This window comes from Gymnogyps californianus, chromosome Z, assembly GCF_018139145.2.
Source record: "Gymnogyps californianus isolate 813 chromosome Z, ASM1813914v2, whole genome shotgun sequence".
Classification (NCBI taxonomy): Eukaryota; Metazoa; Chordata; class Aves; order Accipitriformes; family Cathartidae; genus Gymnogyps; species Gymnogyps californianus.
In genome coordinates, this window is record NC_059500.1 from 18269173 (window position 1) to 18413351 (window position 144179).

General features: G+C 38.4%; 2 protein-coding genes across 2 annotated transcripts; both read left to right on the forward strand.

The window, feature by feature from the left end:
- Positions 1 to 5169: 5169 nt before the first annotated feature.
- On the forward strand, positions 5170 to 26136 carry TNFAIP8 (TNF alpha induced protein 8). Its single transcript, XM_050913125.1, has 2 exons — positions 5170 to 5219; positions 24264 to 26136. Exons 1-2 carry the CDS (start codon positions 5189 to 5191, stop codon positions 24827 to 24829), a joined length of 597 nt encoding a protein of 198 aa, XP_050769082.1. The 5' UTR covers positions 5170 to 5188; the 3' UTR covers positions 24830 to 26136.
- Positions 26137 to 38091: 11955 nt separating this feature from the next.
- On the forward strand, positions 38092 to 105082 carry HSD17B4 (hydroxysteroid 17-beta dehydrogenase 4). The gene is made up of 24 exons (XM_050913374.1): positions 38092 to 38149; positions 41773 to 41826; positions 45909 to 46016; positions 46547 to 46606; positions 47669 to 47690; positions 47806 to 47852; positions 48625 to 48709; positions 50430 to 50617; positions 53062 to 53153; positions 53774 to 53798; positions 55446 to 55574; positions 64292 to 64398; positions 65091 to 65324; positions 65767 to 65818; positions 67117 to 67188; positions 68680 to 68783; positions 72655 to 72720; positions 84913 to 84982; positions 88241 to 88347; positions 88661 to 88747; positions 91202 to 91303; positions 93252 to 93390; positions 102666 to 102793; positions 104650 to 105082. Exons 1-24 carry the CDS (start codon positions 38092 to 38094, stop codon positions 104737 to 104739), a joined length of 2226 nt encoding a protein of 741 aa, XP_050769331.1. The 3' UTR covers positions 104740 to 105082.
- Positions 105083 to 144179: the final 39097 nt, after the last annotated feature.

The following is a 144179-nucleotide window of genomic DNA, read 5'->3' on the forward strand; positions in this document are numbered from 1 at the left end:
AGTGCTGGAGGAGGCAGCAGCTCCTCACTTTGTGCTGCAAGTTCTCAGTGCTCTGTCGGGATGCCAAAGAGCTCATCCACCAGTCTAAACTAATAGGGAAGGGCTAGAAAACAGAAATGTTTCCTGTTTTATAAACCTGTGCATCTTGAAACTCAGTGCAGTTACGATCTGCCTGCCTGAAAAAAGGTTGTAGTGATACTGGAAGAGATGCAGAAAAGGACCAATGGAGCAAGTTGATAGCACACTTCTATGCTGTCTTCAAGTGCTTACTCAATCAATAACTTCTATAAAAAGATCTTTCTGGTAAAACCTGCAAGTTAATAAGGCACCACTTGCAGAAGAGGTAGCTACAGTTAATTTCCTAATGATATCTCAATGTGGCTTCCAGGCTTTTGAATTTAACAAATTGTCCTCTTTTTTCTATGAACTATTATCTTGTACCTTTTTTCTGAGATACGGTATAAACGTCTTGTTGCCCTTCTGATAGGGCAGCATGTTTGGAGATTCTATAAATGTGTGCAGACCAGACCTGCTGAACTTATTTCTGCTTGGGAGATCCTGGATTGAAATGTAACAATCTTACATCTTGTTCCTTTTCAGAACGTTAGTTTGAGAAAAACCTCAAATATTTGAGAATTGGTGAAATGCATTTACAGTGACGGGTGTATCACATAATTTCTGATTACATTTTGCAAATGATACATATGAAGAAATAATACATGTGAGTGCTTCAGGACCATATCCAATGTTCTCCTTGTACCATGTGAAAACTTGCCTTATGTGCCTGTAATCTACACCCATTGAAGAGTGTCAGAAGTTGAAAATTTGTCAGCCCAAACCCCTTGTATCAGAAATAGGTACAACTTGTTGGGGCTACAGAAGAGAGATGGCGTAAGCTTTCCTTACATTACTGCATGATTGCTAAATGGCAAAGTTTACGTAATCCCTAGGTTATACATTAAAGTATGGTATCTTTGAGTTTGCTCCATGAAAACAAGTGGTTGAAAAGCTTTGTTTGTAGTAATACTGTGAAAGCCAGTACTTTGTTTAACTATACAGTCTTACATGGGACAGTGTAGTGCAACACTTTCACTTTCTCATCATTGATCCACACAACATTCTCCATCCTTGCTAATTCATGGGAAGGAAAATCTCTACGGCATGGCTATTGGCATAGCATAGAGAAACGATACCTGCAATTATGTGTATTATGATCTTTCAGGGTACTTGTATACCTCTTTCTTTTGCCTCACAGTTGGGAGTAGGGTGGGAAACCCAGATTTCCTCCACCACCATCAGAGTTCTGTCATGTGGCTTCAAATAACTCAGTGCAGTTACAGCTGGCAAAAGGCATGCAGTTGGCTTAGAAAGAGGAAATGATTGGTGGCTATCGTCTGTAGCAAGGAGTTGAAGTTGGACATGGACCTTATTTTTATTGTTTAAAGGTTTGCAATCCATTGAACATGACATTCTGGAAGAACAGAAGTTATTACCAGACAACTTTAATTATGTTAACCAAACATGGGGAGTTTTTTTTAAAAAACTCCATGAATATGTAATGTCTGAATTCTTACATTACCACTTCCTTCTCTAGAACTGTTCTAGGGCTGTGCAGGTTTTTTTTGCAGTAGGAGATTTATTCTTGCCTCCCTGGCAGCTACCTCCTCTTGAAAGCTTCTCCCTGATACTTTTCATGTAGTAGTGCTGCTTCCTCTTTTTTGTGAACCAAAACATTACAGTCTGTTTTGACATTTCAGCTTGAGCTTCAGAATCTTCTTGGCAGTAATTTTAGCACCATTTTTGGGCTACTATGATTTTTATTATTTATTTTAAATATTTATAAAAGATGTAATAGGATTTGCCACCTGTGTATCTAATAAGAAAATGCTTCTGTCAACAGAGCTATCTCAGCGTGCATTGAGACACAAAACACAAGCAAGGTTTTGAGCTGGGCTGGGGATGTGCTGACACAGCTACCCATCCCTTCACAATGCCCTGCATATTGCTGTAGTAAGCCAAGGCCTGGCTACAGCCTGTTCTTTCTGTGGTAACCCTGCCTTAGTGTTAGCAGAAATGAGGACAATTTACAAATGATGAGCTAAAAACCAAAGCAAACCAAACCAAAACCAACTAAGTTTTTTGTAAAATAAAACCAGAAGTTTTTTGTTTCAGCAGAGAAGGGTGTAAAGGACCGTACTTCACTGCACCCGCTTGTCTTACCCAGCTTCGTGGCTTTGAGACTTTTAGCCACTGAAACTTAGTATATAAACCCATTTTTTTGTGTGCGTCACACAAAAGATTTAATTTTCCTCTAGGAATTCTGGCCTTCCCTCCAAGACAGCATCTGTCCAAATGTGTGGTGGGTTTTAAGCCCTTCATTTTAGGAAGTTACTTTTCTTTTCCTTAAGAGAATCCGCTCTGTGAAATTTAGCTGTATCTACTGATTCTATTTTTAGAGTTTTTGTCATTCTTTGTTTTATCCTTCCTACTCCATATCACATGCACAGTTTACGATTAAAGAGGGTTTTTTTAAGCTTCCAGGCTGTTTACTCATCATGGGATCCAAAAATCAGTCTGGATGCTTTGGTAACTGGCTCCTCCCTGCAGGTGAGGTAGCGTCATCCCTTACTGGGCTCCAGTGTTGTCCACGGACTCTGTTTAATTCTTACCTGCCCTATTCCAAAGTATTGCTTTTACTGGTCTTCTAAGTAAAATTATTGGAGTTCATTGGGTACAGACTCTGAAGAAGGTGATAATGTCCTCATGATCGAATGCCATTACAAGTTGCTGCTTAACCTAAGATCAGAAAATCACCTACCTAAACACTCTTTGGTCTGGTTGGGGTCTTTTCAGCCAATGCATGTGTTTTTAAGAAGCGTGATAACCAAAATGAAACATAAAAACCCATTTCTGGAGTCTGAATTAAGACCCTGTACGCAGGAGGAGCAGGGCTGAGTGAGGAGATGTGATCTTGACTCTGTAGGGAAGAAACAAACCAAAATCATCAGGGTTTTGTTATCTGTCCAGAGAGGTCTGAAGTTTCTGAAAGATTTGAGAAATCTTAACTTGCAGAACTTACTGACATTTAACCACAAGGCTCATGATCTCTCCGTGTCCGTCTGTCATCTAAAATAACAAAAGGCACCCATCTATTGTGTGAATCTGTTCATGCAGGGCTCTTGATACTGGCTTATATTCTGGCTATTTTATCTCTCTACCAACACTCCCTTCAATTAAAGGACCCCAAAGGCTATTGCAGTTCATCTTGACTAACACTATGTTTCTTCCTGTTCCTCCTCTATTCTGTGTGGTGTTTTTTGAGTGGTTTCAATCTACTAAACAGTAATTACCCCAAATCAATAATTTTTAATTTTTTTTTAATTTTTTTTTTTTTACCTTGAAAATGTGACTTCTTTAGCTAGTGCAGTGTTCTAATTACTTTTGCTTTTGTGATACTCCTTAGGGTAATATTTGCTTTCATTCTGTGTGCTTTGAAGGATGCAGCTGCTGTGCTTTGCTACACCACAGGAGACGATGAGGCCTATAGAAGACAGCTAGCTTTTCGAGGAATGTCCTTAAGGGACCCATGGAGTTGTGCATATTGCAAAGTAAAAAATTGCCAGTGTCACTAAGAGCCTTTAACTAAGACGAGATTTGTCTTTCTTAGGCATGGTAGAAGTACATGGCAAAGGACAGCCCTTATCATGAATAAAATCACTCAAAATAGGACAAAAGTTGCTCACATTCTGAAGTATTATTTACCCTGGTCCCCAAGCAACTTTGCCATGGCTGCAGAATTCATACCACCCTTCCTGACTCTGTACCTTTTACTTATGAGACCATCCTACCTACTTACAGTCTTCCCATAAGCTTTAATGGATACAGCTGAATGTTACAATCTGAAATGTTTAATTTTTTTTTTCCTGTGTGCCCCAATTTTGTGCATCTGACAGCTCTGGCTCTTTCTGACTTCATCTTGAAATACACTTATTTCTACTTGACTCCAGTAACAGGTTTGCTAACTGTTAATAGCTGTTAATAGTGTTACTTCCAGGAAGACCCTGACAACCCTTCAGGTGCACGCAGTTAACCCTGTGAGGGGGAGGTCGGTGGGAATTTGGTTGCATGTTGGAGCTGGCAGCGCCATCAGGACTTCTGAGAGATCACACCTCTCCTTGTGTCTGAGCGGTCATATTTCCACTGAGGTTTTGTCTTGTTTGCTGTCCTAAAAATATATTAAATTAATAAGTAGGAAAAGATAGTTCCTTCTGACAGTGATTTTACTGGAGGCTGTGCCAATCGGAAAATAGACTTCCAAGTAATTCCCCCTGATTTTGCTCCAAAGGTGTGTATGATGCATGGAGAGTTGGGGGGTGGCTGCAAAAGACCCCTGTTCTCTTGCTGTGCTGTAAAACAATGTCGTGTAATAGTTAAAAATAATGGTCTTTTCTACGATGCAGAGGGATCTGTAGCACAAAGAAGTCTGATAATTTTTCCAAGAAGGAAAGGTGAATTGCTCCTTTCAGGGTAGACAGCACCATACACTGATTGTGAGTGAAAGAAAAAATAATTATTTGACTTAAACTGCCTGAAAGAAAGCTGCTGCTTCTCATCCTTTAAGCATGTATTTAGTCATCCTGTATTAGTCAGTGTAATTACAGAGGCTACAGAACTAATTCCAGATAGTAAGTAGTGTTGAAATGTACAATTTAGGCTTAAAAAATAATTGATTTAAATTAGATTTTCGTGCAAGTTAAGAGAGCCCCAATCTGATTGTCAGTTACCGCAATCAGACACTGCTCCATGCTCAGGGCTTTTTTGGTCTCCCCTGCTTGCTTTCTCATAGCACGTTGGCAAGCTGCAACAAGTGAAACTCCACCCTTCCTACAGACTGGGGAGAATAAAATGCATAAACGGCGACTGCTGGCGAGTAAAATGAGGGTTTCTGTGAAGGTGCTGCTTTTCCAGGCAGTCGCTGGTGTGCAGCTGAGAAAGGGGCGGGATCCTTTTCAAGTAGCTTAGTTGTGATTTGCTGAATTCATAGAATTTTCCCCTTAAAATCCCAGCCCTCTTTGTTGTTTTTTTTTCCCCTCTTTTTTTTTTTTTTTTTTTGGAGAAGTTGACTTGCGGCCGCTTCTCAGTGCGCACGTCAGCTGTAATCTGGTCCCCAGTGCCTTGCGCTAACACCATGAGTTCGGAGGCTGATGAACCCAAGGAAGGTACAGTTTTAAACTATTTTCACAGGAGAGGAAATGTGCATGCTCGTGTCGCCAGCGCTGCTTTTGTGAGCGTGGAGGAGAGTTTCTGCTCGCTTTAGCTTTCGGGTATTCAAAGGGGAGGGGAAAATGCCTTGGCAAAATCATCTGAAGTCCTGCCGATTTCGCTGGATATGAAATGACCGAAGTGTTGGCACCCAGGGATATCTGTCTGTCTTGGCAATGGTAATTTACTCACACATGGAGTACTGATAAGTGGAAGAAACGGTGTTTCAAAACACTGGTAGTAGAATATTGAAAGAGGAAGATTTTTTGAATTTGGAAGCACTGTATTTTTCAGCAAAAGAGGAAGTTGCATGGGCAGAAGTGAAAGGTCATTATTTTGGGAATAAGCTTGATGCCACTTACTTCCCTGTCCGAATGAGTGTGCATGCATGCGTGTGCGTGCATGTGTGTGTGTCTGTTAAAGCTTAGAGAAGTCTGCCAAAGCTACAGGGTTTCATTTACTGCTTCTAGAGTGGAACGTGTGGAGGAGCTGGAAGTGCTCCAACAAAAATACAATTATTCCCTAGTGTTGATTGGGAGGGGGTGCAAGCCAGAGTAGGACAGTAGGGAGCAAGCGGGGGAGGAGGAGGGCAATTTCCTGAAAGTGCCTATATACAAAAGAGCATTTATACAGAAGAGGGAACAGGGCAGTGTTGGGATTATACACTGGATTTCTTAGAGCAGAATTGATGTTTCATGGTTACAAATAGTCCTTAGGGAGACTCAAACTTACAGAGATCCAGTATGGCTCAGAGAAATAATTAAAAAACCCCAACAGATAAGCAAGCAGTAAGGCAACCTAAGCATTTTGTGTTTGGTGAAAACAAGAAATTTTCTGAATATTTCAGATGGTTTTCCCCTCACACTCTGTACAACTTCCCCCACTTGAAGAATAACATTACCAAGGACCTCTATCTTCTTGCTTGCGTAAGACTATTTTGTTGATTTGCAGAAAAGTCAGCTTGGACTGAATCAAACTTAATGCTAATAATGCTGATAGAACCTGATTAGTAATGAAGCATGATAGCCTGTGTTTTGATAAGAATTACAACGATGCTCTGTTTTGTTTTTCTTTTTTCTTCTCGTCGAATGAACGGATGAACTAAAAGGCAGCTTTCTTTTTTTCCCAAGAAGATTCTGTAGGACAGATTTATTGAAAAGCAGAACTGAAAAAAAAAATTTCTCTATAGAAACTGTTTGAAAAAGAGAATATCTGACTAAGAATATGGCAATGTGAGCATTCTCCCTCAGTTTTGCAGCAGGAGAGATCAGCACGCATGCCATAGCATGAAAGATCCTCTGGTTTCATACAGGAAGCTCCAGACAATTTTACCAAGCTGGCTATATTTGAAATGTAAATTTTCCTGTTTAAAGAAACCTCTTACCTTCTTAGATTCTTCAAATCCTCTGAAAATATTTTTGCCTTTCTGTGCATTTCTTTTGAAACAATTTGAGATGCTGGGATCTTCATGCTGAAAAAAGCATTTGGAGCAGGTGGCTGAGACAGGAAAGAAAGGGTAGCTTTTTGTCTAGTTATTTTTAGCTGGAAAAATATTTGGGTTTTGCTGTCCTGTGGTTTTAATAGGTTAGAATGGAAAATAAAAACAGTAGCCATTGTGGGAAGATGAGGTACAGATGTCACTGAGAAGGTTTTTCAGTCGGCCTGTAAATGTATTCCTGGTAACGTACTCCCATCTGTAAAGGAATAATTTAGAAGATGCATGAGAAAAGAGGGGTTAGTGTGTATGTGAATCAAGACTGTGATTAACAGGTCAGTATGTAAAACTGCAGCTTTTACACTATTTTGCCTAGTCTGATTGAACATGGCATGAAAGATCACTGATCAAACTACTGAAAAATACAGTCAAATACCTGTGGATTTGTAGTCATCCAGTGTATGTGGCATAAAATAGGCATTCAGAGTCGTTCAACTAACTGGCTCTGTTTCATCAAGAAACTGCTTTTTGCATAAAGAAAATTGATGCCTCACAAATTCAAGCTGAATTTGGGGCTCAGGCTTTTGACACTGAGGATATATAATCTTTTAAGTGGTTTACCAAAGGGAGAGCGGTTGATTTTTCCTTTAGGTGCAAGACTGAACGTCACTCTAAAAGAGAAATTCTGATTTACCCACAAATTATGAGGTCCAGCCAGGGAATGAGTACATAAAGGTCTGTGACTGATTATGGAAGGGGTAGATGGTACACTTGGACAATTATAAAATAGTTATTTTACCAGATTCTGTACATTTCAAGGCCAAAGCTAGCGATGAAAGCATAGTGGTTAATCTGCTAAAAAGTGAAAGGAGGAGAAAGCTACAGGAAAAATGTTATTTTAATGTTGTTTGTAAGCAAAGGCAGAATTTTTCTATTTTCCTTAAAGCAGAGATGCTCAGGTGGCCAGGGAAGCATCACTGGCCAGGAACTAAGGAAGGGATACATAAGGAGCTCTGAAATTCAGTTGCAGCTTCCAGGCGTGACTCTCGGACCATGTGTTGGAAGATCAGCCTGAAGGAAAAGGAAGGTTGAGGGCACAGCAATAGCATCGAGTATCGTGTATGTTCTGACAACGATCTGATGCTGAAGTGAGTGATACTTCACTTCCAGCTACTTTACACAAGTGGATCACAGTATTTGGAGAACATTGGGATGTCTATAAAAGTAGATTTAATGGGTTAATATGGATTATTTTTTAAAATCTGTGTAACAAGATCAAAGACCATAGGTTTTACTACTGTAAAAATGAACTATACCCATTGTTACAGTGAAACCCAAAATCAAGGTCAATTTTGAATGGCGAACTCCTGAAGATTTTCTTTTTTATAATGAATCAAATAAAGATAGAGTCTTTGAGCTCAAGTCAGATCTTAATTTTTTTAGCAGGAACTGGGAGTAAAAAGACATTGCTAGAAGACAATAATTACTTCACTGTATTTTGTACTAATTGCTAGATATAAGGTCTGCAGCAGTGTATCTGGGCTTTTCAGCTTCTGCCTTTGAACTCTGCATGGTCTGTATTAGAATGGTAACATGAAACAGTTTTTTTTCTCCCGTCATGCTCTTTAGTAACATTAGAACAATCATTGTATTCATCAGTATGCCACAATGCTGTGGTAAATATGTGTGTGTGTGCACGTGTGAGTATGTTGGTGTGTGTATGGCATCAATTTGTATTGCATTTACAGATTCCAACAACTGTCATGATATAAATAACCCTGGCACATTTTCTTGTAGTTACTTTTGCCCTGGATGAAACAAAAAGCATGGTAAAGTCAAGAAGACTATAGTGTTTAACTGCATGGCATAATTTCAATCTGGTGTTGCATGGTGGCATGTCATGTACCAAGGAAGGTACGAAATGGTTTCAGGCTGTTATTTGACTTAATTCCTTTCTGAGATCTGAAGGAAATGTTCTTAATGCTGTCATATTAAAAATATGTATCATGAATATACCTTTTTAAGTACATGCCAATACTGGTTAAAATTATTGTGGTGTTAATGGATTCCTTATATAGTATTTTGTCAATAGAAGGAAACAGTAATTTATGTAAAGCTTGAGAAAACTTCAGCTTCATTCTACAGGTTTTATGTCATATATTTAGAAAACAACAGGAGATAAATCTAATGTCTCAAAGGAAAAGTAAAATAATAACAGATATCAGAGTGAATGTAATACATAGCTTATGAAACGATGAATATTGTATTACAAACACGGAAGCAGTGAGAGCCTGCACTGCACCTTTATCATACTTAGTTTTAAGTACCACATTTCATGGGAGAGAGAGATCTCTGCATTCTTACAAGTGCTCAGAGCTTTTTTAGACACAATTAGCATTTTTTAATCCAAATGAGATTACTGAGGAATGAGCTCACCTGTTTTGTTCCTTTTAGAGCTCAGAACAGAGACACAGGGGTTATAAAATTGCAGAGCACTCACTGTTTTGAGAAGTCAGTACTCCCTCCTGTAAGTAGTCATGGATTTGCTTTGACATTTTGCAGTCACCTCTCATTGTGTGAAAATTTTCCACGGTAGAATCGTGTTCATCTAGATAACAAATGGTCTGCTCTTGTGCTCCTACAGGCCACTTATTCCATCCAAAACATCGACGGGGGTCTGTAATGTATGATTCTCCATCCCACGATCTCTGAAACTAGCATTTGTTGGAACCTTTTATGCTTTTCTGACAGTGAATGGGGAGATCCAAACTGTGCAAGTAGAGCATTATCCATACAGACAATTAGGATTTACCCCCACATATTAGACCCACCTTCTGCTCTCACCCTGAAGACTACAACATGTGGGCTTCCTTTGTTTCACCTGCTCTTCTCCTACCCTCCCTTGTCAAAACAACAATCTCCATAAAACATTAAGGCCAGTGAAACAGGGGCCTTTTGTTGAGAGTAGCCTGAAAAGTTCAGTTCAGGAGCAGGAAGAATAATCTGGCCCCAATGAATGTGTCAGAGATCTAGATTAGTCAATTTGAGGATATTTTTATTCCACAGATAACTTGCATACTGCTGATGAAGAGAATTAAAAGATTACTGAGGTCATACATATCATGTATGCCACTCTATAAATCAGAGCAATGCTTAACAATTTGGCATTTTGTGTAATCCCTTCTATAGATTATTAGAATTCAAGATTAATAGGACAAGCTAAAGGCAAAGTGTATCACTTTAGTACAGGAAAGAAGGAAAAAAGGAAGTAAGCTTATGAGAAATTAGAAAGAATGAATTATTACTAACCGGACACTATAATACTCTATCACATATGCATGGGGAAAGCATTGCCAGAGGTGCAAATAATGGGGGTGGAAGGAAAAGCAAGAAGCTAACACCTTAAGGAAGAAGGAGCAATGGGAAATTTGGAGGAAACGAGAGCACGGTACACAGGCAAGTCAGAACTGCTAGATTTTTTTAATGTAGTTTAGAGGATTGTACATTTAATGAAGCAAGACACAGGAAACGGATAAAGTGCTTTCAGGACAGGAATACAGCTGCCGTGGTTTGTAGTACAGCTGCTACAGCTCCATCTAGATGTGGGCACTTGAATCTCTTGGTAAGAGCACTGACTTAAGGCTGTTAAACCGTAAGACTCTGGAAGCAGCTCTGCATCTCTCCCCTTAAAAATTGAAAAACGGTTGGTTTTATTTTCCTGGCCAAATCAGGGTAACCTTTAAGATAATCTGTGAATGGATTAGGTGGCCACTCTCATTGCTTCTTCTACAGGCTCAGAATTGAATGGATTGAACTGGTGTTTTTTGTTGTATACCATGTTTGGAAGTCCATATGGAGTAGTTGTCTTTTGCAGAACACTTCGTACCCCACATATTTAGCAATCTCTTCCTTGTGCAGTTGGAGCAGATGAGGAAGCTAGGTGGTAGTTTGAGCAGAGGCCACAGGATAGGCACTAGCTGTAGCTGGTAGGTTACTTCAGAGAATCACTGAAACCCTTAACAGGTTCATCATTTAGCTGCGATTGTTGGGTTGAATGCTAGATTGCTTTGAGAAAATTCCATTAATATAATTATACTTATGCAATCAAATCTTTTAATCCATAGCGAACTGCAAGACTCACGTGTTTAATTTCAAATAAGATACAGTCCCTTGAGCTATCTGGTCAATAGAGAGAATCATAGATTAACTGAGGCTGCAGGAAACTTCTGGAGGTCATCAGGCACAACCTTCCGCTCAAGGCAGAGCCAGCTTTGAAGTTGGATCCACATTCAAAGTTAGATGAGGTTGCTTAGGCTTTTTCCAGTCAAGTTGATAGTGTCTTCAAGAGTGGTAGTCCCACAACTTCTCTAGCAACATATTCCAATATTTGACCACCCTTGCTATGAAGGTGGTCATTCCTAATGAGAATTCTCCTTGCTGCTACTTGTGTCTGTTGCCCCTTGCTCTTTTGCTGTGTATCCTCAAAAAGAGCCTGGCCCTGTCTTCTCTGTAACTATTGTACCCCCATTTTTAAAAAGGGGAAAAAAGGAAGACCTGGGGAACTACAGGCCAGTCAGTCTCACTTCTGTGCCTGACAAGATCACGGAGCAGATCCTCCTGGAAACTATGCTAAGGCATACGGAGAATAAGGAGGTGATTGGTGACAGCCAACATGGCTTCACTAAGGGCAAGTCGTGCCTGACAAATTTGGTGGCCTTTTACAACAGGGTTACAGCGTTGATGGATAAGGGAAGAGCAACTGTTGCTTCAGTTTGTCAGCTGCTTTTTTGGAGAGAGATTGGGGAGCCCAAAACTGGACACAGTACTCCACATATGGGAAGATAGTACTTTGTTTTCAAATTCTACCCGTCTTTTCCATCTTACAGAATTGATTGTTGTACTGGAGACTTAGTTTCCCCGTCTTCCTTCCATTTATCTGTTGATGACAGCATTTGCTATATTACAGTACTTTGTAGACCCTCGGGTTATTTTCTGCGAGGAATTTGCAAACTATGCACTGTCATAAATGAGACAGAGGTTAGAGATCAGGGAGCAAAATTCAGTGAATCTCTGGAGAATCAAAAGAAGTATCTGGGTAAGGGAAGGGCCCTGCACCTACATTCAGAAAGGCTGTATTCTTTATCAGTATTATTTCCAAGTATAGCAACAGGGTAAGTGAATGGCTTCTAAGAATAATGAGTATTTTGTAATACATGTTAAGGATAACATAAGGAAAATGTAACACTCAAATACTAATTGTAATTTGTAATTTTTATTCAAAAGCACACATCATTCCTTTCATCTGTAACGATTTATCATTTGGTCAAATCTTCTGTTAAATGTGACAGTTTCATAAGGGTTCTTAAATACTGCTTTTTGAGAAGCAAATTGCTTCCTCTCCCCCATCTCTGCTCAAGCATTTAGAGTCTCTATAAACACATTTGGGTAATAAATAAAGCAAATGAAAACTATATTGCAGGTATTATTTCAACCTTCTGGACTGATTTTTTTGTTACAATTAGATTACAAAATGTGGTAAGAGGAGAGCATTTCATAAAGAGGTGTGAAAGAGCTACTGATTTTTATGCTACTTTATGAAACAACTTCTGTTTTTCTTTTTCCGTACATCACACTCAATAGAAGAAGTAGTAGGCTAAAAATAGTTTCATCTATTTCATAGTGACTTTAAAGCCAAAATGACTTTTTTTCATGTTTAAGGATTAATTTTTCATGTTTGCTTATTGGGTAGATACTTCATAGATCCAGTAGTATCCAGTAGTAGTACTGTTAGTAGTAACAGTAACAGTAGTATATCACTTTGTAAGAAATTTGAGTGCTTAAACTGACTGTTTCTGCGTTAATAAACAGCACCAATCTGAACGTTAGTCTTACACATATTGACAGTAACATTTTTTTTGTACTGTGGGAAATCTGGAAGTTACAGATTTTCATGTTTTCTCTGTCTGCATCAGTACATTTGCCAAGTTACTTGAGTTTTTTAGTGGTAGGTGTACGTTTTTTCTTTTGTGGACGCGTCTCCATCATGACTACTGAACAGGATACACCGCGGGATTAGCGATGCAAATGCTACTGCCAGCAACTTGGTTCTTTTAACCGTAACATCAGCAAAAGCACAAGCCTTAAATCTGCTGTCAGTTGGACACAGCCGTGTTTTCAGCGAGGAGGAGAGAAACTGGGAAACCTGTCCTTTGAGAGTGTCAGTCTCATCCTTTTGGGATGTTTTCTCAGAAATTTTGTTTTTCTTCATAAGATTCCCTGCCTGGGTTGGGGTGTGGTTTGATTCAGTTTCATCAGTTGATTCCCTGTCACAGTTCTGTTTTGTGGTTCATTTCTAGTGCTTGACTGGCTAACAATGAGAAGTAGAGAGCCCGTGCCTTTGCATGGCATGGCGGATTCAGTCTGGGGAACTTGGGATCCAGAATCTTCAGCACAGATCTGTTTCAGCAGAAGCAATGTAGAGGATTGAATACACACTGTATAAACTAATTTATTTTTCCCTACCTTTTGCTGAATTCAGTATCGATATTTGTAACTACACAGATTAGTAATGAAAGATCAAAGAGTCTGTTTTGCATAGCAATAGGGGAAATCTACATTTCAGTTTGACATACAATATACAAATGTTGGGATGTCTGCAGAGAGTCCTGTTCCTGCTGGCAGTTTACAGTAATAAGAATAAATTGCAGTAAAGTGGGAGCTAGCATTTCATTTATTTGAGAACATTTGTCCTTGAAATGTTTGTAATTTGAAATCCAGGGACATATTCTGAGATGTATTTTACATATCTATGAAGGTCAGTACTTGCAGGTTTCTCTAAGGCATTGGTAGCTGACCTGTGATTTCAGTGGATCTCTAAGAATGTGATACCCTCAAGTCTTGATCGCAAAGTGTTTACATTTCACTTCGTACAGGAATTAATAAAGCACTGAATCAGTGCATGCACAGACAAGCTTCCACTTAATTAACTTCATCAAGGTGTGTAGGAAACTTTGACTTTGAAAAATGCAGAAGTTCCATTGTTTTAAAACATAAAGCTTTCATGAGATCTGTTTTTGCTTTTACTATGTCTGCTTTACCAAACTGTTCTACAAAGATAGTTTTATTTATAGAAAGGAGAAAATTGTGGTTTAATATAAGCTAAAGCAAGTAAATGACACTGGTAAACATTTCAGCTACTGATCCCAAGGCCTACCTTTTCCTACTTGCAAAAGATAAAATGAATGAATGTTTCTGTTCACTTAAAAACATTTATATTAAAAATATTCACTGAGAAATACTGACTTAGACTTTACGTCAGAAACTAACAAAGAACTTGAAACAATGAATCATGAATTTTAGCAGCTGTGAACAGAAATGGTGGATACTTCAGGAAGGGGTAAGAATAAAGTTCAACTCTGGTGTCTACATCTGTGATACGATGTCTTCACCAAGCTCACAACCTTGTGCTCAGTGCTGGAGATGAGAGATTTAGAAGTCTGTGATGCAAGACATCAGTGTCCTGGATGTATGTTTAAAGTAACCTTTCTTTGCAACAAGCAGCTGGTCTTATAATCAATTGAAAGAGACGTAAAATATGGTATATTTAGGTGTTGATCAGTTTGTTGTGGCTTGTTATGTAACGCCATGCAGTATGGGAGGAGAGGACAGCAGTATCACGGTGAGGCGAAGAGAAGCTGTTGACATTTTTATTTCAGTGCAAAAAAGTAATCTAACTAATTTGAAATTTAGATTGATGGGGTTTATTTTCACCACTTGAGGCCTTTCCTTCTCTGGGTTCAAATTTGCATTCTCTCCTTACTTTTGGGGTAATAATCCTGAAAATCTCAAGCTACAACCACCTTTCCTGGTGGTAGATATCCCCTCATAGCTGATCAGTGCTGTTCAACGGCTACTTAAAAATACCATTTGATGCCAGTGCAGAGTAAAGAAGCTGGACGTTTAAATTCTACAGTAGTCAACACCTGTAAAAACCAGTGCACTCAATCTCCGACGCCTTGTCCGGAGGAGTGAACTACAAAATAGATGCAGGTTTTACAGAATCACAGAACAGTTGAGGCTGAAAGGGACCTCTGGAGGCTGTCTAGTTTTAGTCAGTAAATATTTGAAACATTTAAAAATAAATAGGATTGCTAGTGCTTTGCTAGGTATCAAAGTTCTGTATCCAAATAATACTGCTTCCTAACATAAAAGAAAATGACAGTGTCACACGTATGATGTTTAACCAGAAGATTTAATTTTAGAGAAGAACAAGTTGCTAGCCATATTAAAGACCTAATTTTTCTCTTATGCTTTATATTCTGCTAGGATTTAATGACATTAATGAAAGCAAAACCAAACTTTTAAGATAAGTGGGGAGGTGGACCTGTGTTTTGACAGTCTTAGTTTATGCTTGAGAGTTTAGGTGTTGTTAAGTCAAAGATTTTAAAGGTGTTTGGTTTTTTTTCCAGTAAGTGTTATGTATAGAAATACTTCGCATACTTTTTCAGCTGTTTTGAGCATTGGTTTTGAATTGGAGATGCCAAGAATAAAGCAAACCAAGTGGAAACAAACAGGAATCAAAGCAAAGTCTCCAAAAGATAGACTGTGCATTTGGGTCTTGGGGAGCCCGTTCTGAACTGACAGCAAGGGAGTGAGGGAATGAAGGACAGAAAATACTCTCAACCATTGACTTCATAGCTGGAAGTTTGGATGAAAGTCCTGGTAGTTGTAGTCTGGATACAGAGGGAACAGGCTGTGGCTACTAAATATTGGGAGAAAAAATTAAAACTGAGAGGTTGGTTTATTTTGCTCCTTGTGGAAGAGGAAGGTAAAGGAAATGCACATTAGCAGTGGCAATGGAAAAGACCACTACGGCCACCAAATGTAGTCCTCCATAATCACAGGTACTATGAATGATTGGTGTGGAAGAGTAGACAAAGCATATATTCTGTGTACAGCCATACTATTTAATGCCAGAAAACTTACCCGTCATGCTATAAAACAGGAAAACAGGTAGTGAAAAATTAAAAACTGCAGAAGAGATGAAGGGTGTCACTAATGTCCCAGACCTAAAGAACAGCCAGTATCTGATAAGAAAAATTCTTAAATGGCATATTTTCTTGTGTTTTATAATCTGCATTTCAGTGTTGATATTGAAAAAAGAATATACTAACCAGACACCTGAGAACTGAGTGCCCTGGGAATCACTACTGTTTTTTTCTGTATCTGGCCTGTAGCCGTGGCAATCTTCAGTGCCTCAGAAGTTTCTTCAGAAAGGAGAAGGAAGAAATCAAATTATGTGTGTGGGGGGCAGGTGTCATTTAGTTTCTCAGGGCAACCAGTGGAAGATACAAGAGTAACATATATAAACAAATTACAAGCCAGCAATCCAGCCTTCTTTCAACATTACCCTGAAAGAGAGATACTGAGGGACTCCCATCCTGTCTGCAAGAAACAGACAGGGTGGTGTACGGATCGACATTGAGAACAACAGAGAACCAGAACTAGAAATACAGGAAAAACATAATTAACTACTTTCAAAGCCATTGTAGGATCACTCACAAACCTTTCTGTCATTTGAACTCTCTGAAGGCTCTGCTGTGGCTTTCTTTACGTGCTATTCAAAATATATGCCCTTTGTATTTTGACAGCCAGGCTGCTACCTTTTCCTTGTAATCTCTCATGCCAGATTGCCATCTTGTCTCGACCTTCCAGTTCATTCACTGTATTTTTGCCACATGTATCTTAAACTTCCTCTTAACTTCCCCCCTGCCGCCCCCATGTCAAATTTAAGTCTCTCCAATGGAGTCAAAGTTCCCCAGGGCTGCCGGTCTCAGTGCTTCCCCTTCTGCATTCAAGCCAGAAGCTCTTCTGTTACACTCTAGGTCCTGTGCCTACAGCTAAGTTTTTTTTGTGAGAAGACATTCCTTTTGCCAGGACAGTTGTAAGAGCAATTAGATACCTCTTTTTAAACTTTACCTTTTGGTAAAACATTCAATTGTAATGGCCAGATTATTTTATTGGAAGTGCCACTTGGGTTTGGGAGCTTGGCACTTTTGCCTTGCTGCAGTTTGGTATGTGTTTCTAAGGCTGGACAAAAAAATACAGTACCTGCGTTGCATTTGCTTGATTGGAAGGAATGACCTAAGATACACTTCATGTCATATGAAAAGATTTGTGCAGTATTACTGTTGAGTGTGCATGGACACCTGGTAGATACAGAGGAACCTGATATAGCCCTTCAATGGCCAACAGCTGAAATACACAGACTGCATATGTAATACCACAGCACCTGTTGTTACATTCCGGCAAGGATAACAAATGGTGGCAAAGGAGTGAAATACCAAATTAAGTCCATGACCCTAGTCTATGTGACTGTCATTTTCTCTGTTTAATATCCAACATATTTTAAAATATGTCTCTCTAAGAGCAGTCATCAGAAGTTAATCTGATTTTTTTTTTTTCCTTATTAAAGCTGCACTGTTAATTAAAATCCATGCAGAGCTTCTAGGAAAAAGGGCTTTTAAGAAGGCTTTTCAGATTTCTAAATCAGCTGCAGTATGTGTGTCATGTGATGCACAGGGTGGCTGTGGGAAGCACAGGCATGTAAAACCAGAATAACTTGTTGGCACAGACTGCTCTCATGGGACTGCAAAACTCTGCACATACATTCTTGTTGGAAATAGCATCTTTCCTTGCCACACTACCCAGCCTTAACCTCCAGGTACTTTTTTTGGCAATTCTTCTCACCTCTTGATCAAAAAGTATTTTGTTTTCTGTTTTTTCATTATTTGTTTTTGGTTTTGCAGCTAGAATGTGGGTCATCTTTTGCTGTTCGTCAAATTCTGGACATTTGAATACACTAAGGCTAGAATTAAACAGCAAAATCAGGAAGCATATAACAATACCATATGCATTTTGCAAACCTATTGGCAATTACTTCTTCAGCATTTTATTGAATAAAAAAAAGGTGTTCCCAATGGTGTTTACTAGCTTTTATCTTTCCTGTGTTCCCGCTGCTGAATGTATGCTCACTTTCAGTATGAGTATGCTGATTAGACATACTGTGTATTTCAAAAAATGCTTGATTAGCCAGATTTTTTTCCAAAATTACTTGATCAAGTTGCTTCAGAGTGACTTGCAGCCTCAGAGCTGACTTCCAAATCCAGTAAGCCTGCTCATGCAATATTTGCCATGCATTAGACTTGGCTTCAGATTGGGTATTTTTTCTTTTGAAGGTCTTCCAGTGTGAATGTTAAAATTAGTACACATTGCTTGACTAATTAACATTCTCGTAGTATGCTCAGTTGGTAAAGATTATGGTGAGAATTTAGTACAATTTACTGTACCTATTAAGAGAACTGTAGGCAAAGGTTACTTACCTTTATGAACGAATGCTTTGTATGCATTGAAAATTTTAAACTGTTTTCTAGTTAAAATTTATATTCATATATAAATCTCCCTTTTTAAAAGCAAGGTGCCAAATAAAATATTTGCTCTTCATATAAGGAACTTGTGTACCTGAATCAAAAAAGTGGAGACATATGTGGAAGAAATGAGTACTGTATAGGGCCCTAGGTTTGGGGGTTTTTTCTTCTTCTGCACTTAGCCGTTTGCCCTCTGGGTTTTCCACTGCCTGACGGTGCTTGCCCAAGCTATCTGCCCTGTTGCAGTCCTTTTCTGAATAAACTCTGTGGCTGCCCTGGTCTCTTCTCAGCCCTGCCATCAGCCAGCTTAAAGTTGCAGTCCCAGTGTCTGAGGTTGAAGAGTGAAAGCTGTAAGAGTGCTCTCTGGTCTTGCATGTCTGGTACAAGCTTCAGTTTTTCATCAGCTTTTGAAAAGGCAACAAGCGAACAAACGCTTGCGAACGCAGAGACCAGCCAATATGCTGAAGTGGCCGTCTGGGGACTGCTGCGTTTTTGGAATCATTTCTATATTGCAAGAACTTTATCTGTGCTTTTAAAAAGTTTAAATCCAACACACCTTTCACCCAGGAAACTTTGAAGCACTTAGATAAGAATCAAAACACTGACTCTTCTGTTTAAAAAAAAAAAAAAAGCAACACCAAAAATCATTCTTTGAAACCGTGACTCACTCACTCAGATGGTTATTAAGAAGAAGCTATAAATCATGGTGGCAGCTAGAAAAATCAGCTTACCTTACTCATATCTGAAGAATTCACAGTCTGTGTCCTACCACTCATTTTTTAATCTTATCGTCACGTAATAAGTACATTGTGAAAATTGTTACAGCCCTGCTAACAGGTTTATGACTCTATTTCTGCCTGTTCTGTACTTCAGGACTTGTTCATTCACTGATGCTAACTCTTGAAGTTTATCACCATTGGAGCTTTACCTTACTGAAGTCATGTGTTTATACATGAAGTCATATATTTATTCGCCTCAGTGTATTTATTTTTTTAACGTTTCTGGCCTTTATCATTCCTGAAAACAAGGCTAGTCCTGTAAAGACCCAGAAAGCAGAAGGCACAAGAAAAAGTAAAAATTCAGTAATTTTTTTATCCCTTCATACCTAGGCGATCTGATGATTTTGGAAGTGCATGACTCATGGTCACATACACTGGGAGAGCATAGCGCTGTCAATCCCGCTTGATTTCAAGTTGCCTCCCTCCAGGGAAATGATGCTGTCTCACTCCAGGAGTCTGACTGAACATGCAATTTGTACGACGTGCGCGGGCTTTTAGCTGTGGCGCTCACCCACAGTCTGTAGAGAGGCAAACACACTCGTCCACACAGGATGCCTGGCAGGAAATCAGTTGCCACATTTCTCAAAGCTATATGATACAGTCTTTTAAATGCTGCCTGAAGTACTCAGTCAGTGCTGTCTCTTTCCTCCTAATCCTATGTAAGTGTTCTTTGTGCCTTGCCCAAAAAACCCTGTCATGTTTGGACCTTGCGCTCACCAGGTACTAGTGCAGTACGTGGTATGCCAGTCACTAAAATGAGAACTGGGTCTCACGCGGCAGCGTTGTTATTAATGGCTTCAGAGTCACATTTTCTTTTCCACCAGGACTGTTGTATCAACATACCGAGTACATATGCTAGAAATGCAGCTCATGTCAGAAAGCTCAACTCTTGACTTGCCCATGGAATTAAACATGGTTCACTGGAAGTTTTTACTGGATGCTTTTTTTCTGGTCCTTCTTTATTACAACAAGCTTAAAAATACTCAGTGACTCAAGCATTCATTTTCAATGTACATGCAATTGAATACACTCAACTGTAAGTGATATTGAATCTACCATTGACTGTTATCTTGTGGAAAAAACATTCTGCCTTCATTTAAGGCAGTAAAATAATCTGATTCAACTTTTTTTTTTCAAATACTTTTTTTTTTTTTGTTTAAATAGAGTTGAGAAATAGAGTATTTGGTAATAGGCATTTGCCACAGCACGGAGGGAGGTGTACTAGCTTCCATGTCAGGGAAAAGTCAGCATCGCAGCCGTAAGTAATGGCCTTCTTTTACTTTTATACCAGTCTCCTGAGTGCTTATTAACCCACAATTCTAAATTTTCACTGAAAGTTTATACTTCCATCACAGTTTTAAGGAAAACGTGTAAGGTAAAGTACTTTGGGGAAAACACATCCAGAATGCTACATGTCCAATATTCATTAACACACAAAATACTGATGTTAAACACACATACTGTTGGTTGCAAAAATTAAGAAGTTGCATAATTAATAAGCTCCCAACTTTCACAGGAGGCAGTCTCTAGCAACTTGTTTGCTCCTCTAAATCATAAATGGGAAGACTTTGCAGATGTCCCTGTTAGCCCTAAGATCCTGTGAATTTCGAAGTAATGGAGGCAGGATTTCTTCTGAGAGCCTTTCCCCTTGGACTGCTGTCTGCGGAGGGGCGGCTCTACTGAACATAATAATGTTTAGTTGTATAGGTTGTTCAGAAAATGACATCCCATTGATTTCAAAGGGGTAATTTTTGATGATACACTTTTAAAAGTGAAGTATAAAACTGCACAGGAAACAAATAGGAGCTATAAAGAGCAGTCATGAGGAAAAACTATCTGCGAGATGCTTAAAATTAGTGGGATTACATGCCCAAATTCTGGGTCTACCCAGAATTCTCAGGCCACCAGAGAAATGGCAGTTCTTCAGTTTAAAGTGCAAGGATGGGACCTGTCAATACAATTGGTGGGGTCAGAGATTTAAACATCCTGGCCAGCTCCTGTAATCACTCTTAAAAGGTGACTACATACAATCAACCCTAAGAAAATGAGGCTGCTTTAAGTAGTTGTCTAAATGTGGATTTACAGGCTTGTTTTTAGGTGCTTGTGTCTGAAATTGTAATCAGAGGTTTGAAAGGGGATGCTCGGCTGTCCTCATGTTGGGAATGGGGGGCTGGTGACGCAGGCGGCCAGCGGCCGCCCCTCACTAGCACCCTGTGACCCGTGAATCAGGCATCTCTGATACACCCACGTATCTGCATTTGCAGATAGTGGGTTAATGTTTTAACCTCTTCTTGATATGTCCCCTGCCCTTTCGAGTCACAGGACCTTTCTTCTCCCTCCCTTTCTGCTAATTGTTCCAGTTGTCAGTTAGCAGTAACGGCTATTGGTGTTGCACTGCTTGCTCAGCAGTGCAATTTCCTTTCAGCTCTCTTTTCAAGGAAGTGAAACCACGGCGATATATTTTTGCATTCTGAAGTGCCAAGGCAAAATGAAGCACTGCAGGCAGGAGAGAAAGGCAGCTGAGAAGAGCTGCTGTTACAGTGAGGGGGAAAACCCCTGTTGACTCTCTGATAGCTTCTGACAGTGTTTCAAAGCGCATCATAAAGTGTGTGCTGGATTTAGCAGAATAAATAAGCCTCAGGCCAGTCTTCACCTCGGGTATTTTGCCTCTCTTTCTGCTGTCAGCATTAACAATTGCAATTCCATTTGATGAACAAGTAAGTAATAATTTTACTGTTTTTTAAGGAAGCATGTATGTTCCATCTGAAGGAGCTCTATAATCTTACTGCTTAAACTCAGTTTTGTTTAAGCAATTGTCCTGAATCTGAAATACATTTCAGGTCTTTCTGCCATTGGTAATGAGGAAAAATTCTGATTATAAAATACAAACAGTTTGCAAGTTCCTTTTTGGATTGACTGAAATACTGAAGTATGAAATCCACGTATTTAGAAATTAAAGTAGAACCCATGTAATAACACAGGGAAAATGAAGCTGACTTCTGGTGTATTGCAAAGTAGATAGAAAACAGGCCGTGCTGGGTAGTCCCAAAACTTGGACAGTTTTTAGAGAAATGCCATTAAGAGTTTAACCCCTCTTGTAAGTGAGCAATTCCTGTTTTGCCTAGCAATGGTAATTACATGTCAAGCTCCACTTTGTCAAATGTTAAATTACATAATGTAAGGGGTTTTTTGTTGAAAAACTGTAAAATTTCTAGAAAAATGCCATGTTTTCAGTTTCCTGAAATTGATACTTTGCAGGTTGTTATGTGTAAGTTGTTAGAACCATACCTGAGTGTTTGTGTGACTTGCTGGGGACAGTGGAGCATTCTGTGTGATATAGTTAGCATTTTATAAGAATACCTACAGCATCGTGGGAAAGAACATTTTAAAACACGTATATATTGTATTGTGGGAGGTTTTCTCTGCAAATTTACGGAAGATACTTTGAAACAGCAACTGCTATTAGTACGAACATCTATATATCTTTGTGGCGTGTCAGGAAGAAGACATCATGACCAACTGGTAAATTGGAAGGCTTTAAGAAATAAAAGTTATGAAAGAACAATTGATACTCCTGTTTTGGAGGAAGAAAGCTACCATGCATCTGTAGATCTCTGTAAAGCATTGGCTGTTGAGTTCTAGTATTTGGCCATCCTTTGAAATACTCCGATTAGTTTTATTTGAATAGTAACAGTTGCAGTTTTATATTTAAAAACACAAAAAGTGAATCAAATATTTTCAGTTCAGATTGACTGCTTAGCATCTTTAACGTCTTCCTGTATCTTTGTGGTTGAGAAACATGTCTGTCTTGTGATCTTGAGTGCTTTGCCCAAGACAGTTAACAATGGGTTCTTTAGTTTTTAAGTGTCCTCATGTAGTAAAGATTTTAAAAAATGCGCTCAAACACTTCATGCTTCAAAACAAAATACAGGTATGCACTGAAATTCTGAAGAAACAAACCTGCTTGAAAGTTTCCGAGATGACAAAAAAGGAGCTTGTTACTAAGTTTCTCAAAGGTACTGTTGAAGAAAAAATACAGATTTGTGTCTCACATGTCCTGAAGGACAAGTTCCTTCTGTTTGCTGGAACCCCAGAGGCACCCTGCGTCTGAACACATCCAGCTGCCCAAATACAAACAATTAAGAGGAAACCTTTTCCAAATTCAGAGGCGTACTGTTTGGCATCTGCAGAGTTTATGTTTTCATTAAAAGAAAAAAAAAAAGTTTCCAGGCCCTGTGTTTGCAAAGCAAACCTTCCATATGTGAAGTAAATGTAAACAGATGAAGCTTTCCTTTAGCCTGTCTGAGACTCCAGGAAAGCTGCAGCGTAAAGGCAGCTGTCTCCCAGACCGTTCAGCCTGGAAATACGTATTCATGTGTGCCTTAGTGGAGAAGGTGCTGCACAGGGAATGTGCTGTAAATAGTTGTCACTGGCAACAGAACATGAGCGGTAACATTTCACAAAACAAGTTTCTGGAAGAACATTTGGGGTCTTCTAAGTATTTGAAGAAATTACAAACCAGTCATTGGGTATATTGGTGCAAGCAAGCATAGTTTTGGAGGTGGAAATCTGTTCTAGGATCTACTTTATTTGTCACAGAGGGATTTCTTTATAAGGTTATGCTAGCAAGTGTTATGGCAATCCCTAGACTGTTCATTTTTGGCTATTTCTGCATTAAGTATAGGACATAGAAATGTTAATCTATACTTGCTTTCCTTCTGAAAACTTGCTTCTTCAGATTGCATCCAGAGAATCTCAGTATTGTCTGCTGACAAAAGATTTTTGTGTTTGTATTATATTTTTTTATATATATCTATATATATGTATAAAATATATATATATAAAAAATATAATAGATGTGTGGGATCTGAATTCACTGATCATGTAAAATGCTAAGCAGGAAAAAGTTCTACAATAGTCGATCCACTGAATTACTGTCTCTGAGTAGCAGTGGTAATTGTCATGACATTGGGATAGTCACGGTTTCAGATTTCATTATGAATATGAGAATCAGATCAGACTTACGACTCATCTGATCAAATACGGCAGGTTTATTGCCTCAATTTGAAATCCCATCAATCCCTATATAGAGAGATATTTTAAACCACTTTTGAGCAAGTTCTATCTCGTTTTGTGTTTTCTCAAAAGTAAAACAGTCTAAAAGAATGTAAACCTACAGACAACAGAGTTTTAGGGATTGAAAAGATAGGGTTTTCTGCAACTACGTACATAAGTTTGCATTATTTTTGTGGCAGTTAGTAGGACTAATATGAATGGATAGACATGGAAATATTCCTCAACTTACTGTCCATACGATGTCTGTTGTGAAGTATTGACTGCATACTTTTTTTTTCCCTCCAGTGGCCACAGATGTCTTCAACTCCAAAAGTCTGGCCATTCAGGCCCAGAAGAAGATCCTTGGAAAAATGGTGTCCAAATCAATAGCAACTACTTTGATCGATGATACAAGCAGTGATGTTTTAGATGAGCTCTACAGAGTGACAAAGGAATATACACAAAATAAAAAGGAAGCAGAGAAAATCATCAAAAACCTCATTAAAATAGTCCTCAAATTGGCAATTCTCTACAGGAACAACCAATTTAATCAGGATGAAATAGCGTTGATGGAGAAATTCAAGAAGAAAGTTCATCAGCTCGCTAAGACCGTGGTCAGTTTCCATCAGGTGGATTATACCTTTGACAGGAATTTCTTGTCCAAACTGTTAAACGATTGTAGAGAGTTACTTCATGAAATCATTCAGCGTCACCTAACTGCAAAGTCACATGGACGTGTCAACAATGTGTTTGATCACTTCTCTGATTGTGAATTTTTGGCTGCCTTGTACAATCCCTTTGGACCTTATAAACTCCATTTGCAGAAACTTTGTGATGGTGTCAACAAAATGCTAGATGAGGGGAACATATAAGTACTTGTATTAAAGTTTGCTGCCTATGCATTATTTGTAGATGAAACACTGTTGATTTATGAAGGAATAAGGGAGCATGCAAAAAGGTTTTTTTACATTATGATAAATATTTCCAAAATATCTTTATTGAATTGATTCCTTATTATGAGCTATCTGTTGCTATTCACAGTCTATCTGGAAGAAAGACTGCACGACTTTTTTTCCTGTGCTTTGCCTATGGAAACAGCTGGATAAAGACAATAAAACAGAACAGTCCAAGTAGAGTAAGAGCCTTGCAAGTTAGATATACAAAACAAAACAATATGGTGTCAGACAATCCACATCTTTCATAGATTTACAGAATTATTTCTAAACTATCAGAGTCCAGTAATGCTGGTAACAGACTATTGTGGTGATGGTACACTCTATAGTTTCTTTGACTTATTTGCAAAATATATATATTTGACTCTTTTATAGTCTTTTATGCTCTCTGCACAGATCACAGCTTCCTAGCGTTGCCCTTATGAAGCATTCAGTTTTAAATAGTATCAGTAATGCTGTCATATAGAGTCTTAACAGGCTTGTTCATCTCCAGCTCAGTGGTGAAAACTTCCTGTCTGCAAGGCTACAGAGTATAGATCCTTATAGACCCGCACAGATGCTTGCTTCCTTTGATTATATGGGGATTTTTTGAGGAATAAGCTACAGTAAAATAGCCTAACTGGGGAAGAGTATTCCCTAGAAACCACCTGCGGTACACAGTTTTAACTCTGCCTGTGATAAGGTAGAACACAGTGACTTATCTGTGCAATTTCTTAAGATACTTAGAATCCTGCTAATAGGTCACAATTCTTTTTGAAAAGGTGTGAGTCAGTATATTTTATACACTAGGCTGGTGTGTATGATGATGTGAATTCAGAAAGCTTGATCATCTGAAAATAAATTCCAAGCCAATTTGCTTTGTGTACAATGAAACTAGAAACAGTTTTATCGTTGTGTTATATACTATTTATCTAATGGAAAAATGGAATCTTGAATAATTTTTTTTTTCTTCTTCTTTTCTTCCCTCCTACCTTTCATCCTTCTTTTTCTCCCTCATCTTTTCCCTGCCTTGCCCTTGGGGGATAAAAAAATGTGACTTTCTAGACACTGTAATGTACTTAAAAGCATGAAGTTAATACATTTCAAACACCCAAAGACTTTTTGTTAGGAAGCATATAAAGAATTTGCTGTTTATTTAATTGCCAGTGTTTTTGCTGTTTGCTGTGTCCTTTTGTTTTAATGAGTAAACCAAAGAATATTTGCACTCTGAACTTTTCATGCCTTTTTTTTTCCCCTTGTTGCATTTCAAAATATAAAGAGCAAACTTGGCCTGTGCCGGCAAAGAAAGCATCGCGGCCCCTGACATATGGTTTCAGCATTACTTGTGATTTTTAAAGAGAGAAAATTCACTTTTATTCATGTTTTTTTGGTCACTAGGCTCTGAATATTCCCAGAAAGGTGCCAGAAATGTGCCAGAGAAAAGTATGTTCAAAATATGAGCTCATTTTATACAAGCCACTAGTGTCCAGCAGAGAAGATTAATGTACTGCTACACTGGAACAACTGGGAACTGAGGTAATAAGGATAGTACACCAGAATTTGCCAAGAAACAGATAATTAGGCTGACATCTGAAGGAATATAATTTAAGATCCCTTCCCATGTTTTACTTGAACGTTAAATACATTGTACTTTTGTCCATCAGAAGTCATGTATAGGAATGCAACATCATGAGGAAAATCCCACAAATTGTAAAGAGTATAGTTTCTGATGTATTTGCTCCACCTATTTCTTTTCTTTTCCCACCTAGAAAGAGAAAGCTGTTTCTTTCCCAATTCTTCTCTCTGAGGTGAGAATAAAAAGGAACTTGACTCCTAGAAATTGAAACAGTTTTCTTTACAAATCCTATTTCTAAATCATGTTCTGATTCTCCAAAATAGCATAGTTTATAATGAATGGTAACAGTTACTGAAAGGACGGGACAGCACCTTCTTTAGAACCAGGTGTAATATATGCATGTGCTCTGTAAACCACGAAAGATTTTCTTCAGCCATGACCTAGAATATTTTGACTGTTCAAATCTGAATTTTCTCTGGGACTAAAATTGCTTAAGTGGTCTTCGTACATTGTTAACGAACACCTACTTACATGTGTATGAGCCATATTGTAGTCAAACTATGTATATTTTCACTAACGCTGTAACGTCTTACCCAGTTGTGTTATCTGGCCATTTACTTTTTAGAAAAAGCGAAAATTGCTGATGGAGATTTGATTATAAGCATAAAAACTTCACAACTAGGAGAAGTTATATTTAGCTCACAATCTAGTTACATTCTTCTGAGATGCTGTAACAATAGTTGTTGTCTGGCATTCACTTTCAATTACAAAGAAATTACTTCTGTACTGATGAAAGAAAACAATTGTACTGGATTTTCAAAGACCTACCTTTATAAATAACATGACATAGCACTCATGCTGTATACTTTTGCAGTTAATTTATTTTTCCTGCAGCATACATAAATAGTGGCTTTAATTATCAAAGTTCAGAAATAAATTGATAGGATTTTTCCTTGTAATACACTTGTTGTCATATTAAGGCATCAACCCTCTAGCAGAAACTTGACATAGTCAACAATTTAAAAAAGGTTACAGTAGTACTATTTAATTATGGGTAGGATAACACCATTATTCTGTGCTGTAAAACTGATGCAACACTGTGGTTTAATAGGGTAAAAAGTATTAATATATTAAAATCAAATTATCATGGATTCAATTTACAATAGGCTTTTCAATCTCAGTACCTTAGGTGTTTCATATTTGTAATGTCCTTTCAATGTTTAGTTAATAGGTAGTGCCTAGTGCCATCAAAATGTATGTTGGTGAAGTTGTGGAAGTTTAATGTTATAGCCTTCTAGAGGTGTTGAAAAAGTGGGAAGTCAGACCTTGGATACCTTTTGCAAGACATATCAAACAACTGTGATCTCAGCCATACAAAGAAAACAAGATATAGGGAGGCTATCAGGGCCATTTTGTGTGTGCCACCTTAAAAGGGATTCACTAGAACTTTTGGCCATCCCTTAATTATGTTTGTGTGCATTTGTGTGTATGCATAGACAAACAAAAAGACACAATTGGGTAAGTTACAAGCCTTATTCTTGTCATTAAGCTCTCTTGAGATTTATCTCCATTTAGAAGGTACAGAGATTATCAGGAGTCTGGAAGCTTTCAGCAACTAGTGTTGGGGTTTTTTTTCTTTAGGAAAATACCAAATCATGTCACTTCTAAAAAAAGATTCAACCCCACCCATAAAGCAAATTCCTGTAAAATAAAGGAGTGAGGAGATGGCCAGTTGCTTTCTCACATCTCTCCCTAAAAAGATTGCATTGTCCCAAGGAAGTAGCAAACTGATTTTGACGGCAGTTGCCTTCAGTTGCTTTCCAGCCCCTTGTTGTAGCTGTAACAGCTATAATGTGACTATTTAAAGGTAAACTGGAATTCTGCGTGTAACTCTTCAAGGGACCAGAACATGCTCGTTTTCATGGTCTAGCAGAGAGGAAGCCACACTACTCATAAGTCCATCATTGTCAAAGATGACACTGTTATGAGGAGGACGTATAAGTTGCACATTGTATGGGCTTACGTGATCTCTCTATGATGAGTGTTCAACGTCTGGTGACCTGCTACCATAGCTTTCCTTTCACCTTACATGCTTTTTCTGCCCTTCTGAGCAGCAGAACTACTCTTCAGACAGGTCTATTCCTTCCTTACCATTTTTGCCCCAATATTATATTACACTGTGTATGCGTCTGAGGAGAGCAGTAGATAGAATATGTTAACCCACTTCACTTAATGAAAAAAAAACAGAGCTAAATACCAGTTTCGTGGGTTTTTTTTTTCAATGTAGTTTGAAATCTGAAAGAATAATCTACATCTTGATTTAGTTGTTAATACTGTTTTGGATATAATCTATAACCTCATCAGTATAGTAAGCATTTAGCTGTGATTTCAGTACATGTACTTCTGAGCCTTTAAAAAAAAAAAAGGTGCTTTTGAATGCATTACAGAGGGTATACTTTAGCATGAACATGAAATGAAGATTCCCGTTTGCATAACCATTTGCAGAGAAACCTTCTTGTTACAACTGTTTTTCATTGAGATTTGGGCAGGTCAGCCAACATTCATGGATAAGTGGCAAACATCTGTGCTCTGGATAAAACAACTGTCAAAGGAGATTATAGTTGTCCAGAACAGTTCTGTAATATCTTATTTTTATGTTTTGCACATAAATGAAACTTCTTTTGGGAGAGGAAAGTTTCCTATCTATCTTAAAAAAAAATTGCTACCCAAAACCACACTGTGGCTACTACTCAGAAAGTTTAGACTAAGTAATGTAAGTGTTATTTCCAATTTGTTAAAAAAAAAAACCCTTGCATTTGTTCTTACAGAGAAAGAAGTTCTAAAAAACTAGTCCATACTAAATTACTAATCTATTCGTGCTGAAGTTTGCGTACTGCAGCTGAAATTATATTGCAACTTCGGCATTCGTATCTATAGTATTAAATATTTTAGGCTACCATGTGATTTATTTTCCCTCTATGAAAATAAAGGAGTAGTATCTCCTTACAGGCTATGTCTAAGAGCTCTCTCTGTTATGGTAGTGCTTGGTCTATATCACAAATCAAGATTTCTTAATGTTTAAACCACAAATTGCTAAAGTGACCTCTCTTTTCTTAGTATTCAGTTTTAATATTTAGAGTTCTGGTTTCCAATTTTAAAGGTGATATTTACGGGCAGGACATTCCTGAATCAATACCCACTTTTTCTTGTGAGCTTGGGAAATACAGGAACTAACGTATATCTTCTAACAATCTGTAAATTTCTACTTGCTATCACAATAGTTTCTGGAGAAACATCCCTTATGGCATTTCTTTCTATTAAGGAGCAAATTGAAAAGAGGCAGCTCATAGCTTTAGGATGTCCCATAATTACACAGTATCAAGCAAAGCAGCAGACTGTAATGATTAAGAATAATGGAATTAAGGATGTACGTTACTTGCCCAGCTTTCCCAAGCAACCAAAACCTGTTTGCTATTTGTTGTTCTCCCCTGTGGGAAAGTCTTGGTGTGGTAGGTGGAGGACAAAGGTGGAGCTTCCTGCAGTTACTGTGATTTAGATATAAATTACTTTTACCATCACATGTAAGACCTTCCACTGTCTACTCTAAAAGTCTTAACACTGGATTTTAAAATCATACTTTCCATTGGCTTCATGACAAATTCTCATTTCAGTTTGTATTAAATATTTGGGGTTTAAATGTGCTTTTATTATGCACATAAATATAAGCTGAAACAAAATAGAAGTCAGCCTTGTGCATCGTATCTTTCTTCCCAGATATACCTTGTTTTTTTTCTTCAGTCAGTAGGTGTTTTGGTGGATATAATTCTGACGGTTTTGATAAATGCAGGTTGTTCCAAGAGAAAATTGTTGGCTTTTCACCCACTTGTTCTCCAGTTCCTGATGGCCCCTTTTCAGAGTATCAGCCCCACTGGTCTTTAAACATGGCAACGTAAAGCTCTTCATTTGCAACACATTTGTGGGACATTTTGAATTACGTTTTTCAGAATTCATTTATCGTTGATTGTTCTGGCCAAGCCACAGCTAACAGTGGATGAAAAATATTATTACATTTAAGTTGTGCGAGGTTTTTTTAATACAGAGAGTATGATGGTCTAGATGGAATAAATCAGCCCAAGTAGGGCCCGTATACCACCAACCCTTCTTTTCTTGCATGGGAATGGCAATGCACCAGTTCTACTCCATTATGGAACAGTGTTGAAACATTATTTGGCTTTCTTGAGCAGAATTTAGTCTCCTTTCATTTGAGGAATCTATTTCAGTAGCTAGGCTTGGCTTGGGTCCTGAGAAGAAAGTCCCCTGGCTGTTGATAGACTACTGTTAATTAAGGGTTCCTGTGACATGAAAGGACAGCCTTTCCCCATTCCAGAAGCACTTAGCTGATGCTTTCAGTTTGGTTCACTGACTGGACTTGAGATACAGTGGTTTTTTGCTTTGTTTGTTTGGGGTTTGGTTTTATTTTGTGGAGAGTCAAGACTGACAACTGCGTATCATCTGTTAGGCCTGCTAAGAGATTGCAGAAATAAAACAGGCTGACGCAGTGCTTTGAGCCAGGGAGGGAATAACTGCATTGGTCCCAGGACATGACAGGAGATCAGCTGTTACTTTCAAGAAAGCTGGTTCTGTATCTCAAGGATCTTGATAATTCAGCAAAAGAAAAATGATCTCATCCTTGGAACTAAAGTGAGTCTCTCTGCCCAACTGAAAAGCTATATATCTCACTTAGAGGCTGCCTAACTTGATTTCAACGGTATGGACACTCCCAAAGGTACATTTGCTGTGCCATCATACGAGAAACTATTAGGGAAAAGTGGAAAGGAAAGCTCAGCACTTTTCTGGGAGAAAGGGCTGTGATCAGACAAAGATCTCATTAAGTTTGCTTTGCCATCTTCACTGTGATAAGGTCTACTGCCTACCGTAAGCATAGGCATTTGACTTTGGCTAAGTAAGACAATATGTTTAAGCTTACAGTTCCAGTATCCTATGACACTGCAATCTACAGTCTACCCCAAAGCTAGAACCGAGAAGCTCATGCTACAAAATACGGAAACAGAGGAGGAGGCCCTTTACAAAACAGTATCGATGAAAACTAGTCTTTGCTACTGTTTGGAGCTGGGAGAACCTTGGCTGAGGAATTCAGACTTCCCACCTCATTCCTGACTAGCAAAGCAAGTGCTGAAAAGGAGTACAAGCTCCTACAGGAAGAGGTGTTTATGTTGTTACTTGGCTGACTGGCTGTTCTCCATCTATTCATCTTGCTTCTCAGTTAGTGGGCTATTCCATACTTCATGTACTCTTCACTAAAATTGCTCTTTACTGCAGGTTGGGGAGGAATTCTCACCACAGAATATAGTCAATCTAACCCTGTGGTGTTTGGCTTTCATTTGCATTTTTGGGGTGGTTGGGATGGAAGCTTGTGGAATGGGTATTTCTGAGAGACAGCTGGAAGTCTGCTGTTTATCTGGGGGGAATGAATATATGTGTGCTGTTGTGCACAGAGAAAGCTTCTGTAACATTGGGATTAAAAATTCTAGAATCCTCTTGGTGGCAGCTTGAGAGAAGAGGCCATTTTAGGAGGCACAGTTTAGAAGTAGCTTATCTTTTGTGCATGTTTTCTGTTCATTAAAGGAGCTGCCTGGATTTATTCTACAAGCAGAACCTCTTGGAATTTTTGGCTGTTCTAAAGCTCAATATGGCTGTTAACTCAGGAAGCAACTGCACTGAATCAGTTTTCTCAGGAGGAATTCCAAGTCCTCCATCTATTCATTAAAGATTCAGCTCATCTGTAGAATCTATTTACCCGTAACTTGGTAGTAGTGCCAATATGCATCTGATTTCCACAGAATGTGACATATGGTTATTTGCTAGTCTTTTTACCTCTTATTTTACTCTGTGTGGTTTTTATTCTCCTTTTTTTTTTGCCTTGAAGGAGACCAAGTTAATGGATTTTTCATGAAGAATCATTTAGGATGCAATGAAGTGGTTGTATTACAGGAGCAACACCATAACCTTTTGCTGGCACCTCCCTAACATCTCTCCACAGGAAGCATTTTCAAAGCTGTAGATGTGCACAAGCAACTAGTTTCTGCTTGAGTTTTTTCTACTAATGTGTTACTACATACCAGCTCAGCAGTCCACCAAGCCCTGACTGACCCAGAGCTTCAGTCTCCCTTAAACCCTAAGTCTCTGATGGAATCAAATGGAGAGCTTCCATAGCACTCTGCTTGTGTCCCCAGCATGGATTTTCCACTTAATTGAGTGGTATGTGTAACAAATGCCAAAATTAACGTTTCTTGCCAAAACAGGGACATGAGACCTCCTGTGATGTGGGTCGTTGACGAGAGCTATAAAAATGTTTGCATTTACGTTTGCAGTTGGTTCATAAGAATATATCCACTGTTAACTACACAGTAGGCTGCTCCTCAACATCACATCAGGAAAGCTGCTTTTCAAGTTCCAAGGGTGACAAACAATGGATTCAGTGGCAAGAAAAACCCCACTTACTAACTGCTGTAGGCTTACAGAAAAATAAAAGAAGAGAATGCAAAGTTAGGATGTATATAATACTGTTTGCTGTTCCTGCAGATGAAAGGAATCAATAGAAACACTATATGCTATGAAGAATTCCTCAGCGGGGGTTTCCATCACATAAAATTGTATACTTAATCAAAATAAGTAGTTTTCTCTAACCACTTTTACTAAAAGAGTAATTAGTAGGGTGAGCTGGGCCATACAGTTGGTTTGTACAAGATGAACATTTGTGACCAGCTCTGGGCTGAGACCTCTCAATGACCTCTCTCTACTGGCAGCCAGAGAACGGCTGCAGAGAGAGAGAGAGGAAATGGGGACGATGACCTGGCTGCAAGCAAGGCCTCTTTGGTCACAGCAGAAAACATCTATCTTCAAAACCCCGGGGACTTCTACAGCACTAAGGCTGTGGGGAGGTACCATCTGTCGTAGGCCATGCTTTTGTAGTGCTCAGTGAAGGGTGCCACAGTTTTTAACATGGATTCAATATCTAGTCGTTGGTCACGGCAAGAAACATCTGGTTGCCCCCTTCACTCATGTTTGTAGAGAAATCTTTGTTCCCAGTGAATATGCCTCTACAAACCTCATGAGCAAAACCATTTAGAAAGCAAATAAAGTACTTGAAAATGAGCCTTATGATCCAAACAGATCTTTTAGCAATACTAAAAAATACAGAGTAAAAGCAAGTCAGTCAATTCTTTTATTCCCCCTGAATAAAAGGTTCAGAGGTGCTCACCATCTACAGCAGCAGATGGTAGAAAACATTTTCAATGGGATTAAGACTCCTACAGTATCCACAACACTTGCAAACCCAAGTTTATAAAAGAGACAAAGCCAAAAAAAACCCCAATTATCTAACCTGTCAGTGGAAAGAATGACTTTAGAACATACACCAAATTTGGTTTAGTGCACAACATAAAAATTCACTGTTTATACAAGAACTTACCTGCTCTAGGCATTGAAGCGTAACAGAAAGAAACATAATCATAGTATTACAGGGTACTGCTTGGAGTCTTTGGCAAATTTTTCCTAGTGTGAAAAGCCTGCTATGTCAGTAAAAGAGTTAATGATAAATATATGTTAGTTCACACTGCTCACTAAGAGACAAAATAAAGTAGATTCGGTCTTTCTTTTTCACTCACTTATTTTGTTATCCGTTTCAACCACTTTAAACCCTGTCTGGCTGAGTTCGGAATCTGGATATCCTGCTATTAATCTCCCACTACGGCTCACTCATTCAAAATTCAGTTTGACACCTGCTATTGATTTTGTGGTTTGACACCTACTCCATGGAAGTTTCCACCTAACGTCACCCCGCTTTGGTTAACAGTGGTAGTGTTTTGCCCTTGTACCTTGTTTGAGACTGATGCTAGTATTTTCTAATAGCTGTATGACTTCTGGAACAAATCACTTCAACTGTTAAGGGAACCCATCAAACCCCTTTCCATCCTGAGTGGTTCTTTGTATTTTGGATCTTTTTAATACAGACAGGTTTCACTTTAAAAACATAAAATATAAAAGTGACGTACGTTCACTCCAGTGCACTTTCTGTTGTGTTTTCCAGAAAAAAAATCTGTTGAGGAAACTCCATTATTATGTATTGTTTTGAAGTGTGAGCTCTCTGCTGATTCTAATCCCAGTCTATGCACCAAAATGAGGAAGCTATAAAAGATCCTGACTTGTTAACAAGTCCCATTTGTTACCTACCTAAAGAACAAATTGTGCTATAGAAGTACCTCAGGGTCTGATCTTTCTTGGGGCATGTAACCACTAGCTTCCAGGCAAATTCAAGAGTAGAGTCCTTTCCTTGAATAGCCCATCATCTAAAAAAAACAGGACACGGGAGACTATGGAACCTGAAAGGCTAGAGCTGGAACGGCCTGTTCAAGATCATGTAAGAGGCCAGAACCAGCACCGAAAATTAACCAAGTTCTCCTAGGACTCCTTTATAGCCATGCACACAGAACTATGCTGCTTTAGATAGATACGATTATATAAGGCATTACGCAAATAAATTTGGTGGTTTAAGGATGACCACATTAGTTCCTGTCCAGTCTCAACTAGGTGTTTCCAGGAGAGTATGCACAGTTGGCTAAGCTGGGCATTTGTGCTGTTAGTTTGCACACATTCCCCTACCCTAACACATTACATCCTAAACTTACAGGACAGGACAGAAACAAGCCCCTACCACCCTTAATAAACGCGTGGGAGCGAATAAGCATATGTAACGCTCAGCAGATAGCACACTGGCTAGACACTGCATCGGTGCAAGGCTCTCTTCTGTGCACTGTACCTTTAAAGGCACACCGTGTGTCACGGTCGTGCTGCGGGGCCAGCCCGGCGGCTCTGGCAGCAGCCAGCACCGCTCTTGTCCTGGAGACTTCCCTCTCTTCTCCCAGGTGGGAGCCCAGTCCCACAGTGTAGCAACAGTAAACAAAATATTGAGTGTGGAGGCTGAACCAAAGCTCACAGACGGTTATGAGCTCAATCTGTTACTTCCTCAGGAAGAGCAATCACAAACTGACTCACAGCTCTGCCCTCCCGGGACGGCTTCCTCCTACTGTCGAGCGTGGTACAGACGAATCACGCTCAGCGATGTTCTCTCTGCAATACACAGCCAACTGCACCGGGCCTCTCACTGTTGGGAAATTTGCTCTTGTGTTGAGCTGCAGTCAAATGAAACAGGCAAACTCTGGAACTGTAGTTAGTTGTGAGGGTATTTTGTGCTGATTAATACAGTGCCAGAATAACTGACATCCACCTCTGCAACGGGTTGTTTCTGTGCACATTCAACAATATTTCCCATACTTAAAACTCGTGATTTTCTGTAGACTATTTATCTGTCCTGTGTTCCCTTACTTGCCTCCAGAACAATTTTTTGCAGTTTCCAGTGCATACACATAACGTGCCTATACAGCCAGAAGAATGCCACCACGCCAGTGAATCTATTGGCTAAGTAAAACCAGTGTGTATTAAAAGCAGTGTCCCTTTGACTCGATCTGTGTGTAAGCCTTTTTTAGGTTCGTCGTATAAGAATTTCATTACTTGTGGTGTGGCATCTGTAAACGTAGAGTCAAGTCAGTTTCACTGTAGCACAATGCTCCCTCTAGTGCCCAAACTGTAAATTGCAATTACAGTATTCAATGCAATTTCTCTGTTGAAACTGAACTGCATGTAATAAAATGACAGGCAATACATCTCTATTCCTAATACTTATAAAGGAGTGAATGTTACAGACTACTTGAGGTCAATACTAATTTCTTCTAGTTTGGAAGTCTCCAAATAGCTATCACTCGGGTAACTATCACCTCTCTTTAGTGTAGACAGTAAAGCACTAACAGCCAAGGAGATAATCTGCAGCAAAACCAATTTTTCTTTCTACTAGCTCCAGAAATAATCCAAACTTTACAAACTGTACAAGAAAGATTAATCATAAATTAAATTTCATCTGTGCAGAAGGAGTATGTAGATGATTTCCTCAACAAAATAAGCTAGTCAGCTGCTCCGAATGCTGGGCACTCCTTACACCATCCTCTGTTCCCTGAGCACCTCCTAGATTTAAGACAGACAATGCAAAGAAGCAGGGAGTTTACAGCTCCCAGAGGCTCAGGCTTATGGTGCTCTCAGTCAGCCAGGAGAGTAAGCAAGCAAGAAGGAATAGCTCTACAAGATCCCTGTCTGTAGTGCAGATAAAATTTGTCATCACCTGAGCTGCGTGGGTAATACTGGAAAATCCTAACCAGATCTACTGCTGAGATCCGGAGCAGTGGCCCTATGAAACTCCAGTACAATTACATTCTGAATGACACCGTGTCACACTACACCATACCTGCAATGATATAATGAATAGGCATATTCATTCCTACTTAACCCATTGGCTGGTTCCACAAAATACAATCATCTCTGCTACTCCTTCCTCCTCACGCCATTCCCCTGCTTCAGCATGGGGTCACTCCCATGGGCCGCAGTTCTTCAAGAACTGCTCCAGCGTGGGTCCCTTCCACAGGGTGCAGTCCTTCAGGAACAGACTGCTCCAGCGCAGGTCCCCCATGGGATCAAAGCTCCTGCCAGAAAACCTGCTCCAACCATGGTCCTCCATGGGCTGCAGGGGGACAGCCTGCCTCACCATGGTCTTCACCATGGGCTGCAGGGAAATCTCTGCTCCTGTGCCTGGAGCACCTCTTCCCCCTCCTTCTTCACTGACCTTGGCATCTGCAGAGTTGTTTCTCTCACATATTCTCACTCTTCTCTCCCACAACTACCACACAGTGTTTTTTACACTTTCTTAAATATGTTCTCACAGAGGCACCACCACCTCGGCTGCTGGGCTCAGCTGTGCCCTGCAGCGAGTTCGCTGGAGCTGGCTGCAACCAGCTGTGCTTGGCACAGGGCAGCCTGGGCCTCTCCTCAGAGGCCCCTGCAGCTCCCCTGCCAGCGCCTGGGCACAGACACCCAGTGCAGCCTTCTACACACAGAGGGTCAAATCTGTGGGGAAAAAAAGATGGTATATTTCACATTAATTGTTCAATCTGAAGAACTCTCACAACCAGGGAAGCAACAGCTGAAAGCAGTGATTTGGATTGGGAAATAGTAAATAAAGCAAAAATAACACAACATAAACCATAAGATCAATATAAAACAAGTAAATAAAGACTAACTTTAAATGGAGGCGTGATGTCTACACTCAGGCAGCCTGATCTTGAAATCCACCCTACCCAGCTGCGGCCTCTTTAGACACCTGTGAAGATGTGCCTGCCGTGGAGCAGGACAGACAAGCTCGCCTGTTAAAATCCCTCTATTTCACGAGCAGCTCGCTTTGCCTGTAAAGGTATGGAACTATAGTGAGCAGGCGGGGCTGGAGCCCGAAAACAACCGCCTCCCCTGCCGCAGGGCCGCGCTCTTCCTCCCCTCAGCTCGGCGCCGCTGGGGCCAACGTCGCAGTCCAGACTACGTTTCCCAGAGGGCGGCGGCGGCGCATGCGCGCTGTCGGCCCTCGCTCCGCCCCCGCCGCCCTGCCCTGCCCTGCCAGCGGGGGCCGGGCCGTCAGGAAGCGCAGTCGGGCGGAGGGCAGCGGAGCGCCATGGCGGCGGGGCTGAGGTTTGACGGGCGGGTGGTGCTGGTGACCGGCGCCGGAGGAGGTGAGCAGCGCCGTCCCCTCCCAGGGTGCGCTGTGGCGGGAGTTTCGTCCCCCGCAGGAGGCGGCTGGGTCCGCGGCGGGGCTTCCCGCGGGAGGTCGGGCGAGGCGGACGCCCCGCAGCAGCCGCTGCCCGCGGCCCTGGCAGGTGCCCCCGTGCCCTCCACTGGCAGCCGGGGACGTCTGGGAGGGCTTCGCTCGTTAAAAACGTTTTGTTTTGTTTTTTTTTTCCCGCAGAAGAGAGCGGTGTGGCGGCGGCGGGAGGGAGGCGCGGCGCGCCGGGCGGCCGCCGCGGGGCTGCGGGGGAGGCCGGGCTCCGCGGTGGCCCTGTCAGGTGCCGGCCCTCGCCCGTCAGGGCCGGCGTGGCAGTGCCAAGGCTGTACAGGGGTTACCGTCGTGTTTCTTGGAGTGCTTTGGCGCTACTGCAGTTTGATCTGAGCCCCAGTACTGCTGAAAATTAGCACGTTAGTACTGCCTCCACATGCGTCCTTTCTGTTTTTTACGTACACAGGGAGGAGTAGCACTACCAGTCAGTAATGGATGTCCTGCTCCACGTATTGTTTTGGTATCCTAATGCCTTCCAGTTTTGCCTTGGACCTAGTGATTGACGCTTGTATCCTGCGTGGTCTGGCTCAGTGTTGTTGCAGCAGGGGTTTGACATGTGCCGGCCTTCCCTGACCTCCTCCTGGGAGGCGGTCTGAAGGCGCAGGGGAGAGGGCAGCAGAGAGGTGAAGGGGTGGGGAGAGATTTCTTTCAGTAGCAGGGCTGGCCTGCGCTGTTGGTGGGCTGTGGGCCTGGCTTCTCCAGGGGAGGTGGTTCTGCAGTGGAATGCTTGGTTTTGCCAGGAAATGTTTTTGTATTTGTTGTTGTGGTGTAGGGTTGGTTGTTGGTTTCTTTTTTTCTTTTGTGTTTTGTTTTTTTTTTTCCTCTGAATGCGTGCTTTGACCTCTGCCTACTGTGGTACTTCAGCGACGATGTGAGCTGTGAGTGTGGATGAGAGGCAGTTTATGGTTGTGATGAGCTGCTAAAGAAGCTTGTTCTGCCTTCCCACAGTGAAGTTTTGCTCTTTTTTTGTGGAGCTGCACATAGCCAGAGAAGTCATTTTGGGGGCCTAGATTATATGACGTCTTGCGGAGAAGGACCAAGAATATGAGATTTTGTGGAAAGCACTGAACAGTCCACTCATGTCACCTGAAGGTGACAAACCTGAGAATAATTGAGGCGAGATCTTTGTATGGTGCTTTTCAGCTTTTACCAGACCTATATTTATGTCCTTCTCTCTAAATAACAAGTCTTAACTGAAGAACAAGTTAAGACCTTAGGTAATAGAGAAAAAAAGACACTTGGCAATAACAAAGCTTCTAAAAAGCACTGCATGGAGGAAAAATTGCTTGTCATAAGTGTGAGTACAGTGACCCTTGTACTTCTAGTATTAAGCTGCTTGAAAATGGTTTGTTAACAGAGAAAACTGTCCTTGGATGTTTTATTTCACAATAGCTTTTTGATAAGTGATTGATTAAATTTAAGCCAAGATAAAGGGAAGTCCTGTTAACTTCAGATTAGTTTTTGTTTTGCTTTTATTTAGTTTACAGCACTGTGGTTAGACTGTACTGCTAATAGCATTATTTGTCAACAATAATTTTTGAATTGCATGCCAGTGAACAGATCAGAGTGGGGAATTTATCTAAAACATCTGGATCACTAATTTGTTTTAAAGTGAGACCTGTTTTCACATACACAGGCATCTAAAAATACAGTAGTTTCTTTTCACTTTGGGCAAATCCCTTCTGAAGTATTGCTCCTGCCTGTCATGCAGCATTGTCATTGTTTATACAATTCAAGCTAATTTTTTTTTTTAAGATTAGTTTTGATTCTTAAGCATTCTAGTCCTTGCTTGCCAATTGAGAATACCAGCACATACAAGTTGGTCTGGGTTTTGTGCACTTGTCAGTTGTGTGGCTTTGCAAAACAAAAAAAAGTTTTTGTGCACTTGGGTTACATCACGCAGTGGATGTGTATGCACCTGTCCTGGTTTTGGCTGGGATAGAGTTAATTTTCTTCTTAGTAGCTAGTACAGTGCTGGATTTTGGATCTAGTGTGAGAATAATGTTGATAACACGCTGATGTTTTAGTTGTTGCTAAGTAGCGCTTAGCCTAAGTTCAGGATTTTTCGGTTTCCCATGCTCTGCCAGCAAGCAGGTGTGCAAGAAGCTGGGAGGGAGCAGAGCTGGGGCAGCTGACCTGAACTAGCCAAAGGGATATTCCATACCATGGAACGTCATGCCCAGTACATAAACCGGGGGGGGGGAGTTGGCCAGGAGGGGTGGATCACTGCTCGGGCGTCGGTCAAGGGCGGGGAGCAATTGCATTGTGCATCACTTGTCTTTTCTAGGGTTTTATTTCTCTTTTTTTTGTTATATTCCTTTTCATTACAATTATTATATTATTGTTATTCCTAGTTAGTAGTATGTTTTATTTTACTTTAGTTATTAAACTGTTCTTATCTCAACCCACGAGTTTTACCTTTTTTTTTCCCCCTCCTCCCCACCCCACTGGGAGGGGGGAGGGGGAAGCAGCTGCCTGGTGCTTAGGTGCTGGCTGGGGTTAAACCACGACAGCACCTCACATGTGATACTCTCCATTGCAGAGGCTCATAGGAGTCTGAAGGAAAATTCCAATTTGTTGGTATGAGATTAGTGTGTTTCAAAACATTCTAAACAGTTCTGATTTTTTTTCCCCATTTTTTCTTTTGAGAGCTAGCTTTGAATGTTTTGATGAGGGGCAAAGAGATACTGTTAAACTCTGAGAAACTTTTTTCTGACTGATCATCTTTTGATCATTCAAATCTCAGTTTCTTTTGGAACGAAAAAAAGGATTGTTATCGTTGATTTCAATAACTTTTGACTGGTACAGTGAATAGTATCTCTCTAAATCATTTGTCGTAACAAATAACTAATGTATAACACACCTAGAGTCTAAGCCAGAGTAAAGGTGCAAGACTCTTGCTTTTATATGTGAGGCAAAAATGACAGTCTTCTGTTATGATAGGTAAACTATGGATGCATCTCGTTAACTGTGGTATTAAGTGATTCCTTTGTATCCACATAACTGGAGGGGTTTTGTCAGTACATCTTCAGTCACAGTTAAATTTTGTTCCGTTTCTTCTTCAAATCTTAAAGACTAACTTTGACCAGAGAAGTATCTTATTCACTTAGAATGTAATTAATTAACTTGAAACATCCCCTCCTTCTTCAAGCCTACATCAAGACATTAAACTTTCTGCCTTACTAATGTATTTTTCTATCACAAGCACAAACTCAGCAGCAGACAGCTTTCCCTGATGGTTCTGTTGAGTGCAATAACAAAGAGTAAGCATGGGGATTTTTTTGTTTTTTTTCTCTTGATTGGACGTTTTGTCTACAATTTATCTGTTTATTTACTTTTATGTTTTGAACTTACATGAAACTTTTATCTTCTGGGGGGAATAGTGTTTCAGTTTGAACCTTCAAGATGTTTGTGTTGATTTGGTGTATTTTTCATGTAATTCATTTTTGTGTAGCTTTTTCTTTGAATTGTGATTCAGGAGACAAACTGACTCTTTTTTTTGCTTTTATTTTTTTGAACTAGGTTTGGGCAGAGCATATGCTCTGGCTTTTGCCGAAAGAGGAGCTTCAGTAGTTGGTAAGTTTTATGTCAACTAACTTGATCAGACAATAACCTTTGCCTTTTCACATAGCTCAGGTTCAACAGTCCATGCCCTTTTAGACAGTAACCTTTGTTATTTAATAGGTTTTTGTCTTCTCTTTTGGTATTTAAATTTTGCTTCTAAGCTTTGTTTTCTTATGAAGCTAGTTGCCCAACTTTGTCCAAGGGCTTATCTTTGCTGGAAAGCCAATTTGAATCAGATCATTTCCCGAGCTTGACTTTCATCCATGCATATCAATCTTTACCGTGAGTTGTGGCCAGAGAGGGTGTTTTCTTAGGTGCATATGGTTCAAAAACTTTTAATATGACTGTTTGAAAATTTGAATATGTTATCTTCCAGTACCTTCTTCCAGGAAAGATGTTACGTGAATGTAACGCAGTATCCGTAGCCCCCAGGAAACACAGAATGTGCTGAAAGTGCACTGCATTATTTCTTTCTGCAACACATTGCACAGAAGAGCCATCTGGTCTCAATGACAATGCCAAATAGCTCTCAGTAAAGGATTTCTGATAGTTTCACAGCCATTTGGTTGAACCTTCTTCAGGGAATATTTATTTGTGCCAAATGCTGTATCACAAGCTAATTCTGAAGGTTAAGTTACATTCTTGGGCACTCTCTGGCAGTTGGCATTGCCATTTGACTACCTATGAATGAATTTGTACAGGTATTGTTGATGAGTTCAAGGTTAAGTGTTTAAACAGATTATGGATAAGAACTTGTTCACTGATTTTTTTAATAGCTTTCTAATAAAAATCCCAATCTTGGTTTACAAAATTTCATAAAAATTGTTTGGTTTTACTTTATTCATTAAATATAAGAAGTCTGTGTGTGAATAACTTCAAAAAATCTAGGGTTTTTTTTTCTGGTAGTTGCCACTTTTGATACTTCCCTTATTTACTAGCACCATGAATACTTTATCTCAAGTTCTTATTTAACAAAAATTAGGTCACTAAAGCAGCCCAAATGTTTAATTGTATTGACTCTGTGAGGCTAGTGGTGTTCTGACTTTTCAGAATGATCTGAAAGAAAATGTATTGTATTGCTTGACCACAGCTAATAGTCCTTTATCTCATGGCCTTATTGCACAATAGCTAAATCAGTAAGTTAAGAATTGACTGTCCGTAAGGGAAATTTCTTGTTTCCCTTTGGAAACTGCATCTTACTTCACCTCTTCTTATAGTAGTAAGGGGTAATTGCAATTACCTCTACATGCTTGTATTTATTTTTCTTACTCTTTTTCTCTTATGATTCTGACTTCAAAGAGTTGAGAAGTTACTTGTGTAAAGATTTGAATTTTTTTAGCTAAAGCAGATATGAGACTCATGTCTTGTCTCTTTAAAACAAGTTCCCTTTTTTAAATTATGGAAATGAAGGTACATTGTAAGAACAGTGATCAAATAATCTACTTGGAGGAATACCAGTGTGTTGCAACATGGGAGCTTTTTCTGTCCAGTCCCACTTCTATCTCTGTGTACAACTTTCTGTTGAATGCATTGCTGTCGGCATGGTTAGACTGACCAGTGCGACCCAAGTGGCAGTCTCCCTTTTCTTATCGCCCAAAAGCTGCCTGCTATCACCTTTTTTGTCATGCTTCGTGTCTTTCATGCTTCTCATCAGAAAAATTTGAAAGCAGGAGGAAGGGAATGCTTTGGTTTTGTCTTGCAACCTGTATTATGTCCAGACCGTACTGTTTCTTCCTTTTCAGTCTACCTGAGGGTTCTTCTGTGTTGTTGTTTTAGTTTAGATTAGAGTCATGCTTTGAAGCATCTCTCCTGATTTTTATCTATTTGTATTTTTGTTTGCATTGTGGGATGGTATTGAAGTTCATGAGTGGAGTTCCTTTGAAAACCAAACTGGAAGATGCAATTTAGCAGTGCACCTAAATTGTTCCAAATGTGTGTTTGGTTTGTGGCACCAGACTACAGCAAGAAATGAGCTGGTTTATTTTTTAAAAAACATGTACTGTAGATGTCAGGTCCTCAGCACCAACTGTTTCACTCTACAGATTTCCTCCTGCTGCTCTGCACTACTTGCTAATAACACACTCATAGCCTTAGAGGAATTCTTCTGTATGGTTCAGACTATAGCCGTGCTCTGTCACAACTCCTACAGTCTCTGTCTCTTTTCTACTGGATGTTTTCAACTGGAAATTATATAATGTGAAGCTTGAGCTTAAAATAATGTTATTTATCCATTGTTTTGGTGTGGGAGTTTTTTTAATTAGTCTGTTGCACTTGCAGAGTTATTTTATAATTTTCAAAGCCTAGAATAGCTCTGTTCTTTCTTGCATACTCATTTTTGCTTCAACTCTGTTAGTGCCTGCACTCAGCTTAAGGTGCTTTGCTGCCTCTGGAAATTTTCCCAAATATTTAATTAAGCTTTTGTCAGCAAATTACTATTGAAGTGAAGGGTAAACTTATATAAGCATGTCTTTGGTAGAGAGTAGTAATGTCTTAAAAAGACTAACAATGTTTTTGTAAAAATGTTTACCACAAAATTATCCACTCTTCTTTCCCAGGACAGATTAGAAAACCTAGTGCTGTTCATGACTCACTTTTCTTTAATGTCGTGTTAAAAGACATTTGATGTTGCCCACTGAGCAGTCTGCCCATGTTGCCTGTTCTAATGCTTCACTACACTTGGAAATTTTCCCTAATGCCTTACCTGAATTGTGCTAGCTGCATGTTCCAACTGTTAGATATTGATCTATTGAGCTTGGAGATTTTGTCTCCTTTCTTTTTTGCATCAGTCTGTTAATGTACTTGAGCATATCATCATATTCTGTCTTAATTTTTCCTGCTTCAGGCTAGGCGGTTCTTGGTTTGGGTTTGGTTTGTTGTTGTTTTGGGTTTTTTTTTTGCATGTTCTTTACATGGCTCACTTCTTCTGGGCATTTTGATTTACTCATGGATTTTCTGCAGTGTTTCTACATTACTCGTTAGGTGCTGCACACAAAGTTGAATACAGGATTCCAGATAGGACTTTCTTCGTAACTAAGTAATAGAGAACTATTTTGTCATGTGTCCTGCAAGCTATAGTCCTCTTTACACGTAGAGTTTAAAAAAAAAAAGGGCATGATATGGGTTTATTTCCTTTACAGTTGCAGTTTATCATCAAGACCAGCAAGAAGGTCTTGCATATTTTGTGGATTTCACTATGGCTGGCTTCTTGAAGACTTTAAAAAGTTAGAAGGCACAAAGCTGGAGCAAAAGACCATAGCAAAAGACTGTTTAGTAAAATACCAATGTTGCATGTAAATCCACAGTCAATTCTAGTTCTCTTAAAATTTCATTTTGCACCCATTTAAACATACTTCTTACCATTTTTTGAAATTCTTTGCCCAAATATAATGTGTGTATGGATTTGTTTGGGGTGGTTTTGTTCCCCTGATGAATTCCATGAAACTGTGGGACATGCAAATACAGCAATGCAGCAAACTGTGGTGATGATACAGTGCAGCTACCATTAATGATGCATGCCCCAGTACAGAGAGGAGCCTGGAAACAAAGCAGCTCTCTGTGTCAGGTGGCCCTCTTATCCCACAGGAGCAGGATCTGAAGCTCCAGAGCAGGCCTTTCTCCCTTTGTTCAGACCGCTTGATCTGTTATATAGTGAAGTTTACTGGTAACATTTTAGCTACTCTATTAAACAGGAACAAAGTCTTCTCAGTCTCGTTTACGGTTCATGCAGTAGCTATAGCAGTTTGACAAGAGACCAGAATTAATCACTTATGATTGATATGTAATCTTGATCTTAATCTCTGAACTGCAATAACACAATTAGAGAAGTAGCCTGGGCAGGGCAAGCATGAATGCATGGTGGAGAGAAAAAAAATAATGCTGTTTCTCATGTTATTTTAAAAAAATGATACTGTATGTTATACTACTTTTAAAAAAAAAAAAAAAAAAGTGACCTATTGTTCTTCTCTAATCATCTGAGATTCTCAGTAGGGTCCAGATGCGACAGGTTTTATTAATACTGCTTATAACTTGAGATAAGGAGAGACCATGAAGTCTGAGTGTTAACAATGAAAAATTCATTTCTTTGTGATGCACAGTGAATGATCTTGGAGGTGATTTCAAGGGATATGGCAAGAGCTCCTCAGCTGCTGACAAAGTTGTCAACGAAATCAGAGCAAAAGGAGGGAAAGCAGTACCCAATTATGGTATGTTATTTTTACAGACTAGTGTAATGCTTTATCTATAGGAATAGTGGACCTGTTGAATGAGAAGTTGACACTGCTTAGTAAAGGACTGCTGCCAGCTTGCCGATACCATATAAATTAAATAGGTATAATGTAATGTGGCGTAGGGAGACAGAGACGCTAAAAGCAAGTGCATAAATTGCTTTTGTAATTAATACTCACCTAGTAATGCCCTTTTCTTTCATATGCTTTCTTAACATTGAAATACTAAGAAACTGTCCATCTGCAGTTGTCAGAGGCAAAATAGGAATGGATGATTCTTATGTGTTTTGCTTCTTGTTTTTCTTGCAGTGGCAAACATTGTGCCATTTAGACTTACTGTGTGGGATTTGCTTTAGGCCACATGCAAATAGTGTCTGAATTAGAATTTATTTTATATTGGGGGTTGTTCACAATTTATTTTTCTTAGCTCCATGGAATTAGTTGTTAATATCCTGGAAGTGCAGTGTATCCAGTTCATTTTCCTTAAAAATTCTACTTTTTTCTTATAGATTCAGTGGAAGATGGTGAAAAGCTTGTGAAGACAGCACTTGAGGCTTTTGGGAGGATAGGTACAGTTGTTTAATTCTTGTTTTAACTTGTTTGCAAGTGCAGAGCATTATAAACAGTGCAATTCACAACAGGTGTATGAAGTACAGTGTGACAACAGTAGAACTCACCAACCCTTGATGCCCTTAGTCAGTGAAACCTAAATCAGGGGCTTTCCACTTTAAACCTGAATGGGCAACTTTTCTGTCTTTTTGGTACTTTTTAGCAGAAGTTTAAAGCCTAATATATGATTCTTGTTTTCCTGCCCTTCAGAATTTTGGTACTTCAGTAATGGTTAACAGTTTCTGTCTCAAAGCACAGAGTTCATCAAGTATTATAACTAGCTGCATAAAATTAGGATAAATAATGTTGCTGAAGAGTCAGAGATGCTCTGTCATGTTTTGGAAGATCTTTTGCCTATGTGAAGATCAAAATGCTTTAACACAAATAATAAAAAAAAAAAAAAGCGTGAGGTATTTTATCTAACAAGTAATGTTCCTCTTTACTATATGATTGCCACTGTAATTGTGAAGTTTATGTGATTTTTAACTCAGGGTTAAATAGCTAGAAGTACACATGACCAAAGCCAACGGAAACCAAATTAAATACTTGACAAAAAATTGTTATGATCCACATTGCTTTAGTGGCTCTGTGACTCTGTGGTTCTTCCACTTATCATTTGGGCTTACTGCAACGAAGATGGTGACACAAACTGCATAATTGAGAGCACTCTGGAATTCAAAGCAAGCTGCAAAACTGTGCAGGATGGCTGCGTCCTGCAGGTATTGTGCTCCTAGGTAGCCAGCACTTCTCAGCTATACCTCCCTGTCAGGCTCTCTTCCGTTGGCAGGCCGAGACGTGCCTGTACTGAAGTATTTTGTCTTGTCTTAATTATTGTCCAGTGGTAGAGTTCCACTATTTGGGACAAGGAGCTATAGAATAGTAATATGATGTATGTGTGCAGTGTTCTTGTCTATATATATTTTTAGAAGTAGGAGAAAAATGGAAACAAGCTTGTATTTTATCAGTGCGTTCACTTAGTTTATTTTCTTTTCTTTCCCCCTCCCCCCCCCCCCCCCCCCCAGATATCGTTATAAACAATGCTGGGTGAGTAAACCTGAAGGTTTTTTACTGTTTGATTGTGGGCTGTCGCTTTTGTGTAAACACCTGTTCATCTCTGTTTTGTTTTGTTTTGTTTTGTTCTCCTAATGTTGCATTTTAGGATCCTAAGAGACCGTTCATTTGTTCGGATAAGTGATGAAGATTGGGGTGAGTTGATAAACTTTAAAATGTACTTTCTATGTGAAAGATGAAAGGTACATCCCTCCCTTTGGTACAAGGAAGAAGAGAAGGCAAGGAAGGCTGTCTATGCCAGATCAGAGAATTAACTTTTGCCCTGAAAGCTTAGTGCTAAGCTGCTTGTGTTCAGCTTGCAAATCAGATCTGTGCTGCAATGCATGGTAGGTGTATGTAGTTCCAAAGGGGAATAAAGGCTTTAGCTGCCACTCCTAGTTGCTGAGTGGAATACAAAAAAGAGCCATGTGAAACAAACACACACAATAGTTTTTGTGAGCAGAACACATTCCTAGCGCCAGCACTGACTGGCTGAATACTAAACAGGCTTAAAAGACCCAGAACTAACAACAGAGGAAAGAAAGCTGATGTGCCAAGGGACAGAAGTACAGGGAGAACCTTCAGTGAGATGGTAGGTGGTGATAAGCCAGTTGAGCAGACTTTGGCAAAGATGGTCTAGCTTCTGTAGTCCTTGTTTGACTGTCCTTAAGTGTAGGAGTTTTGAATGCTTGTGAATTCTATACAGGAAAGCCCTGTCCGAGAGGCAGAAGAGGTGATCAGTGTATGTTCAGGCAAGCACTTCAAAATGATTTATAAAAAAGAAAAAAAAAAAGCCTCCCACTTTTTTAGTAACAGTTTGAGAGTGTGAAGAGAGTGCAGTTTTTGTCATGAAGAAGAAGTAAATGGTGTATTTCAAGTTGGGAGACAAAGTCCTGGAATTATTAAACTGACATTAATTTGTTCCTAGATATAATTCATAGAATTCATTTGAGGGGATCGTTCCTGGTCACCCGAGCTGCATGGAATCATATGAAAAATCAGAAATTTGGCAGGTAAAAATTTGTCTTTTTTTTTTTTTGCTTTTTCAGTAGGGTATAACAGACTGACGCACACCCTGACAGTGAAGGAGGACTTTTGTGTCCTTTTCTTTCACTGTCACTGGGATGAAACAAAATCAGTCCAAAAGTGTAAGCCCTTATCCTTTCAGTTCTGTCCCCCTCTCCACCTCCGCAGCAAAATGTTTAAAGGCTTTTTCCATGTAGATGCAAATATCCCAGACAGGAGCTGTAGGGTTATAGAAATACCATTTCTTTTCATGAGGACTGGTTAGAAATGTTTGCTACTTGTATGTTACTGTAAGTCCAAGGGATTCTTCTGCTCCTTCTTATTCCAATGACAGTGCAGTTCTGCTTGTGGGTCTTGGTTTTTTTGTTTGGGGTTGGGTTTGGAGGTTTTTTTTTTTCCCCTTTGGACAAATGTCTTAGAAGTTGTGGGAGTGTTCTTAGTCTATTTTGGTATGTGTTACTGTTAACTGAAAGAGTGCAGTGAATTCAGACCTAAAAGAAGTTTTTTCACTTCTGTTGTTTTTTCTTATCAAAACACCGACATGATTATATTAATCTTAACAACCCTACCAACATGTTGAAAGCTGTATGAGCTTCTTTGTCATTCTGTGACCAAACTGACATTCGTTCTCATCCAGGGAACTGAACTGTAAGGATAAGGGAAGAGATCATCAGACAGAACATACAGCTAAAGTCTAGGAGTTGCATCCATTTAGGAGAATGCTTCCCTTGGCTCCTTTTCTGTATTTGCTCAGATAACAATGGTAGTGAGTGCTTCTGCAGTTTATGCATAGATGTGTGCCATCTGCAAAGTGCCTGCTTTGTATAGATTTTGTAGCTTTTTTCATCTTGATCATATTGAGCCAGTACTTGTAACATATCTCTTTATTTAGATTAAAAACATTGGATTGTTGTCAGTGAGGCAAATAATAATAAAAACAAAATAGATTTTGATCCCAGCTATGCAGCGTGTTTACAGTAGATTGGAACAGATTCTGATAAGGCTTCTTTTAAAAGTGAAGGTGTAGACCCTTTTCTTTTGGATTCCAATTTATGAGAAGACATGCAGCATAATGTTTTCTTGCCTCAAACCAGCTATGAACTGCAGTGGTTTTAGAGCTTTCTTGTGAGCAGTTTAGTCATCTCCACGGCAATAATGTTAGGGGAAGCAAAGGGCAAGACTTTGCTATCTTCTTCCTTCATGTGTTTAACGCACATTAGGATTCCTTGAATGTGAGTTCTGTAAGAATATGTCTTCACGTATTACCAAGTAGATATTAAGGTGAAGTCATTTTCAATAAAACAATTTTCTTTGGACCACTGAAGCCATTTGTTAGTTATAAGAATAATGCCACCTGAAGTGCAGTTAGAACATGAAAAGAAAGTATTTTTCTCTATATTATACCCTGTTGTCACAGAATGTCTGTTCTAGTTTTGCAGTATAACTCAAAAAGGCTCGTGACTTTGTTAGTTTTCTGCTACTATGACAACACTTCAGGGTTTGTCACATGTTTGCTATCAGTCAAACATAAAAAAGGCATCTGTTTGTTAGCAAAAACAACAAATAATGTTTTCTTATTTGCACACTTCTGTTTTGTGGAATATGAAGAATATAATGCCAAAGCTGGAAAATACTGTTGTGTAGAATTAAACAACTTGAAGAAATTATTGAACTTTTTTTCTTTTTTTTTGTCTCCTCTTCCTGAAGAATAATTATGACTTCCTCAGCTGCTGGAATATATGGAAACTTTGGTCAGGCAAACTACAGTGCTGCAAAACTTGGCCTTTTGGGTCTTTCAAACACAATTGCAATTGAAGGCCGGAAGTATAACATCCACTGCAACACAATTGCTCCTACTGCTGGATCCAGACTGACTCAGACTGTCATGCCACAAGGTGAATCATTTAAGGTCTACATGTACTGATATTTTTCAGTGAATTGAAGCACAGCTAACTTTCTTATCTCTTAGAAAATGCAAGTCCATTACACTTCATACACTGCTAATTCATTATTCCTACAGTCTTTTTGTCTCTGAACTATCAACTTACTTCGTCCATTGTAAAGAATTCTTATTTTCTGCCACAAGATAAGAAGCAACTTTTGTAATTCACAAAAGCAATTTCATGTGGCAAGGCTCTTTAATTACAGTCTCTTCCAAGATCCTCCTACAGTATTGGAAAGGCTTGTTTGTTTCATCAGATGTGGAATCAGGTATATGCATAAAGTGTCTGCACTTGTTATAATGTTGTCTGATTGCAAAATACCTTTTTTTTTGCACAAAATATCATGTGTGTACTTCTTTGTTCTATGATCAGCAGGAGATAATGAACTGAATTGCCTAATATATTATGTTTTTCTTTATTGCACAATTACTAATCTTGGAATGCTTGAACAGGTTTTAACAGAGCACTGCGTTGGGAAGTCAGTATAAAGAATGTTGTAGGAGACAGCTGTGTATAAAGTGTAAATTTAGGATAAACAGAGTGACTAATTACTTTGGCAAATGACCAGAAGAAACAAAAAGGATTTGGCAAAAAAAGTCTGTAAAAGGAAATTACTCTCAGAAAGTATTCTGGAACCAGCCTATTTCATTTCCCTCCTGCCCTGCTTTTCCCTAGTGATAGGCAGATTTCAAAGCCAGGGGAATCATTACATTTTTCAGACTGATATACAAGATACTGAAGAGTAATGTATTTTATACAGTTATGCATGGATTGAATGCGTGATTTTGTTTGACTAATTAAGTTCTGTGTAAAGTATCCTGATTTAGGTCTAAATAATGTGATCAGGAAATCTAGCACCTCTATAGGTTGTAGGTTCCAACCTGTAGGATTTATTGCACTTACAGAAGAGTCAAATACATTAAGCTTGCAGCCATGAGTTTCTGAAGCATGAAGTGGAGTTCAGTAGCTGGAATTTCCTGAAGTTATTTACCTGAGTGGTAAAACCACCTCCTAATTTTCTTTCTTAGTCATTTTAAGACGAGTGAGATCCTTTGGTCTCCCTGTAAGATAGTTACAGCACTGATCATTTATTTCTTGCCTTGCTCCCTCCCTCCCTGTCCAGTTTTTCACATACTCTTAAAAGGTTTGGACACCAGAACTTTAAACACATTTTCATATGTCTTATCAAATTACCCTTATATCTTAGTCAGTACTTTCCTATTCATCTTTAGATGTCTGCAAGCACCTGTGCTTTAGCATTGCCACAGTTATATATGTTCAGCTTGGCCCACTTATTGTTCTTCTTGCTAGAACTCTGAATGTAGTTTGCATCTTTTGTGTGGTTTTTTAAACTTCTACCACCTCTTTCTTAGTTCATTTAATAGTGGATTAATACCATTAGTGCTAACAGTCTAGTGCTAATTTTCGAGACTAAATGGTGTGTGGCATAAAGTGGAATATTTTAGAAAAGCCTAAGGCTTTTGTTATGTTCTTACAACATGCCATGTTAAATGGAGTTCAATTTCCTTTTACCTTTGTGAAACTTCTAAAAATGAACTTTGGTTACTTCGGCTTGGCTATTAAAGAAGTACCTGTAATGCTAAACTTTCCCAGCTCTTCATCTGTCGGTACTTTTGAAAATGCTTGCTGACCTTTAGCTGAGGAACAACTATGTATCTATGCTGTTGAAAGAATAATATTCTAAAAGCTGGAAAAGGAAATTAAACAAAGTTATTTTTTCTTTTCAGACAGAGGGTAGAATATGTGGTAAGAGCTGCCTGGACAACCACACCCTGCTCCATGACAATATCTCCATTTTCAGATAGTTTTTTCTTGTGCCAGATGACAGTGAAAATCCCAAAATACAATTGATAGGTAAATTTAGGAGGGCTGATAATTCCCTATCTCTCATTTGGAAATATCAGCATTTCCAAATGGGATGTTTTTCAAATATTCAGCAGCTGCAATTCTTTTCATATTGTCTTTTGTTTATAACTGACTAGAAAATTAAAAGGGAAATGGGTCAGGTACGTCTCTGTCAGTACTATGTCTAGCTGGCTCGTCCTTGCTAAGGCTGCCTGTCAGATGGAAATTTAGGAAGATACTTGGGTTTGCAGTCTGCACGTTATGGTGTTCCCAACATTTAGCCAGTCTTTCATCTGACTGGCTGAGAACCAATGTCATTGGGTTTGGAGGCATACACGCATCTCATGATTTGTTCGTATTTACTGAATCTTTGAATGTTTCATTTAATTTGTCCTTTCTTTTCATGGCAGAACACTGTTGGTTAAATTATCCCTGGCTCTGCTGTTCATTAGAAGGTGTTAAAGTAAGAATAATTTGGTGAAATCATACAGTATTTCTATTTTATGATTCCCCCTTCCAATTTGCTCTAGATCTGGTCGATGCTTTCAAACCAGAGTATGTTGCTCCCTTAGTTGTTTGGCTTTGCCATGAGAGCTGTGCGGAGAATGGCAGTCTGTTTGAGGTAATTTTTTTATTTTCCCTTTCTTCCCCCTCTTTCCCTCCCTTTGCCCCTTCCCCCAAAATCAAGGATTTGCTTTAGCCTGTCCAGTCTTAACCTTTCTGCTGAAACTGAATTATCCTGTGAGGTACTACATACTCAGCATAGACAGAAGAAATGTTGACCCTGTTATGCTGTATATGATAAGTACATCCGTCAGCAACAACCTTGTCAAATTTTGGTGTGTGCTCAAAATACTACTGATTTGATTGTTACAATTCTTATTGTACCCTTGTAAGTATGAAAAGGTGCCAAAGTAACTACTTTAAAAGAAGTTTTTGTTTTCTAAATCGTTCAAACACAGAAAGCAACTTGCAGGAAGGATGAATTACTTAGTTGTGGAATACATTATAGGTATTGTCATCAAACTGCTGGCTCATAAATTGGATGGAAGCTGTTATCTTGTTCCTGGAGTTTTATGTTGCTCGCGTTCCAGTGCTTAACTAAACTGTTAAATACAACCAGCAGTAGTTCAGAAATTTTTATTATGTTGAGTTTGTTCTGAAGTGTAGTTTCGTTTCCCTACATTACCAAAACTTTGTTTTGTAACGTGGTAACCTGATGATTTTCTTTTTTCTTGGCAGGTGGGAGCTGGATGGATTGGAAAATGTAAGTACTTCGTGTTGCAGGATTGATTTTGGTTTTTTGAATTGACAACAAAAGTGTGCAAATTGTCTTTGCAATTAACCTCTGCTCAAGACATTTTTATTTAGGGAGAGACGATTACCAAAAGCCTGAGGAGTTCTGAGGAGACTGCTTATTTTAGTAGAAGTCACAGATTTCAGTACACATGGGGGAAACTGGTAACTTAAGTATGTGCTTTGTTATGTTTTTGAGCTCAGTAACAGTAACCAAAAATCTGCCTAAGTAACCTTAACTCTTGGATCCCAAGGGTATAATTGAAATCAAGAAGAATCTCTGCTTTGGTGCTAAGTATAGGTTGCTGCCTTTTCTTGATAACTTCAATTTTTCATGGTATAAAAGTAGCACATGCTGGTAAACAGGCTGCTTTTAGTTGCTTTCCACCTTTATTTATACATCTATACAAATACTAGTGATATACGTTAACATGTTGAGGCAATTAGCCTTCTTAATAACCAGTAGCTATGCTAGCTAACTGTTTTCCTTAGAGTGACTCCTGTAACTAGCTTAAATATGATCGTAAAGAAGACTCGCAGACAATACTGAGGGTTTACAAGATGGAAAACTTAATTCAGTGTGTGAAATGTCTTAACTTTTTTCCTAAATATGTTGAACCTAATACCAGCATTATTTTCCTGAACTGTTCAAGGACTTCTCAGCCTATGTGAATATCACCAGTGGGTTGGAAGTAGGACCATTAATTCAAGAAGTGGTCCCCCTTCTTCCAAAACGTTTTTTTGCCCAATTGATAAAGAGTTTGTACATTTCTAACTAACTGTAAATGTGCTGGTGGCACTGGAATAGCTTTTCCCAGGTAGTGCATTAAACAGATTAAACAAATTGGGACAGCAGTGTAAAACCTCTTGCTGCCCTCCACAAGGAGTTGAGCTTTAAGACAGCCAAAAATCTGTGGCTTCTCCTCTCTGGTCAAAAGAAAATACCATTTTTCATCGTTAGAACGGCTACTGTTGAAGTCTTTAAAATGAAACCAGGTTGTTAATGAGGTACCAGTATGGCCTTATTCATTATCTGTTGCTAATTAAGAGCAAAACCAACATGACAGATTAAGGATTAGTTGCAATCCAGGAAGTCTGTATCCTTCCAGAACAGATTTCACGTTAGCCTTACCAGTTTCTCTCAAGTTACAGTATTGAAATATAACTTCAGGGACCATTTGGAGATGCTGGCTACTGGTATTAACATTCTTTCGTAGATAATGAGTGGTTTTCACATTTCCCCTATAGTTTTCCAAGGCTTTCAGAAGATTCCTAAGCATTAGTAGCCAAAATCATGTCAGAAGATAATGTCTGTAGATACTTACTAGCTACAACTTTTCACTAGACAGAATCCTAAAACTGATGTAATATTTTCAGAGAGCAATCAGTCTATTGTGGCTTTAATGAAATTTAAAACCAGTGCTATTCCTTTTCTAAATGTTAGTTAAAAGCAGTGAGCCCTTTTAGTCGAGCTTGTACTGGTGAGTTAAATTGGAGTATTTACAACCTTTCCTTTCTTGCACTGTCTTGAAATTAGTGGTCTAGATGAAAGTGATCTAAAGAAACGAAAACTTTCCTTGTTTGTAACTTGAACTTTCTGGCTCATGTTTCCCATTAGTGCGCTGGGAGCGATCCTTGGGTGCTATTGTCAGAGGAAAGAATCAGCCAATGACGCCTGAAGCAGTGAGAGATAAATGGGAGAAGGTCTGTGACTTTGATAATGCCAGCAAACCCAGAAGTATCCAAGGTAAAGGAGGCTTTGATAATGTGGATAGTTTGGGCAAGCAAAGCTTAGAAGAGAATGCTTTTTTGTCAGACATTTGCTGAAACTTTACTTCAAAAGTCTACAGAACCAGTGAATTCTTGTGTAAATGTGTAACATTAATCATTTACTGTTTCAGTGGTCAGATCTTTTTAAGGAAACTTTTGTGTTCCTACCTGTAGAATTAAAACAGTTTTATCTTTCTTAAGAGTTTTGAGGGAAGCAACATTACTGTCATTTTACGTATTACAGCCAGACTAATGGTAGTGTTTTATTTGATTGCACCTACATACAGGTAGTAGCAGTGTAATAGAGAGATTGTATTTTCTTTTCAGTCCTGGAATCTTGTTTTTTTGGTACACCTTTCCATACCAAAAAGCTCTCTGGTTAAGTCATTTGGTATAACACAGCAAAGAAGTTCTTCCTTACTGACTTGTGTTCCTGGGTAATATCACCCCCTTGGCTGGTGACCAAGATGACTGCCTCTTCCAATGCTTTGTTTACTTTCTTTGTTCCTTCCCATTATTTGGTTTGGGTTTGGGTTTGTTTTTTTTTTAGCCAAAATTACTCTGATCTCTCCTGCTGCCATACTTGCTTCTCTTCCATCTTCCAAGCTTTCTCTTTGTTGTCTTACATCTCTCTTTATTTAGATCCGTAGTTGTCATAGTTCATAAATGAACCGTGCAGACCAATTTTCCTAACTGCTTTCCGAGATTTCTAAAGATGTTACCTTTAGTTTGTTAGTGTGTTACATATGCTTACTATCACTGATGGTTGTTTTGTTATTATGCATGTCGTTATTTAGGTCAAAGATTGAGTATTTGTCAAATTAGGAAGTACCAGCATTTAAGTGTTTGGGGGAGGAGAGAAAGAGGCATCCTTATGTACAATGCCAGTAGAATTTCAAAGATACTTAGATACACAGTACATGTTTAAGCTGTTGGTCCTGAAATGCATTAGAGCATTTCATTAAAACCTTAGAGATACGTTTTTAGATGCCTAATACAAAACCAGAATAGGAGGCACTTTGTCCTGTCCCTCAGATCTTGGTAGAGGGATATAACCAGCCATACAGTAGTTCTGTATCACCTTACTGACTGTTTTCACTGGTCTTTGGCTTACAGATGTCCCATTTGCAAATGTATGTCAGTTTATAAGTATTTTCTGTCCTGCTATGGAATTGTGTTTTTAACAACATAATTCCAGCTTTATAGCTTCTGATCTGTTCTCCAACCTGTCACATGTACTATGTTATTTGTATGGGTTGCTAGTAGAAAAATGTTGTAGAAAAAAGTTGTAGATGGGAATTTCTTTTGCAAGTTGCTTAAGCATTACATATGATATTCCACATCTGCCTCCTGATGCTTTCAGGAGAAAAAATTGGACAAGATTTTGGACTTCTGAAGTAAATGTGCTTACAGAACAACATAGCAGGTTTGTACAGTCAGGAAATTGTAAATATTACATTAGCACAAGTCTCCCGTGCAGTGTACATACCTTAGCTTCTGTTTTATTATGAACTTAGACAAAATACAGCGTTGTTCTTTCAGTGACATCAAGCCATAGATACTGCCAGGCTGAATGAAAACTCTTGCGTTAATTTGTTGTATGTGAGAATCAGCAGAAGGGTTGAGGAAAATTCTGAAGAAGTTAGCTGAATAGAATTTTCAGTTCTATATTAAAATTTTTTTCTACTGCCAAAGTCTCCACTTTATTGCTTGAAGGTATTCAACTGTTAAATAAGGGAAACTAATTAGAGTACTTGCATTAAAAATGAAAAGCTACAATACCTAATATCTGCAAGTTAAAACTCTCCCAGATGATTTCATTGATTAAAGTAATTTGATACTGTGAAGAGCAATCATGTACTAACCATTATGTATAATTATAAAAAACTACCAATTAGATAAAGTATTTGCTTGTAATATAATATAAAATCCCATAATCAGAGATGTTAATCTTGTTTTATAATTTCGGCATAGTGATAAGAGCAGTTTGACTTTATTCGTTCTGGATTACAAAAAAGTAGGAGCGTCATCGGTTGGTTGGTTGGGGTTTTTTTAAAGGTAATTTGTCTTACACATGTAGCAGTCATACATAACTGAATACTTGGATTCATGTTGTACATTATATTTTTACTTAGAATTCTCTTTTTTGCAAGCGTAGGGGGAAGTCATTCTCATAAATAAATTAAATGCTCCACATCTAATGTCTGAATGAGCATGCATTTAGAGCCCTGCCTAGCAAAGCACTTATTTGATGTTTAACTAGAGCACATTCATAGTTGTATATTTTAGCCAAGGTCGTTCTGCTGGAGGTGCTGAACTCTTGAAGACTAAATGGAAGTACTGTCTCATCTTTACGTTTTAGCGGTGGTCTTTTAAGAAATGGAAACATTGAATTCTTTTTTAAAAAAACAGTTTAAGTAAAAAGATCCAAATTTTTCTTTCCATCTTTTTTTGACTTTTTTTAAGCACTTCTTCAGTTTGTAGGCTTAACTTGTTTTCTTGGCACATAAAACGAATCAGACTAAAAAACTCATGCTTGTGTACCAGAATATGGTTTTATAGCGTTTATGCAATTTTAATTAATAGGAAATAGCTAGTTGTCATTTGATTTGGCAGTTGATGTTAATTCAGTAACTCATTGAATTTTCTCAGATATCACGATAATGTGCTCAGTAAAGCAATCTTTCTTGGTAGTTACCTTACATCTTTCTAGACGAGCAGCTGCTGATTGTGCAGTACAGTCTTTTGCCCAAACTCCTCCCCTTACACCAAAAGCTATCTGACACAGTTGATGTAACTGACTATGCCTGCCTTTTCACTTTCTTTTTAATGCTTCAGGTGTCTTTGAATGTTCTCTGTAGTCATTCCCTAAACTTTACAGGCTTAGTCCTTAGTGTACTTGGGGAAGTTCTGGCAGTTCCTCTGTACTGCCGCACAGTTTCAGGTATAGCCCTGTTAACTAGCAAAAGATAGAATTACTTGTGCATTCACTACACAATGTCCTTTTAACAATAAAAAAATCTGAGAACAGACTTTTTTTCTTTTTAAGAAGCTATGTGAGAATTTAGGCCTTAAGGAGTTGCTGGCATGTATTCTCCTACCTTCTCTCTACCAGGAGTGAAAGGTAACCATCTACTTAATGCAACATGAAAATGTCACTGCCTCTGAGGCAGCATTGAATCTGCAGTGACTTACGTGTTAGAGCTTTATCATAACTTGCATGATGATGTTATTTTCTTACTAATGATTAAGCTGAAATAATAGTTTTAGCTTACTTTATACCACTTCAGAACAAGCTAGAAATCTTTTGAGAAGATAAGCAGGGTATAATCAGAGTCTTATGTGATGTACACAACTTACAGTGTACATCAGTGAGTCACTGTAACCAGCTCCCTGTATGCCCTTAGACAGTACCAATTGCAGAATAATGTGACTTGGCTTAACTCGTACTAGAAAGGAATTGCTCAGGCTCTCATTTGCAGCTGGATCTAGTGAGCTGACATATTTGTCATGGTAACGTGATTCTGTGTTTTGAGGTACTGATTGTTCCTGGGCTCCTGTGGCTGTGCATAAGCAGAAGGACCAAATTAAATGTCGTACAGAAGCTTCTGAATGTGTGGTGCATGTGCAGTAGGTCACAGTTGCACAGTGCACTGCATGTTGGCGTGTTGTCTCCTTGTATTCCCTCAAAGCTAGATCCAGTAGCTCTTGTCTCCACAGTGCACTACTTGCTCTTGTGTCCTAGTCTGATTCTTCCTGTTATGCAAAGGGAGAAATCAAATTGTCTTGTGAGATAGGTGGAAGACAACCATCCCTGTCTTGCAGATTGTATACTGTATACAGCATTCTGTAGCATGTATTGCACAGGTTAGTATGTTTAGTTGTTTTGTTATCTAGGAAAACAGAATTAATTGTGTCTGTCACACATATGAGGCAATGTGTCTCTCTCTGTCTCGATTTTGTCCTTGGTTGTGAAGATACGAGCCAGTTTCAGCTAAATCTAGTATTTTAGAGGTCTGTAATCTGCTCTTACGTTCACGTGCATTTTTAATTCTCTTAGAAGCTGTCTAGGTACAGAAAACAACTTGAGTATTCTCACTGGCTGACTTTTGGCACATTTCAAAAGCTTATCTCTGGTATAGAGCAAATTAATATAAAACACACAGAAGGTGGGTATGTATGTATACTTGGTGTGTATATAAAGAAAAACTTTGCATAAGAAGAAAACTGTTCCAGCTTCAGTTTCAGCTTCCTTCATATGTGTTTAAAAAGGGTTTAAACACTGATGCTGTTTCCTCCATAGTTAAGGGGTATGGTTCACATGCAATGTTCCCTAATGGGAAAGTGAGAGAAATACTTTTGGAAAGAGACAGACTTTGTCATGACTATTTTCAGCCTTTGCTCTTCAGGTTAATCTTTCCTTGCTGTCTGCTCATCATTTGCTCTATAATAGCAGACCATGCTGGGGTAGTGGACATTTAAGGTTTTGGAGTTCACTGACAGTATAACAACTTAAAAAATACCCCCAAACCAATATTAAAAATAATCATATTAATGAAAAGGTTTCCTACTGGGTTTATTTCTGCCAAAATTACACCCTTTGAGCTGTTTCTCGGATCTTAGAAGAACCTTACTCAGCTTGTAGAGTCATGTAGTAAAAAGTAGAAATTGTCTTAGTTAAGTCTACTGCTGAAACGTTAATTTCAGACATCCTTGTGTGCTTACATGACTGAAAACTCATGTAGCGCACTGTGCTTCCCTCTCCATCTCTTTTACTTTCAGTACTCAAAATGAATGCAAAATAAAGACTGTTAAAACCATCCTTACTGGTGTCCAAACCTCACTTATCAGTGATTTTTGTAACGTTTCATCTTTCTTTTTTGGCAATCTCATATCGCATTATTAGCTCATAACAATGTATTTGATCATAACCTTTGTACTTCTTAATGTAATAATCTAATTTACTCTTTCTTTGAAAGTGTAACCCTGCCTCATGGGAAAGATTCGTATCTGGTCAACTGCTAGGATATTACTGTAAATCTAATGCTGTACTAGTCCAGTTTCTTATACCAGGCAGCAGAAGAGCAGTGAAGACTGAAATAAATCAATATGTTGAGACATTTCAGTTGCATGCTGCTGTAGCAGTCCATGGAAGATGAAAGGAATATGTCAGCACTGGGGTTCTTAACTGGAAAAGTTCTGTAATGTAGTAATTCCGGGGGGGGGAAGAAATTAACATTTTTTTCCCCTTTATTACCAAAAAAAAAAAAAAAAAAGCTTTGCTACCTGTACTTGGTCATATTCTGATAGCTTGCGTAAGCTTTTCAGGCAACCTAAAGGGGCGGCATCTTAAAAGTAGCTTTGATATTAAAGGATGAAAACCACCTTGAAACATAAAGCATAACGTACACTTTCTGCTGATACCTCTCAAGAAATTTGGGCCTAGAAGCATACACATATCTCCTGCAGTTGGTATCTGTCATAGATATAAAGAAATAAACCCAGGAGTCCTTGAAAGAACATTCCATCCTTAAAGACAGCTTTTTCTGCATACATATGCTTTGAAAATCAATAAAAGTGTTACTAAATGATTCTGGTATGATCCAGGTCAGTGCTGTTGCTGATTACAAATGTAACAGTAGGCCAAAGTTTAAAAAAATAACGTTGGTGAGGCCTTTGACGTTAAGGGCGAACAACACCACATCTCACGTTTTAAAAAGGGTGGAAAGGAGGAACCTGGGAACTATCGACCTGTCATCCTCACCTCTGTGCTTGGAAAGATCATGGAACAGATCCTCCTAGAAGCTATGCTAAGGCGCATGGAGGACAGAGAGGTGATTCGAGACAGCCAGTGTGGCTTCACCAAGGGTAAGTCCTGCCTGACCAACCTAGTGGCCTTCTATGATGGAGTGACTACATCAGTGGACAAGGGAAGAGCTACAGATGTCATCTCTCTGGACTTCTGTAAGGCCTTTGACAGTCTACCATGACATCCTTCTCTAAATTGGAGAGATATGGATTTGATGGATGGACTGTTCAGTGGATGAGGAGTTGGTTGGATGGTCGTATCCAGAGGGCAGTGGTCAACGGCTCAATATCCAGATGGAGATCAGTGACGAGTAGTGTCCCTCAGGGGTCCATATTGGGACCAGTACTGTTTAATATCTTCATCAATGACATAGACAGTGGGATCGAGTGCACCCTCAGCAAGTTTGCAGACGACACCAAGCTGAGTGGTGCGGTTGACGTGCCTGAGGGACAAGATGCCATCCAGAGGGAACTGGACCTGGACCTGGACAAGCTCAAGAAGTGGGCCCTTGTGACCCTCATGAGGTTCAACAAGGCCAAGTGCAAGGTCCTGCACCTGGGTTGGGGGAACCCCCAGTAGCAATACAGGCTGGGGGATGAAGGGATTGAGAGCAGCCCTGCAGAGAAGGACTTGTGGGTACTGGTGGATGAAAAGCTGGACATGAGCCGACAATGTGTGCTTGCAGCCCAGAAAGCCAGCTGTATCCTGGGCTGCATCAAAAGAAGGGTGGCCAGCAGGTCGAGGGAGGTGATTCTGCCCCTCTACTCCACTCTGGTGAGACCCCACCTGGAGTACTGCATCCAGCTCTGGGGTCCCCAGCATAAGAAAGACATGGACCTGTTGGAGTGGGTCCAGAGGAGGGCCACAAAAATAATTGGAGGGATGGAGCACATCTCCTATGAAGAAAGGCTGAGAGAGTTGGGGTTGTTCAGCCTGGAGAAGAGAAGGCTGTAGGGAGACCTTATTGTGGCCTTTCAGTGCTTAAAAGGGGCTTATAAGAAAGACGGGCACAGACTTTTTAGCAGGGCCTGTAGCGATAGGACAAGGGACAATGGTTTTAAACTAAAGGAGAGTAGATTTAGACTAGCTATAAGGAAGAAATTTTTTACCATGAGGGTGGTGAATCATTCAAACAGGTTGCCCAGAGAGGTGGTGGATGCCCCATCCCTGGAAACATTCAAGGTCAGACTGGATGGGGCTCTGAGCTACCTGACCTAGTTGAAGATGTCCCTTCTCATTGCAGGGGGGATTGAACTAGATGACCTCTAAAGGTCCCTTCCAACCCAAACCATTCTATGATTCAGTTATCTCCTTAGTGTTCAGCCAGCTCACCAATTTGAGAGTCCAGTCATATCATATATTTTGGAAGAAAAACTCCTTGAAAAGGAGATTGTGGTATTCTGCACCATTATTAAATTACAGGTTGCCTTTATACTGTTTGTCTTAATGATGTCATTGCATGTGAAATACATGTTGGTAATCTTCTTTTCATATTTCACCATTAAGAATGATAGTTATGTTCCTGCATGGAAATGGATTGTGGACATGAAAAGTTGAGGAAACATTCAGGTTTACTTGGAGGTCAAAGCTGTGTTTTTCCTTGAAGATTTTAAAGCAATGTGAAGACCTTTCTTTCATCTTGCAAGAAAGGTAGAAAGAGTCTGTTTCTTCTCCCAGCAGCTCGGTATTGCTTTTCCTTCATTCATTTCATGAATGAAAAAAGGAATAAAAGGGATTACCTTTTAAAGGTTCTTGTAAATTACAAATCTCTTCTTTTGCACATTTTCACATGCCATAGATGTCATAACCTCATGTCACGTTATGACAGCACTTGTAGCCAAAGATAAAGCTTGTCTTTGGTGGAAGAGGTGACAACGTATGATTGTTTCGTAGATGTTCCTTTGTCTTCTTGAGATTCAGGCCACAAATAAAACATCGTGATGATTCTGGCAGTGAGACTGGGAAGCAAGAAATAGTTTGGGAAATCAAGATTCTGCAAGAGGGTATGGAGCTAACTTGTGGGATATTTAGGGGAGTGCTGTGCAAGAGCAACACAGTGTTAGTCCGAGCAACAGTGCAAGTCAGTATGGGTATAGAGGTTTTGAAGTGGAGGGGAGCGGCTCCAAGATAAAGGTAGTTAAATAATGATTTTGTGCTCCTCTGATTTAAACAGTTTTTTATTTTTCTGTGCATGATTCTCACCACTATTTGTTTGATTCTTTCTAACCCACAAATGTTTAATATTGATTTGAGCCATGTTGAACTTCGAGGAGCAAACTGTTCTTGATAGCCTGCCTTTACCATAGCTGAGTTCTCTATCTCAGCCATGCATCATCTTGCTTGTAATCTTGGCATTGTTCAAGCCTCAGACTTATTTATTTATTTATTTACTCATGTGACTTGGGAAAGAGGGTAACCACCAGGAGATAAGACCTGTTACTTGTATGGCAAATAATTTTCAAGATAAGAAAAGCAGTACTAATTTTCAGATGTTTACTTCTGAGACAGTTGAAATGTAATGCTCATTATCTTCTCCTTAACATTGTGGTTCAGGGAATAAAACAAAGTATTTAATGATGTATTCCTCTTGGCTTGAATGGTGGCGTATAGCACCAGTTGTGTTTCAGGCACTTGAATTAGTTGTCATGGATGACTGCTGGGTGCAGAACTGATGGAATAGGTGTAGAGGTCACTTACCAACTGTTGTGTAGATGCCTGTAAAATGCAGCACAATGCTCAATTTGCAGATGTATATTTATTGTGTTTAAAAAGGAATTGAGAAGTACCAGGCTATATCTCATTTGCTGGCATGTTTGTTGTGTGGCTAACTGGAATGTCTCATTTATGGCTATTTATAAGTCATTTTTTTCAATTCCTTTCTCTAGAGTCCATAAGCGTATTGAATGATGCTCTAAGTCACATAGAGTCTCAAGGGAATGTTTCTATGAATTCAACAAGCTCTGGATCAGTGGTTTCTTCATCTGTTGACACGGTAAGTACCTCTGTCTACTAGATGCACTCCAAGTTAGGTGAAAACCTTGAGCAGAGAGACTTGTGTTGCTGATGATCTTCTACTCTGGCTTGCTGTCTGCAAAAAGAAAGGTGGGTTTTAAACTGTGAAGTGAGGGAGCAGAATTGAAAACATCTCCAGACTCCACTCTTCATTTTTCTTATTGATGATGGAAAAACTTAAGGCTAAATAGACTGAATAATGCAGAATGCAAGTGTTTGTAAGTTCTGTAAGGCTCTTTAGTTAGGGTATTGTTCAGAAAAGGGGCAGGAGATGGGTCTTGTTGGGCAACGTGGTTTTGCTCTGGCTCCTTCTCTATAGATAGATAATTTTTCCTCATTTCAATCTTATTACAGTGTTAAATTATTTCATTCGTGGTTTGTTTTAGAAAAATTCTCATGCATTGCTGGGAGCGGAGCTGTATGAAGTTATACTACTTATTCTTGAAGTAAATTGCTTGCAGCAAGATGTAATGCATTACATTAGGGTTGCTTGTACTGCAACAAATACGTTAATATTTTATGGTATATTTATTATTCATACTTTATGTTTACATGTGACTATAAAGAAAATGCTCAAACATGAACTTTGTTTGATATGAGAATTATAGAAAGAATGCAAGTACAATATTAACTATTACGAAGTTTTATTTTATACTGACTTTTAATTTCCAGGCAAGCATTGCTGGCCGGGAATTGGCTACCAATGTGTATACATATACTCACTTAGAGCCTATTCTATATGCCCTTGGTGTGGGAATGTCAACTAAGGATCCAGATCACCTGAAATTTCTGTTTGAAGGAAGTGAAGAGTTCTGCTGTTTACCTAGCTTTGGAGTAATTCCTGCTCAGACTTCGATGTTTAATGGTGTTACTTCTCTTCCAGGACTAAATATTGATCTTGCAAAGGTATGGAAGAGTTAAGTATCTGATTTTGTTTGTGCTTTATATAACTATAAGGGACTTTAATTAGTATGTTTGTAATATTAATAAATTCCCTTTATTCTAGAAAAGGAAAATTCAGTGTTTTGTATTCTTACATCCTAAGAAATTATTCATTTACTGCACTTGTATAACCTCTATCTTCCTAAGATAGTATGAATGATTGATTTTTTTGTTAAATTTTAATTTGTGTTCACTATGCTTTTATTAAACCACAAAAGTTTAAAACTTTCTTTGAAAATATTTGCTGTTGGGGATGAAATTGGAAAAACAAACCAAAAAACTTGGGGGGGTGTTATTTGTTTGTTCTGAACACTTTCTAAAATTACTATATGTTTCCTTGCAATTGTGATGGGGGAAGCAATAGAATGTATTGATTGCTGTTATAGCAATGCCTTTCTTTACATAGATGCTGCATGGTGAGCAATATCTGGAACTGTATAAACCATTACCAACTTCAGGTCAGTCCTTTTGTGTTGCTGATTTGCTTTTCACTATGGCAACAGTTCCTGTAGCCATATTACAAATGGAAATATGGAAGTTCTGTTTCCAAATGGATTTTTTGCATATTCTTTTTACAAGGGGTGAGGGAGAAGAGAGGCAACGTGTTGCATTATTGAAGGAATTCTGAAACTCTGTGTTCTTGGTATCAGGTGTTGCTTTTCTATAGTATACTTAGTAAATTCATGCCTAATCTTTAATATAATAAACAAATACGCTACATGCTGGTGTATTACTCATACAATTTCATACTGACTAGCAGAACTTTTAATCTTTCTGTAAGGTTGTATCATAGAACTTTTGGGATGTTTACCTAAAAATTCTTCAATGTTGGTTTCATCTGTGTGCCTATAAGAGGATAAGATTTAAATTATGTATGTAAAGGAGGAATGGACATCTCAATGAGGAGGCTAAAAACCAATTACTTTTCTGCCTGTCAAAATTCTCAAGATATTAGTTACTGCAGTAGCAAGCTCTTTTCACAGATGGCTGTGTTTTCCCAGATTACAACACTTGAGAGGTGCTTGTTAGACTCATTCAGGATATGCATGCATGTGTCTGGGTTTCTTCATTAGTAGTTTTTAAAAATTAACTTTTCCAGAGTGTAGAAGGAAAAAAAAAAATCTTGCAAGCCACAGATGAATGGCATAATTTCTTGTTGAAACAAAAAGGAGATGTGTGAAAGTTATATTAATGTCAAAGAAGCCTGATAATTAATAATAGATTACCAGGACTTCATAAAGCTTTTTATTTTTCCATTTGATAGGCTGATTATGTAAACATATATGGTTACATATCTCTCTAGAGTAATAACCTCTTTAGAGACAAATTTCATAAACCCACAGGCCCAGGCCCTGAGCTGAGCTTCTCTTCTGTAGGACTGTAGTTGTCTCAGCCCTCTTGAAATTTGTGGACAATCCTTAAGTGATTGGAGCTACCTTTGAAGTTACCGATGAGTTTGAGTCTGAAATGTGATTTGTGTTTAGCTCTGAATACCTAAACTATAGCAAGATTCTATTAAAAAAAAATCCCCAAAACGTAAAAAAAAAAAAAAGAATTCCTCACATCTGCAAACCAAGATTTGCAAAGATTCCCAGACAGTTTCATTATAATCATGATGATTGTGATTACTATGACTATTACTATGATTATTATTACTATTGTTAGTAGTGGTAGTAAGGAAGTGTAAAGAGTGATCTGTGGACTTAATTCCTGAAGCAAAACCTTACAACATGTACATGTTCTTCTTTTCTCATAGGGCAATTAACTTCAGTTTCAACTATTGCTGATATTCTCGACAAAGGATCAGGAGCAGTCTTGCTTATAGATGGTAAGAAGGTTTATGATTTTTGGAGGGGATGCAGTAAAATTTGACAGGCTCGGTTTTTAACTAGCTGTACCAATAACTGCCAGCCTTTCCACAGTAAAGACTGTTAGCTTATTAAATCTCAATGAGAGCTGAGAAATGAGCTAATTAGCAATAGCTGTGTAAATGTATCATGTAATTGTTCTTGGGCAGTTAACGTACTGAAATAAGAACACTCTCTTTGGAAAAAGATTTCAGAGAAGGTTTGTTTTTTTCCTGTGTAGGTGGAATAGTGCACTATGCAAACTGAACAAAGTTCTTTAATAATACTACTTAGTCCTATCTGAAGGCAGCCATTTTAGATTCTGCCACCCTTCAGCAAGGGGATGTGTCTGCACGCATGTGTGCGTGTGTTTTGTGGGATGGTTTTGCAAAGGTTAGTCATATGTGTATGTTGTGTAGACTCATCTGCAAAGCAGCCATCTTTAAGAGCATGTCCTGCATTCTTTTTTTATGTCTGCATTATTCTTTTCTAAACAAAACAAAACCCCATTTCCTTCTGCTTGTGTCAGAATGTCTCTGGAAGTTCATAAGTTGTAGTTTTCAGAATTTTGATATCTTTAGGTGTGGTTGTACCAAGGTCCCTTGGGAAATTAGACTGCAAGAGTGGGTTAATAGGCAGTGAATCTCTAAGCGTTCTTGAGCTTTTATTCCTTCAGTGTACAGATAAAATTGTAAAAAGGTCTTTACTGTCCCTTTGTTCCTCCTAGCTGTGTTTTGCTTCCATACTGGGCTAACATTAAGCCTGTCTGTTTCTGCAACATGCAAAAGTTCTTTTTGTGAGCAAAGTCTTAGTGGTTTTTAAATTTCTTCTCGAACTGGAAATGAACATTATTAACAATACTGTAAATTTCAGTCTAAGTTGTAAGGGAGTGGAATAGGCATGAACTGGAAATAGGAAGCTGAATCTTGATTCAGTTTAAGAAGTTTAACTTCTTCAAAAGAAGGAACAGGTGACCTTAAACTAAAGCTTGCTCTGGACCTTTTTTCATACAAGGTACTAGTACCACTTTTTGTATGGGTTGGTAATGTGCTTTACACATTAGGGATTCTTAATAGCTTCTAATACATCATATTTTATGGCACAATTCTACCATATTTAAAAAAATTGCTAATGCAGTGTGAGATGCTGAAATAAATACTAATTTCAGCACTCTTGTAAAATATTTTTAGCACCTTGAATGTCATCAGCATTTTGTTACCTCGTTTTTTAATTTTAATGCTTTCATATAGGTAAAATTCATGATAATGTTATTTGAAACAGATCATTAGTCTTCACTAGTCAGAAGTGACTTGCAACAGTGCAACATGAAAGCGTGACCATTGTCTCTTCAGTTGTTAAAATAAGCTTTGTCATGTTTGAAGCTGAACTTTTCTCTTGTAACAACATGTGCTAGCTATGTGAAAAAGGAGATTGAAGACAATATATGACCTTCCTGTTTTGTTGTCTTTCAGTGAATACCTATTGTGGAAAGGACCTAGTGTGTTATAATCAGTTCTCTTTGTTTTTTGTTGGAGCTGGAGGATTTGGTGGAAAACGAACATCAGAAAAGGCCAAGGTAAATTCACACATATTCATGTTTAAAAAAAACACATAAAAACTTTGGTCAACACTGCAAGAAAAATATTTGCTACATCAACTTGGAAGGATAAACTAGCATGGCGGTACAAACTCAAATGGAATTTAAATACTTCTGTTCCTTGAAGAGCCTGAGTGAAAAGGTACTATTCAGGGCCTGGGAAACCAGTGGTTTTGTTTTGACAGTTAGGGAGAAAAGTGAATTGCTAAACATGCAACTGATGAGATATTCCTCCATTCAAATATTTGAAATTACAGATATGGAATATCCTAATGGAAAACAGAATAGGAGATTCTCTGGAGAATGTTTAGGAGATTCTCTGGAAAATGTTTAGAATCTAAATTCTGTGGACTTGGAATTAGAAAATGATGTCTGAAGTTAAAATAAAATTGAAATTCATATAAAATGCATGATGATGTGGACAGCATGCTCCTCTAGAGGATTTGTATTAGATCTTTTAGAAGAGGGTCTTTTGAAGTTGACAGTGTAGCAGGCTGTAATCTGACCCAATTTGACCCAATTAATTCCATAGAAGTGGTAAAATCTGCTACATGTTATACTTTGGGCTGTGCTAAATTCCTTAAAATCCTACTACTGTAGGTCAGATGGAAGACGCTATCAGTTCAACTGTCCAGTTTGGCAAGAGTCTTATTGACTCTTCGTTTTATGAAACCTAAATGTAAGCTTTGCAAACAAAAGAAACTTTACGTGTTTTGATTTTATGTGTTTAGTTACTCCTAATCATGCTCTCTGTAAGTGAACATATGAGGAGAGTTACTGGTTTCTTGTTAAAAGCTAGCTTGGGAAAGGTTTTATTTTCTCAGTCTACTTTTGATCTGAAAAATTTTTAGAGACCTCTTAGATCAGAACAAGAACAGAGAAGTGGCTTTAATTTGTAAGTCTTGGTTTTCTCAAGTAGATTTGGGTAGCTTTACCTCTTTTGTATGTAGCTTTAAGAGCAGATTTTTTGGCTGCTCTTGTTTGAGCCTGGGCAGCAAGGAGAGTGACAAAGAAGTTGAGATTTTAGATACTTTGTCTAGGGGCCTACCACTGAGCTGTTGGATTGTGCCAACTAGACTCATGAGAGAGTCCTGACTTAAACCTGTCTCAGCTCTGCTGTCATGATCCCATTGCAATTTCTGCCTCAGGGCTTACATCTGCAATTGGGAATACGTGATCTGTGTGATGTCAGTTTAGCATTACAGTGTGTTCTGCTGCTCCACCTCAGAGATTTTCTTTGCTTCTGTTTAAGGGGGTGAGGGGGCTACTTACATTTAAAAATAAATTGATACCTAGTGATAATTTCGTGTGTATGTATACAGAGAGTGTTCATGTTTAGTTTAGTAACTTGTTTTTCATGTGTTATATTTGTGCTAATAGGTATGATCATATGTTAGTATTGAAAGGTGTTGCTCTAGTAAAAAGACTAGCTCAATAAAAAGCTGAGAAGTGCTCAAATGTGTGGTATTAGGTCTGAACTTGCAATTTCTAGAAGAGATCTCTAGGTGTAGCTATTTATAAATCTATGTGTTTGCGTGAAAGAGGTTTGGAAAGCATAAAGAGGAAAAGAGAGAAGTAGCATTATAGTTTCTCACTTCCAGTGGAGTAGAACTCCTGCATTTTGGGAGAGGATTAACAAATGACAAACAATGTCACATGAACACATAGTGTGTATGTCCAAATGCACGAAGTAGCTACCTGCATGAGGTACCTAACATACAACTATTGTCTCCTTCAATACTGTGTTTAAGGGTACTGCCAGCTATGACCGAATGTTGTCATTGTGAACTAGAGCCTTGAGGCACTACAGTAATAAACAGATAATTGAATAGAGGCTATTTTAAGCTCAGTATTTTTGAGAATTTATAAGGAAATACCTAGGTTTTGTACATCTGTAACACTGTAGGCAATGTTCTTTGGGATTTCTGGATGTAAACTTACAAGGTTTTTTTGACTTAAATCTGTATCAATTATATAGAAGTTTTCCCATATGTAACTTTACAAATCAAATCTTGAAATGTCTGCTACTTCAAAGAGAAATGGGAAAAGCCTCCGAGTAGTATAAAAAATTCACAGAATATTATTACAGGCAGTGTATAAAAGTCTTTGATGGAACCCTAAATTCTTCTATGGTCAGATTTTATAATAGCGCATGTAAAAAAAAATAGTGGTTTAAAGGAAAGGTTGCTAATCTGTTGTGGTGGCATCAGTGAGTCTGGTGTAGTGCCTTGGCACTTTTTAGTTAAACATTGCACTTCAGGCAACTGCAACTTCTTCACTCTATTTAGTGAAGTATGAGAATGCTATATAAATGATTTTACATTTTGAAATATTAAGAATACCTGTTTCAGGCAGCAGTCCTTCTTCTGATAGAAGAAAACAAAATGTAGTCTAGTTAAGACAACACAGTGATAGCAAATTCAATAGAGGCCTCTGCATGCAAGAGGCCAGTTTCAAATGGTAAATTTTCCTGCTTTGTCTCTGCAAACCTTCCCAATTAAAAAGAGTTTCACTTCCCTCTGTGCCAAAAAGAAATCCCAAGCTGATCAGACATATTTTATAATGTGTCTTTTTGTCACCTTACACTTTTATTGTATCTGCAAACTAAGGAGAACAAAATTCCAAGTTGAGGTCTATGATGAGCAAGACGTTGCATAAGTCATGTCTCTCCTCTTGAATTGGGGTTTTCTTCCCCTACTGGCAGAAGGGTTTCCTTAATTATTCATATGTTGGCTAATTTTAACGTCTTAATGACTCAGTAGGTCAGGTTGAGTTTCTTTAAACCAACTGGAAATAGATTGGCAAGCCATTCTTGTTTTGAAAGCATGTTAGGTAGTGTCCTTGCTATCAACCTGATTAATGTGGTTCTCTGAAGTGATAAAAGCAGGAGTGATGTTATCAAGTCTTCAACCCAAGAGGCAGCTTTGCTCTCCTGTTAATAAACAGGAAAGAGCCGTTGCTGTTATTAGATGTGAAACTACACATCACTCAGTTTCCTTTGATTTCTCTTTACTTTGGTAAAAAGCTTACACAAACTAAGATTAAGTAGAATTACTACAGGTGAGAGTCAAGTTGCTTACTTTCAATTTAGAGCTTATGCCAGTTTCTCATCGGGCTTTTTTTTGTTTGTTTTGAAGACCCAAGAAGGAGAGGGGAAAAAAAGATTTCAGCTACTTTAATAGTTTTGAATTGGTTATGATGTTCTTTGTGTTTATCATGATCTAGGGTGTTCTCTGTCAGTCTGTTGGTAAAGTTTATATCTTCAGAACTGAACAATGAAGCTGTAGATTGCACAAAGAACAGCTTTTGTACAATAATGTGGAGCTTAATATGCAGCATGTAATTGCAAAAATAAAAGAAAAAAGCGCAGAACAAAAAAAAAGAGCTGGAAGCTCTTAAAGGCCAAAAATTATGTTGTCCATGTGTGAGGTAGTAAATCCTTTTGTACTCCGTTGTGCTTTTCTAAAGTATTATTTTAAAAGCTTCATTTTTGTTTCTGTGTTCCAAAACACTGATGTTCTATGAGACAACTACTTTTTCTGAGTCAATAATTCTTGCTTTTGAGCTTTTTTGGATAGTTTCAAAGAAATGTGATCAAACTGATCAGCTATATCATGTAACTGTTAGCCAGATCTGCTCAGGATCACTATCTTTGTAAAGCTAACCTTGATAAGAGACCTTTTCTGGACTAAATATTCTTTTCTATTTGTCTGTAAATGTAGAAAGGGTAGGAGGAACCTTAACAGCTTTGTAAGTACGTTTTCTTTTTGTACATACCTGACATATTCTGGCATGGGTATGGATAAAAGATTTTTGCAGTGAAATATTAATACTACTACTTTTGCTTCAGGTAACAGTGAATCCACCCAAGAGACCCCCTGATGCTGTAATTTCTGATGTAACAACAGCTGATCAGGTAAAGTTTTGCATGCTCTAGGTGTGGAAATGTTTTTTTTTGTTTGGAGAAAGGAGTCTTGTATGATGTTCACTAATAGTTCAAATTTTCTGATCTACCTCAGGTATTTATGTATGTATATTTGTGTGTGTATATGTATATATGTGTGTGTGTATATCTATGTATAACATGAAGCTAAAATTTGTGCTAGGTTAACTTATGACTGTGTTCAATGTACTATCTAAAACATTCTTTTCATAAGGCTGATGCAATTTTATAATTGTTTATTACAAAACTGTACATAGAAGGAGGAAATGAACATTTGTATTCTGTTGTAGTTTAAAAAAAAAAAAAGAGGTTCAAAACCTATGAAATTTAAAACAAATGGTGCAAGCAAACACATCATGACCAAAGAAAAGTGCTGCTTAAAGTTCACAGTTTTGAAAAAGTTAAATTTCTGTAGTAGTAGTCAGGGAAACCTGAAATACTGACAGATGTCTGTCCAGGTATGTTTCCATCTGTCCACAGTCCCACTGGTTCACAGGCATCTACTTTCCGTAGGCAAAAACCTGAGTAGATAAATATATCCTGCTCTAAAGGTAAACATATGCAGGTGTCAGACAAATAAGACAGTAAAGTCTGGAGCTACCTGTATTAAGACACTGAGTAGTATTTTCAAAAGCAACTTAGTCATAGCAGGAGGCTGTAGCTTTTGGATATGCAATTAAAATGTAGAGCATCAGCTGAACTGTGGTAACTGTGATGTCTGCTGTTGTGGTTTAACCCCAGCCGGCAACTAAGCACCGCACAGGCGCTTGCTCACTTCCCTCCCCCCCTCCCCGCCCCCCCACAATGGGATGGGGGAGAGAATCGGGGAAAAAAAAAACAAACCAAAAAAACCCCAAAACCCCAAAAACTCATGGGTTGAGGTAAAAACAGTTTAATAGGACAGAAAGGAAGGAAAATAACGATAATGGTAACAATAATAATAATAAAATGACAATAATACTGACAGAATTAGAATATACAAAACCAGTGATGCACAATGCAATTGCTCACCACTCGCTGAGCAATGCCCAGTTAGCTCCTGAGCAGCAATCCACCCCTCCCGGCCAACTCCCCCTGGTTTATATACTGGGCATGACTTCATATGGTATGGAATATTCCTTTGGCCAGTTTGGGTCAGCTGTCCTGGCTGCGTCCCCACCCCCCAGCTTCTTGTGCCCCTCCAGCCTTCTTGCCGGCTGGGCATGAGAAGCTGAAAAATCCTTGACTTAGTATAAACACTACTTAGCAACAACTAAAAACATCAGTGTGTTATCAACATTATTCTCATACTAAATCCACAACATAACACTATACCAGCTACTAGGAAGAAAATTAACTCTGTCCCAGCTGAAACCAGGACATCTGATTAGCCTATGATTATATATGGAGTAATTAAACTTAAGTCTCATCCAGCTGATTTATGTGCTTGAAGTCCAAGTTAGCGCTAACCACTTAAACCGGGAAAGAGACCTTAGATCAGCATTTCTGTTTCTATCACTGATGTACTTGCTGCATCCTAAAATTCACAGCATTCATCTAGGAGGTACAGACGTTTAATTCTTCTGAACAGGCTTCATTGAAAGTTGGCAAGGTGAGCAAGGAGCAGGGAGCGGTGAGAGAGTACTTTATTCCTGGGAGGTGGTTAAATGTAGTGGAAGGTGCTCTCTAGCAGCTGGCACTTTATTAGATAAGATACAGCAACCCTAATGGCCCGATAGTTAAAAGTACTTACTTTGACAGTTGGAACCCTGGTTCAGATTTTCCTCTGTGTGATTATATTGGAATTGATTCCAGGTCCATCAATTTACAGATGATATTTATGATCTCCTTGTTCATGCAGTAATCTTAGTTTCCAAGCCCTAAACTCTTATGTCTGGAATTGTTATTGTGTATAAAATGCTAAGTTCATGAGATAAAAGAAGATGGTAGGGACCCTGTAATGCAGAAGTTGTGAAACTGCTACCGCAAAATTGATTTTTGGAAATAAAGAAAGTGGCACAGAGTAGCCACCACAGTTGTTCTATTTTAAGGTCTACTCTGACAGGTAGATATATACAGAGAATTCCTCTCCAATTAGATCTTGCAGGAGCCACAGCCAGTGGACTCTGAGAATCGCAAGAAGGCTTATCTGCCGAATTACTCAGTAGCACCTGTGCTGAAGTGTACAGGAGGGGCAGTGTGTAGAACTTGGGAACTTTATGGGCAGGAATACAGACTTTCATGTGAAGGACAGCTTGGGGAAATGTTATCAAGATTTTACATTTATGTGTCTGTGGAATAACACAGAACTGCCTAAAATCCATTTTGAAAATGGAAGCTGGCATACAAATTGCATCGAAGTTTCTGAAATTTTTTTTTTCTTAGTGTTTAAATGAGAAAGGTGTTCGCAGAAATGACTGTTGCCATTCAACTATTGAATTAGTAGAGAGTATGAGACAGACTGAAACAGTCAGTTTGCAGATGAAATTTGAGTTAACAATATGCCGTGAGATGGCATATCATCATTCCAATGATCATTGTGATATTCGCCGCTCAGTTTTTGTGTTCCAACAATTACGTGGCTAAACTGCTCTTCATAATCGCATTTTTCCCCCTTAACTTTTCGTAGCATGATCACGTAGTAAACTTCCTGATAAGTAGACCATCGTGCATGTTTTAAAAATGTTTACAGTGATGACTCCTATCTTTCACTGAAGTCAATGACTGTGGTTATCTTGAAAGTTATATTCAGTTCTTACTCAGCTACACTGGGTTAAGTTTTTTCCAAGAGGAAGAATGTTTTTTACGTGTTTTCAGACAGGAGGAAGCGCTGCTTAGTGAAGAAGATACTGGGAACAGAAGGCTAATAGCCATTTTTGCCCTTCACCATGTGTTCAGCAGAATGGAGGGTACAGCCACCTACAGTTCCTTGAAAAATGGTTGTGTTATGTCAGTGACCACTGACAGAACAAACTAATCCTTTTGGTTAGTGGTATCAAAGACTAATAGCAGGTAGTATAATAAATGTTTATCCCTTTCAAATCTGTACCTATTCCTGAGAAGTTCTTTAAACACCAACCAGTGCTTATGAATGAGTTGCAGTACCATGGTATAAGCTGCTTAGAGATGAAAAATGGTTAAGAAAAATTTAGAAGAAGTATCCGACCTTCTAAAAGGCTTTAAGGCTTAAAATTTACATCCTGCTGAAGAAGGACATAAAATATTGCTTCTGTGTGTTCATGAATTTTTCCGTAAAGAACTAGGTGACATTTTTTCCATTTTGCCCTGTAGAGATGTGCATGTACAGTGGTATTTTTCCAGCTTGTTCTCTCTCTGTAACCTGAGCTATGCTTTACTAGATATACTGCCATAAATCTTTTGAATAAAATAGACCTTTTAACAGAAGATCGAGAAGTCTAGAGGGTGCTTGACTATTAGCTGTTCAGCAAGAAATGAATCATTCAATTTCAACCCTGTAGGGAATGTTTAATGTAGTTACAGAGCTTCAGTATCATCAAGCTACTCTTGTCCTGCTGGTTTTCAAACCAGGGTCTTAAATTAATCAGTCAAACAGATTTTGCTGAATGATTCCTAATGCAATTAAGAATCACAGGCAGTGAGTGACCTGTATCTCTGGAGAGTTTTGTCTCTGTAGAGTTTTCTTTTCACACCCTTCCCAAATGTGTTGATTTCTTGGGAATTCATTTTCTGATGACACACAAAATAAGCTGCAGGCGGTATTTAAAGTGGATGGTGTCCAAGTGATGCAGGTCACTTTTGACAAAGGAAACAAATATGGAGTCTTGAGTTTGGTGGGGGCTTTCTGTGGGGTTTTTTTTTTTGTTTGCTTGTGGAAAAACTCACAGCATTCTGATATTGTGCAGGTTGCCACCCAAGAAATAAACTGCTCTGTATCTTCAAATAACAGAATTAATTTCAGAATACACAACGTTGTGACAATAAATAAACAGTATAACAGTAGCCCAGAAAATGGAATTTTTCAAGAAGTCATTTCAGTTTTACTGTTCTGTGTTTCCTCCCGCTTTCTTCTGAAAGCTACTTGTCCTGTTTGCCTATATGGAAAAACTAAGCTGTAATATGCGGAGTTTGCAGGACTTCCAAGTTTTTGTTAATGTCAGCTCATTTCAGTAAAATGTCTAATAATTTTTAAAAATGGTTGCCAGTTGAAAAATTCTCTTTGCTTGCAATAGTATCATATATTTCACTAAAGCATTCTCCTACTTTAAATTCTGACTTTGTGTATTTGTTACTTACATTGATAGGAAGAAATAGACATGACAAAGGGGTAGAAAAGACCCATTTAGATAGATTTTGAAAAACACGGTGTCTCAGCCTACCATGCTTTGGGACCAGCTGTGTACATGCAACTGTGCCCCCTAAGTCTCTGCAAAGCAGTGTCATGTAAGCTATCACATGTGAATTTCTGCCAGAGCTGCTTTTCCATGCAACTTGGGTATCTCAAGCACATGATACTTCCGCTCTGTGGTTTCCAGGGTCAGGAAAATTGGCTGTCCTTGCTTTCAAGAATTTTTAAATTCCTTGTTAGAGCTGATGAAAGTGAGACTGATACTGGTCTGTTGGAGGAACAGCTTTTTGATATCCTGTCATTTTTAAGTTGCTTTCATTTGGAAAACTATGATAATGTTTTAAACATTGCAGAGTCTCTAAAAAGATAAAAATTCCAAATAAAGCTTGCTTTGTTTGTAGTCTTAGTACCCTTTGTATGCAATGCTTTATGATACAGTTTTCAGTCACACGGGCATAAATGCTGTGTTTGTTGCCTTTCCTTCAAGAACTTCTACAGGCAAAGAGAGGGCTCTAGTCATGAGCTGAGATAGCGTAGGAAGTCAGTTTTCCTATGTTATTTGTTGCAAGAAGTTGTGTTCTGAGAAGGAGTAATGAGAGGAAAACGATCATAGAATCATAGTGTCATGGAATGGTTTGGGTTGGAAGGGACTGTAAAGATCATCTAGTTCCAACCCCCCTGCCATGGGCAGGGACACCTTCCACTAGGTGATCTCATGGTTAGTGACTGGTTGGAGCTGCAGTTCTTCGACAATGGATTTTCTTTGCTTTGTCCATAAAATTATTACTGTCTGTGGGCAAGTGTTACCCAAATATCCCAAAGTACTCAGACATGGGTGTTCCTTAATCAATGGCTGATAGGAGAGGATGAAACGATGCAATGTGGAAGATGAAATTTGGGAGTCAGACTAGCAGGAGGGTGTCTGAGCATCACAGGCTGAAATTGAAATTCACAGGAGCTCTGTTCTGAGCTTGTACAGTGTACTTCGAAAATGTGATGCACTTTGAAGAATTAGGCCTTCAAATGTTAAATTGGACAGCCGGAATTGGTTTGTATTGTTGACAATTACGACCTTTTCTGCTGTCTTATAGTTTCCAGTCTATGAAGTAAGGATATTTATAAATGTATGAGGCATTTTGTTGTACAGAGAGTGTTTAAAGGCGTGACGTATAGCATCTGATGGTGATTTTTGAGAATGTGATACAGTGAGCAGCATAAAAAAAAGCAATTTAGGGAATACAGTGATTCTTTACTCATTCAGAGATTTTTAGAGAGATTCAGTAAATTCACACCTAGACTAATCTGATAGGATTTAAAATATACAAGCTATGTAAAGCCTTCTATTCCAGGTATAGATCAAGCATTGACTGACCGGGTGTGAAGAAATTGCTGCTTTTTAGTGGTTTGTTTTTTCCTAAAATAAAGTCCTTTTCTATTTTCTCTGAAGGAGGAGAAAATAATTGGCACCTGCCATGTTTCAAGTAGTGTCATCAGCATCCTGTGACTAAGACTGCAGGAGTGTCCTTCCCTTCCTGAGTCATTCTCAGTCCTGCAGTCCTCTTGCTCATACTGCTGTCCTCTAGCTACCTGAGTTTCATTTTTCACTGTGTCAAGTTCAGCTAAAACCGCAGTTCTTAATGTAACTGGAAACAATTGTGAAGACAATTATGCACAAATCTAGTTTATTGTAGAAGAGTGGACTTTGCAATAAAAACTTATTAAAAAGACATCTTGGAAGGAAAGAGGTGCATGGGAAACATTTAACAGCCTAATGAATTATTAAACTAAAACCTACTGTAAAATGTTTTCTGCCTGTTGTCAACAGGTTCAGTACTATGAGTCAGTGCTTTACTTTGAGGATGGTGTGATAAGACCCTTACAAGCTTCTGTATAATTGGGAAGTGGATACTTACCTGTGGAAAGTAATCTTTTATTCTACACAGATTTCATTTGCATTTTCATTTTAAGCATATGTAAATATTTGTGTGTGGTTTTAGAGAACATATGCGTAGATAGAATAAGTAATCGCTAACATTCTATGGAAAAAAAAAGTTGGTTATTTCCAGTTTATGTTTGTTTCCTTGGAGAGATTTTATGCTTATTTTAAACAGATTAGAAGAAAAGAGTTATAGGAAGGTGAGTGTTTTGAGTTAAGGTCATTTTTTGAATGACAGCAATAAAGTCATGTGAAAGAGAAGATGATGAAAACATGTGCATGGATGGGCAAAATACGGTTACAGGACAAATGCTTTTTTTTAATGTCCCAATCTGTAAAGATTGTACTACAGCGTTGCCTGAAAACATGTAAATTTAAATTAACTTCAGAGAATAGCACAAGAGAGCCCCCGGAGAGCCCCAGGTGTTTTTTTTTTCTGTTTGTAGCATAAATCATTTGTTTCATGATAGAGAAAATGAAGTGCTGCAGTAGGTTCACAGATATGGAGAGCATACCAGAAAAAAGGTGCTTAACAACAAAGGATGATACAAGCAAAACAAAGGGATGTGAAGCCATTGCAAGGATTTGATAACGTTTTCCTAATTTGTCTAGAGATTTCAGTATGCAGAGGTGATACTCAGAACCTTTGAAATTGTATAGTGAGTGAGCATTTGTAATCGTAATTACTTTAAAAGTTAGTTACATGGTATGATGCTAATTTCAAGATTTATACACCACCTCCACACCCCCATACCCCCACCCCCCATCTTTATTCCTGTTGGGAAGATCAGAATATAATTTTCTAATCATGACAATTTTGAAAAATAGTTGAGGGCTTGGATTATACTAGAATTTTGTGTGGTAAGATGATAAAAGAAGAAAAGGTACTAGCCTGGCAGTCATTTCGTTTAAACAAGGTGCTCTTCATTACCAAGAGTTTGTTTCCTCCCCTTACCTATGCATGTGTTAGTAAAGGATATAAAAATTGTTATTCCATTTGAAGTTTCCCAAACCAAAGTGGTTTGTTCTTTTTGATTAAGAGAGGCACTGTTAAAGGAAAGGCTTCTTGTACATTTGCCATGCTACTGAAAAACGGCTAATGTTCTGTGAAGCCTGTGCCAGAATATGTAAGTTGATTTTAAATTTGAAAAATATGTGGTAGGGATAAACAGTAAAGACATAAATAATGTGGAGTGAGGAAGGAGAAAAGATGTAGTGCCATTTTATACCTGTTATACCTATTCTTGTTTATGGCTGTGTATGTGAAGGTGTTTTAATAGAACATTTTAGTAATTCTTATTCTTGAGGGAATCAAAGGTATGTAGGGAATAAGGTAGTGTTTGGATAGTCGAGACCACTAAGAACATATAAGTGCAAACCTAAGGTAGTCCAGGAAACTATACATTTGTTTTTCTTAATTACAGCCTTGTTAAAAACCAGAATCATGTGTGATCCAGATTTCCACAAAATATATTTAGGCATTGGAAACTATTATGAGCAACTTAAACTGTCTATTCTGTTTATTTTCCACATGTGCCTACTTGGAGAAAATCGTTGGTTATCTGGAGGAACAAATAAACCCTTGTATCTTTCTATGTGTTGGTTTCTACCAATTGCTCTTTCCTAATATCTCTCCTTACCCTTACAAAGATAATTAACTAAAAAAGAAGATATGGCAAATGGGGATCTCAGATAGTCAAGGAGTAGCTGCTTAATTTTAAATACAGTGAATTACTTAAATACTGTGCTAAATTTGAGCCCTTGAAACATCAGCACTGCCAGTTTAACTGGAAACATTCGTTGTTCTTAATGTAAACCTGAGCTCATTGAAATGTGTAGATGAGATTTGTGGCTGTTTTTTCTTCATGAGATTGCCTGACTGCTTGCTCTTACTTAAATAAGCTGTTAGGTAAAGTATACGTACATACATGTACACACATATGTACATGTATACATATACACACATATACTTGGTAAAATAAGCTCTTGGGCAGAGCTCTTTTTCTCCCCAGTTAGAAGGGAAAATATATGGATAGTTGGCTTCCTTTTTTGTTAGCTTTACCACTGACCTTTATTGCAGTCTGCAGGCAAGACTGAAAAATTGGCACAGGCAGGGTGGATATCGCCTTTTCTTTTGTGGTCTGGCAGAACGCCTAAATTGTTAGGAAATGAGACTTGACAGTTTGTGTTATTAATTGGAGAACAATCTAACCATATTATGACTGACTTCAATCTAATGCCCCACATCAGTTGACTCTTGCCATCCTCCAAGGATGCATTACCTTTTTTTTTTTTTTTTTTTTTAATGGTATCACTCAAGACTTCAGGAAATGTCATTATTCGAGGAATATAGAAAGTAGAGCCAACAAGGCTTTAAAACAATTCTGTTCTCATGTGGAACGTAATTTATATAATGAATACCAAAGACTGTGGTAAATGAAAAGAAGTTTGTTGGCAGACCTGACTTGGCTGCACTGAATCTGAAATAACCTGCTGTGTAACTGTTTTATTCAGCTCAGCCAATGTGTTTTCTAGCTGTGACCAGTGCCACTCTAGTTGTTGAAAGTATGAAAAGACAAGTATCATCTCCCATATTCATGCATCAGACTTTTAGTTAAATACATTGATCACATTTAATTCTCTGAACCTAATTATTTCCTAAATGGTACATTTATTTTGTTAGTGAAGCACAAGTATTTTTTACTACAGTAATTTTGAAAAGCATTTGGTAGAAGTATTGTCTCCCAAGTAGTGCTTATTGTCACCCCAAATAAATGGCTAGTTCTTATTATAGCTTTAGTAAGCAACAGCTGCATAGCTAGTTTTAAGTTGAGATTTGACCTTAAAACAGAAATTTGTCTTTTTTTATCATACATAAATAGAATTTTCCAGTACTACAACTAATTGTTATTTAGTTTGAATTAAAATTTATTACAACAGCTCCTTCATGAAAATGGCCTCCTGACAGCTTTTGTAAAAATTCAAATTAGTGGAAGAATGAAAGTGAGACCTTAGAATTTTAATTTAGTTAAAAAGTAATTTAATTATTTCGCATCTGGCAATTTTTATTTTCTAGTTCTCAAGAGTGGCAATTTACTGTTAGATTTTAGACTCTTGAAAGAAAACGTTAGTAATCAAGGGTGATACTCTAGAATTCTGTCAAGAGCAACTCTCTTTAAATTGTCGTTTCTTAATTTTTTTTAAAAAAAGGAACTAAAGGGTCTGTTCCTCACTAAAAGTCTCTTTCATAGTGTTATAACTTTGATAATGATGGCATTAAGGCGTTAGACAGCTCTTAGCAAATAAGCTAGTGGTACATCAGAGCTGCTCATCTCTACCTTTCAACAGTGAAAACAGTTTTAACAACTACTCAGGGGAAGAGTGGGGACAAGTGAAGAAACAGCAAGTCAGAAAAGCAGCCTGTGCGTGTTCTTCTCTGAACCCCTGCTGCTGTGGGTTTTTATGTGTGTGAGTGGAAGTGTGGTGGCACTCTTAGTTCCCCATTTTTCTTCTGTTTGTGTGAGATTTGAGATAAGAGAGAACAGTGAGTAAAGGGATCAGGTGCTCTGCATGGATCGTAATTGTTAGCCCGTTTCCAGCTGTCTTTTCCCACTCATCACTTCACTCCAGCTGCCGTAGTGGTGTAGTAGAGTGTAATTACAGTATCTCAGTTTGCTTTCCTGTTCCACCCTCAACCAGCACTGTGTGTTTCACCACACGCTCCTTGGGTGCCCCCTATAGAATGGCCTCTGTGGCGTTAGGATCACTTGGCAGTCCATTTGGCTTGCTCTTTTGGACTTGATTTGGCTTGTAGATTGCTAGCTGAAGAGTCCTGGCACTGGAGGGCACTGCCTTCAGGAGATCTTGATTTTATTATTCTCGCCAGGTGAGGTATCTTAGCTATTTCTACTTCTTGGTGATGCTATAAGATTAATTTCAGGTTATCTGGTCCTTCAGCAAAGTATTCGCCCTCTCCTTTGTCTCTTTTGGAAGGTGAAACTTGGACCCATCTGGACTGTAGTCTTACATTGGTATGAAATTTCCGGTCTTTACTATTTTCCTAAGAATTTATAGGATCAATTAGAAGATAATTACAAAAAAAATTTATAATAAATATGTGTTTTGGGTGAAAGCAGATTTACAGTTAGAAATTTCAGATCCAGTGATGTCATCTTACTGATATATCTTTGTTTTCAAAAGGAAAAGTGTTTCAAAAAGAGTAAACAACAATGTAAGCAGCCATGGAGAAGTATTAACTTAGTACTTTCCTTTCTAAGATTTGCGTGCTTAAGCTGTGGTGCAGTTTAGGATTTTCTTCTTGCCTTTTTTAGTGTGTGTATCCAACTCTCACACACAAAAGCAGTGACAAGCTCTTCTACATTCCACCATAACTGAGACTTAAAACACTTGCTGTATTGATGAAGGCTACAAGGACAAATGAGAGAGAATTAGAGCTTAGCATGAAAGCTGTATATACTTGAAGAAATGGACCTGAATATTAACATATTAAAAGTAAAACAATGGATTATGGATTAAAATGATAATATGAGTTCAGACCTCTTTAGTTAAACAGCCCTTTGCTTCAGATTTGATAGAAGAAACGGTGTTAAACATATATCAGAAAATACTTCCTTTGGGGAATCTTTCTTTTTTTTTTTTTTTCCTTCCCTTTGAGAAATCTGTTAGCTTCTTTCCTCCAAACAGAATTTAGTGCAGTTTACCCTCACTTGGATAAACACATACCATTTTTTACTATCCCAGTCCAAAATGCTGGGAGGAAATGTTTAGTGATAAGGGATTCCAAAGGCCAGTAATGTGCTCCATTAAAATAAAATTTGTTTTCAGTTTAAAAGCTCTTTTCAATTAAATTCTTGTTCAATTTATATATGCCATCATATAAAAATACTAAATTCTTGAAATCTTCACTAGCGTTAGTTAAAGTGATGTACTGATTTTCTCTGTACTTTTGGCAATGTTGTACTAGAGAGTACTCCACAATCATTTAGTCAATGGATTTCACTGGAATCTGATGACCGGAAATAAGTTTTTAGTCCAGAAAGATGCACAGGTTGGCTTGTCACACCTGTGGTATTATGGACTGCTGGCCACTGTACACATAAGCAAATACAAGATTCGATAATGAAAATGTTAAGGCCACACAGAGACAGAAAACTGAAGCACAGTAGCCATATTCTTCATCATTTCTCAGGTTTATTCACATTCACAGTATATACAATACACTAAATCTGTATTTCTCTACTTTTTAGTAGTGAAAGAGAATATTTAACATGAAGCAAAAGTCTTCTAGAAAGCTTGGCATGTTACTTTGGGGTTTTGTTTGTTTGGTTTTAATATTGGGATTGGCTACCTATGAAGCTGCTAAGAGAGAAATGTATCACAATTAGTCAATCATGGTACTCTTAAAAAGGAAGGATAACGATATTTCTGATCTCTGTAAGATCAATCAAATGTTAAAAAAGCATGGTAGTGTGTGTGTTTAAAAAACCCGAAAGTTTTCATATGTAACTTTTTTTTTAAATTGTGGATGAATCTGTCATGGGAGAAGACTTTAAAATTACACTTCAAGCTAAAGAACCTATGGACAAACTCTAGAAAATGCATTAGTTCACTGTTGCCAAATTTTGGTAAAGCTGAATCTGTATGTCAGCAGAGTAGGTTGTTTTTTGCTCCCATTAAGCGGTTGTATTATTTTCTTACATACCAAGACCACACACAGTTCTTGGCAGTTCATCAGGACAATAATATTTAATTTCTATTTTACCTGCTTTGTTGTAGAGTATGTTATCTAAGGACGAATAAAATAGATGATAAGTTTGTTAATCTATCATAAGTTTTTGAGTGACTCCTGCTCATTTCTGCCAAGCACAGCTAGCCTCCCATTTTTCTTTCTCTGTTTACGCAGGCTGCCTTATATCGGCTGAGTGGGGATTGGAATCCTTTACATGTTGATCCAAGTTTTGCTGCTCTTGGAGGTGAGCTGAGGGATACCATTGTATTAATATTTGGACGAAGAGTGATGTAGATGTATTTTTAATCTTTTTTTCACTTAGTCTGTACGTCTTTAACAAGGGAAAAAACAAGTGCTTTTTTATAGCTGTTCTTAGAGTCACCATTAGATGTCTTCAGAGTTCTGTGTGACACTTACTTTAAAGCATTGCTTCTTGTAGCCAGGAATGCAGAATGATGCTTTGATTCTACCTACAACAGAAACCTGCCTCCTAGCCTATTTTCCTTTTAGAGCTTATTTGTTGCCACTATCCCATCTTAACAATCTCTGTTTCATAAACAGAAATGATTGACTATCAAAAGCTTCAGAAGGAATTCCATAGGTTCTTTGACAGATAATTCTTTCCATCTAAAAAATTTTGAGATTATGTTGGTCTCAGTGGAATTTTTTGTGCTTCTGTGTAGTCTTCTCAATCCCAATAAATCTCAGGAGGGCAGGAGAGAGGGAGTTTGTTAGCACTTCTTTCCTATAAAATTGCTTAACTGCACCTCTTGCTAGCGCAGTAGTTTGTTCATTTATGTAATGCTACATGCCAAAGCGACAGACCATAGGCTACATTAACTGATTCATCATAAACTTTACATGAAAATACTGGTCTGTAATAATTGGTCTGCAGTTTTCCAGTAACTTCTTTTTAATATAGAAGTATCATTGTATGGTGTTCTTAACTAAGATAAATAGAGCAGAGCTATGCTTCCTTGTTGAGATCACACGTAACATACTTCCACAAATCGTCTCCTTTCATAAATACATACTAATTGTTCGTTTAAGTCTGTTTTGTATAATTCCATGTAAATTTGTGTTAATAAACAATGATAATCAAATACCAGAGTCCATAAAGAGATTTCCCTGGTTTATTAAACCATTCTGTTTGTTTGTTCAGCTGATGATTTTGGATAAATATTTAGATGGACTCACCCAATAGTCCTGAAGATGCTGAAGGAGAAAAAAACATGTTTATAATTGAAACTCCAGTGTTTAAAGTAATGATGATAATCCTATAAAAACCTTACAAAAGAAGAGGAGTAGGAATCTTCTACCTGCTCACACAAAGAGCACTGGCACTTAGACACAGTGAAAAATGAAATTAACTCTGTAGATGAAGTAGTCTCTTTGTCTGAACAGAAAACTGCTGCACTGGATTTTGGAACTGTGGCAGTCTCCTATTCAAATACCTATACTACATGTATGTTCAAACAAAGAAGAAAATTACTGTAGAGATATTCCGCAAATATTTTTTTCTAATTATATAAAAGCTTTTTTGTTTGGGCATATTCACACACCTTCTTCTCTTAATCTCTGTCAATGTTCTCTCTGACTGGCTCTCACCAGCGTGCACTGGAAGCAAGCCTTCAGCGTAATGCGCTCAGGTTGTTCCAGGATTATTGTTAAGCCTTCCTGTGGGTCATGTTTCAGAGGAGATATACTACATGAAAACACCTGTTTATATTCTTGTGCCTTTATTCCTGTAGGTTGTGAGTATTTCCGAGATATTAGAAAGTAAAAGCAACATTTACTTTGTTTTCATTTTAGTCTAGATAAAAAGTGCCTTGATTGCCTTATGGATTTTTCTTTGATTATGCATTAGTTTTATAAAGAAAATACTGGGGAGAATAGGACCGTATATATTTGTCTGTTTCTGAGTTCTGAAAATAGTGGTGGTTTTTGGTTCTAGCATGGTGAATTGAGCTAAGCTTTTAAAGAGCTAAATGTCACTATAACATTCTGTATGAGAGATACTGAATACTGATATTGTTACAATAATGCCAGTAATCTGTTTTAAAATTGACTGCACGGTATCTTTGTGCTTTCAGAAATACTCTCTGCACAGTGTACAAAAGAGAGACTGCTATTAAAAGTGTGCATATTCAAATATTTTACAGGAAAGAAATGGCAGAATGATCAGAGTGGAATACTTACAGCGAGAAAACAGACTCATGTTCCTTTTAGCCTGTCCTTCTGTCACGTCTCCTCTCCTAACCTAATGAGTCAAAATTTCTATTTCTCATCCTTACTCCTGCTAGTCTGGTCTTCCCTTTGGGCCGTGTCTCAGAATTCCCATCTTTCCCAGCATTGAGTCCTAGTGTCTTTTTTCTCTGTCTTGAAGGTGGTTTCTTCTTCTACATCTTCTGATTCTCTGCAGGCTAGACTTTCTCTTGTCTCCTCTTGTTTGGTTGGTTGGTTGGTTTTGCTTTTGCTTTTTGCTTTTCCTTTTTTTTTCAGCTGTTGTCCCTTGGGACAACTCTTCATGCTGTGTAGACGCTATGAGGAGTTGTTTAGAGCTCAGGAAAAACAGACTGGCAGCTGAGAGTGGCAGATGAGTTCCAGGCAAAGCAACTGGTTTCAGAGCCAAAGCTGGACAGACCTGTCTCGAATCCACAGGCTGTTGCAAGTGTGATCAGTTACTGTTCACATGCCCTGTCAGGTCAGAGCGACCTGTTAAGGGATCAGAACATACTCAGTACAAGCAGCATCTTTAAAACTTAACCGTTGCACTTCAGCAAATCTCAGGCCAGTCTTCCAAGGTTTAGTTTGTCAGACTTTGACAGGACTGCAAAAAGATTCAGCACTAATACAAAGATTATCCTTTGCCAAGGTTCAGCTCCTGCTCCAAAGCATAAAAGTGTGAGGAAACCTGACCAAAAATGTCAGTATAAACAAAACACTGTAAATTTTTTTTTCTCTTTTTTGTTAGATGTGTTCAAAATGCCTGAAATCTTTTCAGGGTTTTTTCCACTTCTAAATAAAGAAAAGTTAATTCTGAAGTGTGCACTATATTTGAAGACTTTCGGCAACCAAAAATGGGAAGCATCAAATAATCTTAGTATCAACACTTTTTAATCATTACCATACCTCTTACCCTTGATATGCATACCTCCATGTAACTGTGTATCTGGTGTGCCTATGCACGTATACTAAAACAGCCGATCTCCTTATTTTTCATTTTGTCACCTCTACAGACAGGGACTAATTCTACTTAAAAGTCTTACATAGCATAGGCAGTGTTGGAGTGCCAGTTCTTAGTGAGCACTTTCCTTTGCCTCAAAGTAGAGGAAACAATAAATGGTAACAGACACTTTTTCAGTGAGATAAATTAGATTAAAAAGAAAAAGGTTTAATAACATTATTGGAGGAAAATACTATGAATGAAATATAGATATTTGTAGAAGCAACATGCAAACTCCTAATATTACGAATGCTAAAATGTTACTTTTTGAAATAGGATTTAAGAAGCCTATACTTCATGGACTATGCACCTTTGGGTTTGCTGCTAGAAACGTTTTGAAGCAGTTTGCAAATAATGATGTGAACAGATTCAAGGCGATCAAGGTCTGTGTGTTCATTCTTTGCAGCTAATTTTCTTGATTTTTCTGTTTTTAATGCCAAAAAAGATTCTTTAGGGTGGGAAAAGGCTTTTGCACTGTCTCAGCTGCCACAATTGCTTTTACTTAGTGCTGTGTGCATATTAATGCCTCTGTCTAGTAAGTTTAGTTAAATATTTAGGCTTTCTACATTGCTAGCTGACTGATTTTTCTCTTGGCTTTTTCTCATTTCAGTAGAGCCTATGCTTTTAAGCTCTGCATGTAGGTATGACAGATCTGTTCACACCCTCACTTCTTTTTTTCTTCTTTTTTTTTTTTAGGTTCGCTTTGTGAAACCAGTCTTTCCGGGGCAAACTTTACAAACAGAAATGTGGAGGGAAGGCAACAGAATCCATTTTCAGACCAAGGTCAGAACACACTCATCATTGTGGGCTTTAGAGAAAGATGTGTTGGTTAAAAGACTGGAGGTGTGAGGGGAAGCAAAAAAAGTGGCTCATCAAACACCATTGAAGAGGGTTTTGTAAAGAAATGGAAGTGAATAGAATGACATATTCTTACTTATTTTATGGTATCACTAAGATTCCAATAAAAATACCATTATACTTGTAGGACTTAATACATATTAAATAATATGAGAACTCGTTTCATTGTATTGCATTTTCTGTGTTTGTCCACTGTGGAAGAGCAAAAAGCAGTCATTCTCAGCAGGTCAGCATCGTTTATGCTTGTTTTCTGCAGTTAATCATAACCTTGTGTATGCATCTTTTTTTTAACATTTGTTTGTCTTAAATCAACTCCTGACAGTTAGCTTATGCAGGTAAACTTCTACAAATTTAGCTTAAATTGAGTTAAACTTAAACTGCATCTACACGGAACAACTTAAAAATGGAAGTTTCGTGACAGTTGGACATAGTGACTACAATAAAACAGAGTTTGCACTTCTATAAATTCAGTTTTTGCATTATTCTATTTTCCTTGGCATTGCTGTTAGCATTTTGTGTGGGTATCCTGTAATCCTCTCCTACACTTGGTAGGATACTTACCGGAAGCTAAGGGTAAAATACTCCATGTAGAGGTGAAATGTAAATTCTCATCACTTCTGTTGTAGCGTCCTATGACACTGTCACTTTCTTAAACTATGATTTGCTACTGGTATTTGTCAACATGTGTTGGCTTATGCAGGTGCAATTTACATTGCTTTGGCTGGCCAAAGTTTTGCAGCGCCATCTCTGTAAAAATATAGCCAGCTGTTGATTAGTGAGTATAGCAGCAGGGATAGTTGCAGCTGCAGGGAGGATTGGGCAGGCAAAATCAAATGAGGAGGGTCGTCATAAGGACATAAGATTGCTGTTTCCACAGGAATACAGCTTTGTGGAATTAATGTTGACTGAAGGAGGTAAATTTTGTTTGCAGACCTGATGAGTGTTAGCAGCTATAGAATTTTAGAATGATAACAACATCAAGGCTACTGTGTACCAACTCTCCATCTCTGGTTGCTAGTAGTAAACAAGACAGTTTGGTGCCTCAAATGAGCTTTGAATATTACTGTATTGGAGATGGCATAACTATATTTAAGAGATACTACCACCCAGTCCTGACAGAATTTCTAGACTTCAGGTATTTACTTTTGAGGGTTTGCGTATACAGTGTAAATTAACAGAATTCATGATATGCTTCCAAGCCCTTTGGAATTCGTAAACAGAGTGGGATGTTTTGTTGTGTTTAACAGTTGGATTTGTTATTATGCTTGGTTTAGTCATTGCTAATATGTAGAGTTTTGGGGGATTTTGCTACACGTTTTTTTTTCCACAAGTGTAGAGTAACTTATTTTGGAGAGAAATTACGATGTTTAACAGGATTATAGAAAACCACCTTGTTTCAACAGTTACAAATTGTGCAGAATTCTGTTTCTTATTACATGTTGGATTAGTCTGAAGTAAAGCCATCTTTGTACTTGTAATAAACTCTGGTTAAATCAAACTAAAAGTAGACATATAACTTCGCTATGCTGGTTTAAATCCATTTTCAGCCTTGTCTGAAGTGCAGTGGCAGCGGGTGACAAGCTGTTAGGCATGGTTTGAGTAATTGTTATTATGTAGTCTTCCTGTATTAATTTCACCTGTGCAATAAGCTAGGCTGTGATACTGGATATTCCTCTGCTTTGGCTCTTTATCATATAACTCTCTATATACATTGTTAGTGAATCACTTTGCCATCTTCTGTTTGCTGCCATAAGTCAGAAGGGTTTGTCAGACCCCGTTAAAGAGACAATGCCAAAATGAAACCCATTTTCTTCTCTGACTTAACTATTTAAAAAAATTAAAACAGAAAGGAATTCAGGTATTTTTCATCTTCTTGTAATCTTTCTGGTTTTACAATGCTTACAAAATTGTTTCTAGTGCAAGTTGCAGTGTAAGGCACCTGGCGATAGTGAAACTGTCTAGATGAACTCTTGACAACTGCATATCTACCTCAAGGAGAAACGTTTTAGAACAATGTCTTTCTTGGAACTATTTATGAAGTAACTTTAAGAGTAATTTATAACACTGGAGGTAAATTTTCAGATAAATAAGGTTTTTCTGCCATACTGTGAACAAAAAACCAGCAATATATTTTGGTATAATGTCTCAAGAAGCAAATAATTATTTTGTTTGAAGAGCTGTTTGCGAAGCATAGTATACTAACTTGCCTCAAGACTACAACACATTTATGGGGTGGGTTTTTTTCACTCTGGAACTTTTATGTTTTCTCTTTTCTTCATCTGTGATTTTAAAATGTAAGGAAGACTCCTTGGTTGCCCTTCTGTTGTCACTTTTTGTGAATACATTACCTCTTTAATGTAATTTTTTCCCCCACCACAGGTCAAGGAGACTGGAGAAGTTGCTATTGCAGGGGGCTATGTGGATATAGTACCAGCCAGTACCACCAGTGTGGATAAGCCTTCTGCTCGGGAGCCTCTGAAGGTAGGGGGAAGCAATAGAAGTCTTAACTTGCAAAGCAGCATAGTTAGGCTTTATTTTTGTGAAAAACACAGGAAGAATACTTAGATCACTTACCAGTCTTATTTGCAGTACTTAGATGAGTATATGAGTTCAGAGATGTGAACACACATGTTGTTTAAGATACAGAGGTTCATGGACCTATTTGAGGGGAAGATTACAGACTTTTTGAGATACACAGGATGGCTGATGAAGTTTGAAGTGCTTGATGCCAACTGAACTGTTAGGATAAGCATCATGCTGTATGTTACAAAACAAGTGAGGCATGCACCAGTGAGAGCCACAAGTTTTGAGCACTTGCATAACTTAAGATTGAAATTAGTCCCTATAATTTGGGGCTGTACCTGTAAAACGAGCACTTTATTTTTATTTTGTAGATGTTGAAGATCAAACTCAATGTAAATTGTAAAAGTGTGTGACCTTTCTCAATTTTTTCAGAGACATGGGGAGAGTGGCAGGAAGGCATTAGAAGAAGAGAACAAATGAAAATGAGATTGTGTACTCATAGAAAAGAACAGTTTTGTCATTGACTCATTTTCAAAGAAGGCTTTGATGACTCTTTGTGCATGTGGTTAGGCCTAACACACAGTATGCACTTTATACGATATGTATTTTAAAAAATCCTCTGCATGCATTCATTAAGCCTTGGGTACTGGACTTGCCACAAAAACCAGAATTGTACATGCAATGCTGAGGGTGTCCTGCGTCCTCAATGTGGTCTAAAAGACAGGGGTGCCGAGTGCATTGCCTTAATAAACTGTATCTTTTTTTCCTCATTGATTCCTGCTTGCAAAGGATGCGACTTTAATGCGTTGAGGTTTATGAAGTACTGAGATAGTGACATTCATATAAAGCTTGTGATATATTCCTGGAACCTGTTTCTTTTTGCTGGTTGTGTTTAGGCCTCTGACATTCTGAACTGTTGCCAAATCTGCATTTGAAGTTCAAACATATAAGCATTAGAACTTTTCAGTGAAATAATTATAGAGGGTTTTTTTTTTAACATGGGCAGAACAGGTTTTTTTCTTTAAGCTTACTCTGAGAAATTAAGGTCCTTTGACAGAAGTTTGCTGACAGAGGCAGACATCCACCAGGGGAAACTAGCCTGAGTGAAGGCAAATTTAGATGTCATCGTGAACTGTGTTATATAATGGAAAATGTTAGGCTTAACCAAAGAGGTGACAAGATAGCAGCATGAGGAGTATTGCATTCTGATGTACAGGTGGGTACAGCAGAACAACTAAGGCTATGAGACCTTCTTTGCTCCAGTTCCAGTTAGATGAAAACTGTCACTGGAGCAGCTTTTTAAAGTGTAGCATTTTATCCAGTGCAAATGTTTGTTGAAGAACGGCAATGAAAGGCTTGCAAAATAATACATGTTTGGAAAAGTTGAAAATGTAAATGTAGCTAATCCCACTCTTAAACACATCGTGTCTACACTGGAGTTCTGCCTGTGTTCATAGTACAGTATGTTTTGAACATCTTCCATGTCAAGTTAAAAAGTAATGTACTGGTAAAAACATTTTTGTGTTCTAAAAACTAATATGCCATTCACCATGGAAAAAGTGGCAATGGTTATCTTCCAAAGGGAATAAAGAGCAATTTAGAAGCCCTTAGAGCCCTAATTATAAAGCATATCTTAAATTGTAGTGATAAATGACAAAAACTGCAAAAGCAAGATTTGAAATAATTCTCAAGGAAGAGTCCATGAAGCATTTTCTGCTTGACTGTGCTCTTTAATGCTGACAGTTGCTAGAGGTGATTATTTGTGGTGGAAGAAATCTTAATTGCATTTAATAATTCTGCAATAGAGACTTTCCTGGACACAGTGCTTGAACTAATAGACATATTTAGTACTTTTTTTAATGGAGTTTCAGTTTTAAGTTCTTCATACTCACTCTCTTTTTTTAAGACTGCAGGGCTGCAGAGCGACCTTGTGTTTGAAGAAATTGGTCGTCGCGTAAAAGAGATTGGAAATGAATTGGTAAAGAAAGTAAATGCCATATTCCAATGGGACATCACTAAAGATGGAAAAACAGCAATGCAGTGGAGTAAGTTGTAGCTTTTATATAATGCCCTGATGTATTTTTTTAATGGAGTGAGATTAATTATACTCATTCTAATTAAACTGATACCTTGAAAATATGCATAAGGGAGTAGATGAATATTCACTGGGACTTAAAAATCTGAATGTATACTGAATGCACAAGTGACAAGGAGGTCAGATAAAGTTCTATAATGGCAGTTATTAACCATTCTAGGAACATACTTCTGTAACTTGCCTATTTAGATGTAGCATAGGCAAACCGTCCTCTAGAACTTCAGTGCATTTCTCTTTACATTTTCCAGAATGGATCACCACTGCACTTAGAAAAGCAGGCTAAATTAACCTCCTAGGAGCTCTGTTACAGTAATTAGTCTGCTGGTGATGTACATGCTAACTAATCTAAAACAAATAAGTGTTTATTTCTACTGCATTGTTCTTGTCACTTCAGTGAAAATATAGCCCAATTTGTTTCCATTCAAATTTTCTGAGATCAAGGTTTAATGAAGGTATAATGATGCTTACCCGTCGTTTAAGCATGGGACTGGATTGATGAAGAGAGGCTAAAGCTTGTAATAGCAATGGGTCAGAGGGGAAGTGTTTCCTGGTCAAGTGAATTATACAAGTATGTGAAATGGTCTGATGGGGGCAAAACTACCTCCTCAAAAAACTTTTCTTCTTAAATTCTCTTGTGCTCAGTTTCTAAGGACAGCTATTTTTGCAAAAAGCAGTCTAATTTTAGTAATTGGATGTATTTCATTGTCTTTGAAATTATTCAAGGTGTTTTGCTGAGATGTCCTAAATGGTATATTAGTAGAATGTAAAGTTTTTCCAAAGGGATAAACTATAGTCAGGTTGTAACTTCCAGGCCTTTGCTTTTTTGTGGAGAAATGCAAGTCTTGGGGTCAAGTCTGTCACTTAGACTGCTTCATTTTTATTGGTCTCAATGGTTGGATCCAGTCAGAACAGTTTTGAGCGAGATACAGATGAGGTGGGCTGCCCTTTGACAGGCTGAGGGGAGAGACTGACATGTTGGTAGGTCAGATCAGGTCTGTGTTGTGCTTTGTCCCATGGACTGTGACTTTTTTTAACTATTGTTAAGTCTTTGCAATGTCTGTTCTCAATAAATGATTATTGTGTTTAAGAAACTGCTCTTCCTTTTACAGAGCAGTTTAGAAACCTATAATTTCACTTTCTCTTTTCCTAATGTTAACCAGCAGAGATTCTGAGTAGCAAGACTGCTGTTAAGTTTCAGGAAAAATATCATACATAGATTGATCAAGATAGTTCTGTTCTACCTGTATCGCCTTTTAAGCAATATTTGAGGGCTAAGAGGTGATTTCCACTTAGGTAGCAGTTAATATATTGAATATACCTGTGTAGATTATGCAGGCTGAGTACCTAGACATCAAAATGAGAGGGGGGTAAATACTGCATAATTCAACTCAGAAGATCTGTCTTAAAACTCATTACTGCTCTTAATCATTCCTACCATCTGCAGTTTTCCACTTTTACACTTAGTAATTTAAATGGTGGGCATGCTTAGAACCTGGACAGAAGGCTTATGAAGTCTTTCCTGTGTTCTTGCTTACATTTTTAGAAGATATATTAGAAGCACATACATTAAACTCCAAAACACTTGAAGTGGGTACTTGTGTTTGTTAGAGAATCACTCTGTACACTACGTTAGTCATGTCTATTGCTTCATGTGTAACTAAACATAATATAAGTGATGGTCATGTTTATAATAACAACCAGAAAACTATCAACAAGAAGATTTATCATTGTCTTTAATTTTGGAACTGCTTTGTCACCTAAACTCAGTATTACGTATGTTCAAAGAATGGAGGGGCAAATCAAGGGAATGAAAATGTGATGAGGAGTGTTCAAAACATGAATAAAATTTCTTGCTCAGGAAGACCTTAAGCTGCAAACTGCTGAATGCAGAACAGGCACACTTAAAGATTTAGGCCTGAGCAGTGGCCTTACCTGCCTCATGAGACCAAGTTTTATTAGAGAGGAAACGGGTGGATGTTTTTGCCATTGTATCCAGGGAGAGAGAGAGTTACTCCTGCTTTGAATAAATCAAGAGTCAGCCTTTTCTGTTTTTCAAACAAAGCTTGTCCTCTCTTCTGTTTCCTATGAAGCAGTAGGAGGAAAGTAGTGCCTTCTTCCAATGCTTATTTCCCTAGCTAAAAGGGATTAAATAGACATAACTTTTCTTTGTCCTGTTCCCTCTGCTTCTGTTGCAATGAACAATATCGGTGCTTTTATATGAATTTGGAACTACTTCAAGCTCCCTGTGGGATGGAGGGTGGAGGAGGTAATCTAATATTTTAAACATTTCCTGTTGCTGACTACTATGAGGAGCTTCAATGAAACATTTCCAAAATCTTAGAAGAGTTACTGCAAATTTTTGTATAGTGTGGTCAGTTCCTTCAAGCTTAGGTGTCAAAACAGTGGCTAATGTTTATGAATTACTGTAGTCTCTATGCTGTAGTAAATATGTAAGGCTGAATGTAAATATCTAGGTGACAAGAAGGATGTCTGTAGAAAATATTGCTTACTTTTCTCATCAGGAATATTGGTATGCGAGTACTCCCTTTGTGTATCACTTTTTCAAAGAACTTTCTGTGTCACCTGATGATTTTCTGAATATTTTTGTGTGTCTTTGAAGTTTCAAGCAGTTAAAGGATGAAGAAAACGGGAGTTGGTTAATATTACAATAATTAAAATTAAATTTTGATTAATACTTTAAATACTAAATTGTAATATTAAAATATTAAAATAGTTATGTAAACTCACTGGAATACTGTTAGCAGTTGTTACAACTGTAGTGTCAACTCTCACAGTTTGTCCTTATGTGGATTAATAGCATACTACTATTGCTGTCTGTTTTACTTTAATGGTAGATTTCTAATGGCAAGGTATATCTATCTGTATGATGGAATTTTTATTTTGGGGATTTTTTTAAACACTATTCTGGTCATTAAAAAAATCCCAAACAAGCACAAAGCAAAGAACGACCTTCCAGAGGCAAGCATTCAATATTTGTACGGAATTGCCAGCTTAATTCTTTTTCCTTGTTTGCATGCATTATTATTCAGTATTCAAGAGCATCATCATGTACTGTCTGTTCTACCAGATGCTAGCATAATTTATTTTGCATGGCGAATGTGGAAGAAGAGAGTAATTTGTGGCTTTGCATTCAAAGGAAGACAGCTTTCTTGCAGTTAAGATATTGCCAATAACCCAAAAGATTTCTGACAGATCTTTATATGGTCATCACCAAGACTTTTGTAATGCACGTGAACAATGACAGCCAATTTAGAATATTGGCATTGGCATTGACAATGCCATTTACTGACTTGAATGCTTGACTTTTTCTGTTGCTAATGGAGTGGAAACCTCTGTACTTAATTAGAAATTTTAGCCTTTGACAAATTAATTCTTTACTTTAAAAACTGAAGATGATAGTAAGATGTTACCTTTGCTATAGCTTGAATTTAATTATGTGTCACTCTTTTGACCGGTTTCAAACTTGCTTCAGATTTGAATGTTAGTCAGCTCTGTCAGGAGAATTGCACTTCTTTACACTACATTTAAATTTGGCCCCCTGATTATTAGTTGATTTTCTGTGTACAATAATTTTAAATCAGTTTTGTAAATGTTATGCTAAGTTCAATCATAACAATTTTGAATTATCTTTCTCTCTTTTCTTAAAGTAAAATTGCTGTTTTGAGAGCTAGATCCCATAATGTACATAGATACAATAAAGCAAAGAGGCAAACAGGACATTAAAAATTAATTCAGAATTAGGTTCCTGTGGATAAATATTGCATACTCCTTCAATGTATGGTCAAAATTCTTGACATGTTATCACTGAAACAACTGAAATGTGAGGAGTTAGATTATTTTGGAGGAGTTTTTTGTTTTGTTTTAAGCCTTGAGTTGAGGCTAGTTGTTTCATTATCTATCTTCTTTTTAGGCCTCTCTTTCTAAGGGCCTCCCAGGCCTTTACAGGCAGTGTTTGTGGTTCTCTTGGGCTACCTGCTAGGTCTCTTTCCCTTGTTAAATTTGTTACGTAGTTGTGCTGGCTTGTCTTTTAATTTTTTGACTTGTCACTTTTGCACAGCTTTGTGCTGTTGTGAAAACTGCAGCAATTGACAGCACTAGAAACAATCTGGGCCCCGCAGCTCATTGCTGTCTTTCTCAATGATTGTAGCTTCAGCATCTTCTGCTAATGTCCTTGAGCCTCGTAATATCTGGGAGGAGGCTGGGAGGGAAGCAAATGAGAGAAAGCAGCAGAAAGCAGTATTAAGGACCACTGTGAATTTCGTTCTCATGTATGCAGTCGTTCTGGTGTTTTCCAAACTTTCAAGAACCAAAAGGGTTTTTTTAAATTTATATTTATTTTTAGTGGTTTTTTTTAATTGCAACTGTAATCTTTTGATCTCTATTCTCTGCAGTAATCCAAGATTTTTGTTTATTACTTTAAATGAAGTGGGATTTGTGAATTGGATTTAGCTTTTGTTGTTACAGAGACACTTCTTGATGGTAGCACTAATATTAGTAACACTAGTCTGTTTAATTAGCGATGACCTTTACTTTTATGTAGTTCTCTGTGGATGGTGTGAAGCCATGGGGAGGTGTAGAACCATTGATCTTGCACTCAGGATGTGAAATTTTGGACAGCTCATTCGCTGTCTAAACAACATTGAACTGTAGCTACTGACAACTGGTCTTAATTAGTGGTATTTCTTTATAGAAGCAAGCCGTTCTAATTTAAGAGGATGCTGAAAATCCTCTTAAGAAGATAAAGCAATACAGATTTTGGCAGTATCAAAACCTAAGGAATAAGCTTAGTGTTTCTGGAGCTATCTTATTTTTTAACAAAATTCTTCATTGAGACCCCCCAGCTTTGACTTCTCTAGTTGGCTTTACTACCTAAAGCATGCTTTGCTCTCTCCTGCATATTTATTACTGTACAACAATTGCCTTTAATGGTTATAAAATATTTATCTTTTTTTTAGAGTTAAGCTACTTCATTTCAACTTCTCTTTCCATAGAGAAAAGACATTGCCATTGAGATTTGTTAGCTGATAGTTAATGGCTCTCTAGAACAGTACTCAGAACTGAGTTTACCCATCTGTTGCTTTTCATCATGCTTCTGAAGGCACTGCTGATGGCAGAAGATACTTCTGTTCCTTTCCAGTTCTCAGAAGAATAAAACTTTGTTAGGAGAACTGGGGAGAAATCATTATGTGCAGTTGATTGTGAACATCTGACAAATTACAGCGAAATTGCTTAATAATTTATGATGCAAAATGACTTCAAGCAATGAAGAGTGGGTGACACTTTCTTCTGTTTGCTTTGAGGATGAGTCTTGTATTGCAGTTACTCAGCCTCTGTAAACCAGAATAAAAACCAAACCAAAACAAACAAAAAATAGTCTGACCCCTTAATATTTCTCTCCTAGAAATGGTAAGGTGCTCTTCAAAGGCAGAGCAAAACCTGTGCCCCAAATCTTAGATTTTTAGAGTATTTGGCTACCTGCTATAGAATGTCAACGTCTAGTGTTTTAGCCTGTATATACATGATTTTTTTGACCTTTTTATTATGTCTCTGACAACAGCATCTTGTGGACGATAATAATTCATAGATATTTAATTACTGTAGTATAACACTTAGGTATACAAGTAAAAACAAAAATTTGAAGGATAACTCCTGTTTCATCCACTGAAACTGCTTGATTCTGCCTTTCTGCCAGGTATGTAATGCTAACATGTTACATATTTAAGAAGCTAGTTGATTTTTAAAAGGGACTTCAGCTTTAAGTCTAATTTGTGTTGCTACAGACAGTATTGAGGAGTACTACACCCCTGTTTCAAACTTCCGTTTTTGTGTGGAGTGGATCAGCCATATGAATGGCTAGGAGAAGAGCTGTATCTGTAGCAGCCACGGAGGGCTACATGTTCTCAGGAGCAAAGAACACCGAAGACACCTTTAGGCTACTCATCTATCTGTTACTGCTGGCAGTGGAGCCACACTAGGAGTGCACGAGGTAGTTGCCTGGCAGCTGCCCAGGTCACCAGCCACCTCAGCACTGACATAGCTATGCCAGTACCAAGTCATTATCAAGCTGGCTGCTGCAATCATAGTGCAGCATGCAAGCTGCAGTGACAAGACGGTAGCTATAACCATAGAAACATGTATCCAGGACATATGTGTAGAAGAGATGTATAGGAGACTTGCATCAAGACACTTTCCTGCTACGGCAGGCAGCTGTGTTATATAGCTTTATCTCATAAAGTTGTATTTTACAAGAAGGCACCCGCTCTGGTCATTTTGGAAAGCTAGAATTTTTCTGCTCTGATGGTTGGAATCTGTTCTGGTATTCGGCTCATTTCTTTCATTGTTAGTTTGTATCCATTTGTCCGTGTGCCAGTGCTGTAGTTTAGTCTCAGTTGTCATCTGAATACTCTAGGCTAGGTGTACGTCAGGAGGCGAGAAAAATGATCCTATGTGTTTCTAATCCTTCTTTTCTTTTTCCCCTGCAAAAAAATGAATAAGCAAGTTTTTGGGGTAGTTTTCCATTCTCTATAAGGAGGGGAATTCCTTTCCCTCTTTAAAACATCAACATATGGTGTATTTTGGATCACTCTTTCTCCAGTGTGTTTCACCAGAATTCACCCACTAGGGCTTACGTATCAAGTTTTGGGATTTCATTTCCTCCTGCTAGTTCCTTTGGGGTTTGGGGTGGCTTTTTTTTTTTTTTTTTTTTGACTGCTTGCATTAAAGATGTTGTAACTCATTTATGATAAAACTTAAAAAAGGAGTGAGTCAAGTAACAACAGAAGGTCCTTCATGTTTTTGTGAAAAAGACAGTATTTGTTGTCACAGAGCTCTTCTCTCTTGTGGCTGCTCTGTTCTTTTTTTCTTTTTTTCTTCCTTAGCAAAAATCTTAATGCTTTTTGAAAAGAATAAAAAGGAAATGGAAATTATATTTTCATATTTTTGGGAAAAAAGCATATTATTAGATTGGCCCTCTTTTTTTTTTAGAATTTCTAATAAGTTTTAATTTGAGATGGGTTGAGGATTTGATGTGATTAAACATAACAGTTTTGCCCATGGTACCATGATTATGCAATGTTTACAGGCATATTTGTGCTTTGAGAGCTTACAATTAATTATAGACGTGGACTGATTAAGTGATGCTCTTGAGACTTGGATAGGAAATGGAGAAGGAGAACAGGGATTGTAACAATGTTAAGTATGTACTATATACAGATTAAAATCTAGGAGTTGGTAGAACTTACCTGAGTCACTACACCTTTTTAATTCTAACTTTTTGTCATCTAAACTTTACACTGCTGAGACTGATGGATGAGTATTATCAATGAGATATATCAAAACTGTTTTTCCAGCCAGTGTTTAGTAGAGAAGGAGAAGAGTGTCTGTTGTGTCTTGGAAGATGTTATGTCAGGCTTTCAGCATCTGGGTTCCCTTCTGGAACAGTCTGGGAAGGGTAGGGACAGCCAGAAAAATTAATGCATGCAAAATGAAGCACAAGAAGGGACTCATGCTCTTTTGATTTCTAAGGTCCAGAAGTAATTAAAAATAAATAATTAGGACCTGTAAGCATCCTGGAAAACCATGTGTGTGTTTTGTGAACTTATATGTGGGGCTTGCTGACCAGTGCTATTTGGCTCAAAGGGAGCTCAGTTTGGCTACATTGGTATGGTTCGTGACATTGCTAGCATTTCAGTAGAGGTATATTTTAAAAGCATATTGACAGTTAAGCTTGGTTGACTTAATCTGAGGAGCTAGTATCCACTGTGAAACTTGCATTTCATGATGCAATAGATGATTTTTTTTTTTTTTTTTTTAATAATAGTCTGTGCCTGCATAACCTACAGGAGCAATGTTTGAAGGCTCACTTACGATGTTAGACTATATAGTAGCTGTTTTGGATCAAAAGAATGTTACACAGCTCCTACCCACAAACATAGCAGGTATAGGTTGTTCATCTGGTGCTCAGTAATTTTTTTTCTTTCTTCTCCTCTTATTGCATCAAGTTAGTGATGTCCATTAAACCTGTTCCTGAAATTATCATTTACCTTAAAATCAAGTAAATAATAATAATCCAGTATGTCACTTCTCACTGAGCATCATTGTACACTTAATTCCCCTTCTAGTTTTCTTATAATTGGATAAACATTACTTAGATTTCAGAAAGTGAAAGACTTAAAGAGACAAAATCGATTCCCAGTCTGTATAGTTCACGTTAACCTTTCAAAAAATTATTTGGAAAAAAAATACATGAGATGATAGTTTATGCAGAAAGAAGTCTCCATAGTTAGGCCAGTATCTTAAAATTTGTCAACTAAGAGAAACCAACCAACAGTATTAGTATTGGCTAGGCAGCCATGATTCTGTGATTAGCGATGTCATGTCCTTATGGGAACATCCACTTGAATAACGATTTTGTTTTGTGCTTAAGAAGCCGGGGACACACACACACCCCCACCCCCCCACTCCCCCACCCCAAGAGGAAAAGGTGTAAAGGGAAAGACTGGGAATTTGCAAAATCTGAGAATAATTTGGCAGAGCACATCCTGTCAAAATATTCTTCTAATATTCTTCTAAACAAATTACACAATACCTGGTAGTATTAGCCTTGTAATAGATTATTTGGGCAGGTCATTTGGTGTGGGAAAAGAACACTCTGAAGCTCCAGACACTTTGAGGAATTTTTGCCTTTCCAGAAGAGAAAGACAGATGTTTGGCAAGGCTTTAAATGCTCTTTGCGTGAAGCAGAACAGGCTATGTTGCCTGTGGGGCAGCACAGAGAAAATGCAGCAGCATGTTTGAACACCACCACATTTGCCTTCTCTTAATATAGGATGCTGTTTTAAAACATTAGAGCTTTATTACTAACTTTAACATTTTTGCAATCATTGCACTAATTAATATCTTGTGAATCTTAGGTGTTGTTTAAAAATGGTTTCTGCCATCTGTGGAAGAATTTTCAAATGGCAGTCCTTGCTGTAAACCCCCTCCCCTTTACTACAGGAATTTTTTTTTTTCTATTCTAATCTCAATTATTTTTTTTCATTAAAGGAGAAGAATTAAAACCCTTTCATTTTCTAAGTGGCTGTTAGCTCAAGATTTATGTTTAGACTGGATGCTTCATAATAATAGATAAGGAGAGTAGTGTTATTTAGACTGAAAATTTTATCTTTATTTTGAAATAAAACTATCTTTGCTGCTGCTTCTCAGCAATTGACTTAAAGAATGGCTCTGGAGCAGTGTATCAAGGACCTGCAAGAAGCTCTGCTGATACCACCTTCACTCTCTCGGATGAGGATTTCATGGACGTGGTACAACAAAAGACCAACCCCCAAAAGGTAAAACCTGTGCGTCGCAGACATACTCACTTGCATGGGGACATACTACTTACCTTAAATCAAGCTCTAGTTCATGACTGTTTGCATTCCGAAATCTGCAACACTGGATGTTTTGACAGTGCAAACCAGAGTCAGATGAGGTATAAGCACATCATTACCTTGTACTGAATTAGTCAGCAGACATGATGAGGAATTTATACCATCTTTATCATCTTGAGACAAAGATACCTCAAATGACACAAAGCCTGGCAGTACAAAGTTAGTTGTTTGTTTCCTGGCACTTCACAATATATGGTTTGCAAGGTTAAGGTTTGTCAGTTTAATCATTTGGGCTGTTTTGATTGGTCATGTTGCAGGAAGCTGGTATTTGTTGCAATATTCTGATTTACTGCTACTACTGCACCAAAGAGAAATCTCGGACAATGCATGCATGTAGCAGATCCATTGAAAGTGGTCAAAATTCACCCAAACTAGGTAGATTTTTAAGGGGAAGAAAGACTTAAGAAACATAGGTAATCTGGGTCTGCACTTTTAGCTTCTTGAAGTAATCAACTGCTTAAAACTACTAATTTTACTAATAAAAATGCCTTCTGTAAAAAGTAAATTAAACTGTCACAAATTTAATATGTCAGCTTACAGATTAAACCTTGAGCAAATGAAAACTTTTAATTAAGCTCATCATATATCAAACAGTTCCTTTTCTTTGATCCCAAGCAGAAGTTGTTGGAGACTTTGATTGGAAAATTGGAGACTACGATGATGGCAAATGTTTGTTATAAGTCCTACATACCACATGAGTAAAATCCTTTGTGACCCTTTGTATATAGCAGGCATAAAGCATAAACAAACGAGATGTTGATGTGTAATATTCAGAATGCTAATGAACAGTGATTGCAATTCAGGAACATTATCTGTTCTTAGGCATTAGTATTTCTTTTGAGTTTCTGTGAAGTTTTTCATCTAAAGAAGCTCAAAGCATTTATTCAAATTCTTTTCTGCTGGCTCTATTCCTTATTTGAATGTATTTCAAGTTAATGGAACTATGCAAAAGCACATTGTTTCAGAACTTTCAAAGAGCTTTCAAATTGCAAAGCCACAGCAAAGCAAAACTAGTTTTAAAAAAAAACTGAACTAGATTGAAATAGGGTATACAGCTCTTTGAAGTAGGGACAATAAAAATGTAATACACCAGCATTTCAGTGAAAACATTGGTTGATCTATGATTCTGCAAATGCAACGAAATCTTGTTTAGTTCCTGTTTGTTGTAATATGCTATGTGTAAAGCCAGTGAATTTCTTTGGAATATGTGTGTATGTATATTGTGCAAGTTCCTGTTTGGATTTGTTATGAATTTGAGTGTGTAGCTGACCTTTTAATTAGGACTTCAATTTTCATTAAATGGCCTTTTCATTCCATTTTCTCATTTCATATAAGGCTATATGGATATCTATAGCATAGGGAGGGGAGGACTGGAAGCTTTATTTTTGTGCCCTGGTGAAGTTTTGCCATCAGCTTCTGTGAAGAAGTTTGTCTTATACCAGGAGAAGTCCTCTGTGCTATATTTAGAAAAGAAATGGAGGCCACTGAAGTTGCTTTGGTTTTTTTTTTTTCCCCTGAGTGATAGGCTTGGCCTTGCCTGCACTCTAGATAGAAAACTGTGATTTTGGATGCTATTAAAATTGAAATTTGAAGGTTTTCTGTTAATAACCAGTGACCAATGGGCATTGTGCACTGAAAGCTTTCTCCTGAGCACTAAACCACACTTATCTTTGGCTTCTTGTTTGGTTCTAGCAACTCTTTGGATTGTGGGTGAACAGTTGAATACATTTTTTTTTCCCTTGCTCTGCTTTTTGTAGGCATTCTTTTCTGGTAAACTAAAAGTGAAGGGGAACATCATGCTGAGCCAGAAATTGGAAATGATCCTGAAAGATTATGCCAAACTCTGAACTGCTTGATCATCTACCACAGCAGTGAAGAACTTCAGAAGATAGAAACTTCAATTAGTTCAGAACCAATGATTGAAACATTTGCAGGCTACTTAACATCAATGTACTGATTCATTATACTGCTAATATACAAGCTGTTTTAATTGCTGTAGACAGAAAATTATGAAATTAACATAACTGTTAATATTGTCCCTTTTTTGTTTCTCAGCAATGGTAGAGAATCATACTTTTCTCATTGCACACCTTTATCTAAATAAAATGTATGTAGTTCTTACAAAGATGCGTATATTTCTATATTAATTCTGAAGAAAATTAAACAATACACCTCTGATATTTCCTTCTATGTGTCTGTCAGTCTTCATTTATATTGCCTTAGATAGACTGTCTAATTTCTATGACTCTAGCTGGTTTATTATTAAAATTAACATTATTTTTTGGTCTTAAGTTCTCATGATCCCTTTAAAACAACTCGAAGATGGAAGTCAGTTCCATTTATTTACATCTTGTCACTATGGGTTTTTTTCTGTACAGGAAAGAACTCTTGAACTTTAGCTCTGCCCACCTCATTTAGACAATCATTTTTATATAAGTTGCTCTTAAAAATTACATGGAAAGTGGTAAGCATTAATTCTTTAGGGGAAGCTTTTTCATCTGAGAGGTATTACCCTGCATCAAAGGCTGTCACTGTAGCCAAATTGTTCTTCATGTAGATTCATTCTCATGAGGGCCACCATCATGGCAGCAGGGAAAGATAGAGTGATTTTTTTCATTTTGTACCTATGGCCGGAACTGAGATAATAGCTGTGGCTGTATGTTTTTGTGAAGAAAGTATGCTCTTTATCACTCATTGTCACATGAACACCTAGAAGTTTGATTTCACCAATGTGACCAACATTTTGTGTGCCCAGTATCTTTTTTTCTCATTCAGACTTGTTCTATGTTGATACCTTTTGAAGAATTCAGGCCGTCTAAGGCTTGTCTCCTTGGTCAGAATAACAAAATCATTTTGCTTTATCTTAGAGGATGGAATTTTTTTTTTTTTTTTTTTTTGTCCCAAAACTGGGAGGTACATCACTGCCCTGACTGTGTGAGTGGACCGTAGCCATTAAAGAGCCTTTTGGGGCTGCAGATGAGTTTGACAGTTTGAGGATAAATTCTACGTGTTGTAATACTGAGTCAAATTCTCCACAAATTAATTTCTTCACAGCTGTACTATCAGCCATGCTTTGATTCAGGCAGAGAAATATGAATCTGAAGTATGTCAACAAGTATCTCAAATAAATTGCATCATGAATAGATGGGAAACAGAACAAGTGTGATGTTCACCACCTCAACGAGGCCATCCAATAGAAATGATTGAGGAAATGTCCTTTAACCACTTAACATTTACGTTTTTCACAGCAGTCATTTCCATGTGTAAGTAGGAGCTAATCATTGCTTGTACTGCCCAGCTTCTATTTACCAAGCAACTTTGTGACAAATAGATAAAGGTGTCTTCTGTTACTTTCTCTTAAGAAATTGTGTAAGAAAGACAGATTGATTGCAGCTTTGTATGTTTATGCGTGCACATGCTACACCAAAAAAAATTAGTTTTCTACGTATAACTTTCCTGTCTATAAATCTATGTATAATGCCATAAAAATATGTGTATTAAGAAAAAGGAACTGTGAGGAACTAACTTTGAGTCTAGGAAAGCAATTATCGATACATCCATTTAAGAATATGGTATTTACTGTAGGTCACATGATCTTGAAAATTCACAACAGGTGATTTTTTTTTTTTTCTCAGCCCCATAGATTGTCTGAAGCCTTAAAGCACTGCCCTACAAGGAGGGAACAGACTGCTAATAAGCCTTTTTTCCTCCCGTTTGGAAGTGGGAAGCAAAAATATTCAGGCAAGGGAAGCTGGTACTGTTGAAACCTGTTGCGATTTAACAGGTTGGAGTTCAGGCTACTAAAGAACATCAGTTTACTAAATGTGTTCGGTGAGGATGAAAGAACAGCCCAAGAACCGTATCGATTATTGGTGCTCTTGTGATGATTTCTGTCCTGCATAGTTTCAGTTGGACACGAAATCCACATGCTTCAGTTGTATCCCCAATACTGGCCTTAATTGAAAACACAGAAGATACACCCCAAAGTTACACTGTCGTTTGACATATACATCCTAGACTTTGGCTTGACTTCAGCTTTTTCCTGCACCGTGACTTGGTCATAGGTCTTAATCTTGGGTGGAACAGGAAGTCCTCCCTACTTTACTGCAAAAGGCTCTTCCTTTTACTCTCCTTACTGGGGCTAATTGAGCACACCTCTCAGCATTGTGGTAGACTCTTTTCTAGGAGCACAATTCAGGTGTTTATTTCTTTCATCTGCTTTGTGGCCTGAATAGCCGTTATTAATGATTTTGGCATGTTGGTTGGCATCTCTACCCCAATGTGTTTACCTTCAGAATGGTTTAGCTAGCTCATGCTAACTAGTAACTTAACCCATTACTGTTGAGGGTAAGGTCACTTTGTGATGTTGAATATATACCTGAAGTGATTCGGAGGTTTTGGTTTTTGTTTTCTTCCTAGTATGTGAAAACCTTCTGTTCATGGTTGCTAGCTTTTAAGAGTAGTATTCTCAGAAACAAGTAATAAAACCAAGTATCTTTAAGAGAATCTGTGCAAGGGAATGTTAGCCAGTTTGGTAAATGGTTGTTGTGGTATGAATGATTCCCAGCTGCTTTCATCTAGAACGGTGTCAGTCTGGTTTGGGGGCTCATGTTTAAACCTGTCCATCTCTTTCATGTGGAGCGTTTTTGGGGACCTTTCTTGTCATCCAGCAGCAACAGTAATTGTATAGTGTTGTGTCCATTTCCACACAGGACCTAGAGACATGCAGCAGCAACACACCACTCTTTTTTTCAGAGTAGCTGCTTCTTTGAATGTTTTTTCTTTGCTAGGGATAAGTGCCATTACCTTGGATTGCAAAGCCCCACTTGTTTGCCAGACATCTCAGATAGCTCTTTAGTGATACTGCTAAATTCTCCAGCAAATAAGGAGGCTTTTACAAGCATCTTAGCAGTAAAATTCTTAACAGTGCATATACTCTATTTAATGTAGAGGAGAGCAAGATTATCTGCTGCTTATTGCAGTGTGTGCTTTATAGTGTTTTGATTAATTCTGTATACATGTAAATAAGGTGCTGTCTGGACATCAGACTTTGTAGAGGTTGGAGGTAAGAATTCAGTTTTTTGTCTTTCTGGAATAACTGAGTTAGTGCTAAACCTGGTGGTGTAAATTGGTGTGATTTTTAATCATGGCACAGTATTATTTTATTTCTCTTTTTCCTTCTCCTTACATTCATTACAGTCTTCATGATGGCTTGCAATTGTGTCCATCCTCCAAAAAGTAAATTGCAGTTCCACTGACGTACATCCTCTTCAGTCATTTGTGGGTCCTCTAATTAAAGCAGGAGAGCAGTAATAATGGATGGGGAAAGTTATATAAGCTTTCTGTCTATTAATATTGGCTTCAGAGAAGCCTGTGCTGAATTTTATGCTTTCTAGTCACTGGAATTGTTCTTAATTAGTTTATTTCAGAGGAGTTCAATACACCTTCCAGCTGTCATCAATAATTACAGATAACAGCTCTTTAAATGTTGACAAGTGCATTCATAATCAGAGAATATTAAAACCAGTAAAATGGAGGAGGAGTGGAAGCATGAGAGAGGGGTAAACTTGAGCAACTTCAGACAGAGAAACCTACATGCTGTCTCCTCTAAGGCTTATTCCTACCTCCCTACAAGCACCACACTCCTAAGGGTTACTTGTATTCTAGTCTGTTGGGCTGTGCTACTTCTGAAAACAACTGTCCTTCATCACTCAAGAGTCACCTTGATAAATTAAAATGCTTTGTAAAATGGAAGAATTCAGTGGTATAATGAAGTATTCTAAGCTGGGTAAATAAGCATTTTTAAATAGTTTAATGTACTTTTTTTTTTTTTTTTTAAAATAAGGCTCTTTAATATAATGCAATATACCCTGACAGAATTCAATGTCACTCAGATTATATCTTGTATTACCCTCCACAAGCCTTAGGGGCGCAGAGCAGCATTCGGAAGGTGATGACTTTGTCTTTACATAACATCGCCACCTTCTAGTATGAACGAAGATCTGTGTAAAGAAAGGGTAAGTCTCATAACATCTCTTTCTGATCATAACCTTTGAAAGGGTAAAGGGAGGAAGGAAATACTAATGTCTCCCAATTCATGCAATGTCTTTCTTCTACTTCAGTTGGTGCAGATATCTTTGTACTCACGTGAGAATGAGTTCTTCATGATGATTCATCTGCAGTAAGAAATTCTGTCCTTTAGGCCATTGGCTCTGTCTCCAGCAGACTGACCTAGACAGCATCGGACATCAGCAGATCTGAAGTCAATTAGGAAAAATATAGTAGACTGTGAATGTGGTTGCATGGATATGATTTCTAGATTACCCTCATGATACAATTCAAATGTTTCATCTGTCTAAAAATCAGTGCATTGAACTGGCATGATAGGATCTTAGATCAGTGGATAGGCTGAGCTCTGTAAGAGGTGGCTCTCTTTGTGTCTCTCACTGAGGACTAGCAAAGTTCCCATAGTCTGCTAAGTTAAATCACATGTTTGAAGGTCACTGTGTCTCAAAGATAGAACCAAGCAAGGTACAATAATATGTAAAGTCCAAATTATATGGTGTAAGGTGTATGTGTCTTGCTAAGAACCATTTTAGAACATTATTTCTCTTAAGTTTCCCTATACTACATATGCCTTGATGATGTCAAGTGCCTTTTTTCACTAGAATTAATACTATTTTAATCAAAAATGGGCATCACATAAGCTGGAAGAGCTATTGAGAATACCCAAATTTAAAGAAATACCTCATTTAGGTTAAGGTTAAACTTTTTTGAATTTCTAATTATAGAAGCATATAATCTCATACAATCTTAAAACATTTTTTAAAAGTTTCAGCAAGTCAGTGTACTGAATTATTCATCTTTTTTAACCAATACTTCCTCTTTCCCCTTCCCTACCTATGCCCTCTCCCATTTTGCCAGTTCTCTTATGAAGGCATGTCAGAAGGAGTGCAGGCATAGGTTAGAGTAGCAATGTCAGTAGTTTATGAAGACTTGGATTTGGAATGGGAAAGAACAGTCTATTGCACCTAGATTTCATCTGGATCTCACTCGACCTTGAGTCAGGACAGAAAGGAAGCTGCCAGGAAAGTCTTGCAGTTGGGATTCCAGGAGTTCTGTCAATTAAGTAAAAAATGGAATAAGTAGACAGGAGTTTGTGTTTCTGTCCACAGCCCACTCAAAAAAGCATGTTACTATAAATGCTAAAAAAACAATCACAGTGAATTGCTGAGGTTTGATTGCATCCTCTAGCTTTACCCAAATAATTTCCTGTTCCTGCAGGGTCCGGGGAAAAAAAAAAAGAAAAGAATGCATTAATTTCATACTAGAGTATAAGAGTCTACAGTGTGGTTAGTGTTTCCAATGTTATTAGGACAGCAGGTTCCCATAGAAAATAGAAATTGAATTGCTGCTTGCATCAATCAACATGGCTAGGTTAAATCTCAAAGCGCTATACAAGGATTTTTCTATTACATTGCTTTTTTGTGTACTGTTCTTTACTTGTACTAGTCTCTTCGTTGAGGTAAAGCGCATGAGACTCATGAAGCTGCCTGACCCTCCTGTTTTCTGCTCCCCTATGTCTGTTTCTTTTCTGGTCAAAACTGATCTGTGCTCTGCACAGTTCAGCCTTCTGCTGTGTGAAGCTCAGCCTGATTTTTATGAACAATGGGCAATGCAGTTCTGGATATCTGCTGTAACCTTAGAGCTCATAATAGCAGAGCTCATAATAGCTATGGTGCTGAAAGCATCATAATCCTGTTAGAAAACGATGATAAAAGGTAGCAGAGTTTCTGACTGAATGTAATACCTGTGGGGTTTTAGGTGTTTCTTTTTTCATAAAGATGAAATGAGGCCACCTGAGGACTATATCAGGGAAAATATAACCTTCTTAGCTCACAACATATTTTAAATGAATTTTTGATTATTTGGTTCTTCAGTGCTGTTTTTCACATACGTGACCAAGCACAGCAGGGAAAACTATAAATGTAGAAAAGAAGAAGAAGAAAAAAAACCCCACCTGTCTGTTGTTTTTCATTTTCTGAGGAAAAAAAGAAAAATTTTAAATGAGGAAATATGTTCCTTGTGTGGTCTGTGACCCACATCACTGATTCAGTTGGGTTAAGCCAATGCCCAGAAGTCATCTATCTGTGAGGCTGGTAATGGTCAACACTGACTAAGCTCCAGGTTGGCTTTAGGAAATTCTTCTGATAGATGATCTTATTCACATCTGAAGTAAAATTAAACATCTGATCACTTGCAGTCATTCAAAGTTCGCGTGGGGGTTTTGGGGGTTTTGTTTTGTTTTCAAAAGAGGTGTGTTTATCTGCATGCCTTTTGCAACTTCAAGCTTGGTGATTAATTCCAGGCCACTTAATGAGGCTGCAATTTCAGTAGTTTTCATGGTCAGCCTAAAATCTGAGGCCCATGTTGTTTATTATCAAAATATCTTATTTTGAAAGGAAATACCAATTTAGAGTCAGAATGGCATGCTTTTATTTAATTTTTCACTATTCCCAAAGGACTGGTGAAACCACTCTTCAGAGGTCGAGCGCTCTGTTAAACAAGTGCCTGCTTGATGATGTGAGATCATATGATGGCCTCTTGCTATTTCCTAGCAGGATTGAGATTAATGAAGGAATTTTCATGGTTATTTATGGCAATTCTTGTAAGCGTAGTAGCCAGTCGTACTAAGCTAGGCTTTAAGAGTCTGCAGCACACAGGTATTTGGGGAAACTTTCTAATGAAGGTCAAGGAGACCTAAGAAAAATTAACTTTTTTTTTTCCCAGTGGCTTAGACACCAGAGGCTGTAATGTATCTGATACTTAATAACTGTCATAAAATAGCCATCAGGTAGCTTTGCACTCAGAAGATTGTAATAAAACATATATAAGCATGTTTCAACTCTTTAGAGCTGTTTGCAAAGCTCCACCAGTAACCGTGTTGCTACAGCCAGTTAGAAAGTCTTTTTTTTTAAATACCTTCTCGATGTCAGAAGTCTTTAAGGAGCTTTTGTGGTTACTGAGATTTTGTAGCTAGGGGACAAATTACATAAAACATTGTTTTCTTGGGCTGATAAAATACTATTTGTAAGTAGACCAAAATGGAGACATTAACCAATACCGAGCTGGGGAGAGCAGTACTCCCACGCAGTTTGCTCTTGCCAAACCATTCTGCCTCATAAGAGGCCAAAAATGAAAGCAGCAGTGGGGTCCTGGATTTTGAAACGCTGGTGGGTGGTAGGTGCAGAGTCTGTTCTTTACATATAAATTTAACCATCATGAAAACAGTCTGGCTGTAAACATCTTTACTATTCTCTGTACTCCAAGAGTTTTAACATGTATATTTAACAGAGCACTGTGTCACTCTGTTGCTAGGTGATTGACAGAGAGAATAACCAAAAGGCATGCTACACTGCGGCTTGTTCACTTATTTTTAAGTAATTCCTGAAGGAACCAGGCTGTACTTTAATGATGTAGTCACTGGTTTGATTGCCTTAGAGTTGTTTTATGAAGAGCAAATAAAAGCAGACCACAAAAGATCATAACGACTCTAATGAATTTGCACATGACTGATAATGGACTGAAGAAAGGTTTCTCTTAAAACCAGCTGTGCAGTTCCTGGCCTCTCAGTCCTGCTCCCCAAGAGGACCTTGCACAGGCAGTACATTCCACAGGCATGCTTGGGAGCAGAGAGCCTGATTCCAGCCAGACTGCAGCGTAACCCTGGATACTGAAATTATAGATTAATAAAAACACTGGTTTCGTAATACATTGCCATTGCCCTCACAATGTATCTCAACCAACTCCTCAGTGATCTGCAGGTAGTAATTACTTGTGTTTCTCCCTTCCGCCAGAGATAATGAGTTACCATGTTTGTTACTAGCACTCCTTTATGCTCTGGTAGTGCCAATCACCATTCTGTTTCAAGTGCTCTAATTATCACGGCTGCATTAACTCAGAATAATTATTCATGTTCTTCATTTAGCTCAAAATTACACCTGGTTTGTAGGTGAAGTAGCAAAATGTGCTTGGACGCATTTCTGGCTTTTACTACAGGTATCGCTTGGCTAATGCAAGGTTTCTAGTAACCTTAGCTGTTAAATGCTGGTGATTTCCTATTTTGATCTCTTTAAGTTTTATTTGTTTCAACATAGATGGACTTGTGGAATTATTGCACTATTTTGCTCATTGATGTCCTTTTTCACAAGGAGTAGTTGTCCTATGTTACGTGCAACAAATAAGAAAATTTTATTGTTAGGGAAAAGTCATTATGCATTTTAGCAATTCTAGCTACATTTTGCAACAGACCTTAGTACATGAGTTTTATAAAAGTTGAAAGCTCTCATGGAAGAAAGAAAGATGCTGCCTGTACACTGTGTCAACGTAGTTGTTTCACGAGTCCCTTCTGTTCTTGGCTGTGAATTGGTGTTTGGAGCCCATGCTGTGTTTTCAGACACGCTGCATATGCATTCCAGCCTCCTTGGTTTTACTGTCAGTAACTGTGTCTTCCTGAGAGCAGCTTTGCTATGCCACTGTTTCCTGCCTGTAATGAGTGATTTTAGCAGATATAGAAGTTGTTCTGTTTGGTTTCTTCTTCATAATGGTAGTTTGAAACTTCTAATGCTTCTTGCTTGGATTTTTAGCATTTATGTGTTTTTAAGGTTATTTTGGAGCAAGACAAACGTTGTGTCAAGTAGCTGAAGTCACCATGGCAGTACAAACTGCACTTTGAGAAACACCAATTTAAAACTTCTCAGTTGACAAATAATTCTGTAAGGTAATTAGTATTTAGTGAAATTCTGCTGATACAAAGATGGGCATGGATGTTATCAGTAATTAATAAATTCAGTGCTATAAATAATGCTCGGTTTGCTCATCACAAATACTGTATCATCACTTTAACTCCAAGCAACAATGCACATTTAAATAATCTATTATTTTGCTTTTTTGTGGTTGTGAAGGAATATGCAAATGTATACACAGTTTGAAATTCTGATTTGATTAACAAGCATTGTTATGTAGACTGGAATTAATTAAACACTACATTAACTTTGTGCGCACCCTGCATCTTCAAACTGCTGATTCTTCCTTTGACGCTTATAATACGAAGAAGTGGCATTCAAATATATATAAAGAGTCCTGATAATCTCAGATGGCGATCTCCAATTTAGGCTGCCAGTTAAAACTCATTCTGGTTCATCTGTTCAGCGATCTGGGAGCTCGTCTGGGCATATGAGGCAAGGGGAAGGAGCTGGCAAGAAGGAGGGTGTGCTCTTCTAACAAATGAAGCTGGAGTTTTAGTTGTTTCAGACATGGATCTATTGTCTGCAGGAAGTTAAGTGCCTCTGCTATGGTCCTGCCACAGGTTCGTGATGTATGGGAAGCAACAAATACATTGCTTAAACTTTCAAGATCCATGTGGTAAAACCACCACAAAGGTATTCTAAGACATAGATGTCTTAGATGACATGATCTTTCAGATGAACATACATCTGGATGCTGCCTTCTGTTTAACCACTTGTTTACATTTAAATGAAGACGGAAAATGTGTTGCTTGTCCAGAAATGTTTTGTATGTCTTGTGCAATTTGAATATCAATATTGTTTTCATGGTATTCTTTATGGCCAGATAATGAAAACAATGTTCTGATAAAACCAAAATTACAGGCACGTTACTACCTGTCGTTACCCACAAAAAACCTGTTACGTGAAGGCAATGTTCTGTAATCCAAAATGAGGCAAAAGCCAGAAACTCCAGGTAGCCTGTCTAATTAGCGCAGCAAGTGGTTAAGCACAGTAGGACTGGTCAGGAGTATAAATCATTAATATAGATGGAGTGTTTTAGCAATATTATTTAGCTACAAAGATAATTGAAGTTTTAAAGGGTCATCAAATCTTGTGTTTCTTTGTGTACTCTGTTATAAGTGTCATTGCTTTCATTGATTGCTAGTACTGCTACAAAATAAGTGGAGTCATGCTAATCAATCATTTCAGAGAACCAGAAGAATAGGCTCTGATAATAAGTTCCGTTAAAGTTTTTGTTTAATTAAAAGTCCAGCCAGACAGGAAGGAGAATGAAATCATCAGCAGTGCTATAGAGTGCTTCTTAGAGATTCGTAGGTGAATATTAACTCCATTCTGGCAATACAGTCAGATGGAACACTTTCCTTGGGAGGCTCAAACATCAGTATGTTTCTCCAGTACTTCGGTATGTGATTATGCTAAATTTAATTTTCATTGGAATACAGCAAGAAAAAAGTTCAAGGAAAAAAAAGGTTGCAGATGCATACCTCTTAACTTGAAGTAATTAAACCCACAATAATAGTTATTTTTCTAGGCTGAAATTACTACTGGTTAAAACAGTTATTTTGCATCCTAAATTTTCTACAGTATTTGTTTTCAGAAGATCTTAAAAAGGAGTGGTGTCTCGGTGTTTTTGGTGGATTTTTTTTAAAAGCTCTTGCATGGGGATTCTGGTTTTGATTTGGTACTGATACCTTCCTTGGATAGTACTTGCCCAGTACTTATCTTTCTGCTGGTATTGTTTACGTAGCCTTCATTTTCATAACTTTTAAACTCATCAGAATAATGGACAGATTTGGCACACGGAAGCTACCTGACTTGCTCATCGCCACGTAACAGATGAGTAGAGCAGGTTCTTAAACTAAGTTTCCAAAGTCCTACTGTACTGTGCAAACAACTGGGTATTTGTTTTCTCTTTCCATTTCCCATTTCCTCAGGAGAGCCGTAGTCTAAAGATACGCAAACCAGAGCTGTGTGAGAATTCCACTCTTTTATAAGTCTGAGGGTATGTAATAACTTCTATAAAACTGGGTCTAGAACGTCTGAAAATACCAGGAATGCTTGGACTGGAATTTCTTTCTAATAATGAAAAAATAGACTTTGGTTCCAATGCTGTGTTTCTTCATTCATTATTCTGATCTTCTTTGTTGCATTAATAATACTCTCTTAAATATTTAAAATATTTCCCCAATATGCTGATGATAGTCCCCTGCATGAATGTCTCTTTAGAGTCATGCATAGACATCTGTCACAGAAGAACTAATTTAAAAAAGAATCTTCAGCAACAGAATGAGTGAAGTCTGTGGGAAAGTGTTATAAATCATTAATAAGGTGAATACATTAAATCTCCTCTAAGAGCTAAAATGGAAATTCCCTTGTTAGGCATGAACGTAGTGTTTATTTAGCAAAGGCAAAGATGATAACTACATTATTGGAAAGACTAATTTGTTAACAATTCTAGAGTATTTTAAATGATAGATCAATTTGCAAAAATCTACATGTATTAGTCAAGATGACTGGTTTATCGTGGTGCTAAAGTGCCCCAGGATTTCTTCCTGCTGCATGTCTGATTGTTGGAATCTCCTTTTTCAAGTGGTATCATAGGTGCCCTGTGTAGGCGATAATGACTTGTTCCATTTTGTCAGTTTCCCACTGAAGCAGCCATTGATTATTATTTTCTTCTTCCATTTTACAACTGAACCCAGAATGTTAAAATGGTGCACTGAGATGTGCACGTTATGTAAATTTTACCTGGATCTTGGCAAGTCTCCCTGCGTATCAGCAGGAAATTCAACATTTCTCGCTGTTCCCCAGACTTTAGTGAACAGTAGTAGTGCACTGCCACCATCTGCATTCACACGAGGCAAATAAAATTTAGATAATCTGATTGAACTGGAGCTGGCACATTCCTGAGCTCAGAAAAATTCCCTGTTAGATCCTGGTAAATTTTGGGTAGCCTCAGCTTACATGCTTTGTGAGTCAGAGGGAAGATTTTCACTTTTATAGTGTCTTTTTTTATAAAGTCTGTGGCATTTCTGTCTTGTCTTCTTAGGCATCTGGTTTTTTCTGTTTAAGATTCAGTGCCTGCATGAGAGAAATCTGCTGATAACCAGTCTATCATTTTATTGCACTAAATTGAGCGAGGTAGAAGCTGCACTGGGGAATGAGTAATCTTGTTCTGAAAACAAACGCATGTGCAACCTTGTGCTTTTCTAAATATCCTCTGTTAATAACAACAATCCTTTCTTTTGCAGAATTGTGAATGCCTTACTAAAGAAATACTGTATCAAATCCCATAGTGCCTTAATCTCCAGAGTGGGACTGGGTTTTCTCTTCCCTTTTATCCCCTAACTGGGAGAACTTGAGATATGCCCCTGTTATTCCTAGAGTGAACACTGCAAATCATGTGATTTGGTGCTTTGCCTGTCCCGAGGAAGCTATCCCAATAAGCCCTGAAGTTATCTTACCAACATTTAACACTGCCCTTTTGAAGTGATATTTATTCTTTCTGATAAGGGAGATAATGATGCAGTTTTTTGACCTGCTGAGGTATTTCCAGAGCAAAATCTAGGTTGGTAATTCTCAGACTTCTGAAGCTGCAAGTAACCTTTTGAATAATTACTTTTCTCATTGACGTATCTTGATAGAAGACTTCTCTCATCATGGTAAAAACCAAGGATTAAGAAATGTTGATGACTTTAAAGTCATTGAAAGTTCATGGCTTCCAAAGGTCTGTAGTGAGCCAGCACTTTAAATTAAGAAGGAGAGAGAAATCCAAATTTGGATCAAATTAGGAAACCCCAAAAATAAATTAGATGAGGATATAACAGTATGAGCTGTAATGAGATGGTGTTTAGTTGCCAGGTGCAGCCACATCATATTGGTTCTATCTGTACAATGCTGTTCTGCTAACATGACAAGTATTAATATTCCCTGACTCCAGTAACATTCATTTGATTGACTTATGTGTTGAGCAAATGGAAACAATCAAGTTAAAACTGTTGTGTGGCTTTGTGGTAACAATATCTGTGCTATTATCATCCTCTGTTTTGCTATAATCACATTTACTAAAGGCACTACAGTTCCCATAGCTAACCATATCAGAGGATAGAGAAACGGTTATATTTTGTGATCTGTGATGGCAAAGTGATGTACAGAACATTACTTTTATGTTAACTGTTAAATGACTTGAATTGTCATTGCTTGAAAGAAAGGGTGCTTCTCTGAAGGAGTAAGAAGCCATGAAAATTATATGCTCTGTTTTAATGCCTTTCCCCTTCATATTTGAAATACTTCCATTAGGGAATTGTATTTTCCATCTGAAGTATTACTGAACCTGCACCCTGGCTGGTCACGACGAACGTTTCTCTACTGGACAAGGTCAAATGTGTTCTAGTGTGTCATGGACTGGGTGGTATGATTAAAATATACCTGTCCGAGCACCTAACAACTAAGGAAAAATCTTCTGCTTTTGGTTTTGGAGAATGGATACGATTCATCACTGCTGTGAAAATCCAAGCAGCCATGAAGAAGACCTTAAAGTCTGTAGATGATAGGCATATTTTTATTGCAGTGTTATGCATGCTTTTCCACTCTGTCATTTCAAAAGTTTAGTGTAATAGACCTCCTATATTCAATGCAGGAATTTTTTAAAACATTAGGTCATATACAATTATGATCTTTGTGAATGAATCATTTCCAAATGCAAAGAGATATGTCCAATGTCTCTGCACTAGTTTGATGAAAAATTTGGAAGCCATTAGAAATGTTTTTTTGACATATTGATCTGGATTATGAATCAATTTTTTAGTGGCTCTTTTTCAGCATTTTATTAATGTGTTTACATTCTTTATATGAACAAAATCATAGAATCATAGAATCATTTAGGTTGGAAAAGACCGTTAAGATCATCGAGTCCAACCATAAACCTAACACTGCCAAGTCCACTACTAAACCATGTCCCTAAGTTCCATGTCTACACATCTTTTAAATACCTCCAGGGATGGCGACTCAACCACTTCCCTGGGCAACCTGTTCCAGTGCTTGAGAACCCTTTTGGTGAAGAAATTTTTCCTGATATCCAATCTAAACCTCCCCTCATGCAACTTGAGTCCATTTCTTCTCGTCCTATCACTTGTTACTTGGGAGAAGAGACGGACACCCACCTCACTACAACCTCCCTTCAGGTAGCTGTAGAGAGCGATAAGGTCTCCCCTCAGCCTCCTTTTCTCCAGGCTAAACAAGCCCAGTTCCCTCAGCCGCTCCTCAGAAGACTTGTGCTCTAGACCCTTCACCAGTTTCGTTGCTCTTCTTTGGGCACGCTCCAGCACCACAATGTCTTTCTTGTAGTGAGGGGCCCAAAACTGAACACAGTATTCCAGGTGCAGCCTCACCAGTGCCAAGTACAAAGGGATGATCACTTCCCTAGTCCTGCTGGCCACACTATTTCTGACACAAGCATATGGGCATATTAATCTTCTTACTGACTGTGTTAAAATTAATTAATGTGTTTAAACGCTACTGCAAGTTGGAAGTTCCCAAGTTTGTAAGCCAACAAAGACAAAGTAAGTGTCTCTCTCATTAGCAATCTTTCTTTCCTCCTTATTGTATTTTCTGGATGTGTAAAAGTGTAATTGAAATCAGCTCAGAGTTGATTTTTAAAAAATGTTTCTTACACATATCCATACAATCTCAACATTCAAGTGAAATTCTGTGAATTGACTGAGAGGCAAAATAACCCCTCAGTGCTAGCCTAGTGCATAGTGACAGCTATGTGGCAATGAAGTCTGATATCCAATAGCAATTGCTAGCAATTTGTGGCGGTCTTTCTTTTCAAGGCACTCATTTCAGGATCTAGTGCAAACCTCTTGAGTTTCAAGATTCTCATTCAACTTGGCTCTGTACATACAGAATTTATTTGTGCCTACCCTCTTTTGCTTACCTGGCACTGTCCTCCTTATCTGCCTTTTCTGCAAGTCTCAACATGGTAACTGGGTATGTACAACTAGTGTTTTGAATAGCTTTCATGTGTTGACTACTCTGGTTCTTTAGTCTAAACCTGAAGATGCATCTCCTCTGCCTGTAAAACACGTTTCTCTCTCATGCTGATTTCTGCGGTCACACCGCACTGCCAGGGAGTTTGGTTGTTGATATTTACTTCAAAGATGACTCAGATGACAAAGAAGAATTATTTCAGACTTGCTTAACTCACTAGATAGGAGGAAACTGTTGAATTTGAATTAGGGAGTTTGTAGAAAACCTCTTTGAAATTTTAATGCTATTTGGTACTGGGAGGGAGCCTTAGTAAGATTGGTGTTGGCTGCCCCAGACCTCCTTATGTCTTTTAGTATCTTTCATTCAGAGCAACCTTTTCTTCTGTGTGTTCTGTTTGAACTACTAGGCCTGTGGGAAGACCAGCTTCAGTTTCAGCAGGTGAAGCTCTGCAGTCATTCCCAGAGCTGCAGAGCTGCCTGGCAGAGGGTCTTCCAAGGACTTCAGAGTGGTGCATGGGGGCTGGTGGGAAGCAGCAGCACATGGTGACCTCTGTACTTCGGCAAGCACCTGTGGCAGCTCAGTTAAGGCTAACCTGGTGTATTTTTGCCAAACTGCAGTTGCTATACTGGCTTCGGTGGATGCTTGTTCTGAAACATGATGTTGTTTCAGCATTAATGTATGTGAGTCTGAGATACTACCTGTGTATCTGTGAACTAACACAAGGCTTTAATCTGATAACTGTGCTGAGCTTCCTACTTGCTACTTGGAGGACAGAGTTGTCAACATGACATCTGACAGTCAGGGATTTGTTCAGAGACCTGGAAATGGGAAGAACGGCTTGTTTTTCATGATGCTAATTCTGTTATTTGTTATAACATTTTAACTGTCCAATTTTGTTATTAATGATTTCCTTGACATTAATCATTAAGGAGGAAGTCTTTGGTAGGACCGTTATACTGGGTGAAATTCACTAGCTGCGTTCTGCTGACCAGATGAACGTAAAGGTCTCTTTTGGTCTTCTGATCTTTAAACAGTGGAGATGAAAATATCGCTTCTTAAAGGGCAGTAGGTCTAAAACATTCCAGCAGCACTGCTGCTGAGGTAAGTCGTACAAACCTTGAGCAGTGTCAAGAAGAGAAGTGGTTAACCAAGGCATCATGCCCTGGGAGATGTTGATATAATTGTCAAAACATTTGGGGCATGCCCAACAGACATAATGACTAGCTCGGCATTGGTCACATTGTGAACATGGCCCCTTGAATATTACTCGGATTAATGCAGTTCAGTGACAAGTATGTTGGCAATTTGTTTCCTCTAAATTAAAGAAGTGATAGAACGTTGAGTTCAATGTAATTGTAGGTTGGAGGTACTTAATAATAACAAATAGCATGTATGATTGTTGCTTTGTTGTAAACCTAGACAACGTCTTTTGATTAGAAGTATTTCATACAGCAGTGGCAATAATACACAGCTTATTTTCCAGTTGTTAATTAATATGCATTATCAGCAAACTGAGCTACACTATACTTGCTCAGATAGCCAAAGAGCAAACTGACAGTCTAAGTAGCATCTTAATTTATGGGCAGACTGCTGCCCTGAGAGTCAACAGTGCTCGAAAAGCTCGGCCCCTTCCATCTTAGTGAGGCAGAGTAGAGAGCTGGCAGCTGCAGCTAGTGCCACCCCATCTCCTCGTCAGGACTGCCAGCTCCTCTCCGCCTGCTTTTCCTGGATCTGTTTCCTACCTATGTCTGTGTGATCCCACCTTACTTCCAGGTTAGTCCAGCTAAACCTCATGACTAAGTACGAGGTGTGGTTATTAGTATTAGGTCTTTTCTGTGTGCCTCCTTTTGCTTTTGGTGTCAGGCTTGTGGTGCAGAGACATCTGAACATCCCTGCATATAGCAACAACTGCTCATGCCCGGGGATTGTGTGAAGCCCAACATAACCCAAAATGAATGAAATTAATGGCATCTCCTGTGGATACTTTAGAGCATAGACCTTTGCTCCTAAGGTCAAATGAATGTAAAAATTGATTAGAATAATTCATGAAAATTCAAATCTTGTGAATTGGCTGCATTTATTTGAGTAGTCCTGTGCAACTGTTTACCTTATGAAATTAAGTATAGCATGATGTTGCAGTTCTGTCAACGGTACATGTAGAGCAATATAAATAGTTTCTGAGAAAGGAAGTGAGAAGAATTAAGTCATTTGTCCAGCATATTTGAATGAGTTAAAACTAAATGCATTTGTGCAGGGATTGTAATTTATTATATATCTATCCTGTGCCTACCACAATGAGCTGGTGCTTTTTGACAGCCTAAGTTTTAAACAGCAGTTAAACACAGGTTCTTGATTATAAAGGGTCTGTAAAAGCATGTAGATTGATACAGACATTTTGCTGCTCTGGCTGTCAAAAATATTTAAGAATTACCCAGACTGTGGTAATTGTTTACAAAGTAAAAGTACATGTTAAGCAATTGAAGGTTTCAAAACACTTTAAAAAGGAATTTGGTGTGATATGTAGGATAAACTAGTATTTAAGGGACACTGGGTAATGTGAATTACTCAACAATAACTTAAATGCTTGGGAAAAAAATTCAGCTGGGATCCTTTAGATTTCTTGAATATTTGGTTCTTACAATGGAATAGGCAGTTTTTATAGTTGTGGTTTTCTCTAGATTTTTTTTTTAAATGAGTAGTACCTAAGTAGTCAATGTTTTATATACAATGTGAAAGACTCAATGTCTAGTGACAGGAAAAATGTGCAGGTACTCTAACCTATTAGTAGAGGAAAGTCTGCCTACAGCCTGCATGGCCTGTGTTTCACTTTATTCACAGCAGAGAGGTGGCGGTGCTTGTTCAGTTCTATGCCAAATCTTGCTCAATTTGTCCAGCCAGCAGTGAAGCAGAATGTTTCAGGCTGGAGGAAGGATCTGAGTGCAGAGCCGGATACCAGATGCTTTCCTGATCCACCACTTTACCTTTTCTGGTATTTGGAATGACTCATACAAGGTTCAGATAACGTAGCTTCTGCAAAAGCTTGGGGTTAAACACCTTTCTCTGAGCACTTTTACACAGTTACAGGGGCTGTAGAAGTCATTCTGCAGTGGATGGTAACTGGGCCAGCTGCTACATTCACTGCTGTCTCCAGTTGCACAGCTGCTCTGGGTGAAAGCCATTCTTATTTTTGCTGCCTTTTCACTACTCACCCTCTAAAATACTTGTGGATGGTTAGGGTTGATCTCATATATAAATACAGTCATCCTAAATCCCTGTCTTACCTGCGAGCATTGGAACATGCAGTCATCCTTTCCTTTGCAAGACAACCCAGGCAATGGAAGGTGAGGGGGCTATTTCACTGTCCCTGGCATACAGTCATAGCCAGCAGTCCTCTGCTTTTCTTGTCTCTAAACTCAGCATCAGACAACCATATGGCAGAAAAGGAGTTGGATATAATAGGCCATTAACCAAATATTAGCCAACAAGGTGATGCTGCTGTAAAAAGGTGACTAGGCACCCAGGATGGGTAAGCAGGACTGCTAGGCAATGCACGGCTATCTTATCTCGACCCTTGTAAGGCCTCAGTAGGGGTGGTGTGTAAGTTTGTGCTGGTTGTAGGATTACTGTGATAGCTGTGACATAAAATTTGTTAACACCTCATTCTACCCAGAATGGAAAGTATTTTATTGAAAAGTTTAGCAAAGTAATTATATATCAAACAATATTTGCAGCAGGTGCATTAGTGATAAAATACTGCGTTGAGGAGAAGAAGGTATTGGTAGAGGTTACTTCTAATATTGACACATTGCCTGAAGGCCAATAGCAATGAGTACATTTTGGGGGGAGATATTTTTTCTTGTTGGGGTTGTTTTTTTTTAACCTCTATATTCTTCTTCCTGTCTTCTGCTTTTCTCTCTTGCCTGAACCTTTTTTTTACCTCAGTTTTCTCTTACTCCCTCCAGCCTTGACAGTGCTACGATGTTGTTCCGTGTGTACATCTGTTGAAACGCTAGCACATTTATTTTTCTGAACACACCTGGTTACCAGTTGTGAGGGAATAAACACTATTGGTACTTACCTAAGCAGTACACTGTTGAGGTCCATAATCATATTTCAGATTTTTTTTCCTTCTGTCACCCCTGTAAAAAGTCTCTGCAAATGTTTTACTGGGTGTACTTAAGGAAGATGATGATATAGAATAATATCTGCATTTTCTGTTAAAATATTCTGGTTTCAGTGGTATGTCAGTGACAGCACAGAATATTGGCATGGAAAGCTTTCTTTTAATATAGGTCCAGCTGTAGATTTTCAAGAGTAAATCTGTGTTGCTTTACAACCATTGCAGAAGTGTATGGATGACCGTATTACACGCTTTCAGGGTTTTTTTTTTCTTCATGCTTTAGTTATTCCTGAGAGATTACATAAAAGGAGATTTTTCTTATCTACAGTAAAATGTAAATGTAATCAATTCTGATTGAACAGTCTTCTAAGTTGACTTTCTTCTGAATCCTGGGCAAGTCCAGTTCTTGCAGCATAGTACTGTTCTCCCTGCTGATCTGAAAAATATGCAAGGTAACTGGACTGTTACTCTAACATTATTTCTTTTGCAGAGGAGAGAACAGTGAAAGGACACAGATCATCCACTCTTAAATCTGTGTTCAAGTAGAAGCAAGAAGCAAGTCCCTCTGGATTTCTCTTGGTGCAAGGGCAAGAGAGAGACTGATAATCTGAGACACAGTCATTGAAGAAGGTGATTCCCAGGCAAAGACAGACTCAACATTTCAGTGAGGCAGAGGGGGAAAATGCTTGATGGACGTAGGGTGGTTTGAATGGGGCATGCAGCGCAGGCAGTAACAGGACTCTAGTCCAAAGAGCAGTGTGCATCTATTCCTCGAATTACTTTCCACCATCTTAAAGAAGCTGTTTTATTTGTTGAAGGCAAAGACAAAGGGCGAGGTGGGATGAGAAGAACTGTTTCACACCTTACATGCCCTCAGGGTACCGCTTACAGGTCACAACTACCCCATGCCAGAAGGGCAACTGGCTGGGTGTGTACCTCTGGACCGCATCGGTGGTCTGAGTTACGCTGTCTTCCACTGTGCATACTGTGTGTACTGTGTTTCTGTTACACAAATAAATAATTCTATCACCTTGAAAGAGTGGTGAGTTAGTTTCCTTTCCTTGATTATCTCTGCAGTAGAAAAGTAGAAAGCCAGAACACCCTAATTGCATCAATTTTACAGCATCTCAACATGTCTGAGTTACTAGTCACTGTTTTAACTCCCTTGCAGGAAGTGTATACTGTATTCTGAGTTTTCAAACTCGCAGGCATGTAATGTTTCTATCCCTAACAACAGCATCATTACTCTTACCCCATTTAGCTGAAACTTTGCATTTACTTGGACTCATGCCCAAGTGAGAAGCTCATTATCACCAGCCATCCCTGCAGTGCTTCCTGGCAAAACCTTTGAATTCTTCTAGCTTTCTTGGCCATGGACAGCACTGGCAGTCAGAGCTCCTCAGGAACTTTTGACTTCCCTAACCCCTTCACTAGTCATTTATCTTCCTCCTTATTCCATATCCATTATTTTTCCTAAGCAGTATTCTTTTGGCTTATGATTCATGTGAAAGCTGTGGTTTAGCTGAAAACAGTTGTGAGAGAGAAGAGCATGACTCCAAAAACTGCTTGTGTCACAAGTGCAGTGTTTAATTTGGCTTTGTTTCCTTACTAATTAGCTCTTTGATATTAGCTCAGAACTTTTTGTTATGTTTCATTCTTCCTTGTTATCATAGTTTACAGCCTGAAGTAGGTGACAGGATGATTGCCTTCTCTTTACAAAATTTTATCTTTTTTAAAGCTGTTATATTTGATTTTAAAAAAATCAATATGTGTGTTCTGACTTGAAGCTGTCCTCATAATTGGGAATTGGGTTAAAACTATCAAGCTATCAAGCTGTTGATATGAAAAATGACTGTCTCCTGGTTAGAGGTGAACCATAATGTTTCCTTTAACAGTATTTTAAAAAATAGAAATAGCCGTGGTAAAACTTCATGAAAGCAGAAATGAGTGATCTTGATCACATCTGTTTTCTCCCTCTTGTGCAATCTTTGGAAAGCTGCATTAGGCCAAGAATTTTGGTTTTCAAAAGACAGGAAATAATGAAGAATAATGGCAATAGGAGCAGCACACTTCCTGGACTGTATGTTGCCTGTTCCATTGACTTTCTAGATGGCTGGCAAAACAGCCTGTGATGTCTTCCAGGTCAGTTAATAGCAATATCTCCTCCATTGTCACTCTGCAACCTCATTCAGCATTTCAGACCCAATATTATTCTTCTTTAATCTGGTATCATGCAAGAGATCTTGTTTTGATAAGGTGTGGTAAATCCACTCACAGGAATTTAGTGCTCTATTTGAAAATACTAGTGTATTTGTTTTCTCACATTCCAGAGGGCAATATAGTCCTATGTCTTACGTTGCTCTCAACATCTGTTTCAAATATTTTTGGAGATAGTCCTTTCTATTTTTACGGTAACTTGCAACAATTAGCATCTCATGCGTGGATGCTTTTATGCCAGTAAACTAAGGGATAATATGCCTATATAAAACTATGTCAGCTGCTGTTAAAAGCTGCAGCTTGGGGTGTGAGATGTTTTTCCAAAGCTGGTGTCTGACCTTGATCTGTGTTCATAGCTGAAGTGTTTAACCTTCCTGAACCTCATGACCTCTCAGTCATTCAGCACTGAGCAATGTTTTTTAGCACTGGAATGTTTTCCTGTAATCCTCCAGATTTAATATATTTAGTTTTTCCTTTCCCTTAAAAGAATATTGATCAATGGCATTTATTTACCAACAGGATAGGCTCATCTAAATTCCTAAAGATTTACAAATGCTGTAATTATTCCCATTTCTAGGGTATTCAATGTTGTCATGGATCAGTATAAATAATGCCTTTCTTAATTTATCCATTTTTACCTGATAAACCTCACTGGAACCTCTCAACAGTGAAAAGGTATTTTTCATAGTGCTCTGGATCCCATTTGTGTTGAAAGTAGAGGATAATGCTGCCAGCAGAAACTCCAAATGTTTCATGGAGGTGATAAGAAACACCTTTCTTTTTAAGATGAAGAAACTGAATGACAGAAAACCAGCATGGAGACCAACCACAGGAGAGTCCACACTGTCTTGATATACCTGTGTTACTTCTAGCTATTGCTTCTGATGTTGACCTAGTCTTTTTTAGAGACCACCACAGGGACAAACAACATCTGTCCTGACTTTTCCTTGCTGCAATTTAAATGCACCGTTTCATTTCCCCTCTACCAGGGATTTTTTGAAGTGTTCTTCTGTAAGGGGACAGTGATTTCATTTCTATTTGTTTGGTTAAATTTCTTTTCTAAGTAATTTGAAATTACAGAAGCTGCTTGTGTTTACTGCAATTAGAGCTGAATCTTTTTTAACAGATTTTTTTTTTTAGCATACATACAATTTCAATAATGTTGCTTTGGTCAATAAAACCTCCAAACAGTTCTTTAAAATAATAAACTTATCAGTGAAGCATTTTGATATTTTAATTTGAAAGTTTTTGTTTTGAAATTACTTTGAAAAGTTGTAGCAAACCCAGCTTATTTGATGTATCTAAAGGGCATTTTCAGTATATAAAAGTGCATTTGTTTGCATACCTCTTGTTATTACCACAAGATGTCTCTGTCCTTGCACTCTCTAGAAATGATCATGCTATGTTGTGAAGTCACATCTGTAAGAGAGGAAATTCAGTAAAACTTAAGAAATGTTGTAAAACAGAAGCAATCTTCAGGTTTTAATCATCTCTTGATCAGTTTTGAGCTATAAATTAGCAGGAGGTTTACATACTTGGTGTTCACTCCCTGAAATTATTATATAACTATATCTGGGAACCTTCAACATAATCTCTCCTTAGATTTAAAAGCAGAAGATTGTAGACTGGTTTTAGTTTGCACTTTTGTAATGGGGATTTCTATATCTATGGTGCAATGACAGTCTTTTGTTTAAATAAACTGAAATAAAACAATCAGAATAAGTAACCAGGAAATAAGACTGAAAGCACTGGAGACAATAAAGTGTCTAAAAAGAATAGTAAAAAACAATGGGGCAAGGAGGGGGAAACTGGTGAGGTGCACGATCAAGTTCTGAGGATGAGTTTGGAGAAAAAGCGTGATTGCATTTAGTTATCTCATAACATGAACTCTATCTCTCAGACAGCAAAGTCTTAAAATTCATGGCCGCAGTATACATCTATTTTCTCTCTTCTTTCCCTTCCCTCTCAAACCTGATGTTTCATGACATGCTCCTTCTCTGTCAGCTGTGATGAATACACTGTAATTAACGCTCCCTGTGGGACGGTGCTTAGAGGAATATAATTGGGAGCAAAGCAGAAGGTACAGTATCGTCCTACCTGCCTGTTTCAGACTGACTGTTATGCCTCTTCTGGACATTACAGATTTACAATTCAACAGCTTTAGTCTCATGAGGCTCAATTTAACAATACCGTGTAACAATTTGTGAAGTTTAAGAGATCTTCTTATTGAAAGCTTTCTTTAAATAGATTGAAAATGCTTCCTATGCTACATCAAATACCTTTACAGCCACTGAAGAAAAATGAAGCTAAGTGTCTGACTAGTCTTTTTTGAAAGTCAATGCTGTAGGAAAAAAACTGACCTTTCTACTGCCTGCCTCTGTCAGGGAAGCTACTCAAAGCCACATGAAAGAAAAGATGAAATTCCTAAAACTTAAAGAGGAGCCATGCAGTCAGTGTCTTCCCACTTTACCTCTGCCTCCTTTCCAAGTCTTAGATTCGACAGTCAAGTCCCAGGGTGAGAAGTGTTTCTCAACGTCTGCCCTTTTAGACTGCTGTGCAGAGGGGGAAGGATGTGACTCTGAACTTGAAAGCTGCAGCAATCAGTTTTCCTTTGTATAATAGGTGAGGCCTGGCATATGTTAAGTGTGTCCAGAAGTTTTCAGAATATGGCTTTTTCTCCCTCTGCTAATCAGGCATTCAGAAAAAAAACCCCACCTTTTCAGAATTTGAGACTCATAACTGTTTTAAAACCTTAGCAAATACCACAGTATGTGTATACTCTAAATGTCAGCTATATTTTTCTGGGGAGATTGGATTTTTGCAGGAGAGAGTGAAGAATATCAATCAGCTGTAGCCCAGTGACCCTTTACTCCTCGAGCTTAATAGCGGATGTGTGTGTATCTTTTGATCAATGGCAGAGTGGACTGCTTCAGGAAGGATAACCTCTCTGAACTATGGAAAGTATTTTAGGAGTCTAGAGCCTCCATCCTTCTGCCTTTTTTTATTTTGGCTTCATTGCCTTATAAATGAAACTTGATCTCCTTCCAGATATTTATGTGTGCGTGTTTATTGGCTCTTGGGGGACTTAAAAATTTACTGCAATCAGTTTCTTGCTAAGACTTTAAGTTTTCTTTAGTTTTCACCTTTTGTTCAGCAGCTATTAGTCTTCTCTGCCTGTAATCTCTGTGATCTTCTGGCTTGTCTTTAAAAATTTTATCCTTGGCCAGCTTGAGCTGCCTTCTCTGTATCAGTGTTGATTCTCTACCTTATCTTACAGGTAGTGCTTGTGAATATTCTCACTCATGTAAATACCTTCATCAAAGTTGATTTATTAGTTTTAGTGGGATTATAAGTATTACTCCCAGATGATATCCCCCATCAATATAATAAGGCAGGAAAAAATCTGTTTATGCTGTGCTGCCCAGCAAGATACTGTCTTGTAAAGCCCTAGCAGAACTGTGAAGATCGTCTATTTAAGCAACTGCAAGAGGGCAGGAGGGGGTTGAAGCTGGACAGAAAAGATCTGACCTACAGCTGCTTTTATCTCTGTCAGGTTTCTCTTTTCAACTCCTGAGACCAAAGAGAGCCTGGTTTATTTTGTGTGCTAACTTTAACAGTGGGTGAGCTGTTACAAGTTTGCTTTTTACTTAACAGCTTGACCAACACCAGATTCCTGTAATAATTCTCTTGTACTAGGAAGGAGGTATTTTCTGCTTTATACTTCATTTTATAACTTTAAAAAGGAAATTCCAAGCTCATGATGTAAATTTAAACACATTTAAAAGCATATAAAAGGAACCATTAGTCTGTCAAGCTTTAAGAAGCAATGAAGATACTTGCCTTGCAGAAAAGACTCATTCATACCTTGGTTGAATCTAGAGGTGACTATCGTTAAATTGTGGTCCTTTTAATTTGAACTGCATGCGTTTTATCTGCTCTCAGTATTTTGGTCGATTTGCTGATGCCAGATTCTGTCCATCCACAGCAGCAGCAAGACGTGCCAAGCAGCATCTGAGCAGTCCCAGAAGTAGTTTAGTCCATGTCTGCTCTTTCTTATTTCCTATCAGAGCAACCTGCAGCTGGCACGTTTCCCCCTCATTTCCAAATCTTTGCTTACTGCCGCTTGCCAGTAGAAAGATAGAAGTAGGTGGTAGAAACCATCACCTTCAGGTGCTCACTCTGACCATTCTTCCTCTTTTCAGGGGGTGATAACGATAGGAGGGGGAAAAAGCAAAGAAAAAAATGAGAGTACAATATTCCACACTGAAATTTTAATGAGCCTCTTTCTAGAGACAAAATCTTTGGAGTTTTGTATGCTTTAAGATGAGCAAGAACCACAGATGAAATGAAACACATTTAGTGTTGTGAAAGCCTGTATCGTTAAGTTTGGCTATAAGAAAGCTAAGGAGCAAGACATATTTTGTCAAACCTGCATGTAACATCCTTGAGAAAAGGTTATATGAAAATGTCTTGAAATAGATAGCTATTTTCTTAGCACATTCTTCCACTTTTCAAGGGATCCTAAATGTTAGCATATTGAAAACTCAAAGCTGCCAACACTGACACATGGTTAATTTTGTAGATTTGCAGCCCGTAAGACCTTGGGAAATTTATCATCTAGTCTGAACAGTTGTCAGTGTAGACTAAAGTAATTTTCTGAATTAGAATTTAAATATTAGGGGGAAAGACCTGATCCTGTGTTAAAATGGCCAATCAGGGAGATTCTGTTATGATTTGTAACATAGTTTTGTACTGTGTGATCTGACTTTAAACAGCTTCATCTTCCATCCACTTGATGATGTTACGTTTATGTTGCTTATGTTATATGGAGATTATGTAAGGTTTTTTAGGTACTTATCACCTTTTACCCTTCTGTTTGAGAAGTAAAGGAGATGACTGAAATTCTGCAGTTTCTCATAAAGCGTGCTTTACATCTTTATTATTTTTTGGTGGCTTTTTCAAGTTCTCTTTGATTTATCGACTTTCATCTTAAAGTGTTGACACCAAATTTGAATGTAATTGTAGAGCGCTTGTGGTGGGTGATTGAAGTCCTCGGGATTTCTCTGTTAATCTAATCAGGAAGAGCACTTGTCCTCTTGACCGAGAAACTGATGTTCAACTTTTTACCTACCATGATTCCCAAGTCCTATTTGGAGTTGCAGCTTCCCAGGATGATGCCCCATTGTGTAAATATTTACTGTGTTCTCATATTGCTTCAGTTTGGGCAAACATAAAACACGGACTGTAGCAGGGGTCTCTGTGGCAGCAGACAAATGCTCAGTGATTTTGTGCAATCCAAGATGAGGCATTCCTACATGATGGTGTTTTCTCCATGATGTTATGAGCTGTCACTCGGTTTTTCATCTATTTGATTTCTGTCATGGTATTTTATAATCTTCTTGTTTCTTAATTTGGAATTTATGTGGTGTTATCTTAGGTGTTTGACAAAGGTCTAATTATGTTGCATCGAAATTACTTTGTGGTGGGTTGGCCTTGGCTGGGTGCCAGGTGCCCACCAAGCCACTCTATCACTCCCTCTCCATCAATAACACAGGGGAGAAAAATATAACAAAAAGCTTGTGGATGAAAATAAGGACAGGGAGGTCACCTACCAGTTAGCGTCACAGGCAAAACGGACTTGACTTGGGGAAATTAATTTAATTTATTGCCAGTCAAAACTAGAATAGGATAATGAGAAATAAGGACAAATCTAAAAAACACCTTCCCCCCCACCCCTCCCTTCTTTCCAGGCTCAGCTTCACTCCCAATTCTTGTACCTCCTCCCCCTGAGTGATGCAGGGGGAGGGGGAATGGGGGTTGCAGTCAGTTCATCACATGTTATCTCTGCCGCTCCTTCCTCCTCACGCTCTTCCCCTGCTCCAGCGTGGGGTCCCTCCCATGGGAGACAGTCCTCCATGAACTTCTTCAACGTGAGTCCTTCCCATGGGCTGCAGTTCTTCACGTACTGCTCCAGCGTGGGTTCCTTCCATGGTGTGGAGTCCTTCAGGAACAGACTGCTCCAGCGTGGGTCCCCCATGGGGTCACAAGTCCTGCCAGCAAACCTGCTCCAGCCTGGGCTCCTCTCTCCATGGGGCCACGGGTCCGCAGGTCCTGCCAGGAGCCTGCTCCAGCGCGGGCTTCCCACGGAGTCACAGCCTCCTTCGGGCACATCCACCTGCTCCGGCGTGGGGTCCTCCACGGGCTGCAGGTGGATATCTGCTCCACCATGGACCTCTATGGGCTGCAGGGGGACAGCCTGCCTCACCATGGTCTTCCCCACGGGCTGCAGGGGAATCTCTGCTCCTGTGCCTGGAGCCCCTTCTCCCCCTCCTTCTTCACTGACCTTGGTGTCTGCAGGGCTGTTTCTCACACTGTTTCTCTCACTCCTCTCTCCCAGCTGCTGTAGTGCAGAGTTTTTTACTCTTTCTTAAATATGTTATTACAGAGGCACTACCAATGTTGCTGATGGGCTCAGGTTTGGCCAGCAGTGGCAGCTTCTGGCATCTTCTCACAGAAGCCACCCCTGCAGTCCCCTCTGCTACCAAAACCTTGCAACATAAACCCAATACATACTTATATCAGCTGTATATATAATATTATAAGATAAGATGTTTGTAGTTGGACAGAAATGGTTTTGGATAAATGTGTGTTAAATTTACAGTTCTTCCTTTTACCTCTTGATTAATGATGCCTAGGTTTGTGAATCCATTATTTTGACTTCAGTGACATTTCTCAGTTGCTTAAAGTATAATGTGCTCTCAGACTTGTAGGAGTACAGCTGTAATCAGAACATCTGAGTTCCTACTATGGGCAAAAAAAAAAGATGATGTCATATTTTTGAGATTTTTCCTCTTCTCTTCTCTCTTGGCTTCAGCGCTGCTTGGCAGCCCATGTTTCTAAGCCATTTTACTGTTGTTTATGCATCTTCAGTCACAGATGCTTTGAATTATCACATTATCATTTTTACAGCCCTCCATTTTCCACACTATTTTATCTGAGCTCTGTGAAGGATGCTCAAACCACTAGGATCAATTTGTACCAAGGGCACAGAAAGCTATAATATTATAATAAGACTAGCAGTTAATGGGATACTAACTATTTGCATTTGTTGCACTAGTAGAACAATTTGTTCCTTTGGCTCCCTGTTAGCAGTACACTGTGAATTCCTTTAATCATTTTTTGGTTTTACTCTTGAATCCATTTCCATTTTCTAGGTGTGCTATTACTACCAGCACATTTTTCTAACCTTCTTTCAGGAAATATTGAATTGTTATATTTAGTGTGCAAAATCAAAGTAGAATCTCATCTTTAGCTGTTGTCTATTTCTTGCCTTTGTTGGAACTTGTTTCTGGTAGACTTTAATGATTGCATGATGTTTATTGTATGATGTTTATTGTATGATGACATGGGAAAACATTAGAAATACATGTTCTATACAAATGTACTAATAAAAACAATATACAGTTCCAAGAAATGTTTGTGGGTTTCTTCTTACTGGTGTTTCAACATTGGCCTTAAAACAGCTGTAAATTAGAAAAGTAACAACATTGACTTATATTGTTGTGAAACTGTTCTGAGTTTAGTTTAATGGCACAAACAGACAGTTCCTTTCGCTAATTTAATTCGTTTTTGGTTGTGTGGCAATGCACAATAGTGTGCCATGCTTTGCCACTGCATTTTGGTGTAAGGGTGGTAATACAGGCTATGATTCCATGCTTATTAATAGCAGATCTGTGCATTAGTAGGTCACCTGACTGCACTATTAGGTTTATATCAGCCATAAGCCCATGGCTGCGTTCCTGTAAGTTATGCAAAATTGCAAGTCACACCATGATGCTTGTGGGACAATAGGCAACACGTGCTAGAAGAAAGTACTTGTCAAGCAACCATTTTGTCAAAACTCTTTCAAAATATTTTGAACAAACTTGGATAGAGTGAGATCATACTGATTGAGTGCTTTATTTGGGCTACTTAGGTCAGTGGTTTAAGCATTTTCTGAAATAATGGCCTTGTTAAAACATGCCAACATGATCACAAGTGATCATCTGCTTTTAGTCTTAGACATGGTCATAGCTTGTAGAAAAACAAGCTGACATTTCTATGACTGTTTTTTTCATATGGTTAAGAATTAACTGCTTAGGTTTCTTTGGGCTTTTTAACAAGAGTATTCAGCAGGTTTTTTTAAAGAGGAAGCACTGACCACGAGGAGACTATTTGTATCCTATCACTGTCATTTTCTGGAAAAGTATATGCTGTGTTGTGGGAGAAAGATGGTTGGAAATCAAATGCAGGGTGTAGGTGTTCCTAGTGAGGGAAAGAAACAGGCAAAAGGGAAAAAAAAGTAAAGGAGACATTTGGGGACATACTGGAGTGCCGACTGCATGTTGAAAAGGCAGGCTAACAAAAAAGTGTGTGTTGAGAAGTTGAAGGGGTTTTGAGCAAAGAATCTGACAGGAGAGATTAGAAATAGACCACAAAGACCAAGTGCCACAAGGTAAACTGGCTGCAGTTTACAGTGTTCAGACCAAGCCGTGGAGCCTGTTAATGTCCATACTCTTTTCCCTGTTAGATATGCCAGACACAGGAAATCACCATACACAAAACAGCCTTTCTCTTTTGTTGGGTGGTAAGATATATTGAACTTTGCAGGAGAAAAAAGATGGAGATTGAGTACGTGAACGCCTTTGCTTACGTGGCAGTAATTCCTTGTATCGTGACAGAACTTTGCAGAAAGTTTGGAGGTTTCTAATCACAAAATGTGATCCATTGAGGTACTGTTTTGTACTGCATTGTGCCTATGTAAGGAAAACCTGACTTAAGTCTTGAATTGTTGTGAACACTTGAAAACTTGCAATATATTTCTAATGCACAGATTTGATATCCCAAATGGTATTTCAAATTCCTAAAAGATTCTGCATAACATTTCAGAGTTATAGTGTCATTCCCTCTGATACCCAAAATGGATTTGTTTGATTTTCACTTTGCTTGAGTTACATTGCACTGTTTTCTGTAATGGGATAATTTCATACTTTGGATTTGTGAAAATGTGAAAAAGTGAAAACTCGCATCCTGTTATTTCTGGTTTGTTAATTCTGGTCATCTCTTGCAGACCAGCACTCTGCTCTCTGGAGAGGTTCCCCTTTCTGCATTGGCACTTTATTCTGTGATCTTCACACTATTACTTCTGGCTCATGGACATCAAAGAGTTAGGAAAGTGCTTGGCAGCTGTTGCTTTATGTGACTTGACCTTCACTTTGTTCCAAAGAGGGTCTTAAAAGTGATGAGAAGAGGAGGCTTTTTAAAATCTGATCTCACACATAACCTAGAAGATGTGGTCAAATACTTTCTTGGCTAAGAGGAATTGGTGATGTACTCAGGTATTAGATGCAATCCTATTCATTTGAAAAAATAAATGCAGCTGACTGCCTCTAAACGTGTAGAAATCAAACATCCGGAAACAGCTAATTAACAGTTCAATTTTTCTCATAGTTCCACATCTAAATCAACCAGTATTCAGCACCAGAACTCTTTTCTCACTTTCCTCAGAGTTACTCCACCTGTCTTTTCTGACATGTCTTGTGCCTTATTCTTTTCTTACTGCGTGTCTTAGTTTTTCTGCACATGTGCACCAATGTGAAAACTGCGATCAAGTCAGTCCTCCCACTTTGGCATTTAACATCAGCCCATATAATTCAAACTCCTGAAGGACTTCCAGTGTGGCATGCGGTTTGTGTGATGGCTTTTATTGTTTCACCATCTCTAATCAAAGGGACATTTCACTGTTCCCTTGGGCTTCAAATGAAAGGTGTTTCTGTTTACCAGTTTCAGTCTGGTTTCTCCCAAGCCATAATAACATTCTTATTTTCAATACTTTATAAAATTGAAGATTGAGAATTGAACTGTCAGTGCTAATTATACAGATGTTGTGGGAAGAACAAAGTAAAGAAATGTATGTGCGAGGATTTTAAAAATGAAAAAGGAATTATTGGGGAAAGCATTTCTCTAGTTCTTTTGGCTTTCCCAAACCTCAGAGCAGTAAACCAAGGAGAAAAAATTATTTTGTTTAGTAGGAAGACTATGAAGGCTTTGCTGCTAATCCAAGAGTAAAATCTGATGGATTAGAATGAATGTTCTGCATAAGTAAGAATGAAATTTAAACCATAGAAAGAAGTTTAGCTCTCAGATGAGGTCAACTACCATATTCTTTGCTAAAATTTTCTGTTAAACTCCATATATTCACTTAATATTACTGGTGCTACATGATAGTTCTGCACAACTCGAGTTCTAATTATAGTATATGGTTCTCCTACATATAATATAGGAAATTTTATGTATGCTAAATCAGGTTCTCCGAATAACAACTAGTACTTTGTGTTTACTGAGCAATCAAACAGCAATCATAACAGTGTAGATGAGAAATAATTTTTACTTCACCCTGGAAGAGTTTGTGTAAAGTGTATTACTTCTCTGTTCTTTTCCCCTGACAGAAGCTTATCTTAGTAATGAATTGTATGCTGAAAATATTTCTGAAAAAATTGGCTAACTGTAGGTTACTTTGTACTGCCCTTGGATAATGCACCCATTACAAACTGTGCTGTGCTTAAGCAGGATTAACAGAGACTGCACACTAGCCACAACACTATATCCTTATTAACAGAAAAATACAACCAGGATAACCTTACAAATGGTAATTCCTTTATTTTTAAAAGACCAGAGGGTGTGTTATGCAGAACAGAGTGTCTTGGGGGGCTGTCATAATTTGTTGAAAACCTTGAAAATAGTGTGAAATTGCATATTTTTGCTGTTATCAATATTTCTTAACTTCTTTTACTCTAATAAGGATGCTACTAAGACAACCATTTTACTGTCCTTTAAAACCCTAATGAAATTACTTAAAAAAATCCCTAAAATGTCAAGCTGACATTAATTTTCATTATTGTCTAGGAATTTAAATTAGTCAACATAATGTGCTGCTTTAATCTGTTGCCTCATTCTCTTTTATATTTGCTTTGGTGCTCATGAATAACAACATTTTAATAATCTGTTTTATTACTATTTTATTTCTATTTTTTCTTAGTAATGGAAATAAGTCTAATTTTATAATGCAAATTACAGCTTTTCTGCTATATGCACAGAATATGGGAAAAAGCCCTCAACAGACTGGTATAAAAAATGAAATTGTGAAGGCAGAATGATTAATGGAGGAACTTCTTCTGCTCTTATATTGTCGTTGTCACCAGTAATGAGCAGATGGGCTTGAGAAGACCCTGCTAGCCTGCTGTGTCATGCTGGAAGGGGAGGCTGGCTGTGACTTAGGCTTTCTGGAGCCTGGTGCAGACTCATTCTCTCATACGGTACTTTAAGGCCATGGTACTGTACCTTGGAGAAAGTCTGAGCTTGTAAACACCATCAGGAAGAGGGCTGAGAGCTGTTTCATTGGAATAAGCAGGCTGAACAATGGGAAAAACACTAGTTATGAAAAGACAAGACTGATAAAGGGGCAGACATGGTGGTGGAGAGTGGCTTGTGCAGCTGGCAGCCAGAGTGGTTGATTGCCCAGGGGAGGGATGGACTTCTAGTCCTTCGTGTCCAGGCCAGGAGGGTCACCACTGGCAGGCTGTTATTACCTGCCTTTCCGCCTACAGTCTCCTAAGCACTTGGGACAAATATTAATTTTGCTTCAGTCCTAAGCTGCAGAGAGTACAAAAATGTATCGGAGTCTGTGTGAACTAGAGGGCCGTGCTGGGGTGTACTTGTGGCACTGTGGCAGCACTGCCTGGGAAAGCCTTGGTAAAACGTGCGTGACTCACAAAAGAGCCGTGCAGGGGTTTGAGCAGAAAAATACTGAGTGCATTGTTGATTCAGCTGTTTTGCTCATCTTGGGACCTAGTCTGCGCATCATTACACGGCCGTGTCCTGTTGTGCCATGGAGCTCTTTCAGGCTACATAAAGTATGTCTGCTTGGACTCCATCTTGCAGCTCACTGCGTTTGCTGTTTAGAATTAAAACTCTGGAAATGGCTATAGCTGTCTAACATCTTGCAAGACAGTTTCAGGTTGCTTATAATTTGCTTAGCTGTCGTGGTTAGGCTGAGGTTTTGTATGCTAGATAAGTGTTTCGGCTTGTTTTTTTCTGGAAACCCCAAATGACTAAACTGTTTTTGACCAGGAGAATAGGGAAAAATACGGTTTGTTATTCTACATTAAAAAAGAAATAGATGAGTTTGTTTTGGAAAATGCTACGACACCTCCAGACTTTGGGCTGGGAATCTGAGCTGTGTCAGTGTGGCTTTGTCAGGCCTATGACATTTGCCATTAACTGTAAAAATCCGTCCAGGTTTGTCTTTTAAGTGCCACAAATTGAAGTTTTCAAGAGAGACTTGAAAATTTTGTTCACTGAAGGTTTTTCCTAGCTCTTAGTGTTTTCCAGAAAGTCTACATACTGTTATCGCACAGTGACTAAGCATGACTAAAATTGTTTTTCTCTGAAATGACTACTAGGGTGAAGAGAGTTGGCAACTTAACCACGACCCTTTTTCTACTGCATAGAGTCATGCTATGTTTGGCATCCAGGCTCAAGAAGAGGGAAGGCAAGGGAACAAAATTTAGGAACAAAATTAGAGAGGAGCAGGTTAGAGCAAAGAATCTAGTGAGATGTGGACTGGTGTGGGAAGGAGAGAAAAATCTTGCTCTAAGTTAAAGGATACTTAGGGTGATTAGAAAGAAAACCAGGCTGGGGATGTTTGGAAATATCTTCCTCATCTTTGATGAGGGAAAAGAGGCTTGGACTATTTGGCTGAATTATGGGATCTCAAATGGAGGGAAATCTAGGTCTTGTAAACAGCAGGTTTGGGATGGAGCATTGCGTCTTGCCAGCAATGTAGACAGATCCTGGCAATGATATGGTGAAATGGAAGACTAGATACTGCTTATGGTCACTGTGTTTAGGAAGGGATGTGAGAGCCAGGACAAATTGCTCTGGGCAGGCATCCAATCTGTGAGTCCAAATGTATGGTACTTGGACTAGATTGCTCAAAGCTGAGGCTGGTAAATCAACAAATGGTTAGGACTTGGCGAGACACTATATTGTATCTGGTGCTAGAACTAGCTCAGTTTTGAATTAGCTAATCTTGAGCTGTCTTGAATAGTGCTGTATAGCATGATTATGTATGTTTTGCTATATTCATGTACAATGGGCCATGAGGCTTTTGTAGAAGGGGAAATTTCATCTTAGGGGGCTTTACAGCCTGGCTGTCCTTTATTAACATGGAGCTACAGATGGAGTGTTCTGCTAATTATGCTATAATGCCTTGGCTTTTGCGGGGAGACAATTTCTCACACAAGTAAGATCCAGTTTATCTCTTGAAGTAGGTTTCTTTCATAGGAAAAGGATCTGAGATGAGGTGTATGTATTCTGATAGACATCTAAAAGCTTATAGGTTTGCTTAATAAATCTGCAGATGGATATCAAGTTTTCATTATCAACATGTGATTTGCTTTCAAAATCTGGGATTCAAGCATTTTGATGTTTGGAAAGATTTTATTTTTTTTAATCTCAGTGATCTGTATACATGCTTTGCTCTTCCTGAATTTGGTTGACTGACTTCAGCCATGCATTAAAAAATACCATACTGTTGATGTCACTTGGCTCACTTTTGAACCTAATTTGTCTGAGATGTTTACTCTGCTTGAATCCTTGATTTTGAAAGAGAATCACATGTTGATAGATTCCATGATCTAATGTGGTTTTTTATATTGGCGTGCAAACCCCTTTAAGTAAAAGTAAGACAGGAAGAAGAAAATAAATTTTGGTTTATTTTTACATATTAACATTTGAAATTCTTTACTAAGTGATATTGTTATGCATAAGAATTAAGGAGCTTTGGTTTGTTTGTTTTTTTTTAAAATGTATTTATCAGCATAGTAAACCTTGCAGCTTTTTTTTTTTTTTTTCCCTTAACACATGAAAAAATATTTTGCTTCATGGGATGAGCCACCAATAAATTGCTAGGATTAGAAAACTTCTCCTTTATAGCCAGATTATCGCTTAACAGTTTTTGGGGAAATTAAAAGACCAGTTGCAATTGTTTTTACAGCAGGTAGGAGGGCTGGAGGAGAACCAAAAAAGTGTAGTTTACAGGCAGAGCTGTCACCTTAGCAATGACTGAGACTACTTTTTTGACTCACTGTTAGAATGACTTGCAGGAGGTAAATATCTGCACCAACACCATTATAATGTGTTGTTATTCAATTAATATTTGAAAGACTCCGCCATAGCTGGCTACATGTGTGTATGTTGTCTAGGTGTCATGTCTAAGGAGAAAAAAAAGCTCTGAAAATTTTGATGTTAAAAGAAGTAGGAGCAGCTTGAGAGCATTTCAAGCAGAGGACTTTGCTGATCTGAGCATGGCGCTGTACAAATGCAACTCTCCTGCTTCTGATGTGAAACTGGTGGCTCACTTTGAGTACCTCTGTGCTGCAAAGGAAAAAGAAGGGATTTAAGAATGGTGTCTTAATTAATCTCTAATTAGATGATGAGGCATTTGGCTATTTATCAATATAAATGATACATGTTTCTTTTTTGGGTTAAGTAAAGGTGGCCTGTCCACCTGTGTCAAGACCAGTAACTGATGTCTTTTAGCAGGGTGATGACACGTCATGATTCCGAGCCCCTTGTTGTCCCTACAGGCTATCTTTCATATTCAATGATCCTTCCACTAATTGCTCTGGGGGTCTGGCTCCTGCCCTAAGTCGTTATGAAGCAAGTTAGTTTCACCCTAGATGATGTAGGATAAAAAAAAACCAAAATTAGTTTATTGAAAATTCATTAAATAATACAATTACAATTACAATACAGTAATTCATTAGGATCTTAAAACGGTCTGAGCTTGACTAGCAAATATATGTACAATATCTACTGAAGTAAATAGCGCCTGATTTGATAAACGACACACAATCTTTTCCTGTTGGGAACTAGAGTCCCAGTTCTGCTAATAACTTGTAATTGCCTTGATGCCATTTTCCACGTGCTCCCAGAGGAAAACGTATAAATTTAATAGTAGTGGCATTCGTCAGTTCTTGAACTTGATGTTTAAGATGTTGATATTTCCTTACTTTTTCTTCCGCTGCTGTGTTGGGTTTGTGTAGCAGGGGAGGGGCTACAGGGACGGCTGCGGTGAGAAGCTGCTAGAAGCTTCCCTGGCTCCAAACTTGGACCCACCTCTGGCCAAGGCTGAGCCCATCAGCAACGGTGGTGGCACCTCTGTGATAGCATATTTAAGAAAGGGAAAAGACTGCTGAGGTGGAGAGGAGGAGAGGAAGAAGAAGAGCTACAGCGAAGAAAGGAGTGCGATGTGAGAGAAACAACCATGCAGACACCGAGGTCAGCAAAGAAGAAGGAGGAGGTGCTCTGGAGCAGAGATTCCCCTGCAGCCCCGAGGACCCCACGCCAGAGCAGGTGGCTGGGCCCAGAAAAGGCCATGACTCTGTGGGAAAATCCACGCTGGAGCAGTTTGTGGAGGACTGCAGCCCCTGGAAAGGATGCGCATTGGAGAAACTCATGGAGGGCTGACCCCCATGAGAGGGACCCCACGCTGGAGCAGGGGAAGAGTGTGAGGAGTCCTGCCCCTGAGGAGGAAGGATCGGCAGAAACAACAGTTGACGAACTGACTGCAACCCTCATTCCCGCCCCTCTGCGCCGCTGCAGGGGGAGGAGGTAGAGGAATCGGGAGCAAAGCTGAGCCCAGGAAGAAGGGAGGGGCAGGGAGAAGGTGTGTTAAGGTATGGTTCAATTGCTCATCATCTTACTCTGATTTGATTGGTAACAAATTGAATTGATTTATTTTTCCCCAAATTGAGCCTGTTTTGCCTGTGACCATAAGTGGTGCGTGATCCCTCCCTGTCCTTGTCTCTACCCTCAAGCCTTTTGTTGTATTTTTTTCTCCCCATCCTGCTGGGAGGGAGGAGTGAGCGAGTGGCTGCACGGTGCTTTATTGCCGGCTGGGCCTAAGCCATGACAGCTGCATCCGCCAGAGATGTTGGTTTACTCTCATATCTAACAGTGATGTCTACTACCAAGGCTTGATCTCCTTTAAGGAATACCAAGTCCGGTTTATACAGTTCATTTTGTTTGTCTTTCAACAACGGCTTTTGGAATACTACCCATTCTTTCTTTTTGGCCTCTTCCGCCAACAATTCGCATAGTTGGTTATGTCTTTTAATCCTAGCATCTTGCACCACAGAGCAGTATCTAATGATATGGGAACAGGTCTCATTCTCTGCCTGACAATGCTGACACGATTTAATTTGAGTGTCTTGTCTGCCCCTTGTCAAAGATTCTCTTGTGGGGTAGACATTACCTCTCAGCTGTAATGCCATGAAGAGCTTTCTATGGGGAATGCCTCTGTAATATTCAGTCCAGTTGTTACTGATTTTATCCTTCTCAAAGTTGAAGATCCCATGGCTCTGGGATAGCAGCTTGGTCCAGTTCACAAATTCTTGCTTTCGCCAGTTACAAGGTCTTGGAAAAACAGCTTTTGTAGTGGGCATCTCCCATTCAGGGGCTGGTTCCTCATTGCCTAACTCCTCTGATATCACCATAACCGCTTTCGGGTCCCAAACAGATGGAATTTTATCCTTATGTCCTCCTGCTGCAATCCACAATCTTTCAAATTCTTTCTCAATACCCTCAAGTCGTACAACTGCTTTTATTGTCTCGTCTGAAGACTGCACAATTCTGTGTAGTCTTTGGGCCTGTAAACTGGGGATCAATCCCAAGAGTCTGGTAATACCCAGGCCTCCATCCTGAGTGCTAGAATACAGGAAGGCATCACAGGTACTTGGTCGTAGAATTAAACATTCCTTGACAGCTGCTCGAATTGCCAGATCAAGTGTTCCAGGTACATAGCCTTTACATCCGCCTGGACTGCTAAGTAAATCAGTCATGGAATAGTATATCCTTTCAAGATGTCAACTTTCTGTAATGGCTTCAAAGAAGACCTCCCAATCTGTAGTAACCATTCCTTTATTTTTTCCAGTAGTTCTGGTTTTGATATTCCAGTCCATGGGTCTATACATAGGCCCAGGTACTTTTCAGAGCTACTGGGTTCAATCATATTGAAAGGATGCTGTTAATCATCCATGGAGGACAGTCATAGATCGTATATGTATCTCTTGTAGGCTGAATGTAAAAACCGTGACACTTCTCCCCTTGTGTCTTGAGGCCCGTTAGTTCACAAAAGACCTCTAAAATTTCAATATTTTTCTGCATTCCTTCCCATGATCCACTCAGCAGTACCAAGTCATCTGCAAAATCCATAGTTGTTATATGTTCGAACAGTGTTGGAATCCCCTTTCTTCCTCCTCCAATTTACAAAGTAGGGGGACCACAGATAAGTTAAATAGGATTGGAGACATTGGATCACCCTGTTTTACACCAATTTGAATCCCAATGGTATCTGACTGTTCATTCTTCATGTCAGTACGGGTACTGACATTATGATATAAGTTTGTAATCAGGATAATAATATGATTGTCCAGACTCTTCTGTTTCAGAGCTGCAATGATGTGAGAATGGCTCACAGTGTCAAAGGCTTTGGCTAAGTCAACGACGACTACCCCCAGGGGTCCATGTTCCTTCTTTGCATTTCAAATTAGAAGCTGTAATAATTTCAAATTTTCCACACATCCTGATGACCTTATAAACCCCCTTTGCTGTGGATTAATGGGACATGCCTTAGTCAACCTTGCTGTTAAAATCCTTGAGAATAACCTCAAGATGGTCGATCCGATGGTAATCTGGTGTATTAAATAGACACATTATATATATCTCTATTATATATGACTTGTTTTGTTAACCGATAATAGATGCAGTGGCCTAAGGAAGCAGTTCAGGAGAGGTCACCATTCCATGGTAAATATTTAGACTTAGTAGGTACAACAATAAACAACGAACATACATGCATATCTCCAAGGGGTGTGAAATTACAGATACAAAAGTAGAGCTGATTAGTTTTCAGTTTGCCAGTACAAGATGACCAAGACTCCTCTTGGTGTGTGCGAACACTTCTGCTGGAAGGATGGGAATGTCCTGTGCAGCAAGTATGGGACACTCTTGTGTGTTGTCACACTCTTCTTCAGGGTTAGGCAGAGTG

What these genes read in the sequence shown, in the direction of transcription:
- TNFAIP8 (XM_050913125.1), top strand. Translation starts at nt 5,189, where the DNA reads ATGAGTTCGGAGGCTGATGAACCCAAGGAAG. An exon ending in GGCTGATGAACCCAAGGAAG is followed by an intron (nt 5,220 to 24,263) that starts GTACAGTTTTAA and finishes TTTTCCCTCCAG; the next exon opens with TGGCCACAGATGTCTTCAAC.
- HSD17B4 (XM_050913374.1), top strand. Translation starts at nt 38,092, where the DNA reads ATGGCGGCGGGGCTGAGGTTTGACGGGCGGGTGGTGCTGGTGACCGGC. An exon ending in AAGAGGAGCTTCAGTAGTTG is followed by an intron (nt 41,827 to 45,908) that starts GTAAGTTTTATG and finishes TGTGATGCACAG; the next exon opens with TGAATGATCTTGGAGGTGAT. An exon ending in TCAGACTGTCATGCCACAAG is followed by an intron (nt 50,618 to 53,061) that starts GTGAATCATTTA and finishes AATTTGCTCTAG; the next exon opens with ATCTGGTCGATGCTTTCAAA.